Source organism: Daphnia magna, unplaced genomic scaffold (assembly GCF_020631705.1).
Source record: "Daphnia magna isolate NIES unplaced genomic scaffold, ASM2063170v1.1 Dm_contigs191, whole genome shotgun sequence".
NCBI lineage: Eukaryota > Metazoa > Arthropoda > Branchiopoda > Diplostraca > Daphniidae > Daphnia > Daphnia magna.
In genome coordinates, this window is record NW_025533165.1 from 1 (window position 1) to 136,568 (window position 136,568).

Here is a 136,568-nt window from a genome sequence, read left to right on the forward strand (position 1 = left end):
AACTAACGCAGTTCGTGCTGACTAGATTAGCATCAAATGGTTGGCTGCAATTTCTAAATGTAAAAGACATTTGTAATTCGGTTCCAGGTTCAATGGCTCATTGATAAATTGAGACGGCCGAAGGTGTCAGTCTGCCTCGTTCGACCCTCTACGCTCACTGGCCCGAGGCTTGCAATGAACACAAACTGGAGCCAGTCAATGCCTCTTTTGGCAAACTCATTCGATCCGTCTTTTTGGGAGTTAAGGACCAGGCGATTGGGCACGGAGGCAAGGATGATTTTGTTTGGTTTTTTTTTGGTTTTTTCAGCCTTCCATTTCTAACAATCGTGACTTTTAATTTGTTGTTGAAACAAAAAAACAAACAAAACAGAGGCCAATTCCAAGTATCATTATTACGGCATTCGCATCAGACAGTCGTCCCTGAATCAAATGTCGGTGGGAGGAATCCAGCCCGCCAGGTGTTCAACGACATCACCCACGACAACTGAGCAAAATAAAGGGCACTCAGCAGCAGCGGGAGCTTGGACGCTACTTCTCCTACCCATCAACAATATTTATATCAAGTTTGAGTTTTTTTTATGTCTCGGTTAGTTGGCGATTTTTGTTTTCAAATCTTTACTAATTCACCGCCAATTAATTAGCGCATCAGAATTTGGTGGTGTTGCTGCTTTGCCTCACTGGCCCGACAAGCCGACAGTAACCAATTGCCGCCGGGCATCGATATCGACGATCTCCAGGCTTTTGTGACCCTTTATCGAGATCCATTGAGGTAAAACGATGACGCTAAAATATTGGATCCACTCGAAAAGTTCTTTTTTTTTTTATTATTATTATTTTTTATTATTTTCGATGTGATGAATGTGACCATTGTTCCCGTTTCCCCACCCTCGGCACAGGCCATGCTGGACGCCGTCATCAGCTTGCAGTTCAACACGGTGGAAACGATTTGGCGCCACTTTGGCGTAGGCGCCAATAACAACGAGGGTCGACGCGTCGGTATGGAAGAGGATCCTGAAAAAATCTTGCCAAAGTATGTTGGAGCAAGATTTATTGGGCTGTATTCATCGTTCCTTTTGCGGGACAACGGCCAACTTTTATTTTTTTTTTTTCTTGTTTTTTTTTTTTTTTGTTTTCAAAAATCCATATACGGCAATGTGATTTATCTTCTCCCTGTCTCTCTATTGAGCTAAACTTTATGTCCTATCGCGTTGCGAACCTGTTTTGATTTTCGTCAAAAAAGCCGATTATCAGTTCTATCAGAGCCTGGTGGAAGTGCTCATACCCGACGTGCTTAGACCCATCCCGGGCACGTTGACGCAGGCCATCCGCAATTTCGCCAAAGGACTGGAAAATTGGCTCTTGGCGGCCATGAACGGTTGCCCGGAAGATATCGTCCTCGTCAAGGTAAAACACGTTCATTCGTTTTAGGAGAATTCATGTGTGAATCGTCAAATGATTTGTTTACGCAGGTGGCGGCGGTTAACGCCTTCTCGCAAACGCTGCGGCGCTTACACTTCTCTGAACCATTTGGCTCAAGCGGCCCGGGCCGTGCTGCACAATTCGGCGCAAATTAGTCAAATGCTTTCAGATCTCAATCGTGTCGATTTTCACAACGTCCAGGAGCAGGTACGCGTCCACAAGACAACGTTGAATTCGTTTTTCCATCTAAAACTGTTGTCTTGTTCAGGCTGCCTGGGTGTGCCGTTGCGATCCGGATCTAGTCGCCTGGTTGGAGAACGATTTCAAAGCGACGCTACAAAACCAGGCAACGCTGGAACAGTGGGCTCAGTGGCTCGAAAGTGTCGTCGATCGAGTCATGAAACCCTACGAGGGTGGGTCGACGCAGGAGTTTGCCCGCGTGGCACGCCAGTTTCTGCTCAAATGGTCGTTTTACAGGTAACTTGACGCCATTGTGTTTAGGACGCCTTTTTCTTTATCTTGTTCTTGTTCTTGTCCAGTTCGATGGTGATTCGTGATTTGACTCTAAGGAGTGCCGCGTCGTTCGGTTCCTTCCATTTGATTCGACTCCTCTACGATGAGTACATGTTCTATTTTGGTGGAGCACCGTGTCGCCATGGCGACCGGGGAGACGTCGATCGCCGTCATGGGCGAATTCTTGAATTTGACGCAGCGCTCAAAAGAAGAGGACGATGTCGGTTCCCCGTCCGTCCCGCCGTCACCCAGTGGCTCGTCGGGATCGCTTCACGTTGGTGTCACGGCTTCCTGTCGTCGCAGAAATCGGGTGCCAACAACAACAGCAGTAGCCACACGAGCAGTAGTCATCATTTGCATTCGATGGCCGATGGCAGCTCCAACAACTCTAAACGGCCAAAACTGAGTTGATTTTACTCCAACACTCAGCCGAAACCCCATCCGTCGAAAGGAAAATCTTGTGCTGTCAAACGTTGCGGCCATCATCTGCTCCTCTTTGCTTTCCTTTATTTCTTTTTTTTTTTTCTATTGATAAAATTGCTGATGCCGCTGCTCTACCACCGTCAAAATTTGCATCTTGCATTTTTTTTTGGCCCCGCACAACTCGTTCGTTGACTGGCAAAACCAACAACAGACTCTCTCCTCTGAGCCATAAATATTTTTGTTTTCTTGTTTTTAATTAGATGGACAACAAGGACATTGTCAGACTAAACCCATTTTTTCTGGGACAAAAAAAAAAAAAAAAAAGAAGAAGGAAAAAAAGAAAAAGGAAAAAAAAAAAGCTACTCGTATAATATTACATGTCACAATTAAGTCTGATTGTTTTGTGAGTGGTAAGTGTTCTTTTATTTTCAGTGAGTTCTTCTTCCAATGTCTTTTGAGATACGAAAAAAAAATGGAAGTGAAAAAGACATGAGGACTTGGGAGAGATCTAGTCGTGTATGCTTAACTATATCATGCCTCTGTTTTTCTCTCAGCCCCCCTCTCCCTACCCCGGTTTAATTGTGACCCATTGTGTGTTTGCTGTGAAAGCTCTTTGTGTTTTTCAAATGGCGGAGAATCGAAAAGTGGGATGGAAACTCGAGTTGCAACAAGGAACTTGCGTGGCGCTACCCATCACAATTCAAGAGGATCTATATGGCCCGTATATGTAGACAGATATACACAACACATTGAAAGAGAGAGAGAGAGAGACACAGAGAGAAAAGTGGTGGTTCCTACTGCTGTTTGCGTGTCGATTATTGTTGTCGGCCCCGTTGGTGATTGCCGATGGGCGGGAACAAAAAAGAGGAACTATGACGTGGAAGGTTATGTAACGTCCAATCATTTCATTCTTTTTGATCAATTCGACTGGGAATCATCTTTAGTTTGTGGACGTTTTCCTCTGTGTGTACGTGTGTGATTGTATGCTCCCCTCACCTCAGACTCTCGCTCCTCTCTGTTGCTGTGGAAACGAAAGAAGTTGGAAAAACACAGAAAGAAGAAAAGACATAAAATGAGGTAAAAAAGGAAAAAAAGAAAAAAAAAATGAAAGAAAATACAAATATATTTGAAACGAAAGAAGAAAAAAATTCCTTTTTTTTATCGTTTTTTTTTACCGTTGAAATAGGTGAGATGTATACTATACCTTTAGAAGATGATGGAATATGCATTTGAAGAAGGAGATTGACTACATCCATCACCCTCTCCCTTCTAACCCCATTCCTGTCCAGCATCCATAAAAAAGAAGTTGTGTGTACGGAAGACGGGCAAGTCGAGTTATATGGTCCGCGTGTGTCTTGTATTTGGCGAGTCATTTCGTATTAGAGAGATGAAAAGAAGCCAATGGAAAAAAGAAAAGAGGTTTGTGGCCCGGTTCTCCTCTTTTTTTTTTTTTTTTTTTTTCGGTCATGTTTTATTACAACTGCAGAGAGAGAGAGTTGGAACGGGAGCTTAAGGATGAGCATCAGCAGCCTCTTGCCTTATTCACGAGTCGCGGGATTTCTCTGAAAGCTTCCCCTTACCATTTCTCTGTGCTGCTGTCCTCTTCAGACTTGACCGAATGAGAGAGAAGGGGCGGGCTCCTAGTGTCTGTTGGTCTATACTTCTGGTTCGGACGGATATATATATAGCGGGTGGGAATAAGAGCTGCAACGGGGGGGCTTCTGTATTTCTGTACACACACAGAGTTGACTGATCGATTTTCTTTCCACACAAACAGCCGTCCACACAAGCCGTTTCATAAAAATGTGTGGCGGTCCAGTTCTCTGCACGCCCCCCTCCTCCCTGAGTCGCTTGATATATTTGTATATTTTAAATTCAAAATATCCTTTGAAATTTGATTCTTTAGTCAATTATTTGTTGGGCAAACTTTTTCAAAACTTTTTTAGATTTTATTTATTTTTTATTTTTTTTTTTTTTTTTTTTTTATAAAGAAAAGGATATGCAAATATCCGACTACCATACAAGGAAGTTGAGCCTGATCGGCTTCTCTTTTAGATGCCTTTGGCCAATCCCTTCACCGAATGAGGAATGTACGGTACACCACTGAATGCAGTTATCGCTTTAGTTAAAAAAAAAAAAAAAAAAAAAAGTAAGCAGCTTGCCCCCCATCATTTTTCAATTTTTAAACCATTCAAAATTGCTTCGCTTTTTATGCCGTTTTCTCTTATTTTTGCGTGACATTGGCTGAAACAAGCGACCGTCAATTGAGTCACCAAAACGCGGATACATACGAAAAAAAAAATGAAGTTAACGACCCCATCGGGAAATTCGTTTCCATCATCCAGCGCACGTGTTTTAACATCCAAGTGGAAGAAGATGATAACAGTTTAACGAACTATTTTCTCTTCTCGTTTGAGTCGACGGCAAAATAGCATCGCTATTTTTTTTATTAATTTGTTTCTCTCCAGCCCCCGAAAAAAAAAAAAAAAAAACAAAAAACAAAACAAAAAACAAAATGGGAATAAATTGATTCAAATTCAGGGGCGGTTAAGGGATCAGGTGGCTCACCGCAGGCGCAGCTTTCCTTTTGTGCGTTGTCACGTCAATAGCAGCAGGTGCCTTGTCGTTTTCACCTGTTTTTAACTCCGCCTTGTATTGGGACGACACCTATTCAAAGCTCATTATACAGTAGACCGTGTGGCCTGTTTTCATGACCTCCCTTCTCATGTAGGGGAGTGCAGCAGCTTCGTTTGCCATTAGCGTTTGATGGTGAGTGGGAGAAAGTCTGCGAACAGAGAGGAGCGACAAGAGGTCAGATTGCGCAGGATCCTACACCGAGAGCGAGCAGCACGCACTTTGGGTGAGATAGAACTGATCCAGCTTCAGTCGGTCTTCAGTTGTGGCTCCTTCCTTTTGCCGCTCCCGTGCCCAACCCGAGAATTTTCCCGTTTTTTTTTTGGTTTTTTTTTCTTTTGTTGTTGTTGTTGTTGTTGTTCTTTCCCCTTTTTCAACTCCTCCCTGTTAGTTTCATTCTCCTTCCTCTTCCGTGTAGACTTGATTTGTTGATTGATTTATTTATTTTTGACTTTTGACAATTTTGGTTCCAATTTTTGCAAGTGCCCCGTTCAGGAAGTGGCAATTGTTGGTTGACGGATGGCCAGCAATCAGCGCGGAATAATAACGGGACAAGCAGCTAAAAGTGTCACGCCTCATTTAGCCAGAACGCCTAGCGATTTCGTTGTCGTCGTCTTTATTGCGGTGGTGACTGTCCAGAATATCGGCGTCAGTGTCGTTGACGCGTGTGAAAGTCGAAAGTCGTCAGCGTTTGCAAACGTCGGCCCATGTCCCAGTGACTGACACTGTCTCTTACAATCAGCTAATTGGCTGATTGAAAGTGTGTGTCGGCAAGTGCGAGTGGAAAGAACTTTGGGGAACAAGCGCCACACACCAAAATAAAGGATCGAATTCAGTGCGAGTTTTTGATGGCGTCTTGATGGCTTTTCTTTGTGATTTCATCGACGGCAACGACTCGCCAGTCGACGACGGTCATGGCATACCAACGGCTCGTTCTAATCATTTCGAAGCTGTTGTTCTTATTGGTAATGGCTACCGGCCAGCCGGTGCGAGGAGCCAGCGCAAGAGCCGGCCCTCCGTCTGTCCGTGTCCTGGCCGTATTCGACGCCAGCGAAATGGCAACAATGGAGCGCGTCATGCAGAAAACGCTGATTGCACTCAACAAGGAAAAAACGGCCTGGGCAGCCGGATGGAATCGCCAAAACAGCGGGATCGGGGCCGCTGCAGATGTCAACATCAGCACGTCGTCGGCCAGCCGAGGCAAACGCAGGAAGTGGCTGGCCGGTGGGGGACGTCTAACAGTGGACAGTGTCACGTACTCGTCGCAGTGGTGGATCAATCAAACGGCAGACGATCTCGATCGTCTCATCGTTTCTCATCGGCCCGTCGCTATCCTCGTTCTGTCAGCCGACGATTATTCCGTTTTCCGTGTCGCTCTCGCCGCCTCTTTGTTCCATGTGCCCGTCATCGGAGCGCGGGCGCAGCGCGGACTCGACGATTCCTCCTTCCGCGTAAGTTTTCCTCTTTTTTTTTCAATTTTTTTTTTATTATTTTTTTATTTTGTTTTCCCTTTCCCATTATCAAACAGTCATTTCCATGTCGTTTTCTTGCAAATGAACTGCACGTCTAATTGACAATTTGGGGTGGGGCAATGGGTGTGGCCTGCAGACAAGGTCCTATAAGATGACACGTGCTACAGAATTTGTGGTTTTAATCTCTAATCGTCTTAATGGCTAAAGGGCGACGCTAAAGAAAACGCCAGACATGGATGCAACAGAGAGAAATGATCAAACAAAACAACAAAAAGTGGGAAGTGAAAAGAGCGCAGACAAGACACGCGTTCGAATTTTGTTCGAATTTTTTTTTTTTTTTTATTACGGTGCGGCTGTTGAGCGTTCAAAAACCCGTGAAGGCGTCGGGAGTGATTTGAAGTCGTGTCTTGTGTTTTGCTTTTGATGATATTGAGACAACTGGCAATACTTTTTCGTGCATGTCTAATTATAGAAATAATCGCCATCCGAAACGCGAGTGTCGTCGACGACGCATCAATTCCTTGATGCGGCCGAATCAATGGAAATGCGGCAAAGGCGACCAATGAAAATATTTAGTCGAAGAAACAAACATGGCGACTGTGCCACAGAGACAACAACAAAAAAAAAGTGATGTTGATGTAATAAGCACACCAGGGTCACGGGGCTCGATGAGCAGCGGACGCGACATCAGGGTGTCCATTAGTCGGCTGAATCACGAAAAGGAAAGAAAAGAAAAAAAGAATAATAATAATAATAAAAGAGGATGTCAATTTGTGATTCCTTGAAGAAGAACACACATATGTACTTGCATACACAGTCGTGATTTCATTGTCGAGTCGCACCCGCCGTATACCAGAGCGCATTTTCCGTCCCGCGCGTTCACCGATGAATGAAGCCTTCCTATTGGTGACTCTTCCTTGGGGATTCTTACGAGTGGAAACTGGTCATTTTCTCCCGACCTTCTTTTATAAGTAATGGATCTTTTTCTTTTTTCCTTTTTTTTCTCTATCATGGACCCTCCCCCTCCCCCCTTTTTATCCTTTTTTTTTTTTCTCAGAATTTTCCGACTCGTCGTCTGCGATTCGTTTGAAGACTTTGTGATTCTATTATTGTTGTTTCGGAGGCTTCATCAGTCTGATCGCACGGTTCAATTATTCGAAAAAAAGCGACTCGTATCATCGAATTCATTTACATTTGAGATGAAATTCCAACGTAGTCCTTTTCTTTTTTTGGCTATTACTTTTCAAATACTTGGTTACTTGTTATGGGCAATGCTCCATCGGCCATCCCGACTTTTGTTGACATTCCTATACCACATACGAAGGGGCTTTCATCTTGCTGACGAGACTCTTAAGCGGATGCAATAATGTACCGAAAGAATCAGTCGTTCTACTCACAAGTCTTTCTTCATTGGTCGCAGCGCATCCATCGTTTGCTGAAAATTTGTCGCATTTGCCAAATGACTTAGTGTCCGGAAAATGTTCAAATGGGGTAAGCCCCTCTTTTTAAAATCGCTCTCGCGCTCCCTTTATCAGATTCCAACACACGGCATCCGAATTGATCGATAACTCCGCCCATGGAATGAAAAGGCTCCTTTTTAAGCAACAACAAACAAAAAAAGTGAGTCGATAGAATTTTTTCTTTTTTTTTCTTCCGTTTTTTAACGTCAAGTTATGAAACACATTGCACATCTACGGGGTTCCTTAGGCTTTGGAAAGTAATCTATTTGTGTGGGTTTTTACTTCCATCGGAAAATGGACTAGAAATGTAAAAAGGAAAAGGGTCCGATTGACGTCACTAACCACATTGAACGCAAACCCACAAAAATGTATTTAAAGGGTCCCAAAGAAATAAAAAAAGTTTTTTTGTTTGTTTTTTTTCTTTCCCTGCCGTCTTAGCGTTTATGAGGCACCGAATAACTATGCAACATTACCAGTCAGAAGTAGTGCGACTCCTAAATCCTAATCATGTTGGGTGGTCGTGATGCAAGGAATTTCGGTTAGGAAAGTCATGGGAAAAAAAAAAAAAGAAACGAACGAAAAGTTTTGTCGATCCCCTTCGTCTCTTGCATGGAACTAAATGCGTTTCTTTTCTTTTCTTTTCTTTTTTTCTTTTTCAATATTTCTTTATAGGGGGCTATTTTAAAGATTACATAATAATCCTGAAATGTCTCTGTCTGCCTTGTTGGCTAATTTTCAATTCAAAGTTGGGTTTTCAATCCTTCGATAAGTAGCCGATTGATGACGAGCTTTTACCATCAAAAAGTCTTGCAAATGTCTTTATTTTCTTAGGGGAAAGGGAAATTTCTTTTTCTTTTTTTTTTTTTTTTTTTCTTACCACATATGACGATGGTAGATACTAATAACAATAGAAGCGTGGCGAGGAAAAGAGAAAAAAGAAAACGTAGACGACGCCATATCTCTCGAACGATCGATAGATTTGCCAGTCGTTATAGCAGTAAATACAAGGGCCTCTGGAAGAAGCAAATCTATCAGAGCATCTTTATATGGCGGCGACGCATTATTTTTTGTTTGTTTTATTTTTTTGTTATATATCTTCATAGTTATGTCTGTATTTTTTATGATTCATACAACATGATTATTTATCAGCATTTCGAAATGTTATGAGATCAAAACAATTGGACGTCAATGTTTATCCAATGTAGATATCCAACGGGACACACACGCGCACAAATTCATCGTTGGACGGCTCTTAAAAAAAAAAGAATAATAAAAGAAAAGTCATTTAAGAAAAAAATAAAAAATAATAAAAAGGAATACGTTCCGCGTACACATATTCACCGGATGTAACATACTGGATCTTGGATGAGCTTGTCGATCCTGGGCCAAGATAGCGACTGATCGATGGCTTTCTTCCTCCGTTTGTGCTTTATCTACGTCCCTCTCGATCATAAATTACATGGCCGATGTCAAGAACGCACTTGACGTTCATAAAACAAAGAGACGATGATAAAAACAGCAGGTATCATCAGCCAAAGTGAGAAAACGAATGTTACTTGCAACAAAGTGGGTTTTTCTCTTGTCCTTGTTTTGCTCTAACTCCTCCCCTCCACACACACACACACACACACACACACACACACAAAATCGAAAATGTTTGAGATTTAGCGTAATACGGATCATTTCCTGTTGCTCATCCACCGTAAATCTCTCGGTTGTGCCTCATTTTGATGGAGAAAAAAAAAAAATCTACAAAATGTCATCGACACCGAACGTGCAAGACTTCCTGTCGAGTTTATTTTCCTCCATCTACCCCCCTCCCTCCCCTTTTTTTTCTGATTGATTCATTTTCAGTGAGGCGCGATCGTGTACTGGAAATGCATCCGAAAACTTGCAACTCACAAATATTTAAAAAAGAAAAAAAAAAAAAAGAAAGATCTCGTTCGTTTTGCAGTTGATATAAAGGGACGGCGTGTGTGACATGGAACGGGGTTTATTATTGCCGAATGCAAACAAGAAATGTAATCGATATAATTCTATTCGGATTTTTTAAAATGTGAATTCCAAGTCTCGCGCGAACAGTTGCCATCGGTCGTAGAGGAGAACTAAACTAGTTTTTTTTTTCTTCTTCTTCTTTTTCGCGAACGGGATTTGAAAATTAGAGCCATGACGTTCATCCCCTGTTAGTTGGATCGATAACGGGGCGACGGACTGATGGATAGTAGATGGCTCTATAACTCGTTATCGGGTAAAAGAAGAAAAGGAAAAGAAGAAAGCTTTGTATCTCTTCTAAAAGCTGTACACATAAAAAGCAAAGGAAAAAAGAAAGAAAATAAAAAAAAAGCTTTAAGGCTGCCCCATTTTCTTCATTCTCCCGTTGCTGCTTCCGTCAAGCCCCCGCAAGGCTTTCCGCTGAGATGCAGTCGAATAATAATAATAATAATAATAATAATAAAAATAATAATAATAATAATACTAACACGTTCCCAAAAATAAATGTTGTCTGATTAATTTTTAGGCTAGTTTTATTTGTGTCTGTGCGATTCAACGATTAACAAGATTGAAACTATTTTTTGAATTCGGATGCAAAAAGGTGGCCAGGATGTGCATATCAATTCGATCGTTACGAAACATTGTATCCTCGATTTCAGCCAGGGATTTCAGGCCGAAAATAATGAAGCGAACTTGGGGCGTGATGCAATAATTGAATGACGGGTCGCAAAAAAACAAAACAAACTAAATGAGTAGAATTTGATCTCTGGCTTTGACTGTGTTGTCTTTGATGAATCTCGCAAGAAAAGAGCACGGTGAAGTAGGAGATGTGGGGAGGGAGCGATGGAGGGAGGGAGTATTGATCTCCTGGGTGGTGGTTGTTCCATTAGGAAGCAACGAGAGATTGCATCAAAACTCTCTTTGACGTTCACACAAGCCGTTCCGCTTGATGTTTTCAAAGCTAACGGACAAGTCCGCACCGCACACTGTAAAACGGCACTATTTATTTATTTATTTTTTAAAAAGATCGACATTGAGAATGCCTCCTTTTAGTCTATGCTAATTGATTGATTTGATCATTTGTTTTTCTCTTCTGCAGGGAGTTTCACCGTTTTACGTCGGTCTCAATCCTGGTCCCCATCATTTGGCTTCCGCTCTTCACCACCTGCTGCTGGCCAACAATTGGCTACCCCTGACGCTGATTGTCGACGATTCACTGGATGCCCAGAAGATCCGGCAAGTCGTTCAACGACATCCGTCCAACGTCGACAAGGTAAAATTGTCAAACTGTTCCCTCGAAATCTACGTTCAAAAATAAACAAATAAATAAATAAATAAATAAATAAATAATAATAATAACAAATCCAGGTGATGGTGGTGACGGTGAACAGGGGCTCAGCTCCACACCGGATCCTTGCCCAGCTGAGCGGTATCCAGCAAACGACATCACTGGTGATCGCCTTCTGCTGCGAGCCTCGTCTAGCGTCGCTCATTTTTCGCGAAGCTCGACGACTCAACATGCTCAACGGCGATTGGGTGTGGCTGGCCTTGGAGCAGGCCGTCTCGGACTTCCATCACCACTGGACGGATGGCTATTCACCGGCTGCGGCTGGACGATTGCCATCCGGCGGATGGACGGCCGATGGACAAGACGACGAAGACGACTGGCCACTTGGCTTGCTCGGCCTCGTTTCTCAGCAACCGCTACGCCTGACCAAGCACACGATGAAAGGCTCGCTGGCCATCATCCATTCGTCCATCAGGGCCAGTCTGGCCGTCCATCAGCTGCAAACGTGGCTGGATTCGTGGACGAACGAGACTAGCGCCACTCATCACATCCAACGACTGCAAGTGGCTAAAAAAATGGACAGGTACTTGACAATTGACTGAGGACAATCATCGACAAAAGGGACACAATGGCATGATGTTGAAAGGCGAATAACAATCACTTTGCTCTCATCCTTTCGTCAACTGTGTGTGTCTGTGTGTATGTGTAGAATTCCTTTATTTCGCTCTGTCTATTAACCTGATTGGACTGCATAGTCTGCGCGCAAAAAGGAAGAGCAACACAAAAAAAGGAGGGGGGGGGGGGGGAATTCTGTTTTTGTTTTTTTTTCTTTTGCCTCTCGCATTTTTGTGGATTGCTTTTGGCTTCGTTCATTCGGCCAGTCCAATATATTTTCGTTTACAACTGGTCTGGGTCTATAGATGGCCCAGACGATTCGTGCCCTCCCATCAATATAGTAGCTTGCTAGATCTAGATGAAAATTGGCCTGGTCTGTTTGTTTTTTTTTTGTTGTTTTTGTTTTTCCCTGGACATGAGCGGAACAAGGGGGGAGGGGGGACTGAACAACGGGACCAAGCATTTTTAGTAGAAAAGAAAAAAGGTGTTTAGATTATTCAGCAGTAAGGTCATCACGCAAGTTAAGAATTATTAATAAAACACAAGTGAATTTAAAAAGAAAAAAGATGGACGATTCAATCTACGTTGTATTATTATTATGTAATCATGCGAACAACTATTTGTGAGTTTGTTCGTGAGTTGACTCACGATTTTCTTGAAAAGTGTGGGTGGGGTAACCCCCAAAAAAAAAAAGAAGAAGGGGTTGCTGGTGATGGTGATGGAAGTAGAATATTAAGGGAGAGATAAAGAAAAATCTTTCTCAGTGTGTGTGTGCGTGCGTGCTCTATGAGTAGGCCTACACACATACAGACACGGAAAAATTCTAGCTCGGGCGGGCGGATCAATAGCTTCTTCTTCTTCTCTACTCACTTTTCTCGTCTACTGCAGGGGCGTGCAAAGGGAAGGCGGATGGTTTTTCCGGGGAAAAAAATAAAAAGGAAAATAAAACAAAACAGAACATGCCAGACCCTTAAGAAGATGTTGATGTATAGTCTATTTATATAGAGCTAAGATTCTCTATTATGCGTATTGACGTACCGAAAAAATGTAAGCTTTTCAAACAAAATCCTTCTTTCTTTGCCATAAGAAGAACACCAGATTGCGAATGATAATTTTAAAAATCGAACGGAAAATTAATTGTACTCTGAAAATCAAATTTCTCATTTTTTCTGTTTTGGGAGGGGGGGAGGTTCCAATTGTAAATAAAAATGATTACGTTCTTTACTATTAGAAATAAAGTCGCCAGTTATCTAATGATTCTATTAACTAATTGTTTCTCTAATTGAAAAAACAAACAAAACAAAACAAAACAAAAAAAAACTGTGTCTTACGTAAAACCCCAGTCGCTAATATTTCATAGTTTTCATCCGTCCGAACTTCCGAGAACGTTTCACCGTTTGTAAAAGATTGAAGGGTAGCGGTGTGTTGCGTCCTCTTTGTGTCGTTTTGTTTCGCTGTTTTTATCGTTCCGGCAGTTCGTTCTATCAAAAGAGGAAGAAGCCAAGCGGAAGAAGGTGGGCCCTGTGGTGGACAATCCCCGTTTTAAGCTGGCCCTTGAGAGAGAAAGAGAGAGAGAAAGAAAAAAAAGGAGGGATTGCGCTAAAGTGTGTGTGTGTGTGTGTGTGTCTACAGTGTCTACAGTGTCGCCAAGTAAGAAGAATAGCATGTGAAAAGACGATGTTCCAGCAAAAAGCGGAAGAGGAGCGATGGGCGTTGTCTTTCTGGAGTTTTTCTTTGAAAACAGCCAAGCAAGACAATCCTGCAGATACACAAGACAAACTCGATTGTGTTTTGTTTTTATTGTGTTGTTTTTGTTTTGGGCGTTGCCATGTTGATTTATTACATCTAAAGTCTTTAAGGTTTCATTTTCTTTTTTATTTATTTTGCGGAGCCGGAGAGGTTATTTTGTTCTTTCCTCCTTTTCTCTCTTTTCTTTTGATAGCGAGATCCGATGGCGAGTGAAAGAGGCGCTGGCTGGCCGGCTGACTTACGACGGAGGCGGTAAAATCGACTGTGCTCTGAGAGCCAACTTTGACGTCATCAATCTCGTCCCGGCCGGACCTTTCTATCCGAAGAGCAGCGCCAGTAATACGAATGGCGTCGGCGCCAAATCGACCAAGACATCAGCATCCTCTTCTTCTACTTCCTTGACTTTGACGAGACGGCGAAGACACTCCTCCTCAACATCCGACAAACATTTTGGCAACGCCACAGCACCATCGCCGTCGGTCAGTTATGTTTTGATGACGCATTTCTTATTTATTTCGCTGCTTAAATTTAGCAAATAGATAGCGCAAGTATATCTAACCAAATGGCCAGCCCGTGTTGACGTGCCAATCGGCGGGTGGAGCGCCATCGATTCAATATCTACGCAAATCAGAAGCTCGCAAACATTTCCCCCAACTGGCCAAGAGCCTTTTTCTTTTCTTTTTTTTTTTTGATCCAGGCAAACACCAAATCGTTTTGTGTGTGTATGTGTGTGTGTGTGTGTGTCTTAATATTCCACGCACATAGACGAGACGCTTGTGGGCATTGATAGAGCGCAAAACTTTTTCTGTATCGCTATTTGCCAGGGCGCATCACGCATCCAGAAGATGTTTGTTGATGAGTTCTCGCAAGCGATACACAACCAGCGAAATTCTGTTCGGCCAAAAATGGGCAAAAATCAGACGTTTTTCTTTGTGCAATGATAGAAGTGAATGATTGGTATATCACGCTCCTTTTTTGGCCGGACGATGGGCAGCAAGAAGCTGCAAACAGCCTAATGGGAATTGTATTTACATATGTGAGATACGCAGCCTTGAAGGGATCCGCTAGTTGCTGGATGGCGAAATGAAAAACAGCCGGATATTACAAGAAAGACAAGCAGAATAATCCATGCGCAATGAGAGCGACGCTGAGGGAGTTTGCGTGCCGATATCAGTCTTCGAATCCATCACCCCATCCAGCAAGGAAAAAAAATCTAAAAAATAAAAGACGAATCAAATGTTTTCCTCTTTGCTGTGGGTCTGTGTTTGGTTGCAAACGCAGCACTCGCATCCGTCATGGATGTCTTGGATATATCGTAAAACAGCCGACGGACCGTACGAAATTTTTATGTATCAATGGCACTTGAAAAGTCCCTAGACCCTCTAAAGATCCTGATGGATGGATTTTTCGTATCTCTTCCATCTCTTTTTTTTTTTTTTTTTTCTTTTTTCTTTTTTTCTTTTTTCTTTCTTCTTTGGCGGGTCAGGAAATTCCGCTCTGTTTTTTTGTTTTTTTTTTGAAGGAACATTTAAATTCTCTTTGTTTACGGATCTCCATTTGTTTTGGGAAAAAAAAAAAAGGAATTGTTGGATGAAGACGATGAAGATTTGCAGGATGAAGAATATCCATCGGCGGCTGAGGAAACCAACGCCGCTGGATATGCCGATGAATTGGATGCTGACCAAGACGATTCGGATGGACGAAACAACGGCCAGCCTGTCGTCATATCAACGGGCGCTGATGATGCAAGTCTTTTAAACGAACCTATCGCAGCCAAAGATCCTCTCCGTCCGCCCATTTGGCAATCAGTTGGCAACGTCTCTGGCCAGGCCGTCACGTTCAAAGGTCTGTACCAAAGAAAAACATTGGTTTGTTTACTTTCTTCTTCTCCTTTTCTTTTTCAAACTAAGCAATAATAATAGTAAAACAAAATAAAAATAAAAAAATAAAAAATAAGTAAATCCAGCTAACAACGTTCGGTTTACTATGAGAGATGCGCCGTTTGTTGGTTCTTTTTTTGTTGTTGTTGATGTTTGAACATTGCGAAAACTGGCTGACCGTTACCCAATCACCGTATGGCTCCGGGGCTTCTTTGATGGCTCCTGATGTCATTTTAGCTGGTAAATGGCACTCGACTCTTGTGAGAGAGTCAGAAAATCTCTGTGATAAAAGCCGTGCTTTGCCCCCCTTCCCCTCCACTTCACTTTGCGACGAGTGTGTAAGATACAGTTGTGTTCCAAAGTCAACGAGGGGGAGGAGCTCTCAGGAGCTTGGAGCCAAGTTAGCTTGAGCTCAAAGGCTCATTCTATTAGTTTGTGCCTGGCTGTTTTTAACCGTACCTGAAATGTAGGCAAGTTAACTTATTCGAAAGACGTGGTTTCCACCCTAGAATATCAGATAGAGTCCGGATAACTACGTAACAGCAGTGGTCCGCTATAGCGTGGCTGTTGAAAAAACCATGTTCTTAAATTGGGTTATTACAATTTTGAATTGCAGGAGTTCAGTGGCCTGGCGGAGGTTTGGCCGGCCCTCGTTCGCACAGCCGACGGGTGTACCGTGTGGCCACCATTTTCTCGCCGCCTTTCGTCATGGAGACGGAAGTGTTCAAGGAGGACGACGAAGAAGAAGAGGAGCAGCGTTGCCTGACTGGCGTGCCTTGCTTGCGGGTGACCACCGGTCAGAAAGACGAGCTGGCCCGCATTTTTGGCGACTACGAAGGCGCCCAGCTGCACAAGGGCCGCTCCTACAATCTGACGTGTTGCTACGGCTACTCGATCGACTTGATGGAGAACGTGGCCAGCGATTTGGATGTGAAATTTCAAGTGTACGTCGTCGCCGACGGGCAGTGCGGCAGTGCTAAACGACAGGCCGGCAACGACGGCAAGTGGGACGGAATTGTAGCCGATTTGCGTTCAGGGGCTGCCCATTTGAGCTTCGCTCCTCTGAGCGTGACGTCCGCCAGGAGCGAAGCCATCGATTTCTCGATTCCTTACTTCTATTCGGGGCTGTCCATCTTGCAGGCCAGCAAGATCAACAACGATGATGTCCCTCTGCTGGCCTTCCTCAAACCTTTCCGTCCCGATCTGTGGATCGGCATCTTCGTCAGTCTCAATCTGACAGCGCTGGCCGTGGCCATCTACGAGTGGCTCAGTCCGTTCGGTCTCAATCCGTGGGGTCGACAGCGGACGAAAAACTTTAGCCTTGCCTCCGCCCTTTGGGTCATGTGGGGCCTCCTCTTCAGCCACTTGGTGGCCTTTAAGGCACCCAAATCGTGGCCCAACAAGTTCCTCATCAACGTCTGGGGCGGATTCAGCGTCATCTTCTTGGCCAGCTACACGGCCAACATTGCCGCTCTCTTCGCTGGCGTCTTCTCCGAAACGGCTGTCACCAATTTTCACGATCCTCGCGTGAGTGCCTCCCCCCCCACCCCCACTTTTTTTGTTTTTTTTGTTTTTTGTCTCTTGTTTTTGTTTTTGTTTTTTCTTTCTTTCTAAAAGCCGGAAATTTAATACCAGCCGCAACTGCCATCCGTCAAACGGTGGATAAAGTCAAGCTAAACAATCAGTTAGAAGTGAAGATTGGCTTTGATGGTGTGTAGGGCGGACGTGGAGCGGAAACAGGGCCAGTAACAAGATGGATCATATGAAAGCTTTTCTTTCTGGTCCATGCGAAAACATGTAGAAAATGACGAGCGTACAAGCGAAAGAGAAATCTGGCGAAAAGACGATTGAAAACAAAACGAAAAATGATAAAAGAAAACCATAGTGTCGTATACTAATAAACACCAGAGATTTAGCGCCGGCTGATGATATCGATTGACAAGGCAAGCCATTTTTGATTGGTTTCTCTTCATCATATTGCCCGTCCTGTGTTATCCGTCTGTCCTCGTTGATCCCACGGAACAAAGCCCACCCCAAAACACACTTCTTTTATTGTTTTTGTTTTTATTATTATTTTATTTATTTTTGTTTTGTTTATTCCACAGCCAAAAGGGCAGGATTGCTTGTACCATCTTGGTGTGGGATTTGTATTTCTGACATCCAATCACGGGGGAAGGCAGGCCGTAACGATCCCATGTCCGGAAAAATCTTAGTTAATAAGACTCTTGTGATTAATGAGACAACGACCATATTTAGTTTAGTTTAGTTTTTTTTTTCACTTTCTCTTTACCAAAAAGACAAGGGCGAGTTCAGAATAATTTAAATTTCATCTTTAAGAAAAAAACGCCTCTAGAACTCACAATAATTCGAATAATCTTTTTAAAATTTTTTTTAAATAATTAACGAGAAAAAAGAAAAGTCATACGCTTCATTTCGTGTTTCTTTTTTTTTTTGTTTTTTTGTTTGTACCATTAACTTTGTTCATAGACATGATTTTAAAAAATAAAAATAAAAAAAGTTCAAAGCGTTTCTATGGTTCGCCAATGCGCACTCTAGTGTCTCATTGGATCATTGATTCGCTGCGAGAACTGCTGTGTATTAATAGGTTGTCGATGTGCGATGTTTCAGCAACCGTTTTCATAAACTTATCACGCTGCGTGCGCGTGTGTGTGTTAGGCGGACGATATCAGAGTGTAAAGGCTATTACATGTCGTGAAAACGCGCTATGAAATAAGAGGTCAGGGCAGGTCGTTTAAAAGATTTGCGCACTTGCCGTGTCGTCGTTTTGAAAATGGCGCCGTTCGCTCGATTGCGTTTCCGATTACATCATCTTGCAATAAATCAAGTCATTTTGGAAAACTTGGAAAATAGTTGCTGAGCCAAAAAGTGGGCACCACGCGCAGCTCGGCTGCCCAGCATTACGCCCAGAAAACGAATCGTGGATTGGCTGAGCATTTGGAACGGTTTACCGTGCCCAACCTGGAAGAAGGCATCGCCCGACTGAGGTGAAACGAATTTGGATTCAATCCCTTTCACTTTGGCGATTTTCTGTTAACATTGTGCCTATTGTTGGACAGAGACGGACGGCTGGATCTGCTCATCGGCGACACGCCCATACTGGATTATTATCGCGCCAATGATCCCGGCTGCACGTTGCGAACGGTCGACGTCATCGAGGAGGACAATTACGCCGTTGGCATGACCAAAGGGCTACGATTGCAGGTAAGATGTCACACTCGTGTTATAGACGCTGCAATCACCGTAACAAAAAAATAAATATCTATAAAAAAGAATCATAAAAAAGAATCAAGATGCCAATCAAAAGATTGGTCAAACGGTCTACCGCACGAATCGATGCCGTTGTGTTGGCCGGATTGTGGAAGTCCTATGTTTATAACGTCATCTACGAAGCAAAGGCTTCCTGATTTATATCCCTCTCCGTAATCGGCGGGAAACTAGGGGACACACACACAAAAAAAAAGATAAGGAGGTTGTTGTTGGGTGGGGTTGTCGGGGAAGCGATCGATGGGATCTTTATTACACAATACTGTACGACTGTTGTAACGATTTCTCTCTTTGCTTTGAAATAAAAAACAAAAAAAAAAAAAAAAAAAAAAAAGACGAGCATTTCGTCTTTGATTTCCAGCTATTCAACATCCGGCTACATGGATGAATTGAGGAGCAAGTGGTACAGTTCACTGCCTTGCTCGCGTTCGGCTCACGACGCTTACCGACCTCAACCGCTGGGCGTGTCGGCTGTGGCGGGTGTTTTCATCCTTTTAGGATTCGGTATCCTCGGTGGATGTCTGATTCTCGTCCTGGAGCATCTCGTCTACAAGTTCGCCCTGCCCGTTCTACGTCGACAGCATAAAGGCACCATCTGGCGGTCGCCAAACATGATGTTTTTTAGTCAAGTAATTTGCTTTCATAACATTTTTTCTAATAGAAATCTCGATACAAATTCTTTGTTTCTGTTTTGTTTCATTAAAAAAAAATGTATATATATTTAGAAACTTTATCGATTCATCAACTGCGTTGAACTGCTATCGCCTCATCACGCAGCCAAAGAATTGATGCACAGTTTGCGTCAGGGTCAGATCACGTCGCTGTTCCAGAAAAGCGTCAAAAGGGTAAAACTATTTTAAAACGTTTTAACAAATTGGATGAAACTAATCGAATTGAAAAACGATCGAATCAGAAGGAAAATGAACAGAAACGTAGGCGTAAAAGTAAAGCCCAATTTTTCGAAATGATACGCGAGGTGCGTCGCTATCAGCAGGAAGAGAAAGAAACGGAAGTCGCCGACGATGAAGAGGATGAAGAAGAATACGACCACCATCACAGAGTGGTGGACGAAGAGACGGGCGAAGGTCTGGCCGACGATGACGAAGAAGAGAAGAGGCCGCAATTTGCACCTCCGCCTCCAGCTGATTATGGAGACGATTGCGGAGACGATTCGACGAGCGTCGTCGTCGTTGTTGCCGGACAAAACAAAACGCCTTCCAGCGATGATATCGCCGTCTACAACTCTCAGATGCCTATCGTAACCGATTCGCGGTTCACCGTTGATCCTCCATTACCATCCAGATCGTCGGATAGCGAAAGGAAATGGAAAATGCAAATGGCTCAGAGGCGTCGATCGTTTAGCGCTGACGCTCTGTGTGAACCTGCCCACATCCATCAACAAAGACGTCGTCAAGGTGGTTTTATCAATTTCGTTCGTGCACACTAAACCAGTTTACCCCTTTATAATTTTGTCTTTGTTTTTGATTGGCGCAAAAGGTGTGAGATTTGCCGAGAGTAGTCCGAGTAGCAGTAGCAACAACAGTAGCGAGCAGAGTCTAAGCCAATTGGAAGATGGCGTTGCCGGCGCTTCTGCTGGATGGGACAATAGCGAAGACAATTCGTCTTTGCTCTGCTCCATGGTGGACAAGGCGACGTTGAACAAGCTGACCAAAGAAGACTTGCTCCTCTTGTGGCAAGCTGCCGAATCTGATTGGTTGGCCAAAGTGCGAGCGTTACGCAAACAGAGGGACATTCTTCAGCTGCGCTATCAGCACGCCAAAGCCGTCAGTCAAGTAGCCAATCCTTATCAGGCTCCACCAACACCTCCACTCCCCACCATGAAGTTTTAAAAGGTGGGGAAATATAAAGAAATCCACTAACCATATGCAAACAACGAATAACCACACAACATTTGTTGCACCCCTTTTACACCTTCCCGAATTGGTTTTGTCCCTTTCAAACGGCCTGCATTGATGAAGCAGTTAGTTAATACTGTAACAAAACAAAAAAAAAACAAAAAAAAAAAAGACAAAAAACAAAACAACAAAAAAATTATTACCCTTACATAATAACATTAGTTCACTTTAAATATAGGAATAGAGAAGATTAAATGACAACAATTCTGTAGGCTAAAATAATTGAAAGGAAAAGAATATTGGTTTTCTTTTTCTTTGCCAGTTCATCCTTCTAGTTCATAATTCCAGTAGCTTAATGACACATTATGGCAGTTGTATAAAATTAATTTTCAACGCATGTTTATATCTATTTATTGGACGTCGATTCAGCGGCAAAGTTTTTATTATTGTTGGTTATTGTAATCTAATAGAAGAAACGGAACGTGTGCGTGGGTGATTGAGTGCCTGTCTGTGTGTTACATGCAGTTAAGATTGTTGGACATGGAGAGACAGTGAGTGCCTCTTGTTTCTCTAGATATGTTGGAACGCGCTCCTCCTTTTCCTTATAATGTCCCTATAATTTTATTTGACGAAAAAATCGATAACTTGGTCTAGCTTCTCTTGCCGAGGGCACTTAAATACAACCCTCCCCCCAAAAACAAAACCAAAAAATTAAAAAAGGAAAAAAAAAAAATGAAATTTGCAATATTTTGGACGAGCTTCAGACGCTCCTTTGATCTCCAGTCTATTTAAAGGACTTATTTATAATTACGTTTAAACCCATTAATAATAATAATGACGATATGCACTGAATAACAGACGACAAGTAAATTCGATCCGACGTATTGAACTTGTACATTTGCAAACATTAACAGAAAATAAGGCAATTTGAATATACTAACAATTAAAAAAAAAGAAAAAAAGAAAAAGAAAGCGTTCGTGTGAATTACTGATCTGGGATGATGTCTAATGGGGTAGTGCTCGTATGAAATGAAATAGTAATAGGATCAATCAGACATCTTATTGAGTATTCAACACATGCCGGGCGTAAAACCCCGGACTGGGAATTTCTGCCAGCCGTTGCCTTGCACGCAGCTTTCGCTTGATTTTTGCGTACTTTTTTTGTTTTTAAATGAGCGTACGTGACGTAATCAACTATTGAATTAGTTAAACAGAGGGGGGGGGAAATGATACTAGAAATGATGATAATTCCTCTGTATCCTTTAACGACAGTTCGCTGTGCAAAAACTACACTTTTGCTCGAGGGCTTTCGGCTGAATGAGGTAAATCTTCTTGTCAATTTTGGCAAAACAAAAGCTGAAAAATAACGAGGGGTTACAATCTCTTCGCACTAACTGAGCTGAAAAGGCATTGATTTTTCTTATTCGGTGCCAAGGATGACTGCATTGCCAGCGGAATTCTAAACCGCATCGCAAGATGCACATCAATTAAGCCAATGTTTATGCGCAGCACATCGCCACGCCTTTCTTACTTTGAACATTCCGCGATATATGAAACTCGATCTATTATGTACAAGCAAAGCGATAGCGTAGGCGACTTTGATGGCCATCTAGGCGATGCTTTCAGGTTCCTGAGTGCGAGTTCGAAATTCTCACGATCGATATTTGCGTACGTGGAACCAGCCTTGCAGCACCTACCCCGCAATCTCATCAGATCTGGTGGGTAAATATGGCTGCACAAAAACGAAATAAAAATAATACAAAAGTTTGCTATCCCTGAGCTTTTTGAAATTGTTTGCCTGCACAGTAGTGGCATTCGGGATTCTTTTTCTTTTCACGCTTGACGTCTACACAAGAATTTGTTCACGCCAAGTACCAGTCAAAGCAGGGCGTAAGGTGTAAAAGCATCTTCGAAAAAAAAAAAAAATCTTTTATGTATTACAAGAGTGACGTCCAGTGTTATTACATTTTTCTTTTTTTTGTTTTCTTTTGTTTTTGCTTTCTTAGGTTTTTTTTTTTTTATAAAGTTAATCCAAAATGGATGTTGACGGCTGATTTTTCATGAACCTTCCAAAGCCCCCTTCTGCTTACCCGTGCCGGATTATGGAAGGTGGCGCGTGATAGCTGCAAGCTAAATCCAACATTTTTCTTTTTTTCTATAGGCTAAACGTGAGGTTTGTAGCCAAAGGCAGAATAACGTGAAACCCAAAAACATAAACAAAAATCCGGTTACAATTTTCGTTTGAAATGAAAATACTTGTTTTAATCCGAATTTCTTGTATTCAATTGTCACATTGGCCGATAGTAAAATTTAAAGTTCCGTACTTTTTGTCTGGTATAACATAAAACAAAACCAACTGTACAACATAACGAGACCACTAATTATAAATCCTTTCTAGAAAGCGATAACCACAACTCACGTTTCATTCATGATCGTTCCTTCTCCCTGCCAGCGGGTTGTAGCCGGAGGCGACTTAACGAAAAGTGATTTTAAAAAGGTCTCCCTTCCCTCCATTTTTGTTTTAATTTTATTTTTTGTTACTTTATTTTATACTTTTTTTTTTGTTTTTGGTGTTATTTGCCACGTCTATCCTCGTCTTATATAAGCTCACTCTCCAACACGATGTCAAATAATTCACGAACGACGCGATGAGCGCGTTCATATAACGAACACCAGCAAGTTAGAAACCGTGTCCCGTTACGTCCCAGAAACGCCGTAAAAGAAGATAAAAACAAACACATATTTATATTTAAAATCCCTTTTTTTTTTATTCTCCTTCTTTTTCTTTTTTCGTTTTTCTTTTCTTTTTGTTTTTTTTGCTTTTTTCAAAAGAGACTTTTAGAGAAAGGAAGAGATATAATACACCGCCGCCATGCCCCGCCACTGTATAATAATTGCGCTGTTGTCGCCGAGCAGGTTTTCTTCGCAGTCTCGGTAGAACCACGGCGGACGCATGGTGTCTGTTGCCCGCCTCTCGCAAACATTCCCTGTCCCCATTTTTTTTTTTTTGTTTTGTTTGGAAATCGTCGCAATAAGTGAAAAGAGTGCATCTTGCGACGCAGTTTGATGGAAGAGGATCTTTAAACGTAATTTCACCATAAATGTTGAAGCAGCATCACAGCAGAAAGAACACCTTCTGCTGTTGTCCGTTACCATCGCGAACGCTTGTACGTTGGCTGGCCACAAGCTTCATCGGTGGAGCGGTCATCGTCCTCTACCTCTTACCTGCCTACCGCGACCAACATCGACTACAGCACCACCGTCGACAAGTATACATTTCTATTTTGTCCTTGTTCCCCATTTTTAGTGTTCGTTTATTCCAACTTTCGCCGTTTAAATGTGACGTCACGTATTGACTGTTTAGAAACGCTGTCCCTTTGACCCGTAACATATCACACACGCGACCCGTAAAGATCTTTTTTGTTGTCTGCGGGACGGCACACACATCCGTGACTATTGAATTGCGTGCAATATCGTTGCCATGGGAAACGACCAACAAGAACCCGCCGCATCAGCCACCGTGTATTTCATAGCGGAAGTGGTTTAGTAAAAGGACGGGAATAATAACTTCTAAAAAATGGGACCCTTTTATTCGAGCTTTTTTAAAAATGAAGAATAGATCCTCGAACATCTATCTCTCTGATGAAAAATCAACAATGCCAACAAGTTGGAGGGTGAGGGAGAAAAGACTGTGTTTATGTGTAGCATCTAGTTACTGTTCAAGCTCAGCAGACCGTGTTTTCTTGTGTGCCGTCACGTGTTATATTATCCAGAGAGAGGAAACATCAGTCAAGAGACGAATGAAAACCTTCTTGGCCCATTATGAAAATTTCTTTTTGCGGAAGAGAAAAATGCTGCTGTCTCGCTTCATACTGCACATAATCGCCCTGCTATGAAAAGGCGACGGCTTGTTTCCTTGTCCCTATATTTCATGCAGCAAAACTCTTTCTCTCTCCCATCCGAGCTCCCATCATCGGGCTGTCAACACCATGCGCTTGCATCGTTATATGAAAATCACTCTGTTGACTTTTGCCTGACTTTCCCCGTCGACATGACCTAATATCAAGCCCGTAATGCCCGAGATTCAACATGCCGGGCACGTTTTCTCCCCCTTTTTTTTTTTGTTTTTGTTTTTATTTTTCTTTCCCTCTTGTTTGCGAGGAAAGTCACGCTGATGGGCTAATTTTATGTTTCCGCTCCCGCGTTTGGTGTACACAGCGCGAGGATCGATCCTAGTCCTTATTTTCAGGATTACTCAGTTCATCCGCGGAAGGCTTTTTCACCCCTTAACATCTTTTGCCCTCCATGATTGCTGTTCTAGCCGTTCTAGCCGTTCTAGCTAGATTTCAAATCTTTTTCTTGTTTTTTACTCACACAATCCATCAGGCAGCGGTAGAGCTGCTTTATCCGATATGCACTGCAGGGCATTTCGCGCAAATGTACATAATAGAATGGTGTTTCAGTTTTCTTTTTTAGTCTCGCTCAATAGATCCGCCTCAAAGCTTAATGCGGAGAAAGATAGATGTATGGGCTGCCTGCTAGTCTAAGATGGCTCTGATGTTGGAATGTTGGAAGAAGAGATCTATAATGCCTGTCGGATGTGTTCCATGATTCTTTTTTGGGTGGATGGCAGAGAGTGCATCCATTAGCTAGACACAGTGTTTTGTAATGGATGAAACTAAAGTTTCCTCTCGTTTATTTCACACAATGCACAGTCAACTCGCTATGTGCGTTCGACTGAAATGAAAAATAATCCAACAACGATTGGTCGATATCGCTTTCAGGTTCCATCCATCGACGGAATTTCATCGTTGACTCAAGTGCTGCTACTGCCAGATCCGTACGGCGGCCAACAACAACAAATCATTATTCTCTACTGGACCAAATATTTTGACTTGAACGATTTCGATGTCGGGACGGGCAGGACGCCTTTTCTGAGAGCCCGGTGCTCTTCCGCCGCTTTTGATGGCCAGCAGATGAGAGCCGGCTGCTGTTGTCTGACTACGACGGACCGTGGGTTGTTGAACCGCAGCCATGCCGTCATTTTCCACGCCCGTGACCTCGATCCTGACGACTTACCTCCACCCGGATGGAGGCATCCACGCCAGAACTTTATCTTCTTCAATTACGAATCACCAGTGCATACTGATCTGGCCAAGCTGAGACTGTATTTTAATAATTACTTTAACAGAACAATGACTTATCGGCGTGACTCGGATATTGTCAGCCTTCATCCTTACGGTCGCATCCAGTGCCGGAGCGCGACATCCAGCAGCCATTGTTTAGATTTCCCACTTTCTTCTCCTTCCGTTGCCGCCAGAAACGGAAGCTACGTTCAGGACGCTTCCGATTCCGCAGTTCCGGTTCGAATGGATCTGACGCGAAAGAAACGAACAGCCGCCTGGTTCGTTTCAAATTGCCTGACAGACAGCCGCCGTGAATCGCTGGTCCACAACCTGTCGCTTTTCATTCCAGTCGACATTTACGGAGACTGTCACGGAGGACGTCCGTGCCGCAATCGACCCGAATGTGACCGCATGCTCAGTCGCTATTATCGATTCTATCTCAGTTTTGAGAACTCTTTGTGTCCGGATTACGTTACGGAGAAACTGTATCGAGCCCTAGAACATGACACGGTGCCAGTAGTTTTTGGCGGAGCTGACTATTCCCTTTACCTTCCAGCTGGATCGTATGTGGACGCCAGGGATTTCGATAGCCCACAGAGTCTGGCCGAGCATCTCAAGAAACTGATGGTCGACGACCAACTTTATTTGAGTCACTTTACTTGGAGGAGGCATTACGTAGTGGATCCAGCGCCTTTGGATGGATGGTGTCAGTTGTGCAGATTGCTGAGCGATCCCAACACAAGGCCGAAGACTTATCCTGACATTGCCGCCTGGTGGGCTGGACGGAGTAGCAATCAATCCTGTTTTCCACCTCCAGTATCGCTCGTTTCCCTGGAGCCGACGGATGAACCCACGAGAGACTCTTATTCAGCAGACTACGTCCGTAAACTAGTCAACAAACTACGCGAGATTGTCGTCTAGGGGATGGAGAGAGGAGATACTATCATTGATCATTACTGAAATACACATACTTTTGTGAAAGTTTCAATACAAATTGTGCATAACGTAATTTATGGATAATATTTTTCAGTTTCCTATGTTGTATACTTTGAACAATTACATCAAATACAAACATTTATGTCGCGGTTGCCAACTTTTTATCAACGACCTACTTTTATCTACCAAATATTCGTATGCTCTTAAAAATGATGGAAATGACGATGATCTTATGAACGTTGTTATTGGCCTTTTTTTTCCCCCTATTTGGTTACTTACGCTGGAATTTTTTCAAGCATTCCTAAAACTTTTGTCTCTTACATCGTATTCTATCTTTCCCGCTAGATGGCAGCTCTAGTAGTCAACAATACAGTGTCAATTTGCATACCAGTCCCTCAGTCGACGTGGCTAGTTGTTTCCAATTCCATCCGATGTTCATATGACGATATGACAGAAGAGGAAACAACTTAATATCCCATCCTTGAAATGAAATCTTATTGCGCTCCGTAGCTCTTCCTCGTCTTTTATAGCTCCACATGTATTGAGTCGAATGCAGTCCTTTTGTGATTATGTGCAGAGATATGATTTCAATATTTTTGAAGTTCCCTGTTAACGATAGAATATAACGTCGAAACGGAAACCACAGCTTTATAGGAATAGGTAAAGTGAAGCGGTTCTTATCTTCGAAGTAAATATCGCTATGTTATTGCATTTGTAATACTTGTTTTAGTTGGAAGCATGATATTGTGTCTGATATTTCAACAATAATCTCGCAAGAACCAAGAGTTTGTACTGCAATTGTGTTCTGGAGACTCCTTGACAGTTTGGAATAACAAGTAATTCTTTTGTTCAGACACTTTATCTTGTAGCTGGGGGCAATTTTTTGTCTTATTCTAGGTGGCAATCCAGTAAAATGGTCCTGAGAAATGATGATGTCTGTCCCCAGTTGGAAACAGACGCAAATGGCATTGACATGGAAAGTGAATCAGCTCATGGAAGCAGCTCACAAGTCAGGCAATGGATAAGAGATTCATGTACAACTGGATTATTAAAAAGGCGGCTGCCATTTCTGCAATGGGCACCAACATACACATTTCGTTCCATCTTCCATGATTGCATAGCTGGTTTCACTGTTGCACTTACAGCTATTCCTCAAGGAATTGCATATGGGGCAGTAGCAGGACTTCCTGTTGAAGTACTTAACCTGAGATATACATGTTTTTTACAATAAACTCATTATCTGTTTTTGGCACAGTATGGATTGTATACCGCATTTGCTGGCCCTTTTGTCTACGCATTACTTGGTTCAGTGAGGCAAATCACTGTTGGTCCGACAGCAGTTATGGCTATTATGACACATGAATACGCAGTAAAAGGAGGCGCACCCTACGCAATCGTATTGTCTTTTCTAGCTGGTTGCATTGAGCTGATGGCCGGTCTTCTGAACTTGGGTAAAAAAGAAAAATACAAGTTTGGATTCATTCTTTAATCATCTTTTTAAAATGAAATTTCATCTTAGGTTGGATTATGGAATTCATATCTGGGCCTGTTATATCAGGTTTTTGCTCCGCTGCAGCTGTCACTGTCATAACCGCACAATTCAAAACTCTTTTGGGTCTTAAATTTCCCGGTTCATCTTTCGCCAAAGTTTTCTCAGGCATTTTCACTAACTGGAAGGATATCAGTTTGTGGGATACAGTCCTCGGTTTTTCTTTTATATTTTTTCTCCTGCTTCTCAAGGTACTATTCACAATGTGCGTTCTCTAGTTTTACTGGACTGACAGTCTTTTGTAGAATTTGACTAACATGAGAAAAACTTGTACCACCTGGAGCTGCCTTCGTAACCGTCATGTCAGCAAAGTGATGTGGTTTGTTTCAACATGTCGCAATGCTCTAGCTGTTGTCCTTGGTTGCGTTATTGCATATTCTTTCGAGCTCTACGGATATCACCCTTTCAATCTCACCGGTTGTGACCGATTTGACTTTGAGTGTGTGTAACGGAATAACAATCTTAGTTGTTAAATTTTTTTTTCTAGGTGAAATCAAATCAGGGGTACCGTCATTTCATTTGCCACCATTTAGCTTCGAACGTCCCATATCAAATTCCTCTCTTTCCAACTCAACGGATCCTGGTTTTGAATTGGTGACATTTGAAACTATCGTGTCCGACTTGGGCATGGGTCTAGTCATGGTTCCAATGATAGCCATTCTGGAACAAGTGGCGATCGCCAAAGCTTTCTGTAATTATTTTCTCTCCTTCTAAAGTGCTTCCATTTGACTGGTTCATGTTTCTTGTTGATTCACTTGGCCCATAGCTAATGGCGGAAAAACAGACTCAACTCAAGAGATGATTGCGGTCGGTGCTGGATCGATTTTTTGCTCCTTTTTTGGATGTTTGCCATTGACAGCTTCCTTCTCTCGCAGTTCTGTCATGTCTGCTAGTGGAGGGAAAACTCAATTTGCCAATTTCTTCAACGGTGAGACTGAAATACCGCATTCAGTTTCGTTATTTCAAATTTCGAGCTTTTCTTTTGCACTGTGCAGGCTTTGTGATATTGATTGCCCTGAGCCTTTTGATGCCAACTTTTTATTACATTCCAAAATCCGTTCTGGGTGCTGTCATTATAGTCGCTGTCTACTCCATGGTAGAGTTGGATGAAATTCTTCCCATGTGGAGAGGAAGAAGTATGTCTTTTATTTTATTTGCATGCTATTTCTAAGACCTCCCACAACGTTTCATATGCTATTTTTTGTCTTAGGAATTGAGTTGATACCTTTCGGAACGACCTTCTTCTTCTGTTTGCTTATCAACATCGAATACGGCATTCTGATTGGGGCGTTAGTCCATTTGTTGTTGCTGGCACATGAAGCTACTCGGACGAAATCCAGTTATGTTAGATATAAGGTTAGAAATCTTAAATATGTTGCATTTCTTTATTGAACTCCTGACATTCCGTTGTATTTCTTGAAACAGAAACAAGGTGTAGGGGAGCGTATCATTCTCAGGGCGGACCGCAATCTCTATTTTCCTTCTGTGGAGCGATTTCGCCAAGAACTGGGTAAGATATCCAGTGAAAGCATTGACGATGCTACACCAAAGACTATAATTATCGACATGAGCCGCGTCAGCCGAAATCGACCACACGTCACTTAAGGTAAATTAAATTTCCACAAAAGATAAAATTTCCGTTCTCATGAGTGTTAAACAAATCTTTGTCTTTGTCAGATGCTGAAGGCAATGCTGTCCTCCTGGGAAAAAGGAGGCGAGAAATATTCTTTCGTCAATGTTAGTGTGAACCTCGAGAAAAATATGCTTTCCGTCTTACCAGCTGGAATCAACATTTTACATGCCCCGACGGATACCGACACTGGTGACAGCGAAGACATGGAAGAGGCTGGAGCGTTACTCGCAGTTTCGATCACCGGCAAAGACACGCAGCACGTCTAGAATTGTACTGACAGGTCTATCTTTATAGCAACATACTCTTGTCGATTCCAAAAAGATATTCTTGAGGGAGATATTTAGACACGGAATTTGACTGCGTGTTTACTGTAATCCAGCAATAACAACCGATAGGAAGCTTCCTGTTAAATGCAATGACAGTAGGGATCAATTTGATAACGAGTCGAATACTCGCTAGCCAAACCATATGGAGCTAATGATGCACACAAAAAAGTTGATGGTTATAAAGTTGGCTAATTTAATATTTATCAGCTTGTTGTGTTTTCCACCGTTCCCTAAAGTTATGAATCTTCCCTAACCGTTCGACCCATCTTTTCTGATTCCCTGCACATTCTTGATAGTCCTGTTTAGCACAAACTTAAATCATCACTTTTTTACGGTATAGGATTTATCTTTCTTATTTTAAGGGACGTGAAGTCTTTTCTCCTGTGCTCTGCATTGTTTGTAGTTTCACTCAAGTTATCGATCTATTTGTTTTATTTGTTTTCCAAATATTTGAGGGGGTTTGCGGGGTACTGAGTAAAATCGCTGTACTCCGGATTTATCTCGAACTCGACCCCTCTTTTGTTATGGGCAGAAATCGTTTGATTCCCATCGGTGAAATACCTTCTCTTCTATCTAAGTCTAGGGCCTTATTGTATTGAATAGGAGACTCCCTTTGTTGCCTTGATTGGGTCCATTTCCTTCCATTCTTTTATTGTGTTTGAACTTAATTTTCCATGTATAGAGGCTCCCTTTCTCTTTCAAAAGAATTGTTTAACTATAGAAAGTCTAGAAGCACACCCACAAATAACTAACTGCACGGATGCCTCAATCACTCGACGAATCTTTTATAATGATTAGTTTTATTCGATGACGTCATACGAGGTCGTTTGTGGATCAAGAAATAGAAACCGTCTCTGTTTACAAGCCAATTATCAAAGGCACCATGGAAAAGGCATATGGTTGCAAGAACAAAATCTATTTCGTAGCCTGTGCGCAGGAAATCTGCCACGTCGTACTTTATCGATGTAAAATAGATATTCCACAAATTCGATTAAAATGTCTGTGCTACGTGCGTGTTCTTTTTTCTTTCGTTGTTTACCGGCAACTTTCCTCACAAGCAGCACTCACGTTTGTTTAACATGTTTTTAGTTCAGTTTGATTAGTTTATAACTTGGAACGGTAATGGCAGAATTGAATATTACTAACCCAGCTTGCCATATTGACTGGTAGGTCTGTCTTTTCCATAGTGAACAATCAAGGCCGACTGTCTCCTAAGTGTTCCTGGTCGGTGAATCGTAGCGTATCCGCGGTCGCCACTAGCGGGAGTCTCGTCCAACGAATAGAAACTTTGCCGTCCGATTTGACGAAGTAGTTCAGCCCGCATTCCTTGTGCATCGTTGCTGTTTTCATTATTGCTGTTGTGGTTGCTAACATCGGGAGAAGTCCGATTGAGATATCCGTACCTTCAAAATGAAATGGAAATCAAAAGAGAATGGAACGGTTATATTCGGAATATTCGTTGTTCCCATTAATTTAGGCGTTTTACTTGTTGCAAATCAAGATTAAAATCAACACTGTTAAAAAAGTCGTTCGTTTTTCGAACGAAAAAACCTTCGAATTGTCAACAACCCAGATCGAAGGTTAATAACCTTCGAAAACTGAATTAGTTTCCACGTTTCGATTTACGCCAAACGAAACTTTAATTTTTCGAAGTATTTAACCTTCGAAAAATGAACAGCGGTTGGAGAGTACTTATACTTAAATACGAAAAAAGCAAGTCTAGAGTAGGGTTTGAACACTGTACCTCTTTACCACAAGATCGCTAGTCACCCACTCTAACCACTAAGCTGTTTGTTCTTATAAAACAAAAATTATTTTGCTAACTATTTTGGGGATTCGAATAAGGACTTAGAAATTTTTTTTTGTTTCCTCACAAAAATGTGAGGTAATTGAGAAATGTGAGTGTGTGATGTAATGTAGGCGACGGGAAATTGAAATAAAAGTATGAAAGCACTTGCTTTTCTATAAAATACTTTAATGAAAAGTTTTTGTTTTACAAATAAGTATGTAAATAAAAATAAAGTACGTTGACTTATGGCACTTCATTTTTTTTTTATGTACTTAATTTCTTTAAAAATACTTATCTAAAAATTTTACTATTTTTTAAAGTATGTTCAATTTGATAAGTATAATCATTTTAGTTTAAGTATGGTAAAAACGAATAAAAGTATGTTATTTTCTTATTTCAGTACGCTAAAATACCGTTATACCGTCGATATTAGACAATAGTTTGAAAATCGAAGGTTTTAAACATTCAAATAACGAAAAGGTTTTTTACGTTCAAATTTCGCAGTGTATTTTTTACGTTTTGAAATTTTCGAAACCTCCTACAAATTTTCGAAGGTTGAAAACCTTCGAAATTAAATAAAAAATTAAACTCGCGACGGACAAAGCCATACAGAAATAAAAAGAAATTAACGCCAAGCGATTTACTACCGTTGTTGGTGGACCTGTAAGTAATACCAAAGAAAAAAAGTTATTACGGCGGCTCACCTTGTGGCTATGAGGTAATTTACAGTAAGTCTTCTAGCGAGTTCGCAACATGCAATTTTATTAGTAACTTACCACAAATAGGAATAGAAACTCCCGCCCACGTCCCGTTAGATTGGCAAACCGCCATTATGCCAATATTCGAAGCGGCCGTTGGGTGAACAACATTTTCTGTTGAATTCAATTCAACAAAAATTGTTGAAAATGTTGTTGACCAATAATTTGGTCCGAACACCGTTAAATTGCAATATACTAATGCGTTGGTCCCAACTTTGTAGCGTTCACCGACTAAAACTGTTTCGTTGAACGTGACGTTACGTAATTCTTGTTCATCATCTGCATTCAGCGTAAGCCGGAAGAGCTGGTCGACCAAGGATCCACACGTTGCCTCTGCACAAAACCCAAAATTCATTAGGCCGCATTCGATGCTAGTATATGCTATATATTTATGTGTAATCTAAACGTGAACTAATGTCAAGAACTGACCGCATTTTAACAGACTTCCTTTCCAGCTTCGTGTTGCCGTATCGCAGACACGACGTGAATGCTCCACTTCTAAATCTGAGTTATCGATTAGTCGTTTATTAGGATCAGTACATTTATAAAAGATTTCAGTTCCAACGACGTAGGTTTGGTTATTGGTCACGTTCCTTCCATCAATTTGAACGAACATTCCGTTCGGTATTTCCGGCATGTCACAATTTCCTTTAGGGGCTGTAATCATGTGGTCTAACATGCGATTTTATAGAATAGAATTCATTAATTTTCATCGACGAATCTTATCGTTTAAGATCCTGACCTTCATTATCCTACTAAAGTTAATTAATTTGGAGAAACTGTCAGCCTCCGTATTATTACCTGGTTCGCATCGAGGAATGACATTCCACGTTCCGTTATTGCAAATGGAGGTGATCAATCCATGAGCCGGCTGGTATGAATTAATGCAATCGAAGGTTAACTTCTCTCCGTGAGATAAAGTTGATCCAGAAGACTCGTTTCGCACGACGCCATATTCTACCACGGGTACGATGCAAGGCGCTTTAATTTTTATGAAAGAAAACATTTGATTTGCTATTAATTTGTTTTCGACGAGTGTGAACCAGTGGAACTAACATAAACATTCTGGTGGACTTTTACTCCAATTTCCGCCTTTTTCGCAAGTGGCAGAGGAAGCACCAATCAGCTTCGTGTTTTTGTTACAACGATAAAGGATTGATCTGCTTATCGATTGCCTATACAATTTGCAAACTGACTGGTTTTATGCAATTAAAAGTTCAACAAATGTTTCTTCTTACAGATTATAATGCAAATATTGACTTCAAAATCCACTGACCCACAAAAAATTCAAATGCATTAGAATTTTCCTAATTTTTATTGTACCTGAAAAGCCTCCCTTGGCGGCAGCCTGGGCAATCAGCAAAGACAAGGCCAGCATCCCGACCATTTCAAGATCTAAAAAAGAAAACATGTAAAGGTAAAATTAAACACTTGAGATATAATCGTGCATACATAATAACCTAGCGTGTTTGATCACACGTATCAATTTAACCTATTTTAATTCATAGGTAAAAAATGCTTTAAAGAGACAGTGAACCAATTGGAAAACCAGTTGAGGGCTATGCCTTTCATGGGTTATCAAATGTTTTTTTCCTAGAGTTCTTTATTTTTGTGCATGTGTCTGTCTGTCGAGGTCGTGTGATATGGAAGGGAGATGTTAACTGTCTTGCCAATTCATGCAATTCCATAATGGGCTTGCAAGAGTTCTTTATTTTTGTTTGCCGGCTTGCCAACTCAACCTTGACGACCGGCTTCCTACCACCATCCCCCGGATTTTTTGACGTTACTCGGCATCGCACGTAAATCCCTCCTTCGTCATTTATGGAAGTAGTTTTCTCTCTCGTTTGCCATTTGCACGTATCGCCAAATGGAAATGATCTAAAACAAGACCAGCCCTGCCAACCGAACTTACGAATTCAAATGAGCAAGGTAAAGAAAACAAGAAGATGACATCTTTCTTTGTTAGTACATCCCGAGAGGGGGGGCTCTTGAGTGATTCAGTTCTGTCGTGTTATCGTTTGATTATGGGCGGGTCCCAACATTGAGTGACCTTCTTCTTTCTTTTGCTCTTTAGGCGGGTAGCGGTGGTGATTTCAGAAACTTACCATCTAAGCAGAGTTCGGCGCTCAGAGCGACGAGCGAAGTCGCTCAAACTGGAAAAACGTGAGCGGGAGCACGAGCGAAGACCTCCTGAGCGAAAGCTCAATGACTGCAACGCCATCTAGCGGTCAATATTTAAAACTAATTGGATGACGGAATATTTCCAAATGCATACTCTCACTCAGACGACGCTTCAATACTGGGCTCAGCAATTCAGCATCAGCAGTCACTAATCATATTCATCATCTCGTTCTGTGCTTGTGCCAATCAAGTAATTCAGAAGCAGCCCAAACAGGCATTTCATTTATCCGTGGCCTCTAATCAGAGAAGTAACAAGACAGGTGAAAGAGATTTTTATGAAATTGAAACAGACTGTAATTCTCAATCGTCTGAACACTCTGATGTCTCGCACACGTTGTAAGTAACAAAATAACGTTGGTTTTAATATTTATGTACTGTCAGTTAAAGGACAGCACTTTTGACAAATTAGTTTTTTTGAAAAAAAACCGTGAATTCCAGTAAGAACCCGTAGGATTCATCTTCTAAGTAAGTTGTAATGCAGTTGTAATGCCAAAATGAAGACGGAAATATACAGATTTCATATGGCATTTTTTGTACGTGAGCGAAGAGCGCGAGCGCGAGCGAGAGCGCGCTCACTTTTTTTTTTTTGCGAGCGAGAGCTGAGCTACGCTTACTTTTCAGCCCTGAGCGGAAAGCTCTGAGCGCACTCTCAAATCAGTGAGCTACTCCCAACTCTGCATCTAAGGAAGAAGCTGAAAAAAGCGAAAGAAAGAGTGGAGATGGTTGCTGCGTGCTGCTGACCCACACCCTTCTAGCCTCGACAGCATAAGCTAACAACACGTACACAATTGAGAGAGGAAGAAAAAAAAAATAACAAGAGACCCCACGATAAACAAGCCCATCCTATTTGATCCAACCAGAGTTTCACGAACGACCCCTGTGATTTTTTCCCCCACAATTTTTCCTTTGGATCTTTACCAACTTTCCAATTTTTGGCAAATACTTTTTTGTTTCTCTTTCATAAGAAAAAAAAAACAAGATTAACAGGAAGTATTTTTTAAAAAAAGGATATAAAAAAAACTCTGGTTAAAATGTGTTCCCGAACGACATTTTTGTTCAGCCAAGGTCGATGCTAATCACGCTGCTTTTCTTTTTCAACGTTTCTTTTTATTGTTATTAGGGATCAAGAAACTCTTCTGCGGTGTAATTCAACAGAGGAAGAAAACTGGATAGTAAAGAACTGATGAAAACAAAGATCTTTCTGAACAAAAGTGTCCGTCCATCAGCATTTAAACCGCCCCAGACAACCTTGAAAGGCTGCCATCAGAGTGAAACCATCTGCCGGTGACTGTAACTTTTCCCATTTTATTGGTAACTTTCCCATAAGTTAAGAAACACAATTTAATTTGAATTTTAGTTATGATAAACGGGATTTTTTTATGTGTCTGTTTAGCTCCGGGCAAAGGTATGTTGCTGTTCCCTTCAGACGAAGGAAAAAAAAATAGGATACGCGATGAAAGTGATATTTGAATTATGGATGAGCTAACATATCGTTGGCCCGCAGGTTACGTCACATATTTCTTATTCATCTAAACTTTCTTAAATCCTTTCTAAACTAATTGGTTTCTTTTAACGCTGTACGACGAACACAGAAATGACATTAGAAATAATTGCAAAATGAGAGTGTTTATCCAGTTGGAAACACTTAAGTTTGTACCTGTTGTGTTGTTAATGCGGTGGAGAGATAGGAAGTGCCTTTTCGTTGCCGAGTTGCGTCGAGAGGAGAGGAGGAATGGTACACCTGTGCGTGTGGACGTTCAGTCAGAAACAAACTGAAGCTAGATGGCGTTCAGCGTCTCTTTTTATCTCCTTCAAGGATCACGTGTTGCAGCGGGTTAGGAGCTTGCTGGCATGCTCGACAATCTCTGTCACTTTTTTTTTTTTTCGGGAAAAACCAGTGATGAAAAAAATCAAGTTTGTGACGTCAGCTATTGTCCTCCTCCTGGCCACACGAAAGAGGCATTTACTCGATCCCTCCCTTGCTCTTATGTTTTAGTTGTTGCTGTTGGATATTACACGTGTGCGTTGGCCGTTTCTCTGGTTTGCTGGTTTCGGTGAGGAAGCGACCTTGGTAGTCATTTACGTACACATTTATGTTCCATGTATTCGTTAGCTTCAACCGTTTTTTAATTTGTTTTTCTTTTAACGGAAATGAAACGATTTCGTCAGGTATGGATTTTACACTGGGCGTTTTCTCGAACGAAATGATTTATTATTCACGCTGACGTGATGCTGCAAGTATGACAGGAAGTCAATGAAGAACAAAGTGACCAGCAGCTGGAGACATCTGGGACCATCACTGTATGATATCTCGGATGAAGTTGAGTACATTTGTGTCTTATTATGGTTGATAATGTCGATTTAACGACTGTTTGATGTATAAAAGGAAAACCTTGCTTTGCCAAAACGGAATAAGATTTTTGTTGCCTTTTTTTATTTTTTGAAAAGTGAAATTACGAACACGTCATGGAATATCAAGCGACGCCCATAAACGCAGTGGCACCTCATGTCCACCTCACTATGCAAGGTGAAAGGAAAACTTGGGCTTAGATAAAACGCATTTATTGGTATTTTTTCCTGTTTTTTTGTGTGAAAAAAATTAAGGTAACGACAAAACTAACAGCGCAGACACATTTGCGTTACGTGCGTCATCGTTTTTGTTTGGAGTTTATGGGAAATGGTCAGCAGCAAATAAGGTGCTGTGTGGGTTTTCGTCGAAAAACACGAACGCAATACGTCATATGGTTGCAAGGGTTCACACCCTTTACGCAATCAAAAGCTTACTAATGCGGAAGGTCTATAAAACAAGTCGGGAATAGACAGGGTTTTCTTCGTGACCTGAAAAGCATGTGACGGGCTGAAATTTGTTGGCAAACGCTTTGCTTAGCCAACAAGTGTTCATTGCCCAATTTACCCCTGCCACTATTCATCAACGATGTTCGATGGCTGTTTGCCAAGTCAAATTCAATGAACTACAAAGCATTGAATGCTTTCGTCATTTTTCAATGGCGTCAGGCTTGTGTGTGTGCTGGGGTGAAACAAATTTGCGTGAACATTTAAGAACAGTTCCTCGCAATATGAAAACAATAACCAAAAGGGCGTGTCGCCGGAATTTACTTGCAAAAATAACTCGATAGACGCCCATGCCTTCAATCGAAGTTTCTCTCAAAATGTCTGCGTTTGATTAAGGCCGGGCAGCTGATAAAAATGGTCGCAGCCTTCAAAGCGGCCATTTCGAAATGAACCAAAATTCTTGTTTCGTGAGTCTCGTTCGGCCTTGGGCTACTAAGATAACAGACAAGGATGACACTCATTAAGCGATCAAGCTAATTCTTTATTCATTTTTTTGTTGTTGCATGACCAGTGAAAATATTGAATCGGCTTGCTGCTAATTTTTGCCTTTTTTGCAGGATTGCCTACTCTCACTTCACGGAATATATTTTTTTTTCTAAACTTTATTCGCCATCTCTGATCGTAAATGTGTACTATTTCTTACTGAGCTTGTACTTTTTACCAACAGATAACGTTTTTCTTACGTGCTCATAAACATGATTGTTGACTTTCTATTACTTCCCAGGTAAAAAAGTACTACATTGCACTACAATAAAATTATAATGTAGCCAAGTAAACTATCATTTTACTATAGTGAACGCTGTAAAATAAAAGTAACACTAAGGGGGCGTATTTTTTTCTTTGTTTCAATATCAGTATTACTAACACACACTACTGTTTCACTATCCCAGGTAAAAAAAATACTATATTGCACTACAATTGGAAAATTGCTCGAAGTCGCGTAGCGACTGAAGAGCAGTTGAGATTGTATGGAAAGTTAAAGCGAAACCTTAAACCTTGTGTTGACCCGTTTATTAGCTGTCTTTCAAAGTGAGTTTTCTTCTGGCCCCCTAACGGTCTTACCCCTCAGACCTTTAGAAGCATAACATAACAACAACAAAAAATTGAGCCACATTAAATCCCAGACGAAAAACGCCAGGAATCCTATGAACCGCGGCGATCGCCGTTCGCGAAGGATCCGCCTCGTCCTCTGAAAATAAAAATACACCAGAGAATTAATTTTGGGACTGGAGGGTGGGATATTTTTCACCAAGGTTTAAGGTTTCGCTTTAACTTTCCATACAATCTCAACTGCTCTTCAGTCGCTACGCGACTTCGAGCAATTTTCAAATTGTATGAAAATTCGCTCACCTAAAACCTTGTGACTTTAAAGCATACTCAATAACTCAAGCTGTTTGCAACACTGCGGTCGCAAACTCTCTCCCTGAATCGACCTCGCGTCTGCAGTGTCTAACAAAAACTGATTCCGATGCCCAACCTCCGCTCCGAAGGATATTTTTCGACTGATACTCCAGCACTGGCCGCTCTGGATGCTGAAGCTCCTCTCGTCGAATGCGCTGAATATACAGAAGTATCCACTCCGGCTTCCGCCAACAATGTCTTAATCCATCGACCAATAGTTGACGCTACCACTGATCTGAAGGGGGACCTGGTGGCTAGGAATAAAAGACTCTGGTCGTTCTTCCTAAATACATCCGACGCTTTGACGTAAGCCTCCAGACAGACCACCGGGCAAGTAAAAGTGGGTGGGTCCAGCCTTCTCAAGTTGAACACCTTTAGGGCCGCCTGGCGCTGGGCCTTTCTGGGACGCGTTAGGCTCAATTTTACTCCATGGGAACTGAATGCAATCGAGTCACGTGATATTGACGCCAGTTCCGACACTCTGCACAGGGAAGTCAGGGCCAATAACATTACCGTCTTACTTGATAACTTGGCAAAGAGTGTTTCTGAATCTGCCTGCCAATCCAAAAATTTTAAAATTTCGTTTACGTCCCAAAAATTACTGTACTTAGGAGCTGGGGGTTTAACATTATAAATACCCTGCATGACTTTCATCACCATCGGGTGCTTCCCTACATCAAAGCCATCAATGGCCTTCAAAGTCGAGCTCAACATCGAGCGATAAACGTTTATCGACCTGTAGGCCTTTCCTTCGTTACATAACCCCGCTAGGAAATCTAATACCTTATTCAAACCAGGAGACAGGGGATCTTCACTCTGGCGAAGACACCAAGTACGCCAACCGTTCCAGGCACTCAGGTATGCATCTGCTAAGGTATCACGCTCTGCTCCCAACAGAAGCTCGACCACTCCTTTCGAAAGGCCCTGGGCCTCATACCGTTCCCGGATAATCTCCAGGCGGCTAGTGACAACGTCCGACTGGATACTAGCGGATGCGGACATCCCAACGGATCCGACAGGATCCCGTCGAATGTTGGTAAAATCCGAGGGGGCTCGCACACCAGACTCATCAGAACTGGGTACCAGGGTTGCGCTGGCCAAATCGGGGCTATCAGAACCATCTCTGCCCGATCCTTCCTTATCTTGTTCAGGCAACGCTGAATCAAGGAAAATGGAGGGAAGGAATATCCCAGGAAGAGGCTCCAATTCAGGCTGAATGCATCCACGGCCATCGCCTCCGGTTGGTGCTGCCAGCTGGCGAAGAGCTCCAGCTGTCGATTCCAATTCGCAGCAAACAGGTCCAACTTGTGGGTCCCAAATGGTCTGTAGTTGACGGAAGACAGACTGATCCAGCATCCAATCGCTCACATCGGGGCGCATCCGTGACAACCGGTCTGCAAGAATATTAAGAGCACCCGGAAGGTATACAGCCGACACCGTTAAGAGGCGATCCTCGCACCATTCTGCGATCCGCGCCGCAATCGAACATAAATTTTTTGAGCGCGGTCCTCCTGACTTGTTCACATAAGCGACAGCCGTACGATTATCCAACATTAGTTGAACCGCAATGTTGGAAGCTCCTGCCGTAAAGGACTTCAGCGCCCACAGTGCCGCTAATAACTCTAGCTCGTTAATATGTCGACTCTTGTCTTCACTAGTCCTCGGGCCACTCGCTGACGCCCCGTTCAGCGCTGCGCCCCAACCTGAGAGCGAGGCATTGGAGTAGATAATCAAATCGGGAATGCTCGCCGAAATAGCTTTCCCGTTTACCATGGCCAAATTGTCTTTCCACCAACTCAAATCTTGACGGGCTCCCACGCTCAAAATGACTTTGGACTGGAGGTTCTCACCCAACCGGTCTGCATGCTCGATGTAAGTCGCTGAATTACTCTAAAGTGAGCTTGAGCAAATGGAATAGTCTGCACAGCCCACGCAAAATTACCCAAGATTTTTGCAATATCCCGCAACGATATTGTTTCTGTATTCAGGGCTTTTTCGCAAAGCAGAACAATCTCACTTACCTTCTTCGGAAGAAGTGACAAGGAAAGTTTCTCTGAATTGATTAGGAGGCCCAGATATTCGATACACTTCGCCCCTTCTCCTATCGATTTTTCCGTATTTATTAAGAACCCACAAGCTTCCAAAATCCGCACTGTCGTAGCAAAATCTTTTTCTACCCCTTCCTTGGACTGGTTCAGAATAAGGATGTCGTCCAGGTAAATTATCAGCCTAATCCCCTGTCTACGCAAAAAGGCGACCACCGGTTTCAAAATTTTGGTGAATGCCCATGGAGCCGACGCAAGGCCAAAGCATAAAGATAAAAATTGATAACCCTTCCCCCTCCACCTGAACTGAAGAAATTCTTGGTCGTCTGGGTGGAGTGGGATAGTCAAATACGCGTCCTTCAAGTCGATCTTGCAAAAATGGTCGCCCTCCCTCACTAGCTCTTTCAAAACCCCAATACCTTCCATTTTGAAATGCTTCGGCTCCACCAACCGATTAAGCCATTTTAAATTAATAATCGGCCGATAGCCGCCCGAACTCTTGGGTATCACAAATAACCCGCTCACAAATCTCTGCTCTGGCCAGCCACCTCTTTAATCGCTTCTTTCTCGATTAATGCTTTAATTTCCTCGTCACAAATTGCCATCACTTTCTCACTCATACGCATGTTGTCTAAATAAAAGGCGACCGTTGGCCTCTCTAAAAACGGGATGCGCACTCATAATGAGACTGCCTCCAAGACCCACCGATCTTGAGTCAAAGTCAGCCAAAACTCGGAAAAACACTTAACTCTACCACCCAGATGATGAACGTCACCGGTGAATTCCATAACTAAAGGGATAGAAAAATGTTCATACCTTCATCCCCTTGACTGTTGGTTGAAACTACCGCTCTTGTTGAACTCGTTCGAACCTCTGTAGGGCTGGAAACGCCCGTTGTAACGTCCATGCTACCTGCCACTCCGGAAGTTGCTGCTATCACGCGTGTAGGGTCTTTGATGAGGGCCGCCGGCTCTTCCAATATTTCTCAGCTTCCGGTCGTCGTCTGCATCACGCACCATCCTTCTCAAAAAGCTCCTACCAAAGAGAGACCCGGTCTCTTTCTTGCAGAAACGATGAGGCTCGTTCAGCAAAGACACGAATTTGGGGTCTGTAGTCTTCAAAATGTTCTCCCGTCTCCTCGCCGTCAGGTTGAAGAATGAATTGCCCCAGAGCTGCCAGGCCGTCCCAGTGGCTTCGGATAAAGGAGAGTCTTTTAAGGCTGGATCTTTCGATAAATTCTCCCATACGAATAACAGCGGCCGGGCGATGTCCAAAATCTTGTATTGCTCGGCCAATAAACTCTTCTCGATGGACTCTGCTTTTGTCGCCTCCACACTCTTCAAATCCTTCAGTCTTCTTGCCATAGAGCTGTCCAGCTGCGGGCATACCAGCTCAAAGGAAACAGATCTGAAGCTTGGCACATACTTCTCTCTTAACTGCTTACCCTCCGCCGGCTTCAATTTTGAAGTCATCCAGGATCGTAAGTCTCTGCCCATCTCGCGGTCCAGGGTGAATTTTCCGCTGAACGGGGCTGGAGCAATTGGGGCCACACCTGGGGCTGCGTCCATGCCCGGAGGACCGTCCCGTAGTGGACGGTCTCTTGAACGGCTGCGTGATTCCCTATCACGTTCTTCTCTTTCCCGGCGACGTTCACGCTCCTTCGCTTCCCTTTCTCGATTAGCTCTCTACTCGAGTTTTTTTATTGTATTACTTGAGTAATTGCAAAGTAAATTTTTACCTGGGTTCCATCTTCCTCAATTACGTTAAATTTGAGCGGTGCGGTTTCAACCGCGCCAGTGATCGGATGTGTTCTAAAGTACTCTCAAGATTACATTACCACACCTCTACTAAAGTGAAGTTACCTTGCCCATAGCGCAAGCGGTAGACCCCGGCCTTAGCCCCCCCCCTTCCACAATAGTGAAGTCGCACATGGATAAAAAACCGATACCTGTCTTCATAAAGCGTAATGGCCTCAGCACCTTCAAAAAAATGAAATCTGAGGAAATCTCAGCAATCATACAAGAGCTTGAACAGAAATTAGGCCCATTCGAGAAAGGAGGTGTCTCAATAGCAGCAGGAGGCGACCTACTAATTCGACCAACCTCGTGTGAACAGCAAAATCAACTATTGGATACTCATAAAGTGCTCAATGGAGAAATTGAGGTAAACTGCTCTCTTCCAAATAGCCACACCTCCCAAAGGATCATCATCCGTCAAGCTGGAGACACGAACGAGGAGATCCGTCAAGCCCTCGAACGATACGGATACAAAATCAGTAACGTCCATCGTTTTACGATTCATAAAGGTACTTCAAAGATCCCCTCCACTACGGTAGCTATAGAGTTTAATGGCCAGTACCCCAAAGAAATCCTCCTAAATGGCCTAGTCTTCATACCCGAAAAGCAGCTACCATCGACACTCCGTTGCAAAAAATGCCAGAGACTTGGCCAAACGGAGAGATTCTGCAACTCCCCCCATGCTTGTTCCATATGCGGAATAACCCACGAAGATACCGCTAACTGTAAATCATCACCCAATTGTATCAATTGCAAGGGTGATCACCCAGCCAGCTCCCCAACCTGCCCGAAGTATCTGCAAATGAGGGCTTCTGCCCGAGCGGAGGCCGAAAAGGGTACCCCCCAGCAAGAGACTCGATTACAGCCCTATAGCGAGATCGCTAAAAATAATTCAACGACAGCCCCTGAACCATAAACTGAGATTCTAAAAAGTCAAGTGCAAGCCCTGCAAACAGAAATGACCAGAATGCTAACGGAAATCGGCAAGATCAAATCTCTAGAAAAGAGAGTAGAAAACTTAGATAAAACGGTGAGTCAAATTCATATTGTCGCGGGTGAAAAGGGAAATTGGTTATCTCTTCGCAGAGATGAGTCATCCGCTCCTTGGACAACGCTGCGATCGTGGTGAAGAAATTATCGGGAGAAGTCCGCTCTAAGAAAGATACGCAGATATGCAGTCCGGAAGGGGAGTAATTCGCGCGACGGTATAAAACGCTGCCCCGAATCTGCGTTAGAGGAGTCTCCATCGGGTGAGCTCCCGGAGCTGGGCTCCGTAGGAGTAGTTCCCTGGAGTCTTCAGACGCTCTCCGACTTTGGTATGGTCATCCCTTATTGTTATTAGTTAAAAGTGAATAATTGTATAGAATTTAAGTCATCACTTGTTGTATTCGTTTGTTCTTGTTCCAATACAACTCGTGTGACAATATCTCGCTGGACACCCTAGAAGCAGGTCAAGCATCGACCAATGCAAAGCTAGATATGCTGGTGAGTCTTTTCCAAAGAAACTTCCCGAACATAGATCAGGTCGAAATGGAAGTTGAGACTGATGAAGGAGGCCAATTAGCAGGACCCCCTGAAGTGGATCACGCAGCAGGCAGAGCACCCCTACCCCTCAAAGCCTCAGAAAGCAAAGGAGGCTCCGAAAATAAAATCAAAAGTTAAGCAACGCGTCGAAGGGGAAAGAACTCAATTGGAAATGATGTCCATTATTCAGTTAAATTCAAGAAGCTTAACAAAAGCCAATTTAGTTCAATTTAAAGCACACTTGCACAAATACAAACCATTAATAGCAATCATTTCGGAAACTTTTTGGAAAGACTCATTCACTGTTAAGTTCAAAAGCTACAATGTGATCAACAAAAACCGCCAAAACCAAAATGGAGGAGGAGTGGCAATCCTTATCCATAAATCCCTCCAGTTCTTCCAATTTTCACTCCCAGCAACCCAGACAATCGAAGCTGTCGGCGCATCAATAGCTGTTAAAAACAATAATACAGACGAATTTATAGACATAATCTCAGCTTACATCCCTAACGGCAATCAATGCAACGAAGACGAACTCAAGCTACTAACCCAAGTGAGAAGAAGCAGCTTTATCCTCTGCGGGGACTTCAATGCCCACCATGGACGCTGGGAGACATCATGCAACCACCACAACCAGAGTGGACGCGCTATAGCCAACCTGCTGGAAAACAACGAAGAGCTTGAACTAGCAACACCACCAGACCTTGGTACAAGGCAAAATCCAACCACACTAACATACTCGACAATTGATCTCGCACTCATGTCCCCTCACCTGGCATTAACAGCTGAAGTCACGAAGGGGCCACACATAGGCAGCGATCATCTCCCAGTTCATATCAAGATAAATGCGAAGCCGATACTAACACTAGGCCGAGCTCCCAGCTGGGATTTTAAGAATGCCAACTGGACAACCTGGAACGTCAAAGTTAATGAAGCAGTCAATTCAAGTGAGTTCTATTCTACAGCCAACCCAGAAACAAAATACCTCACTTTTCACGAAGCCCTAATGTCAGCAACTAAGGCCAGTAATATCTTCCTTGCAAAACCATCGAAGAAAATCCTTGCTGAACCCGCACAACCATGGTGGAATGAAGACTGCAGAAAAGCAGTGGCCATGGCAAGGAAAGCCAGAAATGCTGGCAACCCAAGAAGAGGAGGAATCATTTGCGCTTCAAACAACATAGCCTGGAAAGAAAAGGAAAATTCAAAAAATAGAATCATCTTAAAAGCAAAGAAAATAGCCATTAAGGATCACATCAACAGTCTGAGCCCCAAAAGCTCCCCAGCAAAAACATGGGCGTTCGTAAAAGCATGGACAAAGGGAATTCGAGCACCCGACCTCTGTTCCTCACCAATTAAGGACCCGGAGACACAACACCTAGTCACGCTCCCTGAAGAAAAAACCAGAATCTTCGCCCTACAGTATGACCATCAAAAAGTGGACATCCCCGACAGGCCAGAATTCGAACACGCCATCAGGTCGAAAATCAATGCCTCGGAACCCAACCCACTCAACTCAATAATAACTCAGCAAGAACTAAGATACGGCATGAGCAATCTTAAAAGTAAAGCAATGGGACGGGACCTCATACACAACCAGATGCTCAAAAACATGTCTCAAGACAATAAAAAGCATCTTCTCAATCTCTTCTACGCCATGCTGACTTCATCCTATATTCCGGATGAGTGGAAACTAGCCACCATTATCCCAATTCGAAAACCAGACAAACCGGCCGAAAACCCAGAATCATACCGCCCTATCTCACTGACATCATGCCTTGGCAAAACAATGGAGAAAATCGTCAACCAAAGACTAACGTGGTTTTTTTAGAAGAACGGATTGCGAAAAAAAACACAGTCAGGATTTCGGTAAGGAAGGGGAACCATGGACAACATAGTTGGCCTGGAACACTACATCAGGGAGGGATTCAATAAAAGGAAGCCAATCAATACATACGCTGTGTTCCTAGATGTGGCTAAAGCATTTGATAGCACGTGGATCCAAGGGCTTCTCTTCAAACTCAGTAAGAAGGGAGTAAATGGCCGCATCCTAGGGTGGCTCAACAACATGCTCCGAAACCGAACATAGGTACTGCGTCCGTATAGGCAACCGCCACTTCGAAGACTACCCCTTGAAAGTTGGAGTACCACAAGGCTCGCCCCTAAGCCCCTTCCTATTCTCCGTCATGATGGACGACTTTCCAACCTTCCCCACACCAGGACAAACCCTCATGTTTGCGGATGATATAGAATTTCATATTCACGCAGAGAACGGACAAAAAGCGGAAGAATTAATCTCACCCTACCTAGAATCCATAAGCAAATGGAGCAAGAAATGGCGCATCAAGTTCTCGGCTGCAAAATCCAACCTGGTCAACTTCAACAGACAAAAACGCCTTCAGTCTCAACCACTGCTATTCCTATCAGGCACCAGGATACCTGAAACAGAAGAAATAAAACATTTAGGAATACACTTACGCTGGGCTAAACAAACGGAAGTTGCAATAAGCAAGTCGGTCAAACTAAGAAATCTATTCAAAATTCTTTCCCAAGCCAAACAAGGACCGGACATGGATTCACTTTGCATCCTGTACAAGGCATTAGTCCGGAGCAAGATCGAATACGGGATCATAGCATATGGCTCAACGTGCAAAACAAGGCAAATGAAACTGGAGGTCATAGGGGAGACCGGGGTTATGTTGGACGTTTCCAAGGTTGGACAAATCAATTTGTCGTTAAACTAGTAGGAGTTAATGATTAAAAAAAATATTAGTATGTGTAGAATTGAAATCCATATTTAGGGTTGTAATTTAGGAATTCTACGTTATTTAGTTTTGAAGCTATGAGAAAAAAAAATATATGGATTTCTTTTGTTAATTTTTTTTTACACACTTTTTGGGTTGTACGTTAAACAAATGGTTAAAAGATCATAAGCAATACACGATGAAATGAAAAGTGCATTTTTCTATCCATAGCCACAAATTTTTCATCATTTCCGTTTAAAATAAAAACATAATTTATCTTTTTTCTTGAGAACCATCGTCTTTTGTAAAATTGGACATGCGAAGTGGGGGAAAATCGGACACTATCGGGGAGGAGCGTTGCTGTCAAGCGATTTTCTTTTGTCTGCTTTCTTCCAAAATTTTTCCACAGTTTAGTTCCACAGTCACTGTTGTAGTCTGCTCTTCATTTTGACATTTCTTATTCTATATAATATTTATATTTATATTTCATTTGTTATTTTATTTCTTATTCCATTTTTGAAATTGTATTATTATTTTATACATAATAAAAATGTTCATTTGAATGATTCTGTATTGACAATTCTTTATTGACAAAAGGAAATGAATCAGAGTCGGGCATCACGCGAGCGTGCTCGTTTTTTTTTTTTTCTTTTTTACAAAAAGTTTAGAAAGGATAGTTAAACAGGTTACAGCTTCTTCTTCTACCCCCTGGACTTTACTTTTGTCTTGTAAATTTCAGCAGCTTTTCTAATTGTGCAACGTCCACTAAGAACATCAGTGACAGCATATCGGAGTGATTCTTCAGATGGTTTTGGATTGATAGATTTTCTCAAATAATTCCTTGGCATTTTGCTAAAAAACAGAGACAGAACTTTAGTAAGTAATCGTTAAATAAAAATTGTTAATCAGACATAACCAGTTTTGGTTTGTATAGCAATATGATTAATACAACTTATCGCATAAGATTGGTAGGCTACATTCTAGACATCAACATATGTTATACAAATCAAAAGCTGGGGGAAAATAAAAACATACTTATGATCGTTATTCTAAACGTGGCTGACCATAAATAATGGAGTTATCGGAATAGGTGTTAGTCTCACACACGAAAAACTCAGCTGTGGCAGAATTGAAATACTTCCCAGAAAAATCGTCAACTAACCATTATGTTAATTCTCCTAATTTAGAGAAAGAAATAATTTAGAAAATATCAATAACTTTATTGAAATTAACATTATCACCTGTGACAAAATCAATTGTGTAAAAAGGAATTTCACCAAGGAAGAAATTTTGATCAATGACATGTGAAGCCATTTGCCCGTTTGACTAAACTGCAAAAACTTTAGGAAGGAAGGAACAATCGATTATATATCGATACCAAATACACCAATAATTCCCTCATCTAAGTATGGCTCCTCCCAAATTTGTCCAACTTTCCCCCCTTCATTTAAATCGATAAAATGTCGTAGCTATTAAACTGAAATTAAAAATTATTTGTACAAAGTCGAATAGTGTATTGAATGAAGTAATTCATTTACTTGTCAAAATTATTAGAAATTAATCGTATCGATATCTATTTAACTTTGTCCAGTTTTCAACCCTGCTTGTACAGTTTTACCCCCGCTTTTCTACTTTTTTTTTATTTGTGTGTTTTTTATAAAATTCAGCTGTTCATAAAGTTACAGTCATAGAGCTTTGAAAAAAATTAAAAATGAGTACAGTACAATGAACTTCAAGAAAATATATATTTTTTTATTTCATGTTAATAACTTTTACCGTTAATGGGAAAAAATTTAAAAATGTCCAACATAACCCCGGTCTCCCCTACAGAACAACATCCTACGAATGATTTCCGGTGCCCTAGCTACCACCCCGATCAAGGAAATGCAGTGTTAATTGGGCATCGAACCTCTCTCAATAAGACAGACTTGGCTGTTGGGGCGTTACTTATTTAGAATTGAAAAAGACCCAGACCATCCCCTGTACCAAAGCTGCTTCAACTTAAAAAGACAGCCCAAAACATGAAAGAACCAAAACATACCATCCCTCAAGCTTGCAACAGGACACACAATCCTGGCTGACATCGAATTATTCCAGGAACAGCCCAGGAGCAGACAACAACAACTAGGCCCAGCGCCATGGATAGGCCTCCCAATCACAGTAGGATATTTCCCAATCTCCAAAACTGCAGCACTAAACAACTCAGCTGAAGCTCGAGCCCTATTCAACTGCCTAAATCACAGCCAACTCTGCGCCTCCACAACAGCCTACACAGATGGCTCACTAAATGAGGCAACGAGGAAAACGACCTGCGCGCTCTACTTCCCTACCCTGGGAATAGAGGAAACATACACGCTAAGCAAAGGATCGTCAATCTTCACAGCAGAAGCCTACGGCATACACAAGGCAATGGAGGCAGCTTATCACCACGAAGGACAAATAAGCGAACTCACCATAATCACAGACTCCAGATCAGTCCTCCAAACCATTGAAAACCTTGGAAGAGAAAAACATGATATTATTAATACTATCCTTAGCGCAGCTGAAACACTAAAAAGTGCAGGTACCAAAGTCAATCTCTACTGGGTGCCAAGCCATATTGGAACAGCAGGAAACGAAAAGGCAGATAAGCTAGCATCAGAAGAAAGCTCAAGACAAGACATCGGCAGACTCATCAACAACCAACTATCTGCCACAGAACAAAGCTCCATCTTCAGGGCATACCTAAACAAAATAAACATGACTGAACTGCAAAAAGACAACGAGAAAGATAACTTACAGAGGAGAAACAGAACTGGCCCACTAAAATGGCACGCACACAAATCCAGATACATCTCCAGGGTACTTTTCAGGCTAAGAACAGGCCACAACAGGCTCAAAGCAAACCTGGCCCGTTTCAATAACCATATCCACCCAACGTGCAGAAACTGTGAAGAGGAGAATGAAACCACAATGCATGTCCTGCTGAAATGCTCCACTCTTGAGCTAGAAAGAATGGAAATAAGTTGCTACCTTACAGCAAATAATCTTGACCACAACTAAACTAACCTACTGGGTCTCAAGCTCTCAACCTCGAAATCCACAGCAACCAACAGTACGAGATCCAAAGGCTACTTGTTCGTTACCTAAAAGAAATAAGATTAGTTGACATGATTTGAACAACTAGCAAGAATATTCTCCACTACTTACCTTCATAACAAACCTGAGGCTAACACAAAGAAACAAACAAATAAAAACCTCATGACTCTGTAGCCAAAAGCCCAAAACCTCCAAATTCACCAACGACGCTAAGCCAGAGATGTGCGCGAGCAAAGATTTTCTTGCTCAAACAAACAAAAACAATTGCCAATTTTTTTTTGTTTGCTCGATTAATTGAGAATTATTTGAACAATTTGCCAAACAATTTTCTCGTCCAAAATTGTTCATAAACAAATAAAATTGTTTGAACAATACAGTTTGTTTGAGCAAAATTTATTGTTTGAACAAAAACCCTTTAAAAAAATTTCGACAACGCAGACAACGCTCCAATAAAAAAAATGGTTACATTTTCTTGGATAACAACAGAGATCCAAGAAACAATTAAACAAAAGGTTTGACTTTCTTTTTTAAACGTTACAGGCTCGAAAACATTTGATTTCCTTATTGACTGGATGTCAAAGACTTAGAATAATAGTAAAAGTAATCACAGTTAACATTGATTTTTGATTAGAATTCACAGGTGTTTACTTTTTTTTGGCGGCAGAATTTGCACTGAGAAAGATTAATTTGTCCACATTTTGTTGATCCAAACGCTGGCGTTGTTGAGTGACAACATTTCCTCCGGTACTAAAGACTCTTTCAGACGATGCCGAGGTAGCAAGTATCCCTAATATTTGTCTGGCGTATATTGCAAGAAGCGGAAAATCGTATTGACGCCCCTTTCACCAAGACAAGATATCTAGCTCGTCCATTTCATCGGCAGATAATCTTGGAATGGCGAGGAAGTTTTGCATTTCAGCCTTCAGAAGCTCTTCTCGGGTTCCATTTGTAGCAGGTTTCGCATCCAAGACGATGGCGTACAAGGCCAATATTTTGATTTTTTTTGCTAGATGAATGATGGCGCTGTCGTATTTGCTGTCCGCATTGAGTTTTCTGTTGGTGTCGAACTTTGCTTGACTGGTTACTGTCACTGAGAAACATGTTGCGCTAGTCATCATTTCCTTGGAAACTTGGAAACTTTTGAGTTTTTTTTTTTATTGTTTGAACAAAACCAAAAAAACAATGGAAAAATTGTTTGAAATTGTTTGACTTTTGTTCAAACAAACCCAAGTAAGAAAAAAAAATTATTTATTTACTCGAGCAAAAATTTACTTGATTAATCGAAAATTCCTTGAACAAAATTTGCTTGTGCACATCTCTGCGCTAAGACTCCATCAAGCGACAACGAAGGTTGGTGCTAAAGGGCCTACCTACGCCCATCAACTGAAGATAAAATCTGGCCACCAGAGGGATTCTTCAGCGCCCCTAAAAACAAAAACAACAAAAAATACGTTAAATTTTACTTATTCAAGATGAAACTTGTGAGCAGATACATAGAAAGAGACGGCACAGGGTCAGTGCATCTTCCAAAATCCGTTATGAGGCAGTTGGTAATCTTGGTTAATGTTCTAGACGAGTCGCTCTCATCCCCGAGAATCCCGAGGATATGTGGCATGGGCATGGTATAGGATAACTGGTACGCGTAGATGAGAGGGCGCAAATGGGGCGAAAACTGGAATATTCTGAATTGACAACTCTGGCCGGGTGTGTAACTGTGTAGACTACTTTAACATGGGCTCTTATGGGACTACCCCTTTTGAACTGTTACATTAAGGTGTTTGAATTTTTTTTTTTATTTAGAAAAATTTTTATCGTGCGAAGAATTAATTTTTATGCAAAGTTCATTTCTTGGATTTTAATTTTTAAATGCTTGTATAATTAAAAAAAAATAAAAATGGTCCAAGAATTTCTGAAAGTCTTTAACTTTCCACTTCTGCTAGACTGTTTCACATTAAATATTAAAAGCGGAATTTGTTCTTTGGAAGTGATTGCCATGGTGATTGCACTGCTCATCTCAAATAAATTGTTTAGAAATCAAACGACGACAATTTAATTGTCGTTTTACTTTGAAATTAGGGCTGCAAACAATGGCGAAAGCCAAAATGTAAACAATCTACGTCCAACGAGACGCAAACGTAACTGCTCCAAAGAACAAATTCCGCTTTTAATATATAATGTTGAATTGAATTGGTGACATTTGAAACTATCGTGTCCGACTTGGGCATGGGTCTAGTCATGGTTCCAATGATAGCCATTCTGGAACAAGTGGCGATCGCCAAAGCTTTCTGTAATTATTTTCTCTTCTTCTAAAGTGCTTCCATTTGACTGGTTCATGTTTCTTGTTGATTCACTTGGCCCATAGCTAATGGCGGAAAAACAGACTCAACTCAAGAGATGATTGCGGTCGGTGCTGGATCGATTTTTTGCTCCTTTTTTGGATGTTTGCCATTGACAGCTTCCTTCTCTCGCAGTTCTGTCATGTCTGCTAGTGGAGGGAAAACTCAATTTACCAATTTCTTCAACGGTGAGACTTAAATACCGCATTCAGTTTCGTTATTTCAAATTTCGAGCTTTTCTTTTGCACTGTGCAGGCTTTGTGATATTGATTGCCCTGAGCCTTTTGATGCCAACTTTTTATTACATTCCAAAATCCGTTCTGGGTGCTGTCATTATAGTCGCTGTCTACTCCATGGTAGAGTTGGATGAAATTCTTCCCATGTGGAGAGGAAGAAGTATGTCTTTTATTTTATTTGCATGCTATTTCTAAGACCTCCCACAACGTTTCATATGCTATTTTTTGTCTTAGGAATTGAGTTGATACCTTTCGGAACGACCTTCTTCTTCTGTTTGCTTATCAACATCGAATACGGCATTCTGATTGGGGCGTTAGTCCATTTGTTGTTGCTGGCACATGAAGCTACTCGGACGAAATCCAGTTATGTTAGATATAAGGTTAGAAATCTTAAATATGTTGCATTTCTTTATTGAACTCCTGACATTCCGTTGTATTTCTTGAAACAGAAACAAGGTGTAGGGGAGCGTATCATTCTCAGGGCGGACCGCAATCTCTATTTTCCTTCTGTGGAGCGATTTCGCCAAGAACTGGGTAAGATATCCAGTGAAAGCATTGACGATGCTACACCAAAGACTATAATTATCGACATGAGCCGCGTCAGCGAAATCGACCACACGTCACTTAAGGTAAATTAAATTTCCACAAAAGATAAAATTTCCGTTCTCATGAGTGTTAAACAAATCTTTGTCTTTGTCAGATGCTGAAGGCAATGCTGTCCTCCTGGGAAAAAGGAGGCGAGAAATATTCTTTCGTCAATGTTAGTGTGAACCTCGAGAAAAATATGCTTTCCGTCTTACCAGCTGGAATCAACATTTTACATGCCCCGACGGATACCGACACTGGTGACAGCGAAGACATGGAAGAGGCTGGAGCGTTACTCGCAGTTTCGATCACCGGCAAAGACACGCAGCACGTCTAGAATTGTACTGACAGGTCTATCTTTATAGCAACATACTCTTGTCGATTCCAAAAAGATATTCTTGAGGGAGATATTTAGACACGGAATTTGACTGCGTGTTTACTGTAATCCAGCAATAACAACCGATAGGAAGCTTCCTGTTAAATGCAATGACAGTAGGGATCAATTTGATAACGAGTCGAATACTCGCTAGCCAAACCATATGGAGCTAATGATGCACACAAAAAAGTTGATGGTTATAAAGTTGGCTAATTTAATATTTATCAGCTTGTTGTGTTTTCCACCGTTCCCTAAAGTTATGAATCTTCCCTAACCGTTCGACCCATCTTTTCTGATTCCCTGCACATTCTTGATAGTCCTGTTTAGCACAAACTTAAATCATCACTTTTTTACGGTATAGGATTTATCTTTCTTATTTTAAGGGACGTGAAGTCTTTTCTCCTGTGCTCTGCATTGTTTGTAGTTTCACTCAAGTTATCGATCTATTTGTTTTATTTGTTTTCCAAATATTTGAGGGGGTTTGCGGGGTACTGAGTAAAATCGCTGTACTCCGGATTTATCTCGAACTCGACCCCTCTTTTGTTATGGGCAGAAATCGTTTGATTCCCATCGGTGAAATACCTTCTCTTCTATCTAAGTCTAGGGCCTTATTGTATTGAATAGGAGACTCCCTTTGTTGCCTTGATTGGGTCCATTTCCTTCCATTCTTTTATTGTGTTTGAACTTAATTTTCCATGTATAGAGGCTCCCTTTCTCTTTCAAAAGAATTGTTTAACTATAGAAAGTCTAGAAGCACACCCACAAATAACTAACTGCACGGATGCCTCAATCACTCGACGAATCTTTTATAATGATTAGTTTTATTCGATGACGTCATACGAGGTCGTTTGTGGATCAAGAAATAGAAACCGTCTCTGTTTACAAGCCAATTATCAAAGGCACCATGGAAAAGGCATATGGTTGCAAGAACAAAATCTATTTCGTAGCCTGTGCGCAGGAAATCTGCCACGTCGTACTTTATCGATGTAAAATAGATATTCCACAAATTCGATTAAAATGTCTGTGCTACGTGCGTGTTCTTTTTTCTTTCGTTGTTTACCGGCAACTTTCCTCACAAGCAGCACTCACGTTTGTTTAACATGTTTTTAGTTCAGTTTGATTAGTTTATAACTTGGAACGGTAATGGCAGAATTGAATATTACTAACCCAGCTTGCCATATTGACTGGTAGGTCTGTCTTTTCCATAGTGAACAATCAAGGCCGACTGTCTCCTAAGTGTTCCTGGTCGGTGAATCGTAGCGTATCCGCGGTCGCCACTAGCGGGAGTCTCGTCCAACGAATAGAAACTTTGCCGTCCGATTTGACGAAGTAGTTCAGCCCGCATTCCTTGTGCATCGTTGCTGTTTTCATTATTGCTGTTGTGGTTGCTAACATCGGGAGAAGTCCGATTGAGATATCCGTACCTTCAAAATGAAATGGAAATCAAAAGAGAATGGAACGGTTATATTCGGAATATTCGTTGTTCCCATTAATTTAGGCGTTTTACTTGTTGCAAATCAAGATTAAAATCAAACAGAAAATTAAACCCGCGACGGACGAAGCCAGGATGATATAAAATGTCAATAACTTCAAGCGACCTGCTACCGGTGGACCTGTAAGTAACACCAAAGAAAAAAAAGTGATTACGGCGGCTCACCTTGTGGCTATGCGGTAATTTACAGTAAGTCTTCTAGCGAGTTCGCAACATGCAATTTTATTAGCAACTTACCACAAATAGGAAAACCTCCCCCCCACGTCCCGTTAGATTGGCAAACCGCCATGATGCCAATATTCGAAGTGGCCGTTGGGTGAACAACATTTTCTGTTGGCTTGCAATATACTAATGCGTTGGTCCCAACTTTGTAGCGTTCACCGACTAAAACTGCTCCGTCGAACGTGACGTTACGTAATTCTGGTTCATCATCAGCTAACTGCTTAAGCCGGATGAGGTGGATCAAGGATCCACACGTTGCCTCTGCACAAAACCCCAAATTCATTAGGCCGCATTCGATGCTAGTATATGCTTTATATTTATGTGTAATCTGAACGTGAACTAATGTCAAGAACTGACCGCATTTTAACAGACTTCCTTTCCAGCTTCGTGTTGCCGTATCGCAGACACGACGTGAATGCTCCACTTCTAAATCTGAGTTATCGATTAGTCGTTTATTAGGATCAGTACATTTATAAAAGATTTCAGTTCCAGTGACGTAGGCTTGGTTATTGGTCACGTTCCTTCCATCAATTTGAACGAACATTCCGTTCGGTATTTCCGGCATGTCACAATTTCCTTTAGGGGCTGTAATCATGTGGTCTAATATGTGATTTTATAGAATAGAATTCGTAAATTTTCATCGACGAATCTTATCGTTTAAGATCCTGACCTTCATTATCCTACTAAAGTTAATTAATTTGGAGAAACTGTCAGCCTCCGTATTATTACCTGGTTCGCATCGAGGAATGACATTCCACGTTCCGTTATTGCAAATGGAGGTGATCAATCCATGAGCCGGCTGGTATGAATTAATGCAATCGAAGGTTAACTTCTCTCCGTGAGATAAAGTTGATCCAGAAGACTCGTTTCGCACGACGCCATATTCTACCACGGGTACGATGCAAGGCGCTTTAATTTTTATGAAAGAAAACATTTGATTTGCTATTAATTTGTTTTCGACGAGTGTGAACCAGTGGAACTAACATAAACATTCTGGTGGACTTTTACTCCAATTTCCGCCTTTTTCGCAAGTGGCAGAGGAAGCACCAATAAGCTTCGTGTTTTTGTTGCAACGATAAAGGATTGATCTGCCTACCGGTGACATTTTTAAAGGAAGATTTTCCGTAGTATCGATCCAGCCGTTCGAGATTGGTCCGGGCGATTCGCAGTATATTTCTAATATAAAAGAAAAAGTAAGGCACAAACAACTTTAATGGTTGTAAAAGCAACAACCAAAAAGGTAATTTTCTGATTTCTTTTTAAAATGTCATAACTGTTGCTTCGTACTAGGTTTTTCCATTGGCGTATCCGATGGTCCAAATGGATCGCGTGTGTTAATTTCGGTCGTAGCAGGAATACTGGTCATTACATCCTTTGGGGTGGATGTTTGACAGTTCATTTCAACCACTATCGACACAATGAATACAAATTTTACTAAATACAACATCGTTACCGGTCAGCATCAAAACGTGCACTAGAGAACATATTACTCTGTACTGTCTGTAGAAAAGAAACAGCTTTTTCAGCCTTTCGCAACCGGAAGTGGTCGGTTAAGGTATCACACCATGGTTTCCGTGTTTATTAGATGTTATCCGGGAAATAGTTTATTCCACTGATACGCCTGTAAAATAAATTCAACGAAATAGTATGCATAGTATGTTGGCTTTGATTGTTGACTTTAGTTGTTATCAGTCATGCCAAGTTAACGTAAAAAAATGTTTACTTCAGAAATCGTGAAAATTCAAATTTTGCCTTTTTTAGGTTTTGTTTAATGTTGTTATGCTATGCAATTAATTATTATTATCTTAACTACTTGTCAAGTTGTCAGTAGGCTAATCTTGTCAGTAGGCAATTTTTCAGCTTTTAGAAACGCGTATTGAAACCTGGCCGCTAGATGACGGAGAGCGGTCGTTTAATAGTTTGTCTGCTGCTGCTGCAGCATTCAACTTCAACTTGGTCTCCGCGAGACGGTCTCGAAGGGTCGAGACCGTCACCCGTACATCCCAGTGGGACTATCCCGGCCCTCTGATTGGCTCTCTTCACCCTTACATCCTTCTATGTCTTTCTGCTTTCCGCTCCCACATTTTCCTGATGTACACAGTGTGGTTTTCCGTGGGGCTGCCGCTTTGATTTGTTTGTTTCTTTCGTGTATTTTTATTATTTACATTTATTGTTTGTTCTTTATTAAGTTTTACAAATACAATATTTTTACTTACATTAATTGTTTTTTTCATTTTATATAATAGATTGAATTAATTACCGGTGTGTTTTCTTAAATAAGTGTAAATTGTCATCCAATGGGCCTTGGGTTGGCGGTTCCAAAACCCGATCTTGTAATGATCGGGGAAACTATAAGTCCAAAACTTAAAAAACTTATAGGAATGGATATATCTGGATAAGATCTGTCCATTTCTGCAAAAATATTGCTTAAAAACTACTTATTGGAAGAGTAACCCGATTTGCCATTTTTCCGGTAGGTCGGTGCGGTTTAGCGGGTATCCGGTAATCCCCACCCCCGAATAATACTTAATATTTAAATAATTTTTTGCGGGAAAACTATAAGACCAAAATTAATAAATTTTACAGAAATGGATAGCTCTTATCAAGAGCTATCCATGAGAGTTCATTCACAATAATTCTGATGGAAACACACCGATGTTTAATTCATTCCTGTTTTATAAATTGAAAAGCGATTTAATAAAGGTATAAGTAGTGTAATAGCATAAATTAATAAATTAAAAACAAAAATCCAACGATAACGAAAAAATATTCATACACAAAAAAGTTTAAAAAAAAATTTATATTGTTACTTAAGTCTATTGGATCTAGTATATATATCTAGAGCGCAAAAACTACAAACAACGTCTTGTCCAAAATTTGTTTGTTTATGAAAATTATGTTAATTATTTTACAGAAATGGATAGCGCTTACTAAGAGCTATCCATTTCTGCAAAATTTATTAATTTTTTCCTTATAGTTTTCCCGCAATAAATTATTGAAATATGACGTATTTTTATGAGGGGGGTTCCTTAGCCCCGCTAAACCGCACCGACCTACCCGTAAAATGGCGAAGCGGTTTACTTTCCTAATTAGTACACCTTAAGCAAAATTTTTGCAGAATTGGATAGACCTTATCAAGATTTATCCATTCCTATAAGTATTAAAACTTTTGGACATATAGTTTTCCCGATTCTCCCAAAATCGGGTTTTGAACCTTTTTCTCAGACCCGCACCAACCCAATTGCCCATGGATGACAATTAACAATAGTTATAATGAAAACACACCAATATTTAATTTATTCCTGTGCTATAAAATTTAAAACGATATAATGAAGATACAAATAGTTTATTAACAAAATAGTAAGTTAGAAACAATAAATATAAACATAAATAATCATAAATAAATAAACATGAAAAACAAACAAATGAAGGCGGCAGCCCGACTACTCCACACACGCCACAGCCCCACAGGCCACACACCACAAGCAGAAGGGGTTGAGGGGCTATAGGGTGAGGAGAGGGAGAGAGCCAATCAGAGGGCCGGGATAGTCCCACTGGGATGTACGGGTGACGGTCTCGACCCTTCGAGACCGTCTCGCGGAGACCAAGTTGCAGCATTCGGCTTATAATTGTTGATTTATTGTTGTTGGGGCCAGGATAAAATGCGGACGCGGACCGCGGACTGCGGACAGGAGAAACTGCGGACTTTCACCTGCGGACTAGCCCAAAATTTTTTACAGTAGTCCGCAGTTTCTCCACAGGATAGCTGTCCGCAGTCCGCGTATTATACGGGGATACAGCATTCCATATAGACATGTCTAATTGTCTATGCGTTGGTAAGGCAGAAAATTCGTAAGTAAAGTCTTCATTTCATAATAGTATTTAACATTAAAATTTCATAATATATATAGCAGCAAAATTTGACTTGTTTTTACAGGACAAGACAGATCAACCTTATTTTTGTCATGCATTGGCTGTTGTTCGATAACTGTTGCTTTTTAAAAATATGTATGCATGCAACAATTTCAATGAATAAAAATAAAAATGCGCACAGCTCTTAGCAGCTGACTATTTTATTTATTTTTTTCCTATAGGCCAAATCCATTATATTCTATTTTCTTTTATGCACAACTAAGAATTTGAATTAGACAACCGTAGCGCAGTTAAGTCGTCCTTCAGAAGGCGGCAACGTGGTACCAAACTTTACAAAGAATGGTACCATAAGGAATGTCTTCAAAAAGAACAGCATTATGCCTTTCAGGAGTTTTAAAAAACCCCTTGGAAATACCCCAAATCCTTTTACGTTTATTACATGTTTTATTTGCATTATTGTACCAAGAGTTTACCGAGTTAAGAAGTAACCATGTTATATAAACTGTCCTTTACTTTCATATTTTGAATAATGCATATGTTGATTTTTAAATACTATTTTTAGTTTGAAATTTAATATCAGATATGGGCATGGAGTCCGCAGATACCAGTCCGCAGTTTATCCTGTCCGGTCCGCAGTTTAAATCGCTCCATGTACGAAACGGTCCGCATTTTATCCCTAAGTCCACGAAAAATCTGTCAAAAAATTTTGGGCCAGTCCGCAGGTGAAAGTCCGCAGTTTCTCCTGTCCGCAGTCCGCGGTCCGCGTCCGCATTTTATCCTGGCCCATTGTTGTTCTTCACTTGCTGCAGTATCTTTGCTGTTTACTTAGTGCGGCGACCGAAAAACACGCAGATATTTTCATGGCTAGCCATGAATTTTCGAAAGACTCGAAATCTATTTTTGTTTTTACGTTTTCTTTGGTTCTGCTCCATTGGCTAGGTAAGTTGAAAGACAGTGATGATTCTAGAGATGCTCTTAAGCATTCTTTTACTGTACATATTTTTTCCCTCCCTAGTCTGTGCTGGAGGAATTATGAGTGAAACTGAGCCTTCTTCATCCTATGTTGAAGAAGAGCATCATTCAGAAGATCATGAACTTGAACATGTCAAACATCGCTTAGAAATATTGCCAGAAGCTCCTCTCACAGGGTTTGCACTTGTCAAGAGAGTGGATGAGACACTCAATCTCACCTGCCAAGTTGTGAAAGAATCTGGACCATTTGTTAAATTTCAACTAGAATGGCATCTCCCTCAACATAGTGCAAATCGGTAGAAAGATTTGCACAACTTGGTACACTATTATATAAATATACAATTATATATTTTATTGTTTTTTAGAATGCACAATATCTTCAATAAGCCTGGAGCTATAAACACCCTTCATCTGACAATAACTAAATTACAGGAGTCTGATAGTGGAATGTATCGTTGTATTGCCCGTGGTGAAAAATTAACACAACTACAACATTCGGTTGATATTAGTATTTTACCAAGTAATATGCAGTCATTATGGTTGGCATACACATATACTTAATTTTATTGATCCAATCTTAGGAAAAGGAACTTGTGGTGATAACATGTTCATGTGTTCTTCCAAGTCTTGCATACCTCAACGTTATAAATGCGATGGCACTCCAGATTGCGGTGATGGAGCAGATGAATCCAAAGAAATTTGTGGTAACTTGAAAGAAGACATGAATGAATTAATGAACGGAATATATTCCAGTTGAACGTGTGATCTTCAGGTGAATCTCCTTGTGACGGTAAATTGCACTGTGACGATGGTAGATGTATATCGAAGAAAGTCTGCTGTGACAAGTACTATGATGCAAATTGTACAGCAACCTACGAAATCCCTTGTTGCGGCAAGCTGCTCAATTTCCTTGCGCCAGACTTTCCCCTTCAAACGAGCCATCAGTTCCACGAAATCGGTTTTCTCCAGTCTACAATGTATACGATCATAGGTATGGCCTTGGTTCCTATCATCTTTTTTAAACGCTCGGGAAGGGGATTGCTTATTCAAAGCTTTATTTTGATTGACAGGTTGTGCCGTTGCTTTCGTTTTGATCGTTACTTTCACAGTTATTACCGTGTGCCGCGTGCACATGCGTCGCTCGGCACTTCCCAACGCCTATGCCGCATACCGATCTGACACCAGAGTATGGAGTGATCTAGATTCGTATTTAGCAACTTCCAATAACAGATGGACACGTGGACTGCTCCGATCTGATTTGAGTCGATCTCCTGGCTTAGTCTTGAACTCCTATGGGGATGCAGGCGGCCCTGGACCCAATACCAGCCTATTAGTCACGTATAATATTAATAATGGCGTCCAGCTAATGGGTCGACCTGTCGAACCACCTCCCTACGAGGAAGTGGCCGCTGGTAGACACGCTACTGGTAACCGAGATGAGCCACCACCTCCTTATGTCTCACGAGAGAATCTTAGCACTGACGACTGGTCGGCGACTCGTAATGTCAACAGCAACAATACTAGTAACAACGTCAGCAATGGCCCGTTCCTCTCAGCTATTTTCTCACTTCTAGTAAATAACGCACAACCGTTGCCTGTCCAACCACAGCTGGCTGAAAGAATAGTTCCTCACGCACCTGCGCCTCTGGAGTTGGCCGCTGAGCGTGTTGAGGAAGACAACAACAACGGGGATATCAACGGAAATAACACGGGGCAGATCTGGGTCAGGCCCAACTTCAATAACCGCGCCCTTCAAAATCCAGAAGCCAACACGACAGAACAGCCACAGCGACCATCATGGATGAATCCGTCATCTGACCCTCGCGGTAGCCCCCCTTCCTAAATAGCTTCCAAAATCGCTATTGCAGTTTAAAAACGGAATGACTTTTAACATTTCTTGTTTCGTAATGTAACAGATTACTATCATATCTAATCCTTTGACGTGCGTATGGGTTCAAGTGCAGAAAATGATCTGTTTTACGGCACATGTGTGAACTTTTGACCTCGATCGCATATGTCTACGGCATTTCTTTATTTTTAATCACACAACTATTTCTCAGTATCGTCGACAATGCATGTGCCAATCTCTTGTACAGTTTCTGAAAATTTTCTTCTCGTCCCATTTAATTCGTGTTTTTCCTCCAAAGTGAAACACTTTGTCTTTAAAAATTCGGGTCAATGTTTGTAAAAATTTTTAGAAAAAGAAAACGTTAACCGTATCCTAATAGACATAACGAAAAGATGCATTTTAAGCCAACTTAAGCGTCCCGCTTTCATCGTAACAGGGTAATCCTTGCCTTTGTTTATCTTCTGGGCTGCTGAAAATTAGGATGTTTGTGGTTTTCTAGGGTATGTCGACAATATCTTTCCATATCATATCTTATTATTCATTAGGTAGAACGGAGCCTCTCCTCATAAATGATTCGGGTATATTTGCATCCCAGAAATAGAAAAAAATTATATTTTTGGTTTCATAGGTCTAGAAACAAAAAGTTAAAAAAACAAAACAAAACAAAAAAAAATCAGAAAATAAACCCCACTAAGGGATGGCCGTCGCTGTCCAAAGAAACTGTATCATATGTTGATGACATTTGGTGTCCGGACGGAGTTCAAGATACAAGGAAGAAAAAGGAACCGTTCCGCTCAGACGAACAAGCTTGATGCCTCAGGTGAACCCAACCAAAAAAAGAAAGAGATTAAATTCGCATAGTATGAAACGCGGCAACCATCTTGCTAGAAATGGTTATGATGATGCTCACGAAATCTCCATTGAACCGAGAGATAACGGAGGTTTTGCACCCCACAAGAGGAGTATATTTATATAGAAGTCAATTAAAGTTTTGTTGCACACGTTCGTGGCCGCAGTCGTGTACTTTTTTCCCCATCCTGTCCTTAATACTTGCTAGGGGTCGAACACCTAAGTGGAAGGAGCTGGAGCCTGGCCTCGAGCTCTCATCAGGCCTCAATTCGTTGCCACTTGTTTCAAGAAACCGCCTCTTTTTCCGTCCCTCTACCAGTACCTACCTTCTTTTTAAACCATCGATGATTTACCGAGCGGGACTTGTGTGTGAAATTGAGGCTAGCCCCGATGCTTTTGGTGTTCGAAGCCACGTATAAAAGCTGTCGACTTCCAACTTGAAGTCACACAAGAACTTGTTCATTCATTTGATCAACAGCTCCTCTCCGGATTTAACAAAACAACATGATGGCTTCCAAGCTGGTAAGATTACATTTTCTTTGTTTTGAATTCAGTTATCGTTATCTACAAAAAACAAAAAAATAAATAAATAAAAAAAAAACAATAATAATAAACCTGAATTGTTCTTGTAGATTTTGGTAACCCTCTTCTTCGCTGCCGTCGTGGCTGCTGCCTCTGCTCGTCCACGATTCTTGGCCATCCCTATTGAGGACATCGAGTTCCTTAATGGACCCGCTCCTTATCCAGGATTCCAGCTTCCCGCACATCGCGTCCGCCGTGATGGTATTTAACTTTTAATTCATTTTTTCTGATATTTTTGATTCCATTGGTTATTGACTTGTTAAATTTTTTTAATTGGAAACGTGAAGCTCAAGAGCCGGAACCATCACCCTCTGCTCGTTCCGGCGGTAACGCTTACGGTGGTAGCGACTACGTCGATTACGGAGCCTATACCGGTGGAAATGGTGCCTTCGGCTGGTACTCTGACCACCCCGTTGGCAACCACTATTAAAATCTCACTACCAAGAAAAGGCCTGATCCTCATTTGAACATTTAATCGATAAAAGATCTTTTAGCAGCCTCAATTTCTCTATCAGAAAACAGCCCGTCTGTTTGTTTTTGTTTTATTTTATTTCTTTCGTATACGTTCTCAATTGTCCAACGTCTCACTGTTGAGCAGTTCGTTGTTCCTCACTACCATCATCTTCAATCGTGCTGGTCATGTGACGATGCACTGTACGTAATTTCTTTGCTGTTGCCTAGACTACCATCTCTGGCAACGAAAATAAAAGACGCACATCCACATGAAAAATCTTTGTACAACAAAGTTTTCCTTTTATTTCCCATTTCCCTTTGGGGATGTGCACGATAGCAAACTGCAAGTCAATAAGCGATGTCTGACGTGACTCGATGCACACTGCAAACCTCACCTGGACAGTATGCAGTACTATATGCCGTCAAAGGGATAATTATCCCTAAGAGTTTAAAAAATAAGGCTCCCCGTTTGCCGTTGTCAAGGAGACAGGTCTACAGTACTTAATTCACGTCATCTATGCCACACAGTTAAAAATAGTCATTCGCAGTGCTGCGTCCTACTCGGACGCCAGATTTAAAAGTTCTCAATTTCCCATCATACGATTTCATTTATTGCTTTTGCCCGTTTCCACCATCATCACCCACTACAAATTTAAGACAGAAGACACGCCTTCCATCGGTGCTGCTCCCAAACAGAAGGGTTCAGCAACCATTGAGTCGGGTAAAAATATATACGGTTAGTTATAGTTGGCCTTGATTATTTATGTTCGTGCTTTACGTTGCGTAAACTCGAGACAGTTCCTTCGAGTCTCTTCTGGTTTTGTCGAAAGTCAACCTAGTTACGTGGCAAGAATAACAAAACAGTTTCTGGTATTTCTTTCTTCCTGTTTGATTTTGTTTACGTTTTCGAACGATGATTTCAGCTGTAAATGGAGGCACAATGTAGCAATTCTAGTGTCAATACCCAATTGCGATCCACTATTGCAAATCTGCGTGACCAACTGGACCAATGCAAACGGCAAGTGCTTGAACTGAACTCCCTTCAAGGCGACTTTCGGGCAAAGCTCGTCTTACTTTTAAGGAAAATGGAAAAAGAAAACATTCTGCAGCAGAGAGTTACACCTTGTGGTGTTACTTTGACCGATACTGAAACACAGACATGTGAGCTTCTACCTCGAAGATGGAATTCAGATCTTAGCTTGGATCTTGATGGAAAGTCAAATGGAAAGCGCTATCAGAGAGTGGAAAGAAGTGATTTGGCTTCTCTATGCATCTCATCAGAGGCAATTGTAGCCCCTCCAATCATACGCCAGCCCCAACAAAAGAAAACATACAAGTCAAAATTTACTAATAGACTGGATGTAGGCAATCATAGTATTGGCAAACATCAAGTGGACAATCTCTTGCTCTCTGATCTTGGTCTCACAAGCCAAGCCCCTGATTTCTCGCAAAGTGAATTCAATCTGAGTAGTGATGATCACTGGTTAAAAGAAAATCAAAAGCATCTAGGTGGAAGGGTCCGATTCCTCAGCCATGAAGATAATCCCGGTGGTTTTAATCATAATGAGGAAGACCTGGAGGATATGAAAGACATGCCCCAGCAAAGCCAAATTTTCCATTCTCACAGCGGTAGTTGGGCAACATTAACTCACTCTGAACGTGATTTATCTGAATTGGACTCTTGTCTCTCACTCAACTACCAAGAACGCACAGAGCCAAAATTCTTCGCGAGCAGTACTCCGTACAAAAATTTACGGTCCAAATTCAAGCAGAGTGTCTCTTTTCACGGTTGTTAATCATTTCTGTAGTTCTGTGTCCTAAAGGCATCATAGGCATGCTAACATACATTTGAAATTCTTTTATAGATTTACTACCATCAAAAGCAACTCAAAGTATGCCGAATTTGCAGAAACAGAACCATTCCGCAGGGGAAGTCAGTAATTCAAACTCACGCCGAACTTTGCCACTATCTATAAACACTGATATTGGCAACTCGAACAAAAGACATTCCTTGACCAATATGGAGCAACGTCCTCACAATTTCACGGCTAGTCGTCGCTCTTCTCTTACAGGTTAGTTTTTATCCAGTTTTCTTTTTTTGTGCCATCTGATGGTTGAACGCGTTTTCTTTTCTCCTTTTTAAAAGGAGACATTGAGAATGGTCCGTATGTGCCATCGGCCATTTCCAGCCTGTTTCTTGGCGGTCGAGTGAAGGCCCTCCATGGCGGTCACTTGGTCGTCACTGGTATTGTATGGTATCGCGGGAAGCTGCCTGGTATCACGGAAGATATAGTGGGGATCGAGATTGACCAAGTAGGGCTTGGAGGCGATGGTACATTTCAGGGTCATCGTTATTTCCGTTGGTACGTTTATATATATATTTTTTTTGCGACGTTTTCTGTTGTCATAACTGTAACACGCTTTTTCCGTTTCAGTGCTCCGGGTCGCGGACTGTTTGTGCCATTCCGCAAAATTATCATGGCTTGGCCTACTCATCCACAATAAAACCAAAAACACAAAAAACAAAACACAAACTAAACGTGACTCGTAGAACGCCATGCAGGTTCCGTCCTGGACAAAACATATTAGACTGTGTGCCATGGTGCTATTAATATTTTTATTGCCCCCAATATCCATCTAGTCGTTCCGAGTCGTCGTCTCGTTCTTAAAATATTTTCGTTACCTTTGAAAACCCCAATCTCTATAAGACGCGATCGCCATCCTACCTTTTTTTTTTCCTGAAGGTTATTTGAGTAACATGACAATGGCATGCGCGGAACAGCTAATGGTAATGACTTCTACTTGAAACGGTGGACTTTGAGTTACATTAAGACTTTGGTTTACCAAGAGAATTTCCCCTGACTCGTGAGAAATACTGGTGATGGAGTTCTCTACTCAGAATAAGTTCTGAAAAGTTTCATGTTGTGTCAAGGTGCCCTATCCACCGTTTCTTTCTCCCAAGTGAACGATGGCGTGCTCCACGGTCATCTTGACCTCTTTGTTATTGTACCGTCTCTGTGTTGGCCATTTCGTGAAATCCCCAACAGAAAATTTTGTTTTCCAATTCCAAACTAGTCGACGTAGATGTTTGTCGTCTCAAATCGAGCCATCCCTTTAAGTACATTCCGTTAGTGTTCTAGGTGAAGCTGGTCGCGGCATTTTCAATGTAGACCCACTTAGTTTGTTACCCATTTTCCAACCTTCCGAATTTGGCTAGGAAAGTTTTCGTATGATTATCCCACTTTTCAAAATAAGTGGTACCGTCTCTCCATCGTGATGTGTGCATAGATGAGCGATTAGCCATTTATTATTAAACGTTGTTCGTGCGTTAACTTCTAATTGTTTTGACCGAGAAATGTACGCACTTCGGGAAATGATGTAAACTCATTGCCCTAAAATTTATCCCATTTTAAAATGTGTGTTTTTTTTTTGTTTGTTTCTGTTTTTTTTTTCTTCTTTTAGTTTGAAAATACACTCACGGATTCGTTCAAGAAATACAAACCATGGGTAATTCTACGATTGTTTCGAAGAAAGTCTATTTTACGGGAGAACGTAATCGTACCGTATATACTAGTTACAACATTAAATTTACAATTGATATTTTTAATTTTATATTGTTTCTTAGAGAACCAGCTCCATTTATATCATCGAAAGATTAGAGTAGCAAATTTTCTTAATGGTTTTTCCTCCAGGCAAACAGTTAGAGGATCCCATTAAACAAAATTTATAGAAAAAACAAAAATAAACGGGTCCATAATTTGGGTACGGCAGATAAGGCAAGTCCATTCTGGCCGGCTGTGGTCTCGTTTTCTTCTGTCTTTAACACAAATGTTTATTATTGGCGTTCACCACCGAAGGGCGCGTCAAAAGGGAAGTCCATTCTATTTCCAGAAATATCAATGGGTCATCGTGAAAACCATAAAATGGGCATTAAGAACATCTTAAACTATTTTACAGTTTTAACCTAGTTAATACCATATTTATTTATTTTTTATTTTATTTTTTTACGAGGAGTAACTCACTTTGGGAAGTCCGGAAAGTTGAACCTCGACTCGATGCTCTGGTTGTCGTCTAGCACAATCTCTCTCGGAGAAAAGCTCTGGAAATAGCCTTGGTCACCGCTTGTAGCTTCAACTCCATGGAGATCAGCTTGTTTTCCAAATGCCTCTTTGGACGGAGCGAAATCGCGGCCTTCCAGCTGCTTTAACATAGTCTCAACAGGCTCTTCTCTAGCTTCCCCTCGGTCTTCGACACGAGTTTCCGGTAGATCCGCTCTGTCCTGGAAGTCGTCATCCAAAGCAGCGGGCCAACCATTCAAGACACGACCTGAAATAGCCGGAACGAGGATCATAGCCAAGAGGGCAAGAACCTGCGAAAAACAAAATGTAGTAAGGCAACTTAAAATCTTAACTATATTGAGGGAAATTACTTTGATTAAAACGTTCATTCTCGTGCTCGTGTTGTTGAGTGGACTGGAGTTGTCGACTGATGTCTGATACAGTGGAAACAGCACCGAGGCTTTTTATACCAAACCGTTGGAGAGAGATTGTCCAGTAATCCGTGCAGAGTACACATTTTTGCCTTTGGGAGTGAAGTGAGATAAAAGAAAAGAGGAGGTGCTCAGGTGGAGAAAGAAGGTATCTAAAATGCTCTTTGAAGAATGTCTTGCTTTAGCCGTAGGGATATATAGATCGAGCATTTTTCGGGCCAACCAACACACTTAATGCCTCATATATGGACATAATGTTGCGGTTGCAGAGACTTCGGGGCCAAGAAGCACCGCCGGTCGGACAGTTGGAGAAACAAACGCTTTCTCCACGGAACACTTTGCAAAGTATTTTCTCAAAAACTGGTTGAAGAGAAACCACGAAAATAGCTGACATATACAGGAAGATTACCCCAAAATGACAATTATCATTTGTCAAAAGAAAATTTGGCCATGTTGCAACACGCAATGACGCAACTAGCCTCTGCCGTTGATGATTTGGAAAAGGAAAGCCGCATAGGCAACTTCGGGGTGATTTCTGAGTCCACATCTCTCAGTGATCGTTCGTTTAATCTGCACCCCAGACACACAACGAGGTGAAATGTGAAAGCATCAACAGATGGAAAAGTTTGGTTTTACTTCTCTTAAAAATTATTCGTTTATGTACGTGTCTGGTACTCAGTGAGGCAGCAGGACATGCGCTAATAACGGAGCCTCAAACTGCTGTTCCGACCCTTTTATTATACTTCTTTTTCATCTTTTCTTTTCTTTAGTCTTTCTTTTTTTTTTTCAGTTGTCGTATATTTCAAAGTGAAGTCATTAGCAGTTGCTCTCTTTACAGCAGGAGTTTTGCCATGAGAGCTTTCTCCTATAGTCAGTTTTTTTTACCAATTGCTGATTCTATTGTCTTATAATCAGGAAATTATTAATTTCGTTTGTTTCGATTTTCAGAAACGGCATCTGTTTCAGAAAACGTATCTTCTCGCCGTTTTTCCCACTGAAATGGTTTGTGCAGCAAACATTTTCAGGAACATTTGCTATTCCGGTTTACTCTCTGCGATAAAAGGAAAAATCTATTTTTATCTTCTCACAGTAAAGTTGTCTGGGAATCCAATGATTCTATTGCATAGCTTACAAGTTGAGGTTCAAATATTCTAGGAAAACAAAGAGTTAATCGTTCTCAGGCATGCTTATATTTTCCTGCAAACTTCAGCTGTGTTGCACGTCCGAGAGATACAGATACAGGGTTTATAGATCTTTAGAAAGTTGCCTGGTTTCCGCCAAGCGTAAAGAGGTGCGACTAGTGCGCCTCGTAGGGCTCGACCCTACGTTGACCGGGGAGCTTTTTCATCGATTCAGTGCGGAGATAATTTTTTTCTGTGCGGTGATTTCGGTGCTTGGTGCTGTAAGGACGGGGAATGAAAATAGTTTTCCTTAATTTTAATATTGAATATGGGGAATACTTGTGTGTGATGATGATGAGTTTATTGTTGCACATAGTTTTTGCCAAAGACCGAGATAACAAATAAAAAGACGGGTCCGATTAAAAGAGACTTACTGACGAAGACTGCAAATAGACTCGAAGATGAACGAAAAGTGACTGAAACATGACTGACACAAGACTAACTCAAGACTGACTCAAGACTGACTCAAGACTGACTGACAATCGGGGAAAAGGGCAACCTTTATACGAAGGAGCAAGGTCACTTAGGGTTAGGTGTCGCAAAGGGAATTAATATTTTGAGTGTAAATGTAACACCTATGTGGAGAATTCACACGTTTGAAGGCCAGGTACAAGGGAGATTGAAGGCCGGAGCCATCGGTAGATGACCTATCGGCGGAAGAGGGGAAAAGGGTTGTAAGCGTGGGAAAGGAGAAAAAGGATGTAGGGAACGCGGCTGACCGTTCCTTACAGTGCCATCCCCGATTAAAATCCCCGAATTGATTTATTTATTGTTATTTATTGTTTTGATAAAAATAGAAAATAATGAGTTAACTAGGGTAAAAACGCGAATTCGGACACCGTTTTGGCTAAGAGGTTTCCTTATAGGAAATGTGTGTATGGCCGATCTGCTAATTCCGGACAAATTTTCTAATTCACCGGACATTTTTGCTAATTTCGGACAGTAATATTTTTAAAAACTAATTGATTCATTCGATTCAATTTCTTATTCTTAATCGAATTTAGCAGACAAAAATGGATGTTGTAGAGGAAACTGGCGGGCTGATAAGGGAGCCCGCCAGTTTTTGTCTGCTACAGAAAGTAAACACGTCTACAAAAAAATTAATAATAAATAAAGTACAGTCTATATCGAGGTCAAATAAAAATTACAAGATTACCTGATAACGAAGGAATTTCGTGATCCAATTATGAATGGAAAGAAAGATAATTTCAATGGAAAAAATTAAAACTAAAACTACAACGGGCGAAACTCCGTAAGCCGCCATGCAAGAACTGTTACTAGTTCGTGTCCAATTTTTTTTTCACAATTTCATCGAACTGGCAACTTCGGACGTTAGCCAACTCTATGAGAAAAAAACGAGATATTAATGATTAAAGTAATCATAACAATGATCTGTCAAAATGAAATGTCGTCTGCCCAAACCCAAATTACACTAGATCGGCACTCTTCCAAAACACAGAATTCTATTTAATTAATACATCAATTAATTTATCTCAATAAGTAGCCAATAGTTTAAAAATTAATAGATATAAATTTAAAAATTTTTAAGTGGTGAAAATTTAAAGAAAATTGCGTTGAAACTACGGCAAGTTTGGCTTAATGTCCGATATTACAAATCATAAAAATGCCTCCTAAATTGACATTTCATCGACCATTATTGATATCACTACATTCGTTAGGATGGCCTCTGTTGAACTGTGTAAATCGTAATGTTTAAAGTCTTGGTATATTTATAAAATGAGTGATTGCGTTTCTCCTTTTTCACCTAAGCCACCGTGTTGCTAATTTTCCGGACAGCAGACTACAGCAGACGACACAAAATGACATGCTATTTATTTCAAAAAAATACTACTATAATAGCTCAGCGGTAGAGTACATTGCTGTCAACAATGGGTTCGTTGGTTCAACACTCATGGTGGATAAATGATTTTTTTTATTTCCTTATATTTTGTGTACTTAGGGAAAACTTTGAATCACTTAATATGTCTTAAACTTACGTTAACCTTATTAATATTCATATGGTTAGATACCCTGAAAGTAACTTTACAAAAAAGTTCAATTTGTTGTCCATGTTTGATGAAAAATGTTCATCCAATTCGCGATTGCATTCTCATTTTTTTTACATAAGCTCCCGTGTTGCTAATTCCGGACAGTACACTGCAGCAGAAGGCACAAAATGACATGGTTTTTATTTGACTACGAAAAAAAACGTGATAGCTTAGTGGCAAGGTGTTGGGCTGCAAACTGAAAGGTCTTTGGTTCAATACTTGTGTAGTGCATTACAAATATTTTTTTTCAAATTTTCGTTTTTTGCCTATTATTGGAACATTTTTTAAATCACTTAATATCTCTGAAACTTACATTAACCTTACTAATTTTTGTATGGTTAGCTTCCCTAAAGTGTCCTTTACAAAACAGCTCAATTTTTATTTCATTTTGGATGGAAAATGTTCATCCAATTCGCGATTAAAATTTTAATTTTTTTACATAAGCTCCTGTGTTGCTAATTCCGGACACTACGCTGCAGCAGAAGGCACAAAATGACATCCTTTTTATTTGTTAATCAATACAACCTCGATAGCTTAGTGGTAAGGTATTGGGCTGTGAAGTGAAAGGTGTTTGGTTCAATACTCGTGTAGTACATAAAAAGTATATTTTTTCTAAAATTTTCGTTTTTTGCGTATTATTGGAACATTTTTTAAATCGCTTAATATTTCTTAAACTTACATTAACCTCACTAATATTTGTATGGTTAGATTCCCTGAAGTGTCCTTTACAAGACAGCTCAATTTTTATTCCATTTTTAATGGAAAATGATCATCCAATTCGAAATTGTATTCTCATTTTTTTTTACATAAGCTTCCGTGTTGCTAATTCCGGACAGTACACTGCAGCAGACGACACAAAATGAAACGCTTTTATTGTTGTATAGTAATATCAGTGATAGCTCAGCGGTAAGGTGTTGGGGTGGTAACACTATATTCAATGGTTTAATACTCTTGGAGACGATTATTTTGTTTTGTGTTTTTTTCCTTTTTATGCGTATATTTTGTAAAATTTTTAAGTCGCTTAATATGTCTTAAACTTAATCTATCCTAACTAATATTTATATGGTTACATTCCCTGAAATTGCCTTTACAAGACAATTCAATTTGTTGTCTATGTTTGCGGGAAAATGTTCATCAAATTCACGATTGCCTTCTCATTTTTTTTTACATAAGTCCCCGTGTTGCTAATTCCGGACAGTATACTGCTGCAGACGACGTAAAATTACACTGCTATTCATACTAGCTGAATGAGGTCTATACTCTATAGCAGCATAGTGGTAAGGTGTTGCGGTAGCAAAAATAGGTTTAATGGTTCAATACCCATGCGGAATTTTAAAAAATTTTCTTCAAATTTCATTGTATTTCTAATTTTCTGAAAATTTTTAAGTCGCTTTTTATGTCTTAAACTTACATTATCCTAGCCAATATTGATATGGTTAGATTCCCAGAAGTGTCTTTTATAAAACTATTCCATTCGGTAGCACATTTGTTGCATAAAATTCATTCGTTATTGCATTTTCCTTTTTTTACATAAGCTCCCGTGTTGCTAATTCCGGACAGTAGTCTACAGCAGATGTAAAAAAATGACATGCTTTTATTGTTGATGACAGATATCCGTCGTAGCCCAGCGTTACGGTGTTGGGTTCATAACACTAACTACATTGGTTCAATACGCATTGAAATACAAAATTTATTTTTTTTTCCTTTAAATGCGTATTTTTTTTTTAATTTTTAAGTCGCTCAATATGTCTTAAACTTAAATTACCCTAGCCAATATTGATACGGTTACATTACCTGAAGTGTCTTTTATAAAACGATTTCATTCGGTAGTACATTTGTTGCATAAAATTCATCTAATTCGTTATTGCATTCTCATTTTTTTACATAAGCTCCCGTGTTGCTAATTCCGGACAGTTGATACAGCAGATGACACAGAATGACATGCTTATATTATTAATTGCTAATATATGTCATAGCTCATCGGTACGGTGTTGGGCATATGACAATAAGTTCAATGGTTCAATACTCATTGAGAGGCAAAAATAATTTTGTTTTTTTCCTTTTTATTCGTATTTTTTGTTAAATTTTTAAGTCGCTCAATCTGTCTTAAACTTAAATTATCCCAACTAATATTTATAGGGTACATTCCCTGAAATTGCCTCTACAAGACAGTTCAATTTGCTGTCTATGTTTGATGAATAATGTTGATCTAATTCATGATTGCATTTTCATTTTTTTACATAAGCTCCCGTGTTGCTAATTCCGGACAGCAAACTGCAGCAGACGACATAAAATGACATGCTTTTTCTTTCAGGTATTAGATATCTGTAATACCTTAGCGGAGAGGTGCTGCGCTGCCAGTTAAAAGATCTGTGGTTCAAAACTCGCAGAGGATATAAGAATTATATTTTAAATTTTCCGTTTTTTGCGTATATTTGGAAAACATTTTAAGTCGCTTAATATGTCTTAAATTTATATAATCGTTACTAATATTTATATGGTTGGATTCCCTAAAATGGCCTTTACAAGGCAGTTGAATTTTTTCACCTTATTTGATGGAAAATCTTATTCTAATTCATGATTGTATTCTCCCTTTTTTTTTACATAAGCTCCCACGTTGCTAATTCCGGACAGCACCCACATAACACAAGGCAGTCCGTCGGATGTCCGACAGCTGTCGGGGTCGGATGTTGAGTACATCTTTTTGATATCCTCCGGACAGCCCGATATCCGATTTGGATGTCCTATGGATGTATTTTTTTTTGGTTTTGACCGCCCTCAACATTAAGATTAAGACATTAAGACATTAAGACATTAAGACATTAAGACATTAAGATTAAGAATTTTACTTTTTTAGTATATTTTTTTTCGCCTTTTTGAAAAAATTTTCAAGTCGCTTTATGTGTCTAATATTTATATTATCCCTACCAATATTTATACAATTCGATTCCGTGAAGTGTACTTTATCAGACTGTTAAAATCATAACAATAGCAGGTGGAAAGTATTCGTCTAATTCATCATCGAGTTTTTCTGGTTTTTGGCATAAGCTACTGTGACGCTAATTCCGGACAGCAGAAATTGACTAAATGACATGTTATACAATACAGAAAAATGTTTGTCTCACATGGCTGTAGCGTAAGACGTTGCTCTACCATTTCAAAGGTTAAGTGTTCAGTTCTGTTTAGCAACGAAGTAATTTTATTTATTTATTTTTTTTTTTCACGTACGTGGTTTGCTGTCCGGAATTAGAAACATGGGAGCTTATGTAAAAAAATGAGAATGCAATAACGAATTAGATGAATTTAATGCAACAAATGTACTATCGAATGGAATAGTTTTATAAAAGACACTTCAGGTGATGTAACCGTATCAATATTGGCTAGGGTAATTCAAGTTTAAGACATATTGAGCGACTTAAAAATTTAACAAAAAATAAGCAAAAAAAGAAAATTAGAAAATGTAATATATTGGTCTCAATCAGTATTGAACCATCGAACTTATTGTTATGATCCCAACACCCTGCCGCTGAGCTATCACAGATATCTATCAATTATAATCAAAGCATGTCATTTTGTGTAGTCTGCTGCAGTCTGCTGTCGGGAATTAGCATCATGGGAGCTTATGCAAAAAAATAAAAGGAAACTCAATTACAGAAATGTAAGGGATTTCACTAAAATCCCTCTTACACCTGGGCAAAGGGGTAAAACAAAAGTTAAATAGTTAAATCTATTGGTATTTTGTTAAAATTTCTACGAAAATATATGTGTCCGAATAAGAGAGAACATTTTCGAAAGGGTTAGCCGTTTCGTAGTTAACAGGGCATAGTAAAATTAGGGAATTATCTTCTAAAAAACAAAAACCCTATTGGCTTTAAGATTATTTAATTGTTTATGAATCAATGAAAATTTATTTTATAAAAGAGTTTTATGGATGTGCTCAGGCTAGATCCAGAGTCATTAATGTATTTTTCTGTGAATTGCGTCAAAAGGACACAAAAAAACATAAAAACATTGTATATTAATCGATTCGTCTTAAAATTCTGCGTCGATTGATGTAAAAATATCAACAAAAAATTTTTTTCAAAAAAAAAAAAAAAATGTGTCCGACATTATTAGCATTGTCTGTCCGAAATTAGCAAAACTGGGTGTCTCTTTATATTGCTGAAATTATGATTGATTTTGCACTTCATTAGCCAGACTTGGACGCATTTTAAAGAGCTTTTCATATTCTACAATTTAGTATAATTATTTTAAGGATTCATACATTTTTTTCTTTGATATTCTTTGTGCCGTCGGAGAGTTAGCTAGTAGCTAGTACACAATCTAGACAGGTCACCCGTAAGCAAAACGACTAGATTTTATTTAGCATTTTCTCGGGTATTATAAGGATTTATAAGTTGTTTTTTAGTTGAATAACGCATTTCCCCTTTTACTTTTGATTTTTACCATTAGATTCTGTATTAAATCTTCTTTGCGACTGCTATAACAGTAAGGGAAAAAATGTATTTTTGTGTCCGGAATTAGAAAGAACCTGCCCTGTGTCCGAATTCGCGTTTTTACCCTACCTTTCTCTTATGAGATGGAGAATGAGGTTTCATAGTTTTTCGGGAAACGTCACAATTCGAATTGTTCTTTTATTCAGAAAAGGAGATCGCAGAGAAAATCCATCGATTTTCACGGCAACTTCAGCCTCAGGTCTGTTGACTAAGCTTGAGCCATCATACTTCTCAAGACTGTCTTTAACATTCGAAATTCTACTTAATAAGATTCTTAGATCAATTTGAAAAAAATAAATTTTATATAGTAGTTGTACTCTACAACTATATATCGTAGTTGTAGTCTACAACTATATATAGTAGTTGTACTCTACAACTATATATAGTAGTTGTACTCTACAACTATATATAGTAGTTGTACTCTAAAATTATATATAGTAGTTGTACTCTACAACTATATATAGTAGTTGTACTCTACAACTATATATAGTAGTTACAACTGGTTTCCATAATAGTACTTAAGAGTCCACTGACAGATTTATAGTCGATGCGATGTTACTGGTGGGAATACGTTGTATCTCCAACAGCAGACGACCTGGACTGGGCGACGGACCAGTCTGCCCAGGCGTTTTTCCTTTTATGTCTTGGTTGCTCTCGATAGGAAGCCACCACTTTAAATATAAGCCCCGACCCTAGACCTATCGGCTGTTGCTTTGTTAAAGGCAAGAGCAGTCAGTCACAAAATACACTCTCTACAGTGAACGTCGAGCTAGTGCTTCCCGTGTTAACTCAACCTACATTTTTCATCATCCAAAAAAGTTGAAGTCAGAACACGGGCTGACTATTTCCTTCAGTTACATTTTCTTCGAAAAGGTCGTGCGCTTCTTTTCGTTGGATTTCAAAAATAAAAAAGAATTAAAAATTACTAAACAAAGATTGATTTAGCCGCGATCCTTTTGCTGTCTGCTCATGAAGATGACTTTGCTAAACATTGGCTCCTCTGGATAATTACATCTAGATTAAAATCATTATTTAAAATACATATTATGATGTTAGAAAGACACCACTTAGCTGTTAAAATAGCTGGTGTTACTGGGATTTTTGCACAGACTTAGCCATGTACCATCTTTAACCGATGCCACACAAGATCCTGGCTAACAAATTAAACAATACAAAGCTTGCAGGCGTTGGGCTTGTTCAATGATAAACCAAGGTTTTTTATAACTTTTGATAAAATAATGGGGGAAATAACCAAACTATCAGGCCGCCATAGCCATTCCTCAGTACCCCTAGCGACCTGACGGTGCAATAGCCTAGTATGGCATAGGAGCACCGTCAACCCTGACGGTGTATAGACATGATCCACTGTCTAGTAGAAATTTGAAATGATGAGTGCACAAACGAGCTCATTTCTTCAAATTAGAAATGCTATCTTTCCATTTTTCAAAAAATCTTTTGGTTCAGTGAAATAGGTAATTTCATTTTCCTTATTCCAGCTTTGTGGATTCTACGAAACTGTACAATAGCGCAGATAAGTTGGAACAAGACATTTTTGCAAGTCGAATTCTTTTAGAAGCTTCTTTTCAACCGATACATCGTTTTCAAAAGCCGAAAAGGTTACCCTAGAGTAGGGTTCAATAGTTAGACTATTGATTAGCAAATTCGGTGCATGGCCAGATAGAGAAAACTGAGAGAAACTGTTTCTCTCAGAGTGGAGCAGCCAGGGGTGGAATTCTGAATTTTTTCCAGTTTTAAGTAAAATACTATCATGAAAATGTCAAAAGTATATCGTATTAGTTGTTAAATTACCGCTAGATTGCGCGGGCATGCGCTCAGCGCAAATATTATTCCCTATTTGACCTGTTTGACCCCTCCAATGACCTCCCTTGCTCTTTTTGCATTCGTATAAAAAGCGCCCTCCTCCCTACAGTGTTGGCGCCAGTTGCCGTTGGAGAGTTACCCGAGTTAGAGCTAGGGCCAGAGTAGCCTTTGTTTTTGTGCAATTAGCAGTGTGTTCGTGTTATGGCAATACAAATTCGTGATTTGTACGTTGTTTTCCGTTGTGCTTCATTACAGTACTTTCCTTGAAAAGCTAAATTTCAATCCAAGTCCAGTAGGGGAGAACGGGGTCATCATGGACAATATTTTTATTTTTCGTTTATTTTTAATGTTGAGTATAATTCAATTCTAATTTTTGATGTGTGTGGTGTAGCAATTTCATTTCGACTTCCTTGATTTTTCTTTTTTTTTCTTTCACAAATAAAAAAGTTGAAACCGTTCTTGTGAAGTCATTTTCTGAACAGAAGTTGAAAATGGTGGGGCAAAACTGGACAGGCACTGTATGAAATTGGACAATGCCAGTTTCAGTAATACAGTGCCATGAAAAAAAAAATGTATCTATATATTTGATGGCTACATTCATGCTATGTTCATTTATACACATCATTTTTAATTTTGCGTTAAATTAAGGTATTTATATCTGCTTTGATGAAACGGGGGGTTGAATTGGACATTTCGTTTGTTTTTTTGAAAAAAGGGGAGTTCCCAACAAGGGATCAATTATCGAAATACAATCGATTGATACAACAAACAGACGACAGTCATGCTTCTTTGAGAAGAAATGGCTAATGGTAGTGGAATAGTCTTTGATAGCTCATTATACATTGGGGAAATTCCATTCATCACTTTAGATAATATCTCAAGTAATTTATTTTCAAAATTCTTACATTTAAGATGTATGCGATGAAGGGCAAAAAGTTACATTGTTACTGAAATAAGAAAAAAGAATTCCATTTTTGTTTCTGGTAGGCATACCACATGTGAAATTAGTTCAATATTAAATCCTCATTCGTCTAATATTTTAAGGCCAATTGATATTTTGGCTCTTTGATGAAAACACTGGCCAATTTTTCAACTCCTTAACTGCTGAATTTTTTAAGTGTGAGTCTACTACATCAACAGACAAAGGCATCATTTTGGATCAGCATTGTTCAAACTAACAAGCCTGTGTGATCAGCTTATTAAAGGACAATCTTTCTCGAGGTAAAATATTTCATGTAATCTTTTATTTTTAAACATATTGTAAGAGATGTTGTTTGGTGAGCAGTCATGTCATCAGTCATAAGCATCGAAGCTGTGACTTCACACTCAACTTTAGTCCACCATGTGTTTTTACTATAAATGAACCAAAATTTGTTTCTTTCTTTTTCTAGTAATCCCTCTCTTGGATATTGATTGGTCGGGCTGGTTTTACCAACAAAATAAGGTAAGAAAAATAGACGTTGTGTGTTTCATGTCTCCAACAATCATTTAATAGATTTCTTTGAATCAGATGACTAGATCATATGTAAAGAAACGTTTAGATCCCAAACCACAAGAAAAAGACATAAGAGCTGCTATTGCTAAAGTTCTTAAAGGGCTTGCAACTATACGCTCTGCTGCAACTGAATTTGGGTTGAAGAAATCAACTGTTGCCTTCTATAAATATAAACATACTTTGGAAAGTCTAGTTCGTTCGAAATCCATCAAGCAAGCACAGCATCATAGCCAGATTTTCTCTGCAGCACAAGAAACAGAATTGAGTGATTATTTGAAGAGTTGCTGTTTGCTCAATCACGAGCTAACGACCATAGAGACTCGTAAATTGGCTCACACCTACGCAATAAAAAATAGCATTCAAATTCCCGTAAATTGGAAACTCAACAATATCGCATCAGCAGATTGGCTAATAGCATTTCTAAACGGAACGCGAGACTATCTATCAGAAAACCTGAAGCAACAAGTCAGGCTCGTGCAGCAGGTTTCAACCAGCCCGTAGTTTCTTTATTTTATGACCATCTAAGAAACGTTTATGCAAAGCACAATTTTCCACCTCATCTTATCTGGAATTGCGACGAGACAAATGTGCCAACAGTTCTGCCGCCCCCTGAAGTTATTGCCGTAAAAGGGTTGAAACAGGTATCTTTTTCACAAATTGACATGATTTTGGTGTTACTAAATTTTTTTAAAAAAGGTACAGCAAACCGTCTCAGAAGAGCGTGGAGTAAATGTTACAATGTTAGCCTTTGTAAATGCAGTTGGTGCTACCCAGAGATAAGGAGATGGCTCACTCCACGTAAAGCCCAGCAGTCGACATTTTCCCTCCTCTCCCTCTCTAGCAGACGAATTCGACTGCGCTGCTCCTTTCGGCCAGCTCCGGAATCGTGGCTGTACTTGGCAGTAAGGACGGTATGGTTTAAAACGTGAAGGGGGAGCGCCACTGAGAAATCCTTACCACCAAGTACAGCCATGATTCCGGAGCTGGCCGAAAGGAGCAGCGCAGTCGAATTCGTCTGCTAGAGAGGGGGAGGAGGGAAAATGTCGACTGCTGGGCTTTACGTGGAGTGAGCCATCTCCTTATCTCTGGTGCTACCATCCCACCAGTGTTTGTGTTTCCACGAGGGAGATCAAATCCTCAGTTATTTGCAGAAGCACCAATTGGTTGCTTAGGGCTGGTTCATGAGTCAGGATGGATGACGCCAGAAAATTTTTTGACATCTATTGCTCACTTCCAATCTCACGTAAATGCAACAAAAGATCGACCAGCGCTTTTGCTAATGGGTAATCATGCCAGCCATATTGATTTCCGTGTAATCGATTGTGCCAAAAACAACGGAATTCACCTCCTGACTCCCCCCCCCCCATTGTTCTCACGCACTGCAACCGTGCGATGTGTCTGTCTTTGGTCCCTTTAAGAGAGCACTAAGAAACGCCCATAATGATTGGATTCAGATGAATCCTGGTAAAAGAATTAGTATAAAAGAAGTTGTAGGTCTCTGCAAGGGCCTTATGTTTCGAAAATAACATCAGAAAACATCATTCCTGGCTTTTGTTCGACTGGCATGTGGCCTTTTAATAGGAACGCAATTCCAGTTTCAAAATATGCACCATCCATCGTAACCGACAGACCAGGTTGGATTTATTTGTAGTTCTCTGGCCTTATCTTTTTAAGAATTGTTGATTTTTTTTCCATTTTTTGTAGCTCATACCATCGATCTAGCAAGCAACTTGCTGGTGGATGATCAACATTCTAATAATGGATTGCATTCTGAAATCATCAATATAGATTCGAATTCACAAGGTAATAGTTTTCTTCAGTTATTTTGTCTTATCTTGATGAGAATTACCGATTATATTTTATTTCGGGAAGCGACTAACGCTGGGCTACCGAGCAACTTAATGGACGATCAGCAGTCGGCCAATAGATATGATGCTGCTGATACTGAAAATGTCACTTCTATTATGGACAACCAACAACCTGTTCCTCTTTCAAAAGAGGCCAGTATCAATTCGGATTATCAGCAAAATTTTCCTGGTGTGGCACTTTCAAACAATCGGGTTCTTAATGCAAATAGCATCATTTACAATTTTCGGTATTTGTTTAATACGATTATCTTCAGGCGCACCACCAGTTGTTCCGTTCGTTACCATTCGCCCATTTCCGAGAGTTGATAACAACCAAACATCGGTTCGTCGATCACAACGACAACAAAGTAGGATTGGTCGTACTAGAATTCTTACGGACACACCGAAAAAAAACGCGATTGAAGAAGAATTTAAAAGAAGACAAGAGAAGGGAACGAAAATGAAACCAACAAAAATTAGACGTTGTCTACTTCCAACAATCCAAAAGAAAAACAAAGAAAATGAAGTAGGTCTAAAGAGGACAAACAAAAAAAACGGATAAAGAGGATGAAGACGATGATGGATCTAATGAAATGAATGAAACCCGAAAATATCTATCTATTACCAGAAGCGGACGCTCTGTCCATCGTCCCGTAAGGCATGTTTAAAAATGTGATGATCATAGCTGATTGTCAAAAAATGTAATATGAAATAAGTAATATACAACCAAGATATCTGAATATAAAAAAAATATTCTTTTTAATATATTCTGAAAAAAGTATAAATCAGTAGCAAGAGCAAAACGGAACGAAAGTTTAAAAAATTTACCATAAAATTTAGTTATAATGGTAACAAAATGGTTATAATCAACATGATCTTAATGACAACAGTTTGATACAGCCTGAATATTTGGCTCCTCCTTTGGCCCCTCCCACTTCGATAGTTAAGCTGTCCGATATCACCCCCAGATGCCATGTCCAAATTGGCCCAACCTGATGCACTTTAGTATTTTATTCATAATTATAAGATGCAATGATAATAATATTAAATTTTTACAGAATAAACTAAAAGAATGAGAGATCTAGTTATTTCTCTAACTATTTTATAAATATTTTGTTTTTTTAACTAACAAAATACAAAAGTAAATGTGGAGGATGATCATCATGACAAATAAAAGTGTGTAAAGATTATCATAAATAAAAAAGAAAAAAAAACCTTCATTAACTTTAGTACTTCTGACATTTTCCCTAATTTAACCGTGTCCAAGAGGACCACGTTCTCCCCTACAAGTATTTGTTCAAGTAAGTAAAACTCAAAGTATGATTCTGAACCAAGAATATCGTCGTACTCGACTTGGATGGACTTTAAAAATTTTGAAGGATTTTACTTTACTAAAAACTTGACTTAAGGCGGTAAATTGAGAGGCAGAGTTTCCTTCGACCAACGAGGAGAACTTTTACACATCTTCCAGCGCAGACGAAATGGGACTCTCAGTTTGTTTTTACCTTTAAAACAATAAAATCCAACAAACATTTAAAAAAGTGAAAAGGATGCGGATCCACAGAAGTTGGAGATGTGGCAACTTGATCTCGGTCTCGGATAGGTTTTGAAGAGGGCTATCGATATCTGTAAAATTAATTTAATTTGGACTTATAATTTTTCCGCAAAAAATTATTTAAGTTTTACATATATCAGGGAGATGGAGGTTACCCGATACCCGTCAAACCACCCCGACCTAAACAAAAAATTGTAAATTGGTTTACTGTAGTGTCTTGTGTTGTTCCTAACGTTAGGATGTCCGTGATAAATGAAGATTAAATATAAGCCGATTGGGCGTCAGTGTTGCTAGCTAAGAATCTGTATTTTTGACGTCCTCCACCCCTTGCCACCAGCGTTGCCCTCTTGTTGTCAAGCTAAAATAAAAGGCTCCGCGTTTGGGATAGTTAGCCCTACCCGGGCAGTTGGGCTTTCAGGTCTGGTCTGCGTCGCTGGCTCTGGATCTAGAAACGGGTCGCCTCCTATAAACGGCCGAAAGAAAGACACATTTCGGGTTATCGTCTTGCCGTTGCGTTTGGCCGTCACCATTGAGCCCTTTTTTTCTGTTATCTTGTAGGGAGCCAGATCGTACAGTGGCTTCATTTTGTTCGGCAACTGTGTTGGATGATGCAGCAAAACTTGATCGCCTTCCATCATTCATGGCGGCTTCACCTTTTTCTTGTTGTCTGCATATTTTCTAATGTCAGCTTTGCGTTTTTCGTCCTGACTTCGGGCTGTATCATGGTGGTTGCCATCTGGCTGAGTTGGAGGGAGTTCTAAAAGTTTCGTTCTGATGTCCCTGTTGAAAAGCAGCTTTGCTGGTGCCACTCCTGTGGTGCTGTGGGGCGATGCACGATAGTTGAGTAGAAATTGATGTATTCCTGTCTTCCAGTTGGATCCTGCCACCGTCGCTGTTTGGACTCTCTTTTTTAACGTTCTCATGAAGCGTTCTACCTGGCCGTTAGCGTTAGGTCATAGTGGCATCACTCGTTTGTGTGCGATACCCCTTTTCTGACAAAAGTCTTCAAACTTCTTTCCCTTGAAGGGTGGCCCGTTGTCGGATCTTATGATTTCCGGCAGTCCATGGTGTGCAAAAATGGTGTCCAGAATGGGACATACTAATTGGGCTGCTGTTGACTTAATCTCTGCTAGCTCCGGATATCGAGAGTAGTCGTCGGTTACCACCATGTCTTCTTCTCCTGTGGGAAGTCCATAGAAGTCAATACTTATGCTAGTGCAGGGTGCTGTTGGCAGGGGGGTTATCATTACCGGCTCTCTTGTGTTAACTTTTGTTACTGCTTGACACGGGATGCAGCGCCTTATTGTAACGAAACGCCAAGCGAAGCCCCTTCTTGCCCTTTTTTTTGCTTAATTCGACTAAGACCTTATTTCTTAAACTCTCCTTAACTTGATACCCCACTAGTTGACCTAATTCTTCGACTTTCTAGAAAATAAAACAAGCGGAGAGAACAAGTCTCGGCACGCCAGTTATAAATAGAAACTTTTACGATTTGTCAAAAGCCGCCCAAAACGGCCTTAACCTGCCGTAGCTAAAAATTTATATATTTTTGTCTGTTGGGAATTGCCGGAAACGGCCCGAAACTGCCCGGCCTATTTTTAACAATCGTCAAAATTCGTCCGATACCGCTCGAATTTGTCTGACTATACCTCTTCGTGACGTCCAAAATCGCCCGATACCACCCGATTTTGTCCGCCTATACCATAACATTGTCCCGTATGTCCCCCACGGGATGATGACTAACATATAAAAAGCCACCGCAAACTCCAAAAGAACAGTCAGATATACTATGCTGGTTCCGTGTGCCAACTTAGGCCTCTGCCGCTCTCCCGCCGAGCCCGCTACCGTAACTCTTGCAAACCGCAGGATAAGTACCCCTGAAGTAATCACTAAGTAGCTGTTTGACTCTTACTTTATTACGTCTATGCCTTGAAGTTAGTACCCATTGGTAACATTTAAGTCTCATGAGTCTTCTTTCCTCAATTTACGAGCATGTTTAATTATTCTACGGGTATCTGTTGCAAATCGGCTTATAATACACGACTTTTTATTTATTGCATGCGTGTTGTTTTATGCTTGCTAAGTATACAAGACATTGTGAGTAAAGACGCCGCATTAAATTGAACTTTTCCGTATTGGAGACAACGCCGTGTACTCCTTTACACTATTGTCTCCTCCACCCGAAAGTCAATCCCTGGAAACCACATTTTACTTCTGAGAAGCGGTTTTGTCTTGGTGATTTCCAGATGTCATTCGTGCGCTAGTGCGATTGCACGTCCATGGAGTGATCCTGGTAGACAAATTTTGTGTTTCTTTAGAAGGATGTTGCCTGTGGTTCCAACGGACAAGAAGTGCATAGCACCATACCTTCGTGTAAATAAGCTCCATTACCGATACAGCGATATACCACTTGATATCAATCACTGTCAAATGTTGAAGGTGCAAAAAATAAATATTGAATTGTGAAACAAAATGATGGTGAAAACGAGCCGCGTTCATCGGTGGCTATTGCAGGTGCGACCATCCGCTGCCGAGATTGGCGTGTATGTTTTTTAAACTTTTCTTTGCTTTTCTTGGAAAATAGAGCAGTGAGGCCTTGGTTAATTGCTTGACCCCCCGCTGACCTTCTTTCCTTCTTGTATTTTTTATATTTTTTTACCATGACGGGTTGGGCACCGTTCGATGCGTTGCCTCACGCTGATTCCGTCAGTATGAATTTCAGCGCTAGCAACGGTACCGTTCGGGAGTTATGATTTTTTTTTGCCCGTTAAGACCAATTCCCCGACTCCTATAAGTGCCTGGCTCGTCTATCCCATGGCGTCCAACCTCCATGGGATTTTTTCCATCCAAATATTTTTTTGGTCACGAATCTTCACGAGACCGGTATCATCGGATGTGGCTCGTTAAGCTGGTTCCGACGGTGCAGGTCCCGCCGTGATCGGATACACCGTTCGGCCGCAGTGGATTTTGAAAGCAGGGAAATGATGATGGGCCTCTACCTGCCTTTTTCCAGGAATTGCAGGTCCCAAGCGCAGCCGCGTTCGGAATTGATTTTCAAAAATTCATAGCGGCTGAACGGTGCGTCGGATCACGAAAATTTTTCGACAGCTGCAATCGCGTGATTGCGCTCTATCCAGCGGTACCCGATGAGGAGCCGTGCGACCACTTCTTCCGGTAGCTGACTCGGCCGGTTTCGGAATGTCCGATTTTCACGCGGATTTAACGGTCCAGCTGCTCTTGCCCGGCTTAATATGTCATTTTCCCATTCGTAGGGCGATCCGAGTTCACGTACACAAGTTATTCACGGTGATACATGGAGACGAGCCGTTGAATTTTCAGCGGAAAAAGGCCCGTTTCCCGGAATTTTATAAATGGTTCTTAGGAATTTTGCCGCCTTTTTTCCGCCGAATTTCTCCGGAACCCGGTTTTGGTCTGGCTGCAGCTCCTTTCCTTAACCCCCTCCTCTACCAATATTTTGGTAGGGATGTTGGGGTTGAAGTAGGCAAGGGGTGGTGGCCTGATCAACGCCATCTTGTTTGTATCAACGGCTTGTTGACATTCTGGGGTCCACGCAAATTCCGTCGTTTTTTTGGTCAGATTTCTCTGTTGTTCTGAAACGTGGGAGTATCTTGGAATGAACCTGCTGACATAATTTGCCACGCCGAGAAAACTGCGGACCGCCTCTTCCGTTTCCGGGTTGTGTAGCTTGACGATGGCTTCTCTCAATTGAGGATCCACTTGGTGGACTTTTGAAAAGACAAGTTATGCGCGTTCGCGTATCGTCCTTCGGGAAGTATTTGTTAAGGGATCGTTAGTTAAGAAGCGCGTTCGTAGTGAATTCGCAGCCTAGTTAGACGCGTAAGAAAAGCACGTCTGGAAAAGGCGCCTAAAAGCTGTAAGAAATTTTTGGGTCAAAAAGGTTCTTCTTTAGGGATCTGACGGGTTCGATATCGCCGAGCAGCTACCTGCTATTCTCGGAAAATACCTTTTTATTTGTCGCACGATTTTTTGTCCGATTATTTTGTAAAACATATGAATAAATAGAAGACATTCACGAGATGGTCCTCGTGTGATTTCCGTTTCGATGCGACCTCAGATTGTTGATCTGCGGGCATTTGAAACTTTAAGTCGAACGTTTTTCTCGGAAACCGATTTCCGAGAAAGCTAAGCCGAGATGCAGCGAGCTGGTCCCCACGGACCACGCTCGGCCGATTTTTTCCCGCTTTTAATTCGATATCAATTCAGCCGCTGACCCGATTTCATTTTCGTTTGGGCCAAAGATCTTGCATTTTCTTCGGCTACAGTCTCACCTGTTTCAAAAAATTCTGCCATTCTTCCTTGAATTCCCGAAAAGGCCGATTTAATTCGATAAATTTCGTTCCCTCGATTACCGAATTTCGAAAATCTGTTCCGACCACCCACCGTTGATCATCCAGATTTCTCTTGAAGTGGTGGTTCGTTCTTCGTTTAATCGGGAAATGGCCGAACGAGATCGAAGAACCAAACGACACAGCCTACCTCTGGCTCCGGAGAATTTCGACCTATTCTTGTGAAAAGGGACCTCAGTTTTCCGGCGATTCCGTCCCCCGAGAGCGCGCCGAAAAATCCAGACCACTGTAGCTCTTATTTAATTAATGCAGTTAAATTCGACAAATACCTTCGGTATAAATTTTTTTTAAATAAAAAAAAATTAATTTCCCTCAGGGATAAATCCGTAGTACCTAAGGGTACTCTTCTTGAACCGACATTTTTCTAAATTTAGTGTCATGTTCCGTTCCTCCAGTCTCGTAAGAAAAGCCACCAGCCTAGCGTCGTGTTCCGCTTACGCTATGCCCCAGACCAGGATGGCGTTACTGGCGTTGATTACACCCTCAAGTCCTGTGGGAGTTTGTCGTATTTGATCCTGAAATACTTAGCTTGCCGAATTGACACCGAAAAACAGACGTTTGTACCGACGCAATCCCAGGTGTGTTGAGAATGTGGTTATGAATCTGCTGCTTTTATGCAACTCCAGGTGGTAGTAGCCGTGATTTAGATCAAGGACCGAGAACATTACCGCTCCATTCAGGTTGGCCAGAATATCTTCTAGGGTTGGTGTGATGTGTCTTTCTCGTTTGATGGCTTTGTTAGGTTCTTTCATATCTACACAAATACGGATTTTCGATGGGTTACGCTGTTTTGTTGTAACCACGATGGGGTTGGACCATCAACCCATTCGATAATGTCTAGGTGTTCAAGCACTTGTAGCTCTTTTCCACCGCCGACGCAGATGTAAGGGGACCCGTCTATTCTGGTTGACCACCGGTTTGATGTCTTGGTCGCTATTGTCACACTGCTTGTATTTAAACAAGCACAAATGAATACAACAAGTGATGACTTAAATCTAAACAATGGTTTTACTCGAACAAAAAGGGGATAACCATTACCAAAAAATGGTGAAGCGTCGGAAGACCTCTAGGGAAACCAGGGAACTCCTCTAACGCAGCCCAGCTCCGGGAGCTCACCCGATGGCGACTCATCTACCGCAGATTCGGGGCAGCGTTTTATACCGTTGCGCGAATTACTCCCCTTCCGGACTGCATATCTGCAAATCTTTCTTCGAGCGGACTTCTCCCGATAATTTCTTCACCAGGATCGCAGTGTTGTCTAAAGAGCGGATGACTCATCTTTGCGAAGAGATAACCAATCTCCCTTTTCACCCGTGACAATATGCAGACGAATCTTCACGTCTTTAACGCATCCAATCCCTTCAAACAGCTTTGAATGCTTTTTTCGATATTGTTGGGCTATGCAATCCACTTTTTCCTGACTTCCGGTTACAATACTGTTGGCAATTTGAACAAGCCGATCGAAGACGATCGAAGATTAGATCGAAGACATTCTACTGCTTAAGATGTTGCCTCCACTTCCTTTTGAGACGAGCGCTGTCTCTGACACGCTGTGTCCATCGCCTTGATTGTTACTACCATTTCTGCCTCCAACGCTAATGATGATGATGAACGATATGTGTATACTTTGGCAGATGTTAGGCTCAGTAAAGGTTTACTAAGCTTGTGGAATGTGGGACGGTTGATTAATGTGACTGATGCTCCCGTGTCTGTTATGATCGAGTAGGCGAGTAAACGGCTCGATCGCGAATCTTTGTATTTCGCACAGGGAAACGACGACCTTCGTTCTACTCGGTCGTCACGAGACTGAGGCCTAGCTGTTAGCCCTCGGCTTGACATGGGGGCACTCTAGCGGCCAGACAGGTCACAACATCCCCCCACAAGCTTTCACAGAATGGGGAAGCGAACAAACAACGGACAAAAAAGGGAAAAAGCACACTCGAGATCTGAATTAAGAATGAAGGCGATAGGTTGCATGAAGACAGCGATAAATGGCGGGGGGAGCATGAAGTGAACATGACATAAAGTGGCTGTAATTGTTATAGATCAAGGCGATTGGGGGCTCGGCGTTCACGATGGCTACGTCGCGGGGGGGAATCAGATGATGGGTGATTGGTTGCTGGATGTGGAGCGGTTCCATTTGCTTCCTAATCGCGAGGTGGCGTGTTCGGGCTTCCTTCAGGATCTGGGGCAACTGCGGCTCGGATCGGACGTAGCAAGCGCCGGTTTCGCCACAGGACGCTCTCGCTTGCAAATTTTACGCGATAGGAGCGGAATTTCCCGGTGGCTACGATAACGCCGACTTTTTCCCATAACTTGGTTTTCTCATCTTGAATGCGGACTTCAGTTCCGATTTTGAGCGGTGCCAAAGCATGAGCGTGTGCGTCGTAGTAGATTTTCGCTTTGGCTGAAGCGGTGGCGATGCGATCACGCTCCATTGTGGCGGTTTTCCAGCGGGGTGCATAGGAAGAATGGTGGGCCGGTACGATTGAACGCAGGTTGTGGCCGAACATAATTTTGGCCGGGGAAGATCCCGTTTCTCCGGGGGTGTTGCGTAGCTCTAGTAGGCCCTGGGAAAATGCTTCGGTGGAAAAATCGCCAGTGGGGGCGAGCTTGGGCACCAAAGACTCCATTATTTTGACGGCCGCTTCGGCGTGGCCGTTGCCCTGGGGATAGTGCGGAGACGATGGGGCCGGCGCTACACCCCAACGATGAAGAAATTGCTGGAAAGATCCTGCTGCAAACTGGGGTCCGCCGTCCGAGCGGAATCGGATGGGCACGCCTAAATCGACGAAGTTCTCGGCGATGGCTGCAATGACGTCTTTGGCCGTCGGATCTCGATGCCACTTGTGTACTGCCGGACAAGCGATAGATATAGACCAGCACGTGCAGATTCCCGTGCTGGAAAAGGTCAGCCGAGACGTCCTCGAAGATGCGATGCGGTGGTGGCTTCACCAACATGGGTTCCCTGGGTAGGCTCGGGCGAACTTGCTGGCATGATTGGCACCCTTCGATGAGTAGGACTATGTCGTTGGACATTCCGGGCCAGTAAAGCGCCTGCCGCGCGCGTCGTTTCGTCCTAGTGATGCCTTGGTGGGACGAATGGAGCTTCTGGAGGATATCACGTCGCGCTGCTTGGGGCACCACGATCCGACCGTTGTATAGCACCAATCCGTCGTCGACGGAAAGATCCATGCGGACGGCCCAGAATTGACGGATGTTGGCAGACGTGTGGCGGCACTCCGACGGAAAGCCGTTTGAAATGGCCTTGATTAACCCGTCGTAGGCCGTGTCCGTTGCGGCTAACGATCGCAAATTGTCAAGAAGTGGGTCACGCAGGTACGGTGTAGTTTCCGGAGCCTCCTCGTCACTGACCGACTGAATGCGACGTACGATGCAGTGATGCGCGTGCGATGAGATGTCCGCGTTGACGGCGACGTCTTCTTCCGAGGGCTGGCCGACGGGGGAGCGGGATAAAGCGTCGGGAATGGAATGATCTTTACCCTTCCTCCAAATCGTGGTGAAGACAAATGGAGAGAGACGTTCTTTGAGGCGTTGTAATTTGGGGTTTTCCACCATGTCGAGAGTCTGCCGGTCCAAGATCGAGACGAGTGGCTGGTGGTCGACCAATAGTGTGAATTTCGGGAGACCTAACAGAAACAAACGACACTTGCGCACCGCCCATTCGACGGCCGCCAACTCAAGCTCGACAATAGCATAGCGTGTCTCCGGATCAGTGCACCAGCGGGAATTGCATTCCACGAGCTTCCAGATTGTGCCGTGCCGTTGCAGCAGGGCGTAGCCCAATCCGTGTTTGATTGACGCGTCCGTCTGTAGCATAGTTTCCAGCTGCGGGTCGAACTGCGTGAGGATTGGGGGACTGATGAGCGCCTTCTTGACGTCCTGGAACGCTTTTTCGTGGTCTGGGGTCCAGATGAATGGGTTGGACGTGCGTAGCAGTGGGCGGAGTGGTTCTTTTAACCCGCTTATGGAGCTGGAGAAACCGGTGAGCTGTTCCACTAGGCCTAAAAATGAGCGGAGTCCGGTGATGTCCTGTGGCCGTGGAAAGTCAGCGATTGCCTTTAATTTGTCGGGATCCGCACCGATGCCGCCGCGCTGGATGATGTAGCCGACCCATTTCACGCGCTCCTGAGCAAAGAAGAATTTTTTCGGATTGAACGTGAAGCCGGCGTCGTGTGCCGCTTGGAGCACGGAGCAGACGCCTCGCACTTGGGCCGGGAAGGAGCGGTCGAAGCGCAGCAGGTCGTCCACGACGCGCACGGTGTTGGATAGGTGGCTGAAAGCGGCGTCGGCTCGGTGATTGAACTCGTCGCTGCTGCAGCTCAGCCCCATGGAAGCTCGCAAGTACTTATACCGACCCCACGGGGTCATGAAGACCGTGAGGTGTTGACTGGCTTCATCCAATGGGATCTGGAAGTAACCATTGGTGGCGTCGAAGCAACTAAAGTAGACGGCGTCGCTGTCGACTTCCGATACGGCGTCGCGGGGTGTCCGAACTGGATGGGTTGGCCGGCGAACATATCTGTTTAACCGGGTATGGTCAACGCAAACGCGTAGTCTCCCGTCCTGTTTCCGCAAGACGACGAGGGGGGCAGCCCAGTCGGACGGTTCGGTCACGCGGACAATAATTCCGGCGGCTTCCATATCGTCCAACATTTGTTTCACTTCCGGTCGGTCAGCATACGCAATGGGGCGGGTGCCGTTGACGTAGTACGGCACGAAGTCGTTGGTCAGCTCGATGGTCATGGCTGGTCCGTCAATACAGCGTAGGCCCTGGGACTGGTCGAAAACGACGTCGAAGTGAGCCATGATGGCCGAACGGGTTTGGCTGATAAGTTCCTCCGTCGGTTTTTCGGGTAGAGGGCCACCTAAGAAAGAAATAGGATCGGATGGTGGGGTGGACTGACCAACGGATCGGATGGACGATTGGTCGCCGGCTGGAAGGGGATAAGTGGGGTGCAAAATGTCCAGCAAAATGCAATCTACGCAAGAAAGTAGCATGCCACGTATTGCCGGGCAAAAGATCACGGTGCATTGCGCCTCACGCGCTCCGTAGCGGACTGTAAGTTCCAGCTGTCCGATGGATAGTAGAGTGGAGGAGCGGTCTGCCTGGACGAGGTCGTATTTGGCTCCGGAAAGGTCAGTTTCGGCAAGGCCGAGGCTGTTCAACACGTCGAGACCGGCGACGGATACTTCCGCTCCCGGATCCGGAATTGCTGATGTAACTGCGGTAAATGCTCTTGCGGAGCCCGTACGTAAATCCAGGGTGATAATTGGAGTTTTCCGGTGACAATTAGTGACCTGAAGGTTGCACACAGCAATGTGCGGCACCTTGGCCTTGAATCGGACCGATTTCTCTCGCGACGCAGACTCACTTTGCGGTCGTTTCGGGCAGCGTGGTGAAAAATGATCTGCTTCGTTGCAGATATGGCACTTCCGACCGATGGCCGGGCAAACTTCTTCCTTGTTATGGGCCGATCTGCCGCAAGCGTTGCATGTTGCCGTTCCGGGTGGCAGTGGCTTTCGACGTGGCCTGGCATTTAACGCGTTGACGGATGATTGTCCGCTTAGCGTGCGTTCGTTAGCGCGGGCGGATTCCTCTCCGCGGCATAAGTTCACCGCTTGCTGCAGGGTCGGGAAGGGGGATAGACTCAATAATTTCCTTCGCGATTCGCCGTCTCTCACGCCGGCCATGACTCGGGTCGCCAAACGCTCGTCCGAGCAATGAACACAGAGTTCCGCCGTTCCCGCCAGTCTCTTCAACCGGATAAAAAATTCGTCGAAAGTTTCGTTGGCTGATTGGTGACATTCTTCGAATGCAACGCGGTCCAATGCCACGTTTCGCTTTAGGCGAATATGGTTTGCGATGGCGTCCAAGATTTCCGATGGCAAAGTAGTATTGTTGGGCGTTGGTGGCACGATATTTCCGCGAGGGGCGTTGAGGAGAAGCTGCAGCTGATTTGATATCGTATCAAATTTGGTTTGAAGGGCGGCCTGCCCTTGCTCGAGGAAGTCGAAACGGGCTGCAGCGTCGGCGGCGGCGTCGTCTGCGTCACCCATGTTGCCACGTGCGTTGGACGAACTGGTAGGCGTGTTGGTGCAATCAAAACGCAGCATTGAACGCAACCGGACGAAGCACTGTGTCACACGATGTCGCAGGATAAACTTTGGTCGACGTAACGACGACGCAAGATGGCGGGGCTAAACCATGGGATGTTGAGAACGACCACGCGAAAGGGGAGTGGAAGGGTGATAACGGGCAATTCGTACGTGTGGTGGCTGCCAGTTAGTCAGAGAGATTAGGGGAAAAAAAACACACAGAGGGAATACGAACGTGTTTCTACAACTGCGCCATGTTATGATCGAGTAGGCGAGTAAACGGCTCGATCGCGAATCTTTGTATTTCGCACAGGGAAACGACGACCTTCGTTCTACTCGGTCGTCACGAGACTGAGGCCTAGCTGTTAGCCCTCGGCTTGACATGGGGGCACTCTAGCGGCCAGACAGGTCACAACAGTGTCTGCCAGAATGTGGATCGCTATTCTATTTATATCAACAGCGAAAGAAATGATGTCTTGCTCCTCATATGTGAGTTGAAACACATTGTTTGGCACGTCGTCATCTGATGAACTTGCAACGTCATTAGGTGGAGATTGGGGGAATAGCCCCTTTGCTTGACTATGGGTTGGGGTGTTGGGGGCTTTTGGAGTTGAAAACGGTTGTGTGGCGCTTGTTTCTGGTTGCTTTAAGGCAACTCTTTGCCCCTGATTCTGAAAATCCCATGGCAAGAAGCGACACATGGATTCTAAGTGATGGAGTTTTCGGCATCGTGGGCATTGGTGGTTGCGAGCCGGGCACTCAAACAGCCTAATATAATAATCGTCCCCACAGGAGCTACAAAACTTTTTTCCATTGTCGTTTTGGTGTCCTGCTTGCCATTGTTGTGGGTAGTTCGTCATGGCAACCTGCTGGTTGCGTTGCTGATGTTGGGTACGCTGGTTATTATCTTCATTTCGTTGACCTGAGGGGAATGGCTCGTGCTGTTGGTACTGCGATTGTTGCTGATGTAGCTGTACTTGCGGTTTGGACTTGTTGGATATGGCCATAGCATGTTGAGATTGACGCTGTTCAATTAGATTGGCTTGTTGTGACGCAATTTCTTAACGCGATGTAAATAATTCCCCCTAGTGTCGTCGGAGTGAACCCTACCACCTTTCTGTGTTTCCTGAAAGACGGTAGGGTTCACCCCGGCGACCGAGATCAAGTTGAGACGTGGGCAATAGAGCTCTTTGGGGTTTGTTTTGTTTTGCCCTTTTATCTGGCAACACAGAATGACGCAGCACTAGCGCAAGTATATAAAATATATTAAACAAAGCAGTGCAAGGCAACAAAGCGTTCTGTGTTTTTCATCCTTAGCTAAAATTGAGAGCTTGTCGTGTTGATAGGTGTGTACTCACGTACAAGGATATGGTGTAAAATTGTTTGCTGCAAAAAAAATTACTTCCCAACTCAAAGCTGACGACGAATGCAGTTTTTTTAGCAAATTTCACACCATAACCATACCTAGCAACACCACAAGCTCTCAGATTTAGCTATCCCATATAGCACATTTCTGCCATCGGATGTCCGAATCATGGCCGAACATCCGTTAGATATCCATGTACTCAATGGGTAGTTCCAGGGATGTCCGTCGGCTAGTAACTTAGGAAGCACAATGGATGTGCAAAAATTACATTCTACAGACCTCCTTCAAACAGCCAAGAAGATTTGCAATTGTTCATTAAAGGATCGGCCTCGAGCCAATCGGGGTGCTTTTTTCTGATCTGGTTTCTCATTTCGGGCCATTCAGGATGAAAAATTCTTCTCACCGAATTCAATTGGGATTTAATCAAGTTAATTAATCGGGGACGCTACCCCTATTGCAATTAATCGATTTATGCAAAAACATAATCGATTGACTGTTTTACTCGATCGATCCGATAACAACCCCGATAATAGCTCGTTTTACCCGCCTAACCCGATTTTTACCCTGAAACCATAAGAACGGCCATATTTTTAAATGGCGTCAGGGCAATCGGGTTAACCTCGATTTTTTCCCCGCACCACCCCGGTTGAAAAAGTGGAACCTCAATTCAGCCCTAAATGCCCTTTTTCGGTGCGGGATGGTTTACCCGGTTAGAGCTAATCGGTGCCGATCGCTCAGTTTCATTATTGATTGTCGAAATTTATTTTTTTTCCAAAAGGGAGGAATTTAACAGTGTTCAAATTTTGTCCTAGAACGTATTTTTATTTTAAGTCCAGCATTTACTACGAAAAGTATGAAAAAATAAGGGGTAGTTATCTATTTGCCGGGATGGTTTATTTTCTAATTTATTACAAAATAATGAATAAAATATAAGTAATTCGCGAGTTTGTTTGCGCAGGCTTATCTTTTAGCTTATGGGAACCAAGCCATTGGAAATTAACTTAGGCTATATAAAATAATGGAGCAAAGAAAATATATATTGTTCCGCATTTCATAATATTCGAAGTAAGAAAAGTAAGCATATTGTCGCGGCTGAAAAGGGAGATTGGTTATCTCTTCGCAGAGATGAGTCATCCGCTCCTTGGACAACGCTGCGATCGTGGCGAAGAAATTATCGGGAGAAGTTCGCTCTAAGAAAGATACGCAGATACGCAGTCCGGAAGGGGAGTAATTCGCGCGACGGTATAAAACGCTGCCCCGAATCTGCGTGTGATGAGTCTCCATCGGGTGAGCTCCCGGAGCTGGGCTCCGTAGGAGAAGTTCCCTGGCTTCCCTAGAGTTCTTCAGACGCTTCTCCAACTTTTGGTAATGGTTATCCCTTTTGTTTGAGTTAAACCATTGTTTAGAATTTAAGTCATCACTTGTTGTATTCGTTTGTTCTTGTCCAAATACAACTCGTGTGACAATTGGTGGAGATACAGTCCGTTACCCGTGAGTAACGAAATCGTGCTTTAAGTGACAATTGGTGGAGACGCAGCTCGTTACCCGTAAGTGACGAATTAGTGCCGCAGAGTTTTAAAATTTGAGACGCAGCTCGTTACCAGTAAGTAACGAATTTGTGCTGCGGTGGGGCAATTGTTGAAGACGCAGCTCGTTCCCTGAGAGTAAACGAAGTCGTGGTGCAGTCATTGTTAGCTGATGCCGAAGAGGACCAACCCACGGCTACCTAGTTGCCCAAGAGACCCCAGCCGACGATTACATCCGCTTCGAGAACTGTCAAGCGTTCCGGTAGAAACTTCACCTACCCCAGCCTCATCGTTGGAGAGTGGAACTTCCTTTGTTGGTGAAGCCCTAAAATTTTTAAGGTCCTATTCCAAAGGACCATTTGACCAAAGAAGCTGACAGTCAGGGTGAATCAGTCGAGACTTCAAGAGGCTTATACTCGGATCCAGAAACCAAGGTCGATTTGAGAGCGGCGATGAGTCCAGTTGTTCCGGTCGGGGGACAACTATTTATAGTGCCATCAAGGCATATTGAGCTGCCGCAAAGACAAGCTATGGAAGCTGTCAGAAAATTTATTAGCCCGCCAATCTTCTGAAAAAAATCAGAAGAAGATGCGCACCAATGGATGGAGCGCTTTGAATAACATTCTACCCACAACAGATGGGGTGATATTAGAAAAAAAAAAAAATTGAAAAGTATTTTGATGACGCCGCCAGGAGCTGGTTCAAGTGTACAAGGCTCCCGAACGAGTGGATGGTAAATCTCAAACGGCCGGAAGATATGCGATTGCAGCGCCTCTTCCGTGGCCGAAGACAGGCGGTTTAAAGAAAAAAAAAAGAAAAAATACGATAAAAATACTTAAGGGAAAATCCTTAAGACTATCCGGGAAATACAAGAAACATTTAAACAAGTAAGCGCAACCGGAAAGAAGAAAAACGAAGGAGTAAAAGTCCCTTATTTGCCAAGAGGACGCAAGCTGATTTTTAGTCTCATCAACCTTCGTGGATCGCAGAAGATTAGTACAGTCGGGTCGCCTGTCTTGAAGAAGGGGGACCTGTCGCGGGTGAAAAGGGAGATTGGTTATCTCTTCGCAGAGATGAGTCATCCGCTCCTTGGACAACGCTGCGATCGTGGTGAAGAAATTATCGGGAGAAGTTCGCTCTAAGAAAGATACGCAGATACGCAGTCCGGAAGGGGAGTAATTCGCGCGACGGTATAAAACGCTGCCCCGAATCTGCGTGTGATGAGTCTCCATCGGGTGAGCTCCCGGAGCTGGGCTCCGTAGGGGTAGTTCCCTGGAGTCTTATCATACCAACGCTCTCCGAGTTTGGTATGGTCATCCCTTATTGTTATTAGTTAAAAGTGAATAATTGTCTAGAATTTAAGTCATCACTTGTTGTATTCGTGTATTCTTGTTCTAATACAACTCGTGTGACAATACTTATGATAGGATTTTAATTTCAAATAAAGAAAAACTACTTTAAACTTAATAAATCATGCATAAGTTTAAAATTTTAAAAATAATTTAGCATAATTTGTTGAATAGAGCAGTAAAACATCAAGGGTTGCGCGTTCTCCACAAATGCGAAAAATCTGATTTGTGTCCTGGCTGCTATGGCTGCACCCTCTTATGAAGAGCCAGCTCCTTCACGTTTAAAAATAAGTTTTAGTAACTACAATTTAGATTTCCCCCCTTTTCTTTATTACAGCGGGTACGCTATTCATTTCTTCATTTTCTAATTTTTTTTCTAGCCCCAAATCTATCTAGTTTATTTTTATTTAATTATTGTTTGTGAGTGGCTGTATTTTGCTCGTGGCTCGTTCCTTTGTAGCAGATAAAATTCATGCAGGAATCAAAATTTTTCTGCTAGAAGAGACGAGCCCCTTAAAACTATCCATTTCTGTAAAATAATTAAGATAATTTTCAATAACAAAAAAATTTTGGGCAAGAAGTTTTTTGTAGTTTTTGCGCTCTAGAGATATACTCGATTCCATAGACTTAATCAAAAATTTTCATCGTTTTTGATACTTTTTAGTGTATGAATATTTTTTCATAAATTATAAAGAAATGGATAGCCCTTATCAAGAGGGTTTTGGGTCGGGGTATGGTCGTATGAGTGATTTTCCGCCCAGTAGGACTGCCATCTGTCGACAAATGAGTTTCGGCGTGGAGTGAAACAACGCACCCACAAGAGGCGCTCCCACCGGGCAGAATATCACTCTTTCTCCCCGACCACCCCGACCCAAAACCCCCGTTTTTTTGTATGGTAATCCCCGCAAGAGGGTACCCCTTTTCTGAGAGGGAAAATAGCCACAGTGGAGGAAACAGGGGTCTCTATATCTGATGTAAACATCATCCTATAATCATTTGTTTCAGAAAAATTTGATAGAGTAGGTTGTTTAAAGTTCTTTTATAAAATCTTAATAAATTCGAACTACAGGACCCGCCCTTAGTATCCGAACGCAAGGGCCATTTAACCCAGCGTCTTATGGCGAATAGAGCAGTAAAACATGCTGCGTTGCGCATTCTCCACAAATGTTAAAATCTCATTTGTGTCCAAATTGTCTGCAGCCGCTGCAGCCTCTTATGGAGAAAATACCTTTTTCGCTTTTAAAATTGAGTTTTGTTAAATAAAATTGTGATTTCTTCCCTTCTCTTAGTGAAATTGTAATCGCAATTCATTTCTTTATAATCTGTAAATTTTTTTAAGACACAAGTCATTGAATTGGTTTTAAATTTAATTATTTATTATTAGGGGTTTATTTTTGTTCTTGTCTTCTAGCAGAAGAATTTCGTTGTCATTGTGAGTTTGTTCTCGTTAGAAACGTAAAACTTGACAGGTTTCATGAAGTGTTGCGTCTTAAACTGTGTAATGCAACACGAACGGAGTAAAGTTTTCTCTTACTAACTGCGGATACACTATTATTCTGGTGATAATTTAATTTTTATTACAATTTGAAACTCTAAATAGTTTATTTTATATTTACATTTTTGTAAAGTTGTTTTTTTTTGTTTTTGACCAGGCGACATGGCTGATGGTGACAATCATGTTGTCATCAGTGAACCTGTTATTACAATTTTTCAACTTAGTGATTATGCAAAAGGGTTGGTTGGGGTTAAAAAGGAGTTTTATCTAGAAAAATTAACAAAGTGTAATATAGACTGCCCGTATTACATTCCAAAGGAACATTGGGTTTGTGATCCATCCATCATTGAAAAAATATCCCCACGCCAGCTGTCAGAACATGACGTCTATATGTATTTAATTGCTAGAAGAAGTCAGGACACAGGACTTCAATTAAAAGCCATGAAAACTATACAAACAGCCAATTTCATGGTAAGTAATGGTTGGGTAAGTAAATTGTGTGCTATTAAACTTCGACATGGGGCTGTCATTTTTAAAGGAAATGTACGACATTCTATGAGTTTCAACAGCAAGAAAGATTTGTGTACATGGGTAGCCATCCATGAAAATGCTAGTGTTATGGCTGGACACTGTACATGCACTGTTGGGTAACTCTAACCTTATAAATAACATAGTATTTAAAACATTGTTTTGGTTAACTAATAACATTGTATGCATTACATTTTAACAGGTTAGGTGGAGTTTGTACACACTTTGGTGGTGTACTTTACAGTATCATGAATCTTATAACAACCCCTTGAACATCCAAAGAAAAGTCTAGGATTTGTTCAACCAAAACCTTACCTGTGGTATTTCTAATATATTTTCATGTTTATATACAGTTTCCTACATTGAGGTTGGCCAATTACAGAACTTAAGTACCAGTATTGCAGATTTAAAGTGTGCAACTACTAACAACAAAAGTCCATTGACTGTTTTAAAAAGACAAAAAAAATGATGAATATACCAGAAATGAAAGAAAAAGAAATAGATGAATTGAATCAGGTGTTACTGGAAAACCGGGCGGTGCAGCTTCATGTAGTAAATGCCTTTGCTGACTACTTTACTCCAAAACCAATCCCAACTCGGTTGAGTTCAGTATTTAACCCTTTATTCAAAAACGGAAAAACGCTAACAGACATTTTAGAGGAATGCAACAGATTGCTAAGGACACAACTCATTGTAACTAAAGAATCAGCACAAGAGGCTGAAAGATTAACGTTACACCAACGGAAGAGTCCAATTTGGATGGATTTGCGAATTGGTAGATGTACAGCAAGTAATGCGTACAGCATTTGCAAGACGGACTGTGATAACCCCTCGTTATCTTTGGTAAAGAAAATATGCTTTCCTGGGAAAAAGTTGTCTACTCCAGCAATTCAGTATTAATGTTTTTTTTAAGAATTTTGATTTCTTGTACATGTTTTTTTATTCACATTTGAAGGTTTGGAATTGAAAACGAGACGAAGTGCATCAAAACAGGTCTTGCACTGTTGAAGAAGAGGAATCTTCATCCTGGTTTTACAACCACTAAGTCAGGATTGGTCCTTTCTCTTGAACAGCCTGGTCTAGCTGCGTCCCCAGATGGCTTCTTTCTGTGCCCGTGCCATGGAAGAGGCGTCATCGAAGCAAAGTGCTGCTGGAGCCATAGGCAAGAAAAGGTAATAGATGTCATTAAATCTGGAGACAATTTTTACCTGCTAAATAACACTGAAGATCCGGAAAACTCTTTCTGTTTAAGAAGTACGCATCCGTACTATTATCAAGTTCAGCAACAAATGTTGGTAACCGAATCGTCATTTTGTTTATTTATGGTTTATACTGAAGTTGACATAGCTGTATCTATGGTTCTCCCCGATGCAGTTGTTTGCCTAGAAATTAAGGAAAAAACCTCTAAATTTTTTTCTACAGTACTTTTACCACAAATGGTAGCAGAGTGGTTTGTAAAAATTGATTACGTTCCAGTAATATCAAATAGTGTTGAAGTGAATGTTAATAACGATGGCATTGTAATTGGGGAGGAGATGCAAGCTGAAAATTTGTGTAATGGAAGTACAACCAAGTATACTGATGTTATTTCCGCAACGGCAACAAATGGTAATTCCGCAGGTTCAAGTAGTAGCCATCAAACATACTACACTTGTTGCACAGGAGTTTCAGACAAGGGAAGAGTGATAACATGCAGTAACATTGATTGTTTAGTGGGTACTTATCATAAGTCATGTGTGAAGCCGGCAAGGAAACGGTTTGGCCCTACTTGGATGTGTAAATCCTGTGCTGATATAAAAAAAAAACCAAAAAAAGGAATATCCTTTTGGATAACAGTGAAAACGTAGGAAGTACAGCTAAGTTAAGTAAACGAAGAAATGTGAAACCACTCCAATCTATTAATTCTAATTTGTAATATCACTTGTATTATTATGTATAAATTGTTTAAATGTTATATCAAGAATGAATGTTCAAACATTTTAAATACAGATGTATCATTAGTCCTGTTGCAGACGGCCCCGTCTGTCTCCTTACTCCACCTATGAGTCCCTTTCTGTATTGTTTGGGTGCCCTGAGGGCCCTTGTGATTGTCCCTTGTGACCGTCAGTTGGCGTGACTGTCACGTAAGCCGGCCGGCGCACGAGTAGGACAGTTAGACCTGGCGTAGCAGTCGAGACAAGTGTGTCTCCGTAAGTCTTACTGTCGTAAGCAAGTTTAAGAGAGAGCTTTGGCCAACACCTGGCTCCTTCGCGTGCATTGTGTTTCTTGTGTTTAATATATTCGTGTAAGAACCCTAATTCATTTGTCGTTTACTTATTTATTCGTGTAATTTAAACAATCTGATTAGTCGAATCCGCTCGTCGGCTGAGCAGATTGCAACATTTGGTGTCAGTCGGTCGTCGGGCCATTGAATAGCTCTCATTTTTTGTTGTTTTTTTTTCTTCTCCTCTCTCTCTTTGTAAAATTTTCTTTGTGAGAGCTGCCCGTGCGAAATTCACGTAGTTTTTTTTTTCCTCTCTTTTTTTTTTCTTGTCGCGTCACCAGCCCCCTCCCCCAAATTTTTCACATTCTTTTTTTTTGGGTTGAAAACGCCCCCTCCCAACCCCCCAACTTTTCGCGCGTAAAACCACGTGGCCCGTTGAGGCCTGGGAATAATTCGTGTCATTTTTTTTTTGTGTGTGTATGTGTGTATGTATGGCTTATATAATCTGCGTGATAGCCGCCATTTCTTTTTTTTTCTTTCGCGTTAATACGCTTTTTTGCTCCGGTATTGAGCAGAGTTGGTATTATTTCGTTTCTTTTGCTCTAGTATTGAGCAGAATCAGTATTGATTCTGTCCTTTTTTGTTTTGTTTTGTTTTGTTTTGTTTTTTTTCTCTTTCCCCGATCACGTTGTCCAGTTGTCGTGTGTCGTAACGACAACCACCACCCGTATCTGTATTTCGTTTATTTATTTATTTTTCTTTTTTTTTGTTGTTGTATATTTAACTAACATTTGGTAGTAAGTAAGTGTGTGGAGTCCTGTCGATAGGTCTTGGGAAATCATATGCCGCCTAAGCGTACAGATCCTTCAGTGCCATTTCAAATAGTAACGCGTTCAACCACCAGGACGGTAGCCACGCCGTTGAAACCTGCACGAGTAGTAGTGCCGACCACACAAGTACCGTCACCGTCCCTGCGTGGTGGCGTGAGTAGGCTCACTTATAATTTACCAGTTTCAGCAACTGCAGTTTCAAGGGTACCAGACATGGCGCTGCCCCAGGATCTAATTGATGCTCTGAGAAATCTCACGACGGCAATGGGCCAAGATCGACTAGCTGCCCAAAATCAGGCGGCAGATCTTTTGAACGCGTTGGACCAACAGCGTCAACAGTCAGCGAACTTGGTGCAACAGCTGGCCAACAATGCAGCAGCCGGACAGAACCAGCAGCAACAGCAAAATCTTCCCCAAGCTCCAGTTTTACCCATTCCACGTATAGCAAATGCGGCTGGCGACTCCATTCCATGCTTTGAAGGTAAGCTGATGGATTTTCCGCAAGATTTTATTGATTTCGTTGATAGGGTAGCCGTGGCCGAGGGCTGGACAGATGCGCAGCGCATTCAAGTAGCAGCAAGGCGTCTGCTAAAAACAGCGTTGGATTGGCACATCCACATAGGCCACACCCACGCAACTTGGAATAATTGGTCGCTGGCATTCACGGCGAATTTTTCACCTCGATTGCACGTGAGTGAATGGCTCCATCTAGTGGAAGATAGGCGGCAGAAAACCGGCGAATCGGGTATAGAGTACGCTTTGGACAAGCATAAGGTATTGCGTGTTGCCCCTATCCCACTTAATGAGGAGAAGATGGTTGCATTTTTGATAGATGGCCTCGCAAGTTGGCAACATGTGGCCGCCATGACAGCGAACCGTCCAGCCAACGTCACGGAGTTTATTCAGAGGATAAGGGAACTAGAGACTCTTGGCGTTGCGTCTCGCTTGGTACCTCCACCAGCACATGGACCAGTGGTGCCACCTTGGGCTCCACCAGTGGTTCCACCAGCGGCTCCGACAGCAACCCCACCATTGGCGCCATCTAGCGCTCCTGATTTAAATGCCACTCTAACAGCATTTGGCAACCAGCTGGTTCATCAACTGACTGCACAGTTCAACAAGATGACAATAGGGAGTCGTGGTACCGGTGGTGGAGGAGGCGGAGGTGATCGTGGTGGAAGAGGCGGAGGTGATCGTGGTGGAAGAAGCGGAGGTGATCGTAGCGGAGGAGGATGGGTCGACCCTAGCAAACGGAAATGCTACAACTGCGGGGTGGTTGGCCACATCTCCCGTCACTGCCCAGCAAAGTCGGGAAAAGGACCGACCGGAAGTTAGGAGCAAGGCCTATGCTAACCGGTTATGCACACCTTCCTTGTCGTCCCCAGCTTCCACTGGTTAAGGTATTCATAGAAAATATTGGTGAAGTGACTGGCCTGGTTGATTCAGGCGCTAGTTTGTCTGCTATAAGACTTAGTGTAGTAGGGAATGTTTTGGATCCTAATCGTAAGAAACCTTTTGTAAATCTAACTGGGGTGGATGATAAAAAAGTCATTGTTGATTCATTTTGCTCTTTAAAAGTAAAATGTGAAAATAAGGTGGTTGAGTTAAATGAAGTAGCTGTAGTTAAAAATTGTCCATTTGCATTGATTCTTGGGGTAGATTGGATTTTGAAAAGTAAATCAAACTTGATTGTAGAAGATGGTAAAATTGTTTTAAAATCTCATGATTCAAACAGACCAAAAGTTAAGAAAGTTCGTTTTGCTGGCATTGAAGAACAAAATATTTGTATTAAAGAGGACGATGAGAACATTTTTTTTGTGTCTGACGAGCTGATTCATTCTTTGGAGGTAGAGAATAAAACAAAAAGGTGCCCTCGTGTGATAGGCACAGAAGTTAAAGTTGTGGAATCAGCTGTTATACCAGCAGAGTCTCTTTGTTTTGTAAAAGCTAAAATTTCTAAAGAATTCACTGGTAATGTTATCGTCAGGCCAAATATGTGTGCTCGTCCTGGTATGGAATGGGTTATTCCATCCTGTGTGGTAAAAGTGTCAGCGGGAAAACTTAAAATCCCCGTATTAAATATGAAAATGTCATCTCTTGTGTTACGTCGTAAAGGTTTTATAGCGTATGTAGATGCTGATTTCGATCACAACATGGTAGTCGTCGGGCAAGAAGAACAGCCAGAAAATCCTGTTTGCTCCTTGGTTAACAATGCTGTTCAACCCGATGAGAAGCTGAAGATCTTGATGGACGCTCGCGTAGGCGAAAACTTGTCGGAAGAAGAGAGGAGTGCCGTTTTCGAGCTCTTGAGCAAACACCTACGGTGTTTTCCCTCAGCAGATGGCGAACTGGGATTTACAAACATGGCGGAGCATTCCATTGACACTGGCGACACTCAACCAATTAGTTGCGTCCCGTATCGCGTATCAGCTGTGGAGCGAAGAATCATAATTGAAAAAGTCGCCGATATGCTGAAACAAGGTATCATCCGTCCATCATTTAGTCCCTGGGCAGCACCGGTAGTACTGGTAAAAAAAAAATCAGGTGACTTTAGGTTCTGTATTGACTTTAGACGTTTAAACGCAGTGACAAAAGAGATGTTTACCCTTTACCCCGATTGGATGACGTTTTTGATCGTCTTGCTGGTGCTAAATATTTTTCCAGTTTAGACCTGATGAGTGGCTATTGGCAGGTACCTGTTGCCTCCGCTGATACATGTAAAACAGCGTTTGTCACTCCAGATGGATTGTATGAGTTTCTTCGTTTGCCGTTTGGACTGAATAATGCACCGTCCACATTTCAACGGTTGATGGATCGAGTGTTAGCTCGCCTTAAGTGGCAAATGTGTCTCGTTTATTTAGACGATGTGTTAGTTTTTGGAAGAACGTTCGACGAGCATCAGAAAAGACTTGAGTGTGTCCTAATGGCTTTGGAGGAAGCTGGATTAACCTTAAACGTTTCTAAATGTATTTTTGCGACAAACAGAATTTTTCATTTAGGTCACACCATCGATGAGTACGGAATCCAGCCAGACCCGGGAAAAATTAGAGCTCTAGTTAACTTTAAAATTAATAACGTTAAAACGTTGAGAGCCTTTCTAGGCCTCGCGTCCTTCTATCGTCGTTTTGTTCCAGATTTTGCTACAGTAGCACATCCGCTGCACAGCCTTTTGAAAAAGAATTCCGTATGGTGCTGGACAGAAGCCCAAGAGTTTGCAAAAGCTGAGTTAGTTGGCCGTTTGGTGTCGTCCCCTGTACTGGCACACTTCGACCAAAAAATCGATGTAGTTATACAAACAGACGCCAGTCTGGTGGGCCTTGGGGCCCTTTTAATGCAAGATGCTGGAGATGGACCACGTCCAGTCGCGTTTATCAGCCGGAAACTTACCGATGCGGAAAGTAAGTATCATGCTAATGAGCTAGAATGTTTAGCAATTGTTTGGGCATTAAAAAAATTACTTTCGTATGTGTATGGTAGACGATTTTCTGTCTGTACAGATAGCTCAGCTGTTCGCTGGCTATGGTCTAAGAAAGAGCTTACTGGAAAATTCGCCAGATGGATTTTAGCTCTTCAAGAGTACGATTTTGAAATTCGCCACATTAAAGGAGTAAATAATTTGGTGGCTGATGCCCTATCGCGTAACCCTGATGAATCCTGTATTGGAACCAGTGGCTCCGCGATCGGTCATGTAGTTTGTGTACTTGACAGTAGATGGCCTGTGGGCATGAATAATACAGAATTGGCATTCCAACAACAACTGGATAGCCAATTGCGTCCCATTATAACCTGTCTTAATTCAAAAGTACCGGGTAAAATTGCAGAACAGTTTAAAATTCATGGGAAAATTTTGTATAGGAGAAATCCCTCCCAGGGGCGTAAATTTTTGCTTTGTGTTCCGTCAATTTTAAGGAGAAAGATAATAGAGTTTTCGCATGATGACCCCTCCTCTAGCCATATGGGAATAGACAAAACAATTGCAAGAGTGTCTGAACGTTATTGGTGGCCGAAGTTTCGGTCAAGCGTCCGTAAATATGTTATGTCTTGTAATTATTGTCAATTTCATAAATGTATCCCCGGATTACCCGCTGGTCAACTCCAACCCATTCCACCGCCAGATCGTCCGTTTCACACCGTCGGTATGGATCATCTCGGGCCATTTAAGTCAACGTCAGAAGGCAAGAAGCATATTATAGTGGCTATCGATTATTTAACGAAATATGTAGAAGCAGCGGCAGTAGCCGACACGTCGACAGCATTGGTTGCAGACTTTGTGAGAGACCAAATCAACTTTCGCCATGGTGGAACGACTCGGATAATCAGTGATCAAGGCACTGCCTTTTCCTCTCATCTGATGGAAAAGAAAGTCAACGAATGGAAGACCCAGCACGTTTTTGCAACCGCAGAGCATCCACAAACATCTGGACTTGTTGAGCGAGTCAACAGAACGATGACGCTCGCATTAGCTGCCTACGTTAACACGGACCATGACGACTGGGATCGCCATTTGCCAGCAGCAATCTTCGCCATCAATACGGCAAGGCAAAGTACAACCGAGATATCACCGTTCCAACTGGTGTATGGCCGCCTGCCCTTCACTGCCCTAGAGAACGAGTTTCCGTGGCCAAAAGAACGACCAGAATCTTTCAACGTCTTCCTGTCTCGAGTTGAGGAGCTTAGAGACGCGGCCCGAATGAACATAGTAAAAAAACAGGAGAAAGTGAAGCGCCTGGTGGATCTTCGACGCAGAGTAGTGAAGGATCTCTGCCCAGGAGAGTTGGTGCTTGTTCGTAGGAAGTTGAAGAAGAAAAACAAAACTAAGAAGATGTTACCAAAGTACGTTGGTCCTTTTCAAGTCGTTAAAAAGGTGTGCCCTACTACATATCTGGTTGAAGACCTGCCTGCACGGCGAAAAAAGAAGAGGTTTCGTCGTTTTAACGCTCACGTCGTCCAAATCCGCAAGTTCCATCCGAGAGAGGATCCTGAGTGGGACGATTGGCCAGACGAGCCGGACGATCCAGATGAAAGCTTGGTCCAGCAAGCGGATGAGGAAGATAATGTGGTGGCACTATCACTCGCCATTTCACCAATTGATCCGCCGAACGAAGTCGTGGCTCCTCCCCCTCCAACGAAAACGAGAGCTGGAAGGACAATAGTACCCCCTAGTTGGTTGAAAAATTTTGTAAATTAACCCTGAAGCATTTCGTATTTGTTTTCTTGGTTTTGCCATAATTTTTTTTTGTTTTTTTTTTGTTTTTTTTGTTTGTTTGTTAGCTTAATAGCTTTTGCCCGTCTATTCCCACCCCCATCCATCTCCATAAGTTTAGTTTTTTTTTTTTTTTTTTTTGAATTTATTTATTTATTTTTTTGGGTGAGATAGAAGTAGGGAAATGGAAAGGTTAGACTTAAGGTCCCCAATCTCGTATTGACTATTTATTTGTTTGTTTCGATTTGACAAATTGCGTGTGTGTCTTTTGTAAATAGTTTTGTTGTCCTATTTGAATATTTGTGTCAAATCGAGTCAGGAAGGGCCGAATGTTGCAGACGGCCCCGTCTGTCTCCTTACTCCACCTATGAGTCCCTTTCTGTATTGTTTGGGTGCCCTGAGGGCCCTTGTGATTGTCCCTTGTGACCGTCAGTTGGCGCGACTGTCACGTAAGCCGGCCGGTGCACGAGTAGGACAGTTAGACCTGGCGTAGCAGTCGAGACAAGTGTGTCTCCGTAAGTCTTACTGTCGTAAGCAAGTTTAAGAGAGAGCTTTGGCCAACACCTGGCTCCTTCACGTGCATTGTGTTTCTTGTGTTTAATATATTCGTGTAAGAACCCTAATTCATTTGTCGTTTACTTATTTATTCGTGTAATTTAAACAATCTGATTAGTCGAATCCGCTCGTCGGCTGAGCAGATTGCAACAGTCCCAAATGTTATGTCATGTATTTTGTTTTAACAGTTATATTACAAACTGAATACAAACTCAATATTGTGGAACAATAGTTGGGTGGGCGTTCATGAGGCAGCAGCAAGTAACAAATATTTTTGAGATGAATGCGTTATTGTAGTAATCGGTACAAAAATCTTTTATTTTAACTATTCCTCTCAACACCATGAATTTTTTTTTCAAGTTACCTATAACGCGTTCCACATGAATTCGTTCATTAGCTATAATTCTACTTCTTTCCGTCTCTTTTCCTGTTAGTTGGTCCCTTCTTCCCTTAAATGAGGGGATATGAACTTTAGCTCCTAAAGATGTAAAGTCGCCTTCATTGATAAATCCCCTATCTGCCAAAAATTTATCGCCAGGTTCAATGAATTCTAGTAAACCAGATTGTCGAATAGTGTCTACGTCTGTAGCTCGGCCAGTAAACGCTTTTGATAGGAACGCGACTGAACCGTGAGGAGTACTAACTATAGCGAATTTTGAAGTATGGTGACTTTTGTAAGTCGAGTAACAGGAAACTGCGTCAATTTTATTGCTAGGAGTTTCACACTTTAATTCAGTGCAATAAATAATATAATTAACATTGGGATACTGCGCCCTGAACGATAGTGGCAAAGTTTTTAAAGCTGCTTCTCTATCTGGTTTCCGTAACAAAGCGACAGGAAGCCGAATGAACATTGCATTTATGAACTTTTCTATATAACTAGTCACCGTTGGGATAGTGATTTTAAAACGGTATGCTATGTCTCTTCGCGACAATTTCAATCTTAACTTCATAAGTGTTATTAAAAACTGTTCCTCGAGCGTTACCGCAAATCTCGTATCACTCCGCAACGCAGGCTTCAGCGATTTAAATATACCTGTAAATAGTTTGAAACTATTTAATCCAGTGTAGAAGAGAGTCATTTTGTCGTCAGTCGTAATTTCAGCAAGCAAGCTACATTTTGGTTGTTCAGCCTTTTCTGTCTTCATGTTGTGGAGCTCAACATTGAGACAACTAAGTGAAGCAGCTAATTGATCAGTTTGCTCCATTAGTTTATTATTTTCAACCAACAACTGGTTTTTTTCTTCTGTAACAATTTCCAGTTGTTGTCTTAATTCTGCAATGATTACTTGAACCTCATATGAGAAAGATTTGATAGATTATAAGTGTGAAAAAAAAATGTTAAGTGATCTTAGACAATTACTTGATCTCTATCACCATCAACTAAGTGGCTGGAATCTTCGACAATGCAATCATTGTACGACAAATTGACATCAGTACCTTCTATGACCTAATATATGTTGTGAATGAATTAATAAACTGCAATAGAGTAAATCATTTTAACTGATATTCTTACTCACAGGCATTTCAACAGCAATTTCAATTGTTTTTATTGGATTGGCTAGTTCCCTTTCCATTCTTCGGGAGAATCGTTCCTGCTTCAGGTTGTTCAACCGATGTGATTTACCTTTATCATCAAATGTTATATTAAGTGTAGGGGCCCAGTCAGGGTGTGAGTCATCTGAATGAGATGTAAAAATGACTTCTAAAAACATTGTTCATGGTAAGTATATAGATATATTATATGATTTTAACAAATACTACAATTTTTACCTCTCACAAAATGATAGGAACAAACTCTAGAATGTTTGTTGATGTTACACTCCTTTAACCTTAGATTTTTTAGCCACGCTTTCCTCCGTAAACTCTGAAGTTCTTGTAATTTTTTACTACATCGAGGATTTCTTTTCGGAAACACCAAAAACTTTACTCCGTTCGTGTGTTGCATTACACAGTTTAAGACGCAACACTTCATGACACCTGTCAAGTTTTACGTTTCTAACGAGAACAAACGCACAATGACAACGAAATTCTTCTGCTAGAAGACAAGAACAAAAATAAACCCCTAACAATAAATAATTAAATTTAAAACCAATTCAATGACTTGGGTCTTAAAAAAATTTACAGATTATAAAGAAATGAATTGCGATTACAATTTCACTAAGAGAAGGGAAGAAATCACAATTTTATTTAACAAAACTCAATTTTAAAAGCGAAAAAGGTATTTTCTCCATAAGAGGCTGCAGCGGCTGCAGACAATTTGGACACAAATGAGATTTTAACATTTGTGGAGAATGCGCAACGCAGCATGTTTTACTGCTCTATGGTGTGTAGCGCGGATAGGGAAACGGGGTAGTAAAAATTAAAATAAAGAAACAAAAATATTTTCTAGTGTTAAATAAACAATAAACTATCTAGTAATTTTTTTTTAAATTTTTTACCTACAAGATTTGTTGACTAGTTTGTTAGTCATCAAATATCCGAACACCGCTTCGCCCTATGGGGTTAAATTTCCCTAGCGTTCGGGGACTAAGGGCGGGTACTGTACCAAAAATTTGCACCAGTAATAATGCTAAGATTAAAAAACACTTTTTATCAAGAGGGCCGTATGGGACTTTTTCTCGGCAGTTAACTACAGTTAACGGAAATTAACTAGTTAAAGGAAATTAACTCAGTTAAAATATTTAACACGTTAAAACGCTATTTTTCTGTTGTTTTGACCCGTTTTTGACCGCTTTTTTTTCAAACTAAATTTTAAAAATACATAAGGCTTCAACGACCATATGGCTTTTATTGAGATCTTGGTTCATCCTGACTAAAAAAATTGACGTAGAGGCAGAGGGAATGACAAATACTGCTTAAAACTTCTTAGTTTTAGAAACACAAGAGAACATCAAGAAATTTTTGTGACACTCAATACATGGAATCAGGGGCTGTATTCTAGCATTGGCTTATTTTCTTGTCTTGAACTTTCGAAAATATCTTATAAAATTTTCTTACTCAAGTTAGAAAATATTCTAAGTTCAATATTTCCAAAAAACCGAATTCCAGCTTTTTTTTCTTGTTTTATTTTGGTTATTGACGTTAACGTTCAGGTAACGCAGGAACAGAAAAAAGGGATGAAAGGATAAATGACAATATGAGAATGACGGATGGGAAAATGAACAACTTTATTTCTTTGTTTTAACTATGGGAGGGGATACAATTTCCACCGACATGGTAGATCTGAATTACTTTCTTACTTGACTACTGTATAATAACTGACTAAGGGGGCAAGGGCTACTTAAAACCACAGACTACGAAGTAAAGACCGATATCCCCTATCTCATTGTGTAGGCGATGCTCGGTCTTAACCGCTAGGGGCATGGCGTACGTATTGGACGCTTTCAACCATCGACACATGATCGATGAACGCCCAGCCTACAAAACTAATATTTTACTTTCTTGTCTTTCAAAAGAAACTCTACGGACCGTAATGTCGATGGAGCAGACAGATGCAGAAATGGGAAACTACGAGACCGTGATCCAGAAGTTGCGTGAGCGTTGCAATGCAGGGCGAAATCGACACGTTTGGCGCCAACATTTCGCGTTGAGCAAACAACGGGCAAACGAGGCGACCGACAATTGGCTGTGCGGATCTCCGAGATCTAGCTCGCAAATGTGAATTCGCTACGGACTGTTGTGCAAATTGCCAACCAACACGCATCATAGGCCAAATTGTGTATGGAGTTTACGATGACGATATTCGACGAACACTCCTGGAGCAAGGTGCAACGCTTACGCTCGACCAAGCCATAGAGATTTTACGTGTAGCAGAAGCAGCTACTCAACAAGCTACAAATTTGAAAACAGGTGATGCAGTAGCAATTCAGACATTAGCCAAATCATCATACAAGAAAGGCAGAACACAAAGACAATCCATTGCTAATTTTAATCGTCAGCCGGCAAAGGACAGACAGTCGAGCAAGCAGCCGAAAGAAGATGGCAAATCAGATGGATGCTGGAATTATGGCAATTAGACTCGCCATTCACGCCAGCAGTGCCCAGCGAACGGAAAGGAGTGCAGCAAATGTGGTCATTTTGGAAGAGTATGCAACGCGAAGAGGAATGGAATTCCTCCTCAAACAGGAAGCATCACTCTCGAAAAACCTTCAGCACGTGTCGCCAGCATGGAAGAAATAGATTTCGTAGAAGCAGGTATTCAGCCCAGTGGAAGCCAGAGAGAAATTTTAATTTCAATTTTGTCAGACACACGTGCGCAAATTGCCGCCATTCCGGCCGATATGCATCGCAATGAAATTTCTGAAACAAAGCTTTTTCCCAGGGTCACCAACGCTATTACAGTCATCGGAAGCCCCATCATCAGCCGCGGAACGTTCAAAGCAACGATCCGGTGGCCAACGGATAACAGCAGCAACAGTAAATCGATCAACACAACTTTTCACTCTTGCAGGATCTATCTTTGCTCTTTTCGTCTTGCAGGATCTAAAGCAACCAGAACTTTCAAAGAAAACTCAAAAACGACTTGGAATGTTACCAGCTGGTTATCCTCATGAGAGCATCAACGCAATCACGAAGGAGGAGCCAAGAAAATATCCTGCTCCATATTGTTTTCACATCTTATGACATCTGTCAAAATCAATTTGACGGAAGAGAGAAAGAAAGAGGATCTGAAAAAATTAACAGATGAATTTCCTCGCGTCTTTGACGGAGTCTGTCGACCCATGGCGGGACCGGCATGCCATTTCGAGTTAAAGGAGGGCACAATTCCAACCACCATCCGAGGATCTCTTCCCGTCGCAGAGCCTCTCGTGCCAAGATTAAAGAAGGAGCTGGACCATCTTGAAGAGCAGAACATCATCAGAAAGGTGACTGCAACGACAGCATGTGTACATCCAATCGTGATAGCCGCAAAGAAGGATGGTGGTATTCGTGTGTGTGTAGATTTCACAACCCTCAACGATAACATCATCCGGCCGAGATTCGACACAGCCACACCTTTTCAGCAGTGAGGACGATTCCACCCGGTATGAACTTCTTCACGGTGATCGACGCCTTAAAGGTTATCATCAAGTACAGCTAGATGAAGAATTATCAGCCTTAACAACTTTTCTAACCCCGTTTGGCCGATATCAATATTCACGGCTACCGTTAGGGATAACATATGCAGGAGACGAATACAGCCGTCGCGTCTCCGAAGTCTTCGATGACATCGAGAATAGCCGAAGAATAGTCGAAGAGGTGATTATTTTTTCTGCAACGTATGAAGAACTAGGAAGCTGGTGCCTCGTCTTTTTCAACGAGCGGCTGACCACAACATCGCAATCAACGTTGGCAAAATGGTATTTGCGCAACCAACAGCGAGATTCAGGGGCTACGTTGTGAGCTCCCATGGTTTTCAGCCCAATCCGGATTTAATTAAAGCAATCCGCGAGTTCCCGCAGCCAAAAAACCTCACAGACGTAAGAGCATTTCCTGGTTTATGTCAACAGGTTGGAAATTTTTCTACCAAGGTTGCTGAGTCGCTGAACCGCTTTCACCCCTTCTGAAAAAGGGCTGATGTGGGAGTGAATGACAATGCATGAAGACGCGCTCCTCAAAGCAAGAAAAGCTCTATCAGAAACACATGACCTAGCCCTCTATGACAATGAACGACCAACAGCATTACACGTCGATGCATCACGCCTACACGGTCTGGGATTTATTTTGAAGCAAAATGATGCCGATGGGAGCTGGCGAATGGTCCAAGCAGGCTCCAGGTATTTGTCTGAAGCAGAATCGCGTTATGCAATGATAGAATTAGTGGAGGATGGAATTAGGAGTGTCTAGGAGCAGCGTGGGTGATGCAAAAATGAAGCCAGTTTATCGAAGGTCTTCCAACGTTCGAACTCATTACGGATCACAAACTGCTTGTTCCGATCCTGAATGATCACAGCCTCGACAAACTTGACAATCCACGTAATCTACGCCTCCGACTCAAGATGCAGCGCTACCAGTTTAAAGTCCGGTGGGTACCTGGAAAAGAAAACATCGACGCCGACGCCTTATCCAGAGCGCCGATTGACTTTGCATCCCGAAAAGATGAACTAGCTGAAGGGGCAAATTTTTTCTCTGCCAAGCTGGCTCTTATCAATGCCATCAGAGGGTTCGATGTATCAGTACTGGACCCAGTGCTTGAACGCATTAAAATGGCTGCCAAAAAGGATAAACAGATGATCGAGCTGAGGGAAACCATCATCAACGGTTTCCCAAATGACAAACCCAATTTATCTGTCTCTTTAAATTCCATTTTGGAATATAAGGTCCCAGTTGGCGATAGATGAAACGGACGGGATGATCGTAGCAGGAGCCAGAGTCATGATTCCAGCCGGATGTCGTAAGCCGTTACTCCAAGATTTAATTAACATACATCAAGGTGCCACAAAGCTGAGACAGCGGGCAAGATTATCGATGTATTGGCCTGGAATGGACAATGACATCATGAACGCCGCTAAAACATGCCAACCATGCACTGAAAAACTTCTATCGTTTTCCCGTGAGCAGCTTATTCAACATGAAGCCGCATCACGACCATTTGAACAGCTACATTCAGATATAGCTACAATCAACGGACGTGATTTTCTTATCATTGCCGACCAATACAGCGGTTGCCCAGACGTCATTCCCTTCCCGAATAAAATTACAACAGCCTGTCGCGTTGTCGACGCAGTTCGTGATTTTTTTATTCGAGGACCAGGAGCCCCTCTCAAATTCTGGAGTTATAACGGGCCCCAATTCAATGCCGTCGAATTGTAAGATTTTGCGAGAGACTGGGGCATTTCAATCGGAAATTCTTCACCTCATTATCCACAATCAAACGGATTCGCCGAAGCAGCAATCAGCAGCATGAAAAAGCTCATCGCTGGATCATGGAGAAAAAGTTCATTCTACGCTAACCAATTCACAAAATCTTAACTTCTTTTTAGGAAAGCTCCTCGCTCAGGTGCAGCTTCACCGGCACAAATGGTTTTTAACAGACCAGTACGTGACGCTTTACCAGCACACCGCCGATCATTCGCACCTGAATGGCAGCTAAAGCTGACCTTCTCGAAAAAGGGCAAGAAGAGCAAAGGATATCCAGATTGAGCAATACAACCGTACAGCTCATCCACTTCAACCATTCAGCCTAGGAGATCACGTAATTGTTCAACACCCGATCTCCAAATGCTGGGCAACTCCAGCAATTGTGACAGAAGTCGGTCCGAATCGTGATTATATTGTTAAGACACCAGCCGGTCGTCTCTTCCGCCGAAATCGACGAATGCTACGTAAACGAGTGCCCGTTATTCCAGGAAATTCGACTCCGGGGCCATCCATTCATCCGGCCCCTAATAATCCGCCTCCGCAGGAAGAACAGTCGAACGCAACGACCCTTCGGACGCGTGGAAAGGCAAAAGTTTACATCAACGATGCACCAAGACGATCGAAACGCAAGGAAGAACGTCCATCGCGTTATTCTGATTAATTAATTGTGTGCAACTGTTTCATTCAATGTAAACCCACCCTCATTCAATCAGTCAATCGTGTAGTTTAAATCATGCAGTGAAAGTATCCACTTTAACTCAAAAGAGGGGGACGTGTGATGACTTTATGCGACAGTGCAACAACGCATCCCTGTCGGCTACTTGACAGCCTCCCAACCTCCCCCTAGTCTAGTCTTGATCTTACTGTCAACTACGTTACATCACCTCTCGTGACAGTCCATTACTCCACCGTCCCAATACATTTCATTCATCACCTCGACGTCTACTTATTTCAACACGAGTGAAGTCATCACAGTTGTGTGCCGCCTAGCTATGGAACCGGCTCGGTTATCGAACCGATTTTTCTTTGCCGTGTTTCAGCACCACCGTTGGCCGTATTATGAACTATATCGATTTTCTATGGCGGGAATGAATGGGTTTAGCCTTTTAAAACATGCAAAAAATATTACTGTAATGGGTTTTATCTTTTTAGGCAATGTTGTACATCGGTTCAATGACCCAACTAATAATAATAGGAGTTAAATTTATTCATACCAAATACAATAATAATAGGCGGTAAAGTTATTTATACCAAATACAATAGAATACAATAGCTTCCACTATTCATTCTTATCTTGTAGCACCTTGTTCCATTCCAGTCCTTCTACCAACTCTAATTTCTTTTTCCTTCTGGTATGACAACAGTTCTTCTAGTTCATCAAACCACTTCCTCTGTGGATGGTCCTCCACCAATGAAGATACACTAGTATCTCACCATTCATAGTCATAGACTATATTACCCATATATTAAAATCTTTTTAAGTTAGTAATAGAAGCGGTTCGAACACGGGACTCTAGATCCATAGCGAACAGCATTACCACTCTGCTATGTGCCCTTCCATTCTAAGACCGTCAAAGCTTGAGGGATAAAAAAAACCGACGATAGGTGGTACTAAGATCGGGTGCTTGGTTATAAAACCATTCAGTTATACAACCGCGCACAGGCCGGTTCTATAACTGGACTGGCACTTTAATAGTTTTCCGCGAGTGACTGCGTAGACTATTAACGAAGAATGTCAAGACTTAAATGTGAATTTTGTATTTACCGCATTGCAAGTCTACAGAAACACCGCGAGGAAGAAATCACAATGATGATGAAGCACAGGACAGGGGTTCTAGTACGTCGGAGAACAGAATAACACACAAGTTAAAGGAAGAATGGTCCGTATAAGAATCTCTTTGTTTCTTCTTTTTTAGTCCTATTTGTTACATTTCGGGGTAGGCTTTTCTGGCTAAGCGTCACTTTCCTAGAGGTCAAGTGAAGCGTTTTTTCTAGCGGTCAACTCAAAAGAAAACGGTATATGGTCTACATATACGGCTATATAAAAACTTTTGGGTCTTCGTAGCCCTAGCTGTTTGTTAACGACAGAAGTCGTTAGGAATTAATGTTAATTTAATTTTCGTTTTGTATGTCTGTGTGTGTATGTGTGTGTGTGTGTGTAAGATCGTGCCATTGCCAAGGGGCAGACATGTCCGAACTTGTCTGGCCTTGGCTGAACTAACTTGTTTTTTGGTAATAGGTTACCCTCCCTTACACTTCCGCCACCCCATTTACACCTAAAGCTAATTGTTCACGTTAGCGCCCTTCTTTTGTTTTCCCCTTTTTTATGCATTTCCGCCGTAGTCGAAGACGGAGGGAGATGCGGCAACGAGGTGATTCTGAATCGTTTTCGTCGTAGCTGCAATCGCAACCTGTCGCTCCAATTTTCGTCTTTTGTAAAACTCGTGTTCGTGTTTAATACAACGCAGCGTGGCCCTTTTGGCCACTGAGTTAGCCACATTTTCGTTTCGCTTATTTCGGTGGTTAACATGTTTGTTTTAAAAAAAAGGCAAAAGTGACATCATTTGCATAAGGTCCTCTCGGCTTTCTAAAGACTTTTTCGTCGAATTTTTACCCACCCTTCCCATAAAAATAAAATTTTTGAAAAAATTAGGGACGTTCTCACTATTTGTTAGAACGTACACACAAAAATTAGTGTCATTTGGGTGAAAATTGTAGCACTGAGAGAAACGCTAAACCGGCGTTTTTGCATAAGGTTCTCTCAGGCTTCCAAAGATTTCTGGTAGGTACTGTATACGTATTAATATTGTCACACGGGTTGTATTTGAACAAGCACAAATGAATACAACAAGTGATGACTTAAATCTAAACAATAGTTTTACTTAAACAAAAAGGGGAATAACCATTACCAAAAGTTGGAGAAGCGTCTGAAGACCTCTAGGGAAACCAGGGAACTCCTCTAACGAAGCCCAGCTCCGGGAGCTCACCCGACGGAGACTCATCGAGCGCAGATTTGGGGAAGTGTTTTATACCGTCGCGCGAATTACTCCCCTTCCGGACTGCATATCTGTATCTTTCTTAGAGCGGACTTCTCCCGATAATTTCTTCACCACCATCGCAGCGTTGTCCAAGGAGCGGATACTCATCTCTGCGAAGAGATAACCAATCTCCCTTTTCACCTGCGACAGGTCCCCCTTCTTCAAGACAGGCGACCCGACTGTACTAATCTTCTGAGATCCACGAAGGTTGATGAGACTAAAAAAAATCAGCTTGCGTCCTCTTGGCAAATAAGGGACTTTTACTCCTTCGTTTTTATTCCTTCCGGTTGCGCTTACTTGTTCAAATGTTTCTTGTATTTCCCGGATAGTCTTAAGGATTTTTCTTTTTTTCCTTTTTTTCTTTTTTAACCACCTGCCTTCGGCCACGGAAGAGGCGCTGCAATCGCATATCTTCCGGCCGTTTGAGATTAACCATCCACTCGTTCGGGAGCCTTGCACAATTTAACCAGCTCCTGGCGGCGTCATCAAAATACTTTTCAAAATTATTTCTTTTTCCAATATAACCCCATCTGTTGTGGGTAGAATGTTCTTCAAAGCGCTCCATCTATTGGTGCGCATCTTCTTCCGAACTCTTTCGGAAGATTGGCGGGCTAATAAATTTTCTGACAGCTTCCATAGCTTGTCTTTGCGGCTGCTCAGTATGCCTTGATGGCACTACAAATTGTTGTCCCCCGACTGGAACAACTGGACTCGTCGCCGCTCTCAAATCGACCTCGGTTTCTGGATCCGAGTCTAAGCCTCTTGAAGTCTCGACTGATTCACCCTGACTGTCAGCTTCTTTGGTCAAATGGTCCTTTGGAATAGGACCTTCAAAATTTAGGGCTTCACCAACAAAGGAAGTTCCACTCTCCAACGATGAGGCTGGGGTAGGTGAAGTTTCTACCGGAACGCTTGACATTTCTCGAAGCGGATGTAATCGTCGGCTGGGGTCTCTTGGGCAACTAGGTAGCCGTGGGTTTGTTCTCCTAGGCATCGGCTAACAATGACTGCAGCACGACTTCGTTTACTCTCAGGCAACGAGCTGCATCATCAACAATTGCCACACCGCAGCACAAATTCGTTACTTACTGGCAACGAGCTGCGTCTTAAAAATTAAAACTCTGCAGCACTAATTCGTCACTTACGGGTAACGAGCTGCGTCTCCACCAATTGTCACACGAGTTGAATTTGGACAAGAACAAATGAATACAACAAGTGATGACTTAATTCTAAACAATGGTTTAACTCGAAAAAAAGGGATAACCATTACCAAAAAATGGAGAAGGGTCTGAAGACCTCTAGGGAAACCAGGGAACTCCTCTTATGGAGCCCAGCTCCGGGAGCTCACCCGATGGAGACTCATCTAACGCAGATTTGGGGCAGCGTTTTATACCATCGCGCGAATTACTCCCCTTCCGAACTGTATATCTGCGTATCTTTCTTAGAACACACTGAATGCAAATTTAAAGCTTTGGCTGAGTAACATTGTTAAAATTTTATACATTTCACTAATCCTAAATAAAATTCGTTAATTGGTAAGAAATTCATTAATATTACCTATCAAATAATAATATATTCTTTCTTCTGTTCTAATGTCATATTTGTTTCGTGGTTCTAAAAGAAATGAAATACAGCAAATTTTTTTTCACAAAAAATGTTATTCTTTTTAAACATATATATAGATTTTAAAAATACAAACACAAATACAATTCACTTTAAAACCAAATCAAAAGAAAAAAACAAAAACAATAAACGTAAATAATGGCTGCGATAACTGGCAGCTAGTATTTCATCTACTGAATAAGTGTCAGCTAGCCGATAAGTATCACTCGCCTCTACAGAAAAAGTACCGGTACAGCTTTGCCATAGGCTTCGTCTAGTTGTGCGCGACCAACCTGTAAGAAATAGCTTAACGTGTCCCGAGCTTAACGCGTTAACGATCCGTTAACTGAAGTTAAGATAACTTTCGCACACCTCTGGCATAAACTGTACGTCAAAAACAACGCAGCGCCAAAGTCAGCAAATATCTTTTTGGCTTGCTTTGATATATAATTGTTTTATTTTTATCAGCAGAAAACAGAAAATGTCTGTCATTTTAGAAACCACAAAAGGCGATTTGACAGTTGATCTGTTTATCAAAGAAAGGCCTAAAAGTAAGTTAATATTTTCAAGATTTATTGAAGATTTCTGGTCTAACTGTCACAGCGTTTTATTTAAACAGCATGCATGAACTTCCTTAAACTTTGCAAGATGAAACAATACAACTTTAACAGGTTTCATCATGTTGAGCGTAACTTTCTATGTCAGACTGGAGATCCTACAGAGACAGGAAGAGGAGGTGAATCAATATTTGGGTATTGGTGCTTTCCTAGTGTGTAGTAAAATTCAAAGCTTTAAATTTTATGCCATTTCCAAGGCTTCTTTATGGACAACAAGCAAATTACTATGAGGCTGAGCAAGTTCCTGTTTTGAAGCATACCAAACCTGGTTTGCTTTCAATGGTGAATGTGGGTGATAACATGTACGAAGCATTCAAGTTTATTACTTATCATTCATTATATTGAACTTAAGTTAAAAATTGCTTACTAAATATTTTTAGGCTTGGTTCCCAATTCTTCATTACTCTTGGTGACAATCTGGACTTTCTTGACAAGGAACATTGTGTGTTTGGGGAAGTTGTTGAAGGCCATGATGCCTTGCTGAACATCAATGAAGCAATTTGTGATGAAAATCATGTTCCATATCAGGATATAAGGTATTATTTCAGAAATGGTATGTGTTGTCGAACAATGATATTAGTAATATCTTTGAATAGGATAACACACACTGTTATTCTGGACGACCCGTTCCCGGATCCACCGGGTCTTGTGATTCCGATTCATTCTCCAGAACCTACCAAAGAAATGCTTGATGTACGCAAAATACAAGGTCATGTGATTTTTCCGTAAATGCTAATGAGCTGTATCGTTTAGAGTGGGCGCATTGCTGCTGACGAAGATATAAATGACATGGAAGGCAAGACCGCCGAAGAAATTGAAGAGCTTATTGCTGAAAAAGAAGCTAAAGCTCGAGCAACTATCCTTGAAATGGTCGGTGACTTGCCTTCTGTTGACGCAGCTCCTCCAGAGAATGTGCTCTTCGTTTGTAAGCTAAACCCTGTGACGACGGATGATGACCTGATGATTATTTTCAGTCGGTTTGGCAAAATAGTAAAGTAAATTGATATTTAAAACTCTATTGTTTACTCCAATAATAAAGAACTCATTTTCTTGCATTTTTGCAGTTGTGAAATTATCCGTGATCGACAAACGATGAATTCTTTGCAGTATGCTTTCATCGAATTTGATAATCCGAAATCCTGCGAAGATGCCTATTTTAAAATGGATAATGTGTTAATCGATGACCGACGTATTCACGTTGATTTCTCACAGTCCGTCTCTAGATTACAATGGAAAGGCAAAGGTACAGCTCTCTGTTTGTCTCCAGTGCTTGGGACAGTTATCGAACTTGAAATATTCTAGGCCGTGGAGTGGAGTTTGTCGGCGGCAAAGCCTTCGATCCCAACAAGGAAGACTATAAGATGAAAGATCAGCCTAAGATGGAACAATCTAAACGAATGTCAAGTGACGACTATGCCAAAAGACATGCGTTTCAACAAAGGCAAAGAGATTTTCAACCAAGAGACCAATATCGAGGCAGTCGAGAACATCGGGAAGATAGGGATCGTAGGGATCCTCGAGAACAGCAGACTGGTAGGAACGACTTTGACAATCGCGGACGGCGAGGTGAACGCGATCGTCGGGAAGAACGATATAATCGTGATTATCTGGAAGAACGACATAATCGTGATTATCTGGAAGAACGTCATAATCGTGATCATCGAGAAGAGCGATATAATCGTGATCATCGTCATCAACTAGATCGTCGAGATAAGCGTGATCATCGAGAACGACGCAGATCAACTGATAGGTCGCATAGGCAAGAGGATGTCAGTGCCCAAAAAAGGATAAGACGCAGTAATTCTCCGAAAAAATCTCATCGAACAAGGTCAAAATAAATACGAACAAGTAAGATTATTTGTTTCGCTCAATTTCCCTTCCTGTCAATTGTCCTCTAGAACGTCGACCATGGAAAGCTGATTAAGTGTGCATCTTTTAGTTGCTATTTGAACATTGTGTGTTAAGTCAATGAAATCGATGTTTGTGGGCGTGCTTTCAACTTACTTAAAGGATTAAATCAAGCACTTTGGCCATCCACATTGGATGGTTTTCACAATTCTTAATTAATAAAGCGGATTTTTTTAATATCAACAAAAAGGAAGCACCGTAAGCGGTTTTTTATGTATGGTATGTTTGGGAGTATAGCAGTTGCCTAAGGTTGAACCTTCTTTGGGATTCCAATTGCCTCATGGAACCGGTTCCGCATAAAAGTTATTAACTAGCATCGCCCTCATCCTTTTCCTGGCGCCGTGACATGATTTGTCTTCAAGGATTTGTGATCTCGGTCATTTTCTGGCACGTATTGTTGAGCTTCTTCTCATCTAACCTGTTGGCATTGATGCCAACCACAGGCCACAAGCAATCCTCTCACCCATCAGGATGACTTGACCCGAATTTAGTAAGTTTTGTTCTATCACCTTGCAACCTTTCAGGCTTTCACTTTCACACGAAAGTAAATCAGGTAGGTCAAAGCAGAAATTCGGATTGATTTTTGTCTTAGAATATGTTTTTACCGTATGTGTTGTAGATATTTTAAAATTATAAACTTTTTTGCGACAATAAAAACAGTTTGATAAATATTAACTGTGATAAATCAATGGTTTCACCTGAAGTTGCAGCCGTAGGAGATGAACTACGTAGCGTGAGCATCTGTAATGAGTTCGTAAGACAAACAGCCAGACGCGCCTTATCTTACGATATTCATGCTCTATGGGTTTTGTGGATGCATCCGTTGCATTTTCAATGTCATATATATTGTCTTAGTGAATGGAAAGTAACCGTCAGTACATGGTCGGATGCAAGTATTCCTTGCCAGAGGCAATCCCCTCCCCCCTTTTTTTAAACCCAACATTTGAGGGAGTCAAATACTGTGCAAATATCAGCAGAAGAAACTTTCAAGCGTCCCTTTTCGAGGTTTACACGTTGATCTGCATGAATTTGCCTTTCACTTTTTTCAGTTGTAGTCCATCATTCCGATTTTCTTTAGTCGCGTACGTTCCCCATCAGTGTCACTTCACTTCTCCAACAAGGAGAGCTTGCCCGCATGCTGCGGATTTCATAGTTCGGCAGTCTATAAAAGCTCCAAGAACACAATCATTAATATCAGTGTTTTAACTTTCAGAGACCTGTGACAAACTCTTGATATGAAGGTAAAAAATTCCGACACAATTCATGCTTTAATGATGGATGTTCGTCCACAAATTAATGTCATCATTTTTGCAGAAACAATTGCAGTGTTGGATTTGCTTCCTATTGCTAATCACCACGTCAGCTGGAAGTGCCGATCAAATTTCAGTTTACAAAAATAGAGAAGATGTGAGTTACATGTTTATCCAACGATCTGGTTCTTAGCTAGTAAAAGATTTCATTTTGATTAATTAATTTCAAACGTTCTTAATTAGGCCAAGAAACCAGTCTACAGCTTCCGGTCTTCCAATAACAGCAACTCTCGATCTGAAAGCCGTCACGGCAAGGTGACCCCCGGTTACTATCGTGTCCCTCTCCCAGATGGTCGTGTCCAGGTCGTCAATTACAGGGCAGATGAGAATGGGTATGTCGCTGATATTCAATACGAAGAAGTGGCCGAATCCAAAACCGCAGCGTCGTATTCAGCTTCAGCCTACAAGGCACCAGCATACATTGAGATCACACCACCACCGATTTACGAGGTTTTTACCACGACCGCTCGGACCAACGTGTATCCCACCACAAATCGAAACTACTACGAAGTTCCTGTCACCACTACTCCGGTCCCACCAACACAGTACGAGGTTCCAAATGCAGCAACTTCTGCGTATGAGGCTCCTTATAGGATTCCAGCGAAATCTGGTTACGCTGTCCTTGCCACTCCCATACCTCTTGCTTTCAGAACTTTTTATCCTTCCAAGTCTTCCAAGAAGATGAATTTTAGCCTCGACAAAGAGTACAAGATCTACGAAAACGAAACCCCTGCTTTAAGTCCCCCGAGTGACAAACCTCTGACCATCACAGCCCCGGCTGTTTCCGCTTATGTTACGAAATCTCCGGTGAACAAAGTTATCACGACCGTTTCCTCGGCGTTCGCGGTACCAACATACCCCACACCCACCTACTCGAAACCTGCCAGTCCTGAACCAGCGTACTCCTTTCGCGACTACAAAGCCCCCACCGTGACTGCTTCGGAGTCCCAGTCCCCTGAAACAACTGAGCTGGCCAAATTCGATCTACTGTATTCCTCACCAGCCTATCCCGCTCCTGAGTATAGATCACCAACACCGATCTACAAGGCCTCTACCTACTTCAATTCAAATAAGGAACGTGTTTCAACTGGTTACAAAGAACTTTCAAGAATATTCCGTGAAACTTCTTTGACAGCTGGGAACAAGAATTGGGAAAATTTTTTTAATAAGGCTTGGGAATTTGCAAGAACTAAATATTGAAATAGTTTTATCATTAATTTGTCGAGTCAAGAAAAAAAGACCTGACTAATTCAAATATAAAAAGTCACTTTATTACGTTAATTTAATTGACTATATGCTCTCTTGAAGAGAATTTAAGGGGTTTTGCGTGTTTTTGGGACATTACCCGAGAACCAGCTTACTACTGGAATGTACTGGCGCGACACACATAAAATTTGCTTCTTTAAGTTTTATATTTTTGCTTATCGCCAGTACCTTTCACTAGTAAGCTGGTTCTCTGTAATAGTCTCAGAGGTTTATAAAGCAAACGCACCACGATGTTACTGGATGAACTTCTGTGTATTTCAACAGCTATGTAAGACAACCTCACTGTCCTTGGCCTCGTTCCTCACTGCGCCAGCCCGACACACACCACAGGTCTCTCCTCTCAGTCCTTGACTGCCACCTGGCGACAGCCCAGAACACTACATCCCTCCAAAACTACAACAAGACAGATTATGGACACTGAGTATGATAGTCTGAGTACAGCGACAGCAGTGAGACAGAAATAGAGGTCGAGACGTACATGTGGAGAGAAGGAAGGAGATACATCATGTTTACAAGGAGATTACACATATAACCTACAGTACCCACGCCAGGTATTGGATCACCTCGGTCCAAAAACGGCGTTTTAATCCCGACGAGATAGGCCTAACGGTGTCTCGCGCGTGAATTTTTTAAAATACTAAGATTGCTCGTACGAGGTTAATTTTTTTAAATCAGAAAGATAAAGAATTAGTCTTTATCTTTCTGATTTTTAATTTGTAAAAAGTATAGTTGTTATATGGGAAAAAAGATCATTTTGAAATATTGGATCACCCCCGACATGTGCTGCATTCGTTGTCCCTACCCGCGGCTATGCCGTCGGGTATGGGAGAGGGTCGAATGGTGAGAAAGGGACCCAAATTACAATCAAGTTTCCCGACGGCATAGCCGCGGGTAGGGACAACGAATGCAGCACATGTCGGGGGTGATCCAATATTTCAAAATGATCCTTTTGTAAAAACTATACTTTTTACAAATTAAAAATCAGAAAGATAAAGACTGGTTCTTTATCTTTCTGATAAAAAAAATCAACCTCGTACAAGCAATCTTAGTATGTAAAAAAATTCACGCGCGAGACACCGTTAGTCCTATCTCGCGCGGGTTAAAACGCCTTTTTTGGACCGAGGTGATCCAATACCTGGCGTGGGTACTGTACATTTGCTGAGTTTTAATTTTCCTTCACACTGCTCTTACACAAAGTCTTGAGATCGATAACCTGGTCGCCTACTCGTACGGCCTGACCTCGTCACGACAGCATTCCTCTCTGCTCCCGCTGCTTGTGCGTGCTCTGATACCTCGAATCCATGAAAGCCAACTTCCCTGCTTGGGCTGTCCGGAGTAGCAGTTTCAGCTACCGTTCCTGGTTGGTGAGCAGCCTCGAGTGGGCTGCCTGGCTCTTCAAGTTCGCTAGAACCTTCCACTCTATTTGGGTCGTTAGATACGGTCGCTTCCATTGCCGTCTCTGACTGTAAGTGTGCGTTTTGCATACATATCGGGGGCCTAGGTGACTTCTGTGGGGAGACGGGCCCCGCTCGACCCAGTATTAGAAGTGATTCAGCTGGAGCTGGTCTTTGAGGAAGCAAAGTTGGTCCTTGGGGTGGTGAGTGAGCGACGGAGCTGCTAGTGAGCGACCTAGATTGTTCGGTCTGCTGCCGCGTCGGTTTGGCAGTAAACAGCTGGCTGCCACGCGGGTGCGGGACGTTGGATGACGTCTTCTTGAAGTAGCTGCTGTTTCGGCATACTGTCGACTTTGAGTTAACTGCCGTGATGCATGATCCCTTGACGCGGACTACTCGGTACGGTTCCAGCTCATAACGGCTCTCTGCTTTGTTGAGTAGCTTGGTGTTCCTCTTCAGTAGGACTTAACCTCCCATTTCCAGTCCAGAGACGCGTACCCCTCTTCGTGTGTCGGCGTATGCCTTCAGTTTTAACTTGTAAAGCGTGTCCCTACGCTTGAGTTCTGGAAGCAGGTGCCGAGGCGAGCGGCGAAACATAAGGTCAGCGGGTGAGACACCGGTTGCTGGGTGTGGAGTCAGTTGATAGTTTGCTAAGAACGTCTCCACTTCTTCTTTCCAGTCCTTCTTTTCTATTGCTGCAGTCCGAATTACCTTGCTGAGCGTCCTCATAAAGCGCTCAACTATGCCGTTGGCTTCCGGCCATAGAGGGTGATTTTCCGATGATGAATCCCCCAAACTTTGCAAAACTCCGCGAACTTTTGACTGTTGAAAGGGGGCCGTTATCCGAGCGGATCATCTCAGGATTTCCAAACATGGCAAACGTAGCTTGAAGCGTGGGGAGTACTTGAGTTGCACTCGTACTTCGTACATGGCTGACTACTGGGAACCTGGAGAAATCGTCGATGAGAACCAGGATTTCCCCACCGCTGGATGTGGTATAGAAGTCTACAGATGCTGCTTGCCATGGATGATCTGGTAGTGTTGACATTTGCAGTGGTTCTCTTGATGTTTTCGCCGTCATCGCTTGGCACGGGAAGCATGCGTTTACTAGGTTTTCCACGGCAGCATCCATGCCGGGGAACCACACTTTAGACCTAAGTAGCCTCTTGCTGCGATCGATGCCTTGATGCCCGAGGTGTGCAAGTTGGACGACGCGCTCTTGAAGTGACTTTGGCACCACAATCCGTAGACATCGAAGAAGTATGCCATCAGACATCGTTTTGAGTTCCTGCTTGACGAGGTTGTAGGAGGCTTGCACATGTTTTGGCAAGGTGTGCCACAAGCCCTTAGTTAGAGCACCCACGACAAGCTGTAGCTCTTTGTCCCGACGAGTTTCCTCAGCAAATACAGCTTCTGGGATCGCTGTTAGTGAACTCGTGCTGCTAATCCTTCGGACATACGATTCCGCAGCTTTGGTGGCTCTTGCGTTTCCAGGGGGCGATTGGGGTGGGTGTCTTGACAGGTAGTCAGCTGCATTGTCTTTCCCGGCGATATGAGTCACTTGCATATCAAACTGTTGCCGTCGCATCATCCACCGTTCGAGTCTCGCGGACAGCTTGGCAGATGGGTTCGTGAACAGTGGTACCAGCGGTTTATGATCGGTAAGAACTGTGAAAGGTGCTCCTAAGAGGTATATTTTGAACTGCTCACAGCCCCATATGATGCCTAGGGCTTCTCGTTCAAGTTGAGAGTAACGTGACTCGGTTGGGGTTAGGGCTTTACTGGCAAAAGCGATCACATGTCGGCTGCCACAAGAGTCAAGTTGGGTAAGGATGGCACCTAGACCTATTGGGCTTGCATTCACGATGACTTCGGTTGGGCGATCCGATCTGAAGTAAGACAGTTTCCTTGGGTTTGCAATTGCAGATTTGAGGTCCTGAAAGGCTCTTTTGCATTCTTCAGACCAGACGAACTCTTCGCTGGACGTGAGTTGGCGAAGAGGTGCAGACAGATCTGCACGCCGCGAGAAAAATCTGGCAAACTTAACTCGTGTTTGGCAGAACTTGCCCTTTTTTTCATTGATCGTGAGACCTTTGTCTTGTAAAACACGACGTACCGCAGCGTACCTATGGTCATGTTCTTCCTTTGTCCGGCCATGGATTAGAACATCGTCGCTGAGGTTAACAACACCTGGAATGTCTTTCAGTGTTTCTCGGATGAGGTTGTGGAAAACTTCCGCTGCAGCTGAGACACCAAAGAAAAGCCGTTTGTATCTGAACAGCCCTATGTGAGTTGAAAATATTGTAATGTGCCGGGACTCGGGAGCTAGCTTAACCTGGTTGTACGCTGACACTAGGTCGATGTTCGAGAAGAAACAGGAGCCTGCAACGTCTGAGATTATGTCACTTATGGTCGGCATGACATGGCGTTCTCTCTGAATAGCCTTGTTGGCTAAACGCATGTCAACCACGATTCTCCATTCGTCTCTCTTTGGAGTCATATGGATGGGTGAGATCCATGGCGTTGGGCCCACCGCTTTTTCAATGGCGTCATTCTCCAACAGGCGTGTAACAACAGGCGTGTAACCGCCTCTACTGCACCATGTAAGTGATATGGTATTCTTCTATGGGGCTGTGCTATGGGTTTGACTGACGGGTCAATGTGTAGCTTCACCTGAACGTCTTTGTACTTCCCAATTGACAGCGACGGGTTTCCTATTTTGAAGACTGTTGAGTTTTCCACAAATGCAGCCATCTTGAAGCAACCAAGCTTCGTTGCAGCTTCATATCCCAGAATGCATGGTTCCGTTGTTGAGCGGACAACATGTATCACGACTGAGCATGACCGGGTGCTTTTGGCAACACGCACTTCACATTTAAACTTCCCTAGCAGGGTGATGGGACACGCAGAGTCATACCCAAACACACGTCTGTTAACAGTGGTAAGGGCAGGGCAACCAAGTGTTTGGTACACTCGGTAATTGACGATAGTAAGTCCGGCAGCCGTGTCGACGATGAAATTTATCCTGCGCCTGTAGAGTATTAGAGAGACGGACGGAAATAAATCCTTGCCACCCACTGTTTTGAAGATTAACTGATTGACAGAGCTGTCTGACCCAGAGTCTGTTTCTGTCGCACTGAAAGTTACTTGACGCACGTTTCTTTTCAGAGCTCCTTTGAGGCCATTACTTCTGTTTCTGCGAGATTGACCATTCTTCTCTTTTTGTTTGGTGTAGCATGCCGCAGCAAAATGATTGGGCTTCCCGCAGTACGAGCACTCTTTGCCTCTCGCCGGACAGTCAGATAGTTTCCCATGGTCAGCCTTTGCACAGTACTGACAAACATTCCGTGGATTCGCGTCTTTTGGCCCGGAACTGCTCACCACGCTTCGATATCCCAGTGCCACGTTGACCAACTTTGTAGACTTTTGACTCATTGGACCCGTCCATAACTGATTCTGTTGAGCGGTCCTCTATGTTGGTGGCTTGAACCTTGGTTAGCTCTAACGTACGGCCACGATGAAGGAGGTCTGATAGAGACAGGCCTGATTTAGAAAGACCGATTTCTCGTATCTTACGGTCTGAGCAGCCCGTTATGATCTGAATCAGGATTTCCCGGTCGACGTCTGTGAAGCCACAGCCCACCGCGAGCGTAGTCAACCGCATGTGGAATCCGTCTAATGACTCGTCGGTTGCCTGTTTCGCTTGACGAAACACATACGTGTTGTAGATCTGATGATCATTTGGACAGAAATGAGCCGAGATCGTCCGAACAGTTGCATCGAACAGGGACTCCGCAGCGACTGCAGCTTGGCTCTTAGCAGGGTCAGCAGCTACCGCAGGTCGAGGATTTACCTTGAGAGTTTTGACCAGTTTCTTTAGCTCACCTCCACCATAGTAGTTGAGAGCTGATACTTTTTTGCCATCGTCAGTGTAGCTAACGATATTCAGTAGGTCGGTGAAACCTTCAATCCATTCGACCCAGCGTGCGCTTAGCGTGGTTTTGTCCAGGCTGATGGAGAATGCCTCGTAGGAGAGCAATGCCGTAGCTTGCATTCTATTGCTTACACGAGAGGTTACTTAGACTCATCCTCGTCGCCAGTGTAATAGTCTCAGAGGTTTATAAAGCAAACGCACCACGATGTTACTGGATGAACTTCTGTGTATTTCAACAGCTATGTAAGACAACCTCACTGTCCTTGGCCTCGTTCCTCACTGGCAGCCCGACACACACCACAGGTCTCTCCTATCAGTCCTTGACTGCCACCTGGCGACAGCCCAGAACACCACAGTTCTCGGGTAATCGGGGCCGAGCCCTAGTTCGAAACTTTGAACAGCCAATCGCGCCTATTTTAGCCTAGACTTACCGTGATCGCGATCATTTTCCCCATGAAGTACAGTGCCCTACAGAAAAAGGAGAACACCGATTTATTTTGTAAAAGCCATCTGTGGGCAGAAAATATTAATTGTTTCCTTTTTTAAATTGAGGTAGTGTGGTTTGGCGCAAAACCATCATAAGTGGGGTTGGGTAATTTAAGTCCAGACACCTTTTTTGTTTTGCCCCAGGTAATTCTTAAATGTCTGGAAAAAGTGAAGGCTATATTTTCGGTAGACTCCTCTACCCCCAAGCTAACATGAAAAATTTCTTCAACAGAAAACAGAGTCACCTTCCATTGCTCGTTATGGTCATTATCGGGTCGGGGGTATAGCCATGGACTACTATAACTTAAAACGGGACTCTTCGATAGGGCTCGGCCCCGATCACATTCTAATCGGGGACACCGCTAAGCTTCCCCGATTAAAATGAATCGGGGAAGTTCGTGTGGAACGGTGCCATATTTGGTGCTGCACCGATAGCACCGCTTCAGCCATAGGGGGTTAGTCTTACCAGTGACCTTGCGTTCTGATAGGCCAACGAGAATCACGTGACTAGGGTCACATTTTGTTCTTGTTGGCCGCAGGGCAACTGCCAATTTAGATCACTATTCATTGATAATCGGGGAAGGCCCTGATCACCGATATCACCGCACCGAGCACCGAAATCAATTCCCCTATTAAGATTATCCCCGCACCGGATCGACTAAAAAGTTCCCCGATTAGCGCGGGGCCGAGCGCTACTCTTCGACAATTCCTGTCGGCTATGTAATTTTGTTAAAATGTTTTATTAAATTTAACATAAACAAAGAATTATTGACTTCAAATATCCCAATAGAGCAGTAAAACATCCTACGTTGCACGTTCTCCACAAGTACGAAAATCTCATTTGTGTCGAAGTTGGTCTACTGCGGCTGCAGCGTCTTATGGAGAAACCAACTTTTTCACGTTAAAAAATAAGTGTTCATAACTATAATTAAGATTTTCCCACTTTTCTTCCTAGCAGTAGGTACCCTATTCCTTTTTTCATTTCCCAAACTTTTTTTTTCTAGCCCCAGTTCTATCTGGTTTATTTTTATTTAACTATTGTTTTTGCATGGATTGTTGCTCATTCTAGGGGATAGGGATTTTTGGGATAGTTGCCCAAAGGACTCCAGGTTTTCCGACACTTTAACTTCTGGCACTCGACACTTGGACGACCGGTTTGCGACAGGAGGACATCTGTCTAGCGACGTTAGGACTACTGGTTCCCGACGTTTGGGCGCGACAATGAAATGTTGCTGAACCCAGCAAGTCCTTTACGAGATTACGACAAGTTAACTCCCGGGCCAGGGACGTTTGGACTCTTTTTCTTTCGGTAAGTATTTTAAATTCGATTGGTCTTCATATTTCATTGTAATTATTGTCTAGCTTTTATTTATCTTATATTTATAGCTTGGATTTATCGGCTAGATTAAAGATTCTCTTATTACTGTAATGTAAAAAAATTTAATACAATTACGTGAGTTTAGAGCCACTTGCAATAATTGTGTCATTGTTTTAGTTACTTTTGGGACATGTCCTTTTACGAAAACCAAAGTGTTGTTTACGAATTAGTCCAGAATTTTGTGAAATCGCAAGAATGTCTGGCCAGCGAAGGCCTGGAGTTCGTGGACGGATAGCAGTTGTTTAAGGGGCTTCCTTGCCTGTGTTATTTTTTAAGCCTTGTGTTATTTTTTAAGTTATTATTTTTTTTCCTTATGTCCTGCCGAAGTGTAACCAAGCACTGTTTAAATTTACGTTTGATCGTGATTGCCATATGTGAATCTACCCAAAAAAATTGTCCAACCATGAACGAAGAATTTTGTATTTATGTTGTTTAATACATTAAAATTTGAACTACAAACTGTTTGTGTCCAGTGTGTCTGACTGCCTGTGCTGCTGTGGACCTGCAACTGTGGGTACAAGTGGATTTCGGTTGCAGAAAACTTCTTTCATTTTGGCTTTTGTAGGTCTGCGTAAATGAATTTTAGGATTATGCTTAATCTTATTCATAAAAGATAACCTCTTCTCACCTGTGACATTCTGCTTTGGCTTTGTGGTGAACTGTAGCATAACGCGCATATCGCCACTCACGTGTATAGTACAATTCGGTGTAGAATACAAGAAGGCAAAGAAGTCTGACTGGAACAAACATGGTTACCCATGTTCGTTCCATTTCAGAATACAAGAAGGGTCAGAAGTCTGACTGGAACAAGCATGGTTACCCATATCCCACCACCTCGGTTTGGGTTCATTCACTCAGTTTCGCTTCATTGAATCGATTCTGATTGACTGGCTTGAATTGCTCCAACAGCTGTGTTTTAACTCCTGGTACAATTCACGATTCTGCATCATCCTCCCATTCAGCTGCTAGTTGTCAACCGGCCTCTTTGTATGAGTACCACTTCTGCGCTGCCCCGGACAGCGACAGCTCAACGTGGTCGCGAAGTTCGTCATCTCTCCATCGATTATATCTCCCGATTCTTTCGTATTGATGCATCCACTGCACGACGTCTTCCCCGTCCTTCTCCCCGAAGGATTGGGGTGGGGTGGGGATTGGAATTTTATCCGCGCGGCCATCGCTTGCCTTTCGCCCACTTGCTGTTGAGCTGCTCTGAATCCCCGGATGTAGCTACTGATATTCGATGATCTTCTTTTCAAATCCGTGAAATCCCACTCCGGCTGCTCTTCTCCGTGTTCTCCCGATTCTTCTTCCTCTTCAGCGTCCTCCCACCACTCAGTTTCCTCCTCACTGAATGTGAGATGATACTCCTGCCGAACGGATGCCGGTTGCTGCTCCTGTTGGGGTTCGTTAGCCCAGTCCTCTATTTCTCCTCGCTCTTCCGTTCCGCTTTCCCCCAATGGTCGACTGCGCGTCCTCGCCCGCCCCGACCCCGTGCCACGAACCGTCCCCGAGCGTCTCGGATTCTCTCGTCGCTTCTTACGTCCTCCTCTCCTATCATCTACTTCCCGCAATCCTCACACCGATTGTTTTTTGCCGAATTCTTCGACCCATCGGTTCACTTCTCCGCTTCTTGCCGAAAACTCTCGGCTCACGGTTCACCGCCCGATTCTTGCCGAACACTTCGGCTCCACGGTTCACTGCCCCCTGATTCTTGCCGAACACTTCGGCTCACGGTTCACTGCCCCGATTCTTGCCGAACACTTCGGCTCACGGTTCACTGCCCCGATTCTTGCCGAACACTTCGGCTCACGGTCACTTCTCCGCTTCTTGCCGAACTCTTTGGCTCACGGTTCACTGCCCCGATTCTTGCCGACCACTTCAGCTCACGGTTTCCACTATCCACGTTCCCTCAATGTACCCGTTTGCACCGCCTTAACCCCTTTTCACCGTTTCCCCCGGCGTCTCTCTCCTTCGTTATGCTTCCCCCGATTGTCCTACGGTCGGGAGCCGTGACCCTGCACCCCAGCAATTTAAGGTGCTAAGACCAGTTGGGGTCGACTCTAAGGGGTCCCTGACAGCCACCGCCTCCGCAGCACAGAATCGAACAGAAACATACCCACAAAAGAGATCTCACCAGAGGTTCTGCATCTCCACCATGTAGCAATGCGTTGTATTCATGGTTAACAAGACTAAGACTGAGACCCGATACACGACTACGGGGGACTATATACGGGGGAAACTCTGATGACGTACACGTCGCAGTATTGAATACTAACCGGATACCACAAAACGTGGTCATTGACCACGTGACAATATCATTAAATATTGAATTCAGTTTATTCGTGGAGCGAAATTTGCTTTGAATACTAACAACTCAATCGTGCTTTAGAACGCGGTTCTCCCGTGTTGCCAACGGAAAGCAATCCTATGACGTACTAACAACTTACTAGCAGATTTCAAGCACACAAATGAAAAGAATTTAGCATTTCTACCCTACCTTATGCTACCCGACTATATCCAAACCATACCTGACCCGATTATGACCCTAACAAGCAATAGAAGGTGACTGTGTATGCTATTGCAGAAATTTTTCTTGTTAGCCTTGAGGTAGGGGAGTCTACCTAAAATATAGTCTACACTTTTTCCCAGAAATTTAACAATTACCTGTGGTATATAATAGATGATCTATAGGGCTAACCTGTCCTCTTCATCAGCTTGGACCACTAACTTCCAATTTTTTAGTTCAGCCATCATTACTGTTTTTACGCCATCAATTTCTTCTTCTGAAGAAAAACCATCTGACACCCCCTAAATTTAAATCTAGGATGAACTGCGGAAGCAAAACGCAGTTCATCAATCAATCAAAATCACTATTGGCATCGAAGTCGATACCGATATTACAACCCTGCCGCTGCTAAAAGCTGAATGGAAGAATAAATTTATTGAAGCATTAACAAAAACCTGTCAAAGCATCACAACCTGACACCAATTTTGAATTGGAATTTGTCCCACAGATTCACATCAATATGATGAACCCATCGTTATCTACTGAAAGTAACTTTGAATGACTTGGTTGAGCAGTTAAAGGCCGATGGTTTTAACATCAGCAGATCAGGAACTTACATTCGGTTTGCAGCCTTAACGAAGCCAACAAGCAACACTCGGTATCTGAGACATCTCGGTACCAAAAATATCTCGTACCAACATTTTTTCAACCATCTCGTACCCAGTACGAGATGGTGGTACAGGAGTGGTATCTGTCGGCAGAACACTCCCCGGCTGGTACGAGATTGCTGGCATAATCTTCCAAGCAGCAGGAGATTGCTGGCACTGTACCTTCTATCTGAGTGGCAGACATCTAGTGTTGCCGCGTGAACGAAACGAAAACGAAATTTTTCGTTAACGAACGGTACTTTTTGCAACGAAACAAAAACGAAACGATTTTTAAAGTAAAAAGAAAAATGAAAACGAAACTAGAAAAATTCGTTTTTATTGTTCTAAATTTCGTGTTCGTTTTATAATTTTTCCCTACACAATTTACGGAATTAGTCCAGCCACTTGGAAATGACAAATAGCTTTAAGCCTTTGACATCGTTTGCTTTCTTCATTTCAAATCTTTAAAACGTGTTATAGTGAGTCATAAAGAGCTACAGTGAGAATCGTGTTAAAGTCATATACAGTGTTCAACACACACTTAAAGCACAACACAGACAGAACCCACTGTGTTGTTCTTATTTACTTATGATGGGTGATCGAAATGGGTGACTCACCACAATGATCTTGTTAGTATAGCTCTAACCATGGCAGCCATTACCAGCTTCTTCCGGCAGCTTCGGAGAAAGAATCTTTTCGATTAGCGGTTGGCACTGTGCAGACCCGGAAAGATCGTTTGGACAGACAACATCTAGCTGCGAAAGCCTTTCTCTCTTGTAATAAGATTTACTGAGGACCAAACTTTTTAATTAGTCAAGTGAGCCCAGCCAAATCAAAGTCATGCGTGTAGCAAATGACCAAAATTGAAGAATGATGGTATGCTAGCCCACATGATAATTTAATGCAGGAACTCATCCTAAATCTGTCTTACTAGGACGTGCAGTACTGGACCGCCAAAGGACGGTGGTAGACGCGCTTAAGCCACGGTCAACGC

At 42.1% G+C, this 136,568-nt stretch overlaps 12 protein-coding genes, 4 long non-coding RNA genes and 1 pseudogene across 28 annotated transcripts; 11 read left to right on the top strand and 6 right to left on the bottom strand.

Annotated features, from left to right (window-relative positions):
• Positions 1-87: 87 nt before the first annotated feature.
• Positions 88-3,091, top strand: LOC123467556 (annotated as a pseudogene).
• A 2,887-nt stretch (positions 3,092-5,978) lies between these two features.
• On the top strand, positions 5,979-23,709 carry LOC123467550. Of its 4 annotated transcripts, none has more exons than XM_045167416.1 (13): positions 5,979-6,440; positions 11,013-11,186; positions 11,282-11,784; positions 13,759-14,044; positions 15,146-15,410; positions 16,062-16,972; positions 18,317-18,450; positions 18,523-18,667; positions 19,066-19,359; positions 19,456-19,575; positions 19,644-20,145; positions 20,228-20,583; positions 23,419-23,709. In XM_045167416.1, the coding sequence occupies exons 1-12, from the start codon at positions 6,045-6,047 to the stop codon at positions 20,578-20,580; spliced, it is 4,083 nt and encodes a 1,360-aa protein (XP_045023351.1). In that variant the 5' UTR covers positions 5,979-6,044; the 3' UTR covers positions 20,581-20,583; positions 23,419-23,709. The 4 variants fall into 4 exon arrangements, with proteins under 4 accessions (XP_045023351.1, XP_045023350.1, XP_045023349.1 ...); XM_045167415.1 differs by lacking the exon at positions 23,419-23,709 and adding an exon at positions 22,593-22,909; XM_045167414.1 differs by lacking the exon at positions 23,419-23,709 and having other exon boundaries at positions 20,228-21,530.
• Positions 23,673-26,797, top strand: LOC123466441 (alpha-(1,3)-fucosyltransferase C-like). Its single transcript, XM_045167419.1, has 2 exons — positions 23,673-23,855; positions 25,371-26,797. The coding sequence occupies exons 1-2, from the start codon at positions 23,688-23,690 to the stop codon at positions 26,631-26,633; spliced, it is 1,431 nt and encodes a 476-aa protein (XP_045023354.1). The 5' UTR covers positions 23,673-23,687; the 3' UTR covers positions 26,634-26,797.
• Positions 26,798-27,033: 236 nt separating this feature from the next.
• On the top strand, positions 27,034-54,887 carry LOC123467551 (sodium-independent sulfate anion transporter-like). The gene is made up of 13 exons (XM_045167418.1): positions 27,034-27,308; positions 27,379-27,484; positions 27,546-27,843; positions 27,904-28,099; positions 28,168-28,388; positions 28,443-28,614; positions 28,685-28,796; positions 52,521-52,612; positions 52,688-52,849; positions 52,917-53,057; positions 53,132-53,277; positions 53,347-53,526; positions 53,598-54,887. Exons 3-13 carry the CDS (start codon positions 27,562-27,564, stop codon positions 53,817-53,819), a joined length of 1,926 nt encoding a protein of 641 aa, XP_045023353.1. The 5' UTR covers positions 27,034-27,308; positions 27,379-27,484; positions 27,546-27,561; the 3' UTR covers positions 53,820-54,887.
• LOC116932914 lies at positions 30,938-36,695 on the bottom strand. 5 transcript variants are annotated; one of them, XM_045167425.1, is made up of 8 exons: positions 36,542-36,680; positions 34,979-35,120; positions 34,809-34,924; positions 34,027-34,098; positions 33,505-33,660; positions 33,133-33,375; positions 32,722-33,036; positions 30,938-31,559 (listed from the first exon to the last, which is right to left on the bottom strand). In XM_045167425.1, exons 4-8 carry the CDS (start codon positions 34,088-34,090, stop codon positions 31,351-31,353), a joined length of 987 nt encoding a protein of 328 aa, XP_045023360.1. In that variant the 5' UTR covers positions 34,091-34,098; positions 34,809-34,924; positions 34,979-35,120; positions 36,542-36,680; the 3' UTR covers positions 30,938-31,350. The 5 variants fall into 5 exon arrangements, with proteins under 5 accessions (XP_045023360.1, XP_045023358.1, XP_045023359.1 ...); XM_045167423.1 differs by lacking the exon at positions 36,542-36,680 and having other exon boundaries at positions 33,505-33,684; positions 34,979-35,118; XM_045167424.1 differs by lacking the exons at positions 34,809-34,924; positions 34,979-35,120 and having other exon boundaries at positions 36,542-36,695.
• Positions 36,800-37,301, top strand: LOC116932872. Of its 2 annotated transcripts, none has more exons than XR_006641795.1 (2): positions 36,800-36,938; positions 37,054-37,301. It is a non-coding gene; the product is annotated as an uncharacterized LOC116932872 (long non-coding RNA). The 2 variants fall into 2 exon arrangements; XR_006641794.1 differs by having other exon boundaries at positions 36,816-36,955.
• LOC116936447 lies at positions 47,801-52,131 on the bottom strand. 3 transcript variants are annotated; one of them, XR_006641792.1, is made up of 9 exons: positions 51,819-52,131; positions 50,437-51,750; positions 50,300-50,372; positions 50,027-50,232; positions 49,815-49,971; positions 49,701-49,743; positions 48,489-48,587; positions 48,283-48,425; positions 47,801-48,099 (listed from the first exon to the last, which is right to left on the bottom strand). It is a non-coding gene; the product is annotated as an uncharacterized LOC116936447 (long non-coding RNA). The 3 variants fall into 3 exon arrangements; XR_006641790.1 differs by having other exon boundaries at positions 50,296-50,372; positions 51,819-52,129; XR_006641791.1 differs by having other exon boundaries at positions 50,296-50,372; positions 50,974-51,750; positions 51,819-52,125.
• Positions 54,775-57,193, bottom strand: LOC123467552 (sushi, von Willebrand factor type A, EGF and pentraxin domain-containing protein 1-like). Of its 2 annotated transcripts, XM_045167421.1 has the most exons (8): positions 57,063-57,193; positions 56,860-56,979; positions 56,557-56,748; positions 56,302-56,481; positions 55,930-56,172; positions 55,588-55,833; positions 55,366-55,471; positions 54,775-55,282 (listed from the first exon to the last, which is right to left on the bottom strand). In XM_045167421.1, coding segments are annotated over exons 1-8 (1,350 nt in total). In that variant the 5' UTR covers positions 57,064-57,193; the 3' UTR covers positions 54,775-55,020. The 2 variants fall into 2 exon arrangements, with proteins under 2 accessions (XP_045023356.1, XP_045023355.1); XM_045167420.1 differs by lacking the exon at positions 57,063-57,193 and having other exon boundaries at positions 56,860-57,032.
• Positions 57,194-60,215: 3,022 nt separating this feature from the next.
• LOC123467553 lies at positions 60,216-62,674 on the top strand. The gene is made up of 6 exons (XM_045167427.1): positions 60,216-60,384; positions 60,461-60,713; positions 60,783-60,937; positions 60,999-61,121; positions 61,190-61,408; positions 61,488-62,674. The coding sequence occupies exons 1-6, from the start codon at positions 60,306-60,308 to the stop codon at positions 62,258-62,260; spliced, it is 1,602 nt and encodes a 533-aa protein (XP_045023362.1). The 5' UTR covers positions 60,216-60,305; the 3' UTR covers positions 62,261-62,674.
• Positions 62,675-63,482: 808 nt separating this feature from the next.
• LOC123467555 lies at positions 63,483-64,427 on the top strand. The gene is made up of 3 exons (XM_045167429.1): positions 63,483-63,637; positions 63,748-63,898; positions 63,985-64,427. The coding sequence occupies exons 1-3, from the start codon at positions 63,620-63,622 to the stop codon at positions 64,125-64,127; spliced, it is 312 nt and encodes a 103-aa protein (XP_045023364.1). The 5' UTR covers positions 63,483-63,619; the 3' UTR covers positions 64,128-64,427.
• A 486-nt stretch (positions 64,428-64,913) lies between these two features.
• Positions 64,914-67,886, top strand: LOC123467554. The gene is made up of 4 exons (XM_045167428.1): positions 64,914-65,938; positions 66,016-66,222; positions 66,297-66,513; positions 66,586-67,886. The coding sequence occupies exons 1-4, from the start codon at positions 65,080-65,082 to the stop codon at positions 66,653-66,655; spliced, it is 1,353 nt and encodes a 450-aa protein (XP_045023363.1). The 5' UTR covers positions 64,914-65,079; the 3' UTR covers positions 66,656-67,886.
• Positions 67,749-68,729, bottom strand: LOC116932928. The gene is made up of 3 exons (XM_032940845.2): positions 68,580-68,729; positions 68,173-68,519; positions 67,749-68,031 (listed from the first exon to the last, which is right to left on the bottom strand). Exons 1-3 carry the CDS (start codon positions 68,595-68,597, stop codon positions 67,986-67,988), a joined length of 411 nt encoding a protein of 136 aa, XP_032796736.2. The 5' UTR covers positions 68,598-68,729; the 3' UTR covers positions 67,749-67,985.
• A 23,504-nt stretch (positions 68,730-92,233) lies between these two features.
• LOC123467548 lies at positions 92,234-93,551 on the bottom strand. The gene is made up of 3 exons (XM_045167412.1): positions 93,330-93,551; positions 92,520-92,792; positions 92,234-92,359 (listed from the first exon to the last, which is right to left on the bottom strand). Exons 1-3 carry the CDS (start codon positions 93,549-93,551, stop codon positions 92,234-92,236), a joined length of 621 nt encoding a protein of 206 aa, XP_045023347.1.
• Positions 93,552-99,225: 5,674 nt separating this feature from the next.
• On the top strand, positions 99,226-100,537 carry LOC116933511. 2 transcript variants are annotated; one of them, XR_006641786.1, is made up of 4 exons: positions 99,226-99,390; positions 99,484-99,973; positions 100,057-100,174; positions 100,237-100,537. It is a non-coding gene; the product is annotated as an uncharacterized LOC116933511 (long non-coding RNA). The 2 variants fall into 2 exon arrangements; XR_006641785.1 differs by having other exon boundaries at positions 99,484-100,174.
• A 5,681-nt stretch (positions 100,538-106,218) lies between these two features.
• LOC123467549 lies at positions 106,219-106,766 on the top strand. Its single transcript, XM_045167413.1, has 3 exons — positions 106,219-106,285; positions 106,385-106,689; positions 106,743-106,766. Exons 1-3 carry the CDS (start codon positions 106,219-106,221, stop codon positions 106,764-106,766), a joined length of 396 nt encoding a protein of 131 aa, XP_045023348.1.
• Positions 106,767-120,520: 13,754 nt separating this feature from the next.
• On the top strand, positions 120,521-125,235 carry LOC123467547 (peptidyl-prolyl cis-trans isomerase-like 4). The gene is made up of 10 exons (XM_045167411.1): positions 120,521-120,679; positions 120,748-120,880; positions 120,943-121,047; positions 121,126-121,281; positions 121,342-121,438; positions 121,499-121,740; positions 121,810-121,988; positions 122,048-122,514; positions 123,968-124,060; positions 124,147-125,235. Exons 1-10 carry the CDS (start codon positions 120,610-120,612, stop codon positions 125,161-125,163), a joined length of 2,559 nt encoding a protein of 852 aa, XP_045023346.1. The 5' UTR covers positions 120,521-120,609; the 3' UTR covers positions 125,164-125,235.
• Positions 123,477-125,721, bottom strand: LOC116935561. Its single transcript, XR_004401325.2, has 2 exons — positions 125,456-125,721; positions 123,477-124,364 (listed from the first exon to the last, which is right to left on the bottom strand). It is a non-coding gene; the product is annotated as an uncharacterized LOC116935561 (long non-coding RNA).
• Between the last annotated feature and the right edge of the window lie 10,847 nt (positions 125,722-136,568).

Coding starts and splice junctions, on each gene's coding strand:
- LOC123467550 (XM_045167416.1), top strand. CDS start 6,045: ATGGCAACAATGGAGCGCGTCATGCAGAAAACGCTGATTGCACTCAAC. Junction 18,668..19,065: donor CCAAAGGGCTACGATTGCAG/GTAAGATGTCAC, acceptor AAAAAAAAAAAG/ACGAGCATTTCGTCTTTGAT. Junction 19,360..19,455: donor ACATGATGTTTTTTAGTCAA/GTAATTTGCTTT, acceptor ATATATATTTAG/AAACTTTATCGATTCATCAA.
- LOC123466441 (XM_045167419.1), top strand. CDS start 23,688: ATGTTGAAGCAGCATCACAGCAGAAAGAACACCTTCTGCTGTTGTCCG. Junction 23,856..25,370: donor TACAGCACCACCGTCGACAA/GTATACATTTCT, acceptor TATCGCTTTCAG/GTTCCATCCATCGACGGAAT.
- LOC123467551 (XM_045167418.1), top strand. CDS start 27,562: ATGGTCCTGAGAAATGATGATGTCTGTCCCCAGTTGGAAACAGACGCA. Junction 28,100..28,167: donor GGCCGGTCTTCTGAACTTGG/GTAAAAAAGAAA, acceptor ATTTCATCTTAG/GTTGGATTATGGAATTCATA. Junction 52,850..52,916: donor ATTTACCAATTTCTTCAACG/GTGAGACTTAAA, acceptor TGCACTGTGCAG/GCTTTGTGATATTGATTGCC.
- LOC116932914 (XM_045167422.1), bottom strand. CDS start 34,090: ATGGTCGGGATGCTGGCCTTGTCTTTGCTGATTGCCCAGGCTGCCGCC. Junction 33,685..34,026: donor CGCCAAGGGAGGCTTTTCAG/GTACAATAAAAA, acceptor TAAAAATTAAAG/CGCCTTGCATCGTACCCGTG. Junction 31,560..32,721: donor AGTTTCTATTCCTATTTGTG/GTAAGTTACTAA, acceptor TTCATTTTGAAG/GTACGGATATCTCAATCGGA.
- LOC123467552 (XM_045167420.1), bottom strand. CDS start 57,019: ATGTTGTATTTAGTAAAATTTGTATTCATTGTGTCGATAGTGGTTGAA. Junction 56,173..56,301: donor CATTCCTCGATGCGAACCAG/GTAATAATACGG, acceptor ATCACATATTAG/ACCACATGATTACAGCCCCT. Junction 55,834..55,929: donor AGGAAGTCTGTTAAAATGCG/GTCAGTTCTTGA, acceptor GGTTTTGTGCAG/AGGCAACGTGTGGATCCTTG.
- LOC123467553 (XM_045167427.1), top strand. CDS start 60,306: ATGGCTAGCCATGAATTTTCGAAAGACTCGAAATCTATTTTTGTTTTT. Junction 60,714..60,782: donor CCTCAACATAGTGCAAATCG/GTAGAAAGATTT, acceptor ATTGTTTTTTAG/AATGCACAATATCTTCAATA. Junction 60,938..60,998: donor TGATATTAGTATTTTACCAA/GTAATATGCAGT, acceptor ATCCAATCTTAG/GAAAAGGAACTTGTGGTGAT.
- LOC123467555 (XM_045167429.1), top strand. Junction 63,899..63,984: donor ACATCGCGTCCGCCGTGATG/GTATTTAACTTT, acceptor GGAAACGTGAAG/CTCAAGAGCCGGAACCATCA.
- LOC123467554 (XM_045167428.1), top strand. CDS start 65,080: ATGGAGGCACAATGTAGCAATTCTAGTGTCAATACCCAATTGCGATCC. Junction 65,939..66,015: donor GCAGAGTGTCTCTTTTCACG/GTTGTTAATCAT, acceptor ATTCTTTTATAG/ATTTACTACCATCAAAAGCA. Junction 66,223..66,296: donor TCGTCGCTCTTCTCTTACAG/GTTAGTTTTTAT, acceptor CCTTTTTAAAAG/GAGACATTGAGAATGGTCCG.
- LOC116932928 (XM_032940845.2), bottom strand. Junction 68,032..68,172: donor AACTTTCCGGACTTCCCAAA/GTGAGTTACTCC, acceptor TTCTGGAAATAG/AATGGACTTCCCTTTTGACG.
- LOC123467548 (XM_045167412.1), bottom strand. CDS start 93,551: ATGGGTGACGCAGACGACGCCGCCGCCGACGCTGCAGCCCGTTTCGAC. Junction 92,793..93,329: donor ATATTCGCCTAAAGCGAAAC/GTGGCATTGGAC, acceptor TGCAACCTTCAG/GTCACTAATTGTCACCGGAA. Junction 92,360..92,519: donor CGCGTGAGGCGCAATGCACC/GTGATCTTTTGC, acceptor TTTCTTTCTTAG/GTGGCCCTCTACCCGAAAAA.
- LOC123467549 (XM_045167413.1), top strand. CDS start 106,219: ATGCAAGATGCTGGAGATGGACCACGTCCAGTCGCGTTTATCAGCCGG. Junction 106,286..106,384: donor GAAACTTACCGATGCGGAAA/GTAAGTATCATG, acceptor CTGTCTGTACAG/ATAGCTCAGCTGTTCGCTGG. Junction 106,690..106,742: donor TAACCTGTCTTAATTCAAAA/GTACCGGGTAAA, acceptor AATTTTGTATAG/GAGAAATCCCTCCCAGGGGC.
- LOC123467547 (XM_045167411.1), top strand. CDS start 120,610: ATGTCTGTCATTTTAGAAACCACAAAAGGCGATTTGACAGTTGATCTG. Junction 121,439..121,498: donor CTACCAAAGAAATGCTTGAT/GTACGCAAAATA, acceptor TGTATCGTTTAG/AGTGGGCGCATTGCTGCTGA. Junction 121,989..122,047: donor ATTACAATGGAAAGGCAAAG/GTACAGCTCTCT, acceptor GAAATATTCTAG/GCCGTGGAGTGGAGTTTGTC.